Genomic DNA, 141,305 nt, shown 5'->3' on the forward strand with positions numbered 1-141,305 from the left:
TACGTTCCATAGGGTTTTCTTGGCGAGAATACTGGAGTGGGTTGCCATTTCCTTCTCCAGTGGACCACATTTTGTCAGAACTCTCTGCCATGACCTGTCCGTCTTGGGTGGCCCTGCACGGCATAGCTTATGGCTTCACTGAGTTATGCAAGCCCCTTCGCCACAACAAGGCAGTGATCCATGAGTAATCAGCCCATTACTCACCTTTTTTTCAAGCCAAAGAGCCCAAAGTGTTGTAACCTTCTTCATAGGAGAGTTGCTCCAGCCTCTTGATCATTTTGGTTGCCTTGTTCCAGCTCTACAATATCCTTTTTGAAGTGTGATGACCAGAACTGTACACAGTATTCCAAGTGTGATGATCACCATAGATTTGTATGAAGTCATTATGGTACTGACAGTTTTATTTTTGATTTGTTTTCTCTCCCCCTGAAGGGCCAGGTCTGCAATTTGAGGGCTCTCACTGCTCCATCCTAGTTGCTAGAGGCACGTGTGGCCTTTGTGGCTTGGAGTGCCTTCTACGCGTTTAGGCTGATCGTACAACAAGACAGGGATCGCCTTGTTTCAGTGACCTGTGGCCCCTGGCATCTCCCATTTGGATTACTGCAAGACATTGCATGTGGGGCTGCCTTTGAAAACAGTCTGAAAATTTCCATTAGTACAAAGTATGGCAGTCAGATTGTTAAATGGACCTGGGCGTTACAAACATTATCTCAGAACTCTGTCATCTTCGCAGGCTCCCAGTCTGTTTCCCAGCCCACTTCAAAGTGCTGGTTTGACCAGTAGGTCCTACACAGCTTGAGAGCTTGCTACTCGAAGGACTGCCTCTTCTCACACGTACTCACCCAAGCCCTGGGGTCATCATCTGAGGCCGTTCTCTGCCAAATGAGGTGAGGCATGTTGCTACTACCTTTCCACTGGTGGCAGCCTGGCAGTGGCATGCCTTCCCCAGAGAGGTCCACCAGGCACTTACTTTAATATCTTTTTGGTGCCAGCCAAATACCCTTTTTATTCTCACAAGCCTTTTAAATCTTGCTGTGGCTTTTAAAGTTATTTGAGCTCTGCTGGTTTTTATTTTTCTTTGATCTGTTTTTAACCTTATTTGCTGTTTTTGACGGCTGGGTTCTGTTTTATTGTATTTTTATTGAACGGTTGTATTTTTAATATGTTATTTTTATTCTGCCCAGAGAACATCTTGTTATAGGGCAGCCTATAAATAACGTAAATAAATAAACCAGTCCCTGTAGCTGTGAACTTTAAAAAGAGCAGCTTGATGCGCAGAAATTAGCAGGTGACAGTCTAGCTCCATGCCATGAAAAGCTGCTGCTAACAGCACACATGCAGAACGGGATCCTGTCAGCTGGCAACCCTATACAAAGCCAGTGTTGGAGCACTCATCCAACCCTCCTTTCTTTACCAAGGGGTGGGCATGGCCCTTGTGTGCCTGCACTGTGAGCCCTGAATTGGACTCTGTGCTGTAGATGAGCCTTGCTTTTAAGAATTAAAGGTGGGTCTGACCATTTTTTTAATCATGCAAAAAAGCCTGGAGCCTTTTCAGCTAAAATGGTTCTTATTGCTATGCAGATATATTCTGCATTCTTCTAATTACCATGCTAATTGGGGTTTCTGCCTGCCATGAAGCTTAGTGTGCAAAGGCAACTTTACTAGAGCAAATAGCCCAGTTGAGGAAGACAGAGGGGGAACAAAATAAGTATTACACACACAGTCCTCGAAAGAAGGAGCCTCAGCTGCAAGGAGCACCATTCCAGGGTGGGGTCCCATCCAGGTTCATCCAGGTATGTTTATTGTGGAGCCTCCAGCTGCAGAGGCAGTCTGCCTTTGAACTCTAGTTGCTGGGTATCAACCAGAAGGCTGAACCTGCCAAGGGTGACATTTTAGCTTTCCACAGAGTGGCTGGAATAGCAGATCCATTTAAGGCCATCCTTCCGGACAAGTTCCATCCTGCAGCCCCTTAGATATACAAAGCAGCCTGGCAAGAAAGAGATCAGCCCTTCCTTGCCCATTCTTGCCTCCCTCAGGTCAACTCCACAAAAAAAGCAAAGGTAACCATGTTGGACTTTAGAAAAAAAGCCAAAAGCCCAATTTGTGTAATGCTGTTACTAGGTCACAACCAAAACGACAACAAAAGGGTATGCAAGCTTTTGAGATCTCCAGGCAAGTTGTTTTTGTAACATCTTGTTCATAGCAAAGTTTTAGGGTTTGCATCTGGAATATATGAAAGATTAAAGCACAATCCTATGCATGTTTAGACAGAAAAAAGGCTTACAATTCCCAGCATGCCCCAGCCAGCATGGCTGGCTGGGGCATGCTGGGATTTGTAGGCCTTTTTTTCTGTCTAAACATGCATACTATTGAGCCCCAAGTTGCAAAGAAAGTGTTATATTCTGTGGTTTTAATGACTGTGAACAGCCCAGAGAGCTTCGGCTATTGGGCAGTATAGAAATGTAATACATTAATTAAATAAATAAGGGAGCAATCCTATGGCCGCTAATCAGCGGCTAGACGGTCATAGGATATCTAGTTTTCCAGGAACTGACCTTGGAGCCTGCACTCTGAGGTTGGTTCCCAGAGAACCGATCTTCCCCCGCTTCCGCGCTGCCTGACAGCCCCGCGCTCCGTGCTTGGAAGAAGAGTGCGGAGCGGCCAAAATGGGGCGTTTTGGGGGGCACTCTGGGGCGGGGAAGGCGGAAATGGTGGTATGACACATCCTGTGTGTCATCCAGCAGCCTCCTCCCCCGCTCCGCCTTCCCGTGGCTAGACAGCCGAAATCGGCTGTCTAGCCGCAAATGCAGGGCAGGAGAAGAGTGGAGGGAACGATAGCCTCCGTGTTTCTCCTGCCCTGCCTTGGACAGGTGTGAAGCAAAACCTTGCCTGAAAGGGACATTTGTATTATATCTTAGAGCCACCTTCCCCAACCTAATCCCCTCCAGATGTGTTGGACTGCAACTCCCAACATTCCCAGTCAGCACAGTCCTTCAGGGGGTGCCTGATGCATGAGCTGGAGATTGTGGGAGTTGCAGTCCAACACATCTGGAGGGCACCAGGTTGGGGAAGGCTGGTTTAGAGGGTGCATACGGTGCATCATTAACTGATGGAACTCATCCCCATAAGATGTGATGATGACCACTGATTTAGATGGCTCCAGAAAACGGTCTGGAGGAGTTTGTTTGTTTGTTTGCTTATTTATTACATTTATATCCCACCATTATTCCTTTTTAAGAAACCCAAGGCGGTGTACATAATCCTCCTCCTCTCCATTTTATCCTCACAACAACAACCCTGTGAGGTAGGTTGAGCTGAGAGTCTGTGACTGGCCCAAAGTCACCCAGTGAGCTTCCATGGCCGAGTGGGGACTAGAACCCGGATCTCCCGGCTCACAGTCCAGCACTCTCGCCACTACACCACACTGGAAATGTGCAGGAAATGCAGGAAAGGTCTAGCAGCAACGCCATGATAACTCAATGGAATCTCCATGTTCAGAGGCAATGGAACTTTGAACACCAGTTGCTGGGATGCACGCAGAGGGAGAGGTCAGATGCCTTCACATCCCGCTTGCAGGCTTTCCAAAAGCATCCAGTCAACTATGGTTGGAAGCAGGCTCCTGGACTAGATGAACCTTTGGTCTGATCTAGCTGGGCTCTTCCTGTGTCCTGAATGGGGGCAGGATGTGCAGGTACCCCAAGGAGCATTGTGAGTAAGGCGTAAAGTCTAACAAATTTAGGGCGTAATCCTATGCATGTTTAGGCAGAAAAACGTCCTGCAACTCCCAGCATGCCCCAGCCAGCTGGCTGGGGCATGCTGGGAGTTGCAGGACTTTTTTCTGTCTAAACATGCATAGGATTACGCCCTTATTCTGGCATAAGCTTTCGTGGACACTTATGCCAGAATAAATATGTCTGTCTCGAAGGTGCCATAACACACTTCGTTGTTTTTGCAACAACAGACTAACACTGCTACCCCTCTGGGAAAATATAAACTAGTTCCAGCAGCTCTCATCTCCACCAGGAGCAGGTCTTTTGTAAAGCGAGTGGGTCTGAACTGCCCACTCAAGAGGAAGCCCCCAGTGTGCATAGGACTGCAGTCATACCAGGAAGCCTCCTCTCATTCTGCGCCTTGCCCTCAGCCTGCTCAGGGTCAGAGCAGCCATCTATCTGCGGCTATGGCTGAGGAGGAGAGACAGGCCGTCATTCACATCGCTCAGAGTGGCAGCCGACGCCAGTGGTGAGGTGGTAAATTTGGACGTGCAGGCACCCATCGTGACAGTCCCCACAGCCATGCGACCCATATCAACAAGCCAGTTCCAGCAGATCTCATCTCCACCAGGAGCAGGTCTTTTGTAAAGCGAGTGGGTCTGAATTGCCCATTCAATGCCAAGCCACCTCAAAGGACTTTGCATTACAACAGGGATGGCTCTCAGCCATCTGATCTTGCTGGGAAAATCCATTCCCCGCCAGCTACTGTGAGAACTGCAGCTCAGCTCAGAAGGAACAGGGAATCAATGGCTGCTCGTCTTGATGGCTCTATGCTGCCTCCAGTATCAGAGGCAGTAAGCCTATGTACACCGGTTGCTGGGGAACATGGGCAGGAGGGTGCAGTTGCATTCATGTCCTGCTTGTGGGCTTCCCGTGGGCAGCTGGCTGGCCACTGTGTGCAGGAAACATCATAGCAGAAAATGCTAACCCTAACCCTGCCACCTCCTGGACCTGGCTCTGATTATTCTTGAACCCAGGACGACTCTGGCTATTCTTCAGCGCATCCCTCTATCTGGTTTTGTTTTCCTTGGCTTCGGACTGATCCTCTTGGCTTCTTGACCGTGGACTATTTAATGACTAACACTCACTGCTGCTTATCACTCAACCTGAGTAATTTACGACAGTGAGGCTGTCTGGTGCTGCACACCAATTGCTGGGGAACATGGGCAGGGGGGTGCTGTTGCACTCTTGTCCTGCTTGCGGGTTTCCCATCTACAGCTGATTGGCCATTGTGTGAACAGAATGCTGGACTAGATGGACCCTGGGTCTGATCCAGCAGGGCTCTTCTTATGTTCTCAATTCGGGGGGGGGGGGAGTTGACATTAAAAAGTCCCGCCACTTTGACCCAACGAGCCCTAGCTCCCCTGCACCATTGCTCTATCCCAAGCAGAACCTGCGTGCAGAGGTTCTCCACCCATCCTGATTTTGGCCTGGGGAGACAGATTGCTCTAGCTGGGAGTTTTGCTTGGCCCTGCAAGAAGGCCTTTTGAAGCTAGGGCTCTTGAGGTCGGTGAAGCTGTCAGGCCGTGCTCTCAGCAAGCGTGGACGCCGGCAGCCATCGGAGCTTAAATGGGGGCAGTGGGTATCCGTGCTCAGTTACATCCCTTTTGACATTCACACAGCCCATTGGAAGATTGGGAAGGAGCTGCTTCTTGCTATCGCAGCTCCTGCTGCACCTGTCACTTTAACTTAACTCCTTGGGAACTGAGGTTCACAGCAGAGCCAGTCTGCTTTTTCCTTGAAATTGAGTTTATGGGAAAGCGGAGTGGGGGGGGGGACTACGCCAGAGCAGAACCTAGGTAGCTCCTGGATGACATCACCCCCAGCCAATCACAGCCTTCCAGCTGGGCCCTGGGTCCTAATGCCATTTACCATTGGAGGGTTGGTACTGAGCAGAGTCTGGGATGGAGCCTGAGCTGCCCTCTGGGAGCAAATGGGCTCAGGTTCCCGGCAGTCCCGTGGGGCTGAGTGCAGGGCTGGAGGCAACAGCAAAGGAGAGTTGCATCCCTGTTTACATGATGGAGCTCCAAAGTGAAGCTCAAGGATTGAGGAAGCTGAACCACTCCCCAGCAAGAAGCAGGACACCTGGGCTGGCGTGGGGTGGGACTGAGGCATCTTCATCTCCTCATCTGAGTTGTTCTATGCATCAGGGTGTGTGAAATGGAGCATCCCCCAGCCTGGTACCCTCCAGATGTCTTGGACTGCAATTCCCATCATTTCCAGCCAGCTCCCATCATCCCCAGCCATCCAGGTTGGAGAAGGCTGCTCTGGAGTGTCTTCAGAGCATTTCAAAGATGGGTCCCAGGAGAGGGATTTGCTGTCTCCTTAATAAAGAGTATTTATATTTGCTGTCCCCAGTCTGGTGCCCTCCAAATGTGTTGGATTGCAGCTCCTATCATCCCGGACCATTGGTCATGCTGACTGGGAATGATGGGACTTGCAGTCCAACCCATCTGGAGGGTACCAGGCTGGGGGAGGCTGCAGGGTGGCTGCCTTGAAGTTGCTGAGTTAGACGCCGCTGCTCTTGAACCCAGCTGGGTTTTCTCTCAGCAAAAAGTCATGATCCTGTTCGAGATGTAAATTTCCATTCCTAGGTCTCCCTAAAAGTTACAACTCTCCTAGCCCTGTTTTCTATTGTAAAAACTAAAAGATAAAGAATTTCATTTGTATATATTTTTCCAAGACTCCAGACTCAGTCATTCCTATCCTGTCCCTCATTACTTTATCCTTGGAGTTGTGGTCCAACACCTCTGGGGACACCAGGCGAGGGAAGGCGGCAGTGTGTCCGTTCTTCCTTTCTTTAACGTATAGGACAGTTTGGGGCTCTGCTGCGGAATGACTGGCTCCTCGATTTCCTCTGGAGTGCCTCTGGGCCCATGTGGGGCCTAGAGATCCTCAGAAGAAATGGGGGCGGGGAGATGGGGCAACTGCATTTGGGGGCTGTCAAAGTTCCCTTGTGACCTGGACCCCCCGAGCAACTCCTTAAGGATCTCTTGCCTCCTTAAGAGTCCCACCTTCCTTCTTTTACCTTCCCCTCCCCAGTAACATGGGGTTTAGGCTGTAGGTGTGGGGTGAGTGACACTCTGGACATAGGGTTTAACCACAACAGTTTACTGGTACATTAAAGCAAGCAAATCACAACTAAAGGTATTTGCACAATAGAGCTGGGTGATACAGAAGGCCTTAAAAGAAAATAAAAGTTGCAAAAAGCAAGTTCCTTTACCCTAGCCATACTTAGCCTTCTCCAGGCTGCTTCTTCCTGCTCCTTCTTCAGGTTCTGGTCTCCTTGACTCTGCTCTTACTGGCAACCTCGCTCTTTTTTTATACCCCCCCCCTCAAAACCAAAAGTATTGCTTTAAACCTGAAGAAATTAAACATAAACAGGGAAATGAAGCTACTCTTCTCAGGGATGCCCTCTCCCAACAACAACAAAAACCAGACTGCTAAGCCCAACCTTTTTCCTTGCCTCTCTAGGCCTCAGATCTTCACAGGGGCCCTCCGGGCTGCAGGGCCCCAGAACTGTGCCCAGTGTTCTGGTCCTAATGGCACCACTGCTTCAGAGAGGGACAGTTCTGATCTGGGAGGACGTCACAGTCAGGTGTCTGTCCTGACGTCAGGGCAAAAGACCAATGTCATTTGGGGCATTAAGAGTTGCCTTATGCCACCCTCAGAGTTAACCCTCCTCTGCAGATGAAGGCTGCTTCCTGATCACCCTCACTCAGTCTTCCCTTGCTGGACCAAGGGATGCTCTAAAGAGGGCTCCTCACAAGTCAAAAGGGGGCCTTTAGGCTCCATGGCCTGTCCTGACTCCAGTCAGCTTTCAGAGGCGGAAGAGCCCCAGGGCCAGGTTTCTGTTTCTGTTGCTGGAAGAACCTGCAATGGGCGAGCTCACCACAATTCTCCAAAATTCTCTTTTGGCTCACTTGAACAGGAAAAGTGCACGATTTGAACAGGGAAAATGTGTGTTTCTGTGCGTATTTTTCAAAAGTGCACATTTTCCAAACGTGAGCACAATTTTCATGAATCTGTGAACAGCTCTTTAAAAAAAAAAAGAACAAGAATGAAATCTACTGCTCGCATTCAGGTTTGTGAACATGATATTTTTGGATGATTTGCGAACCTGAAGTTCTCAGCGGTCAGGTCCCTATTAAACCATCCTTGTTTCATGGCACCCTCTGCTGGCGCGCTGAGTAACTGCCAGTCTCAGGACATTGGAAATCGCTGGGGAGCAGGTACGCATGGCCAGCTTGCATATTGCAAAACTCCCAGTATGGAGTAGGAGTTAACGTGAAACCTTGGGTAGCTTCCAGGCAAGGCTTCGATGGTGCCACCTCCCTGCCTCATTCCTGCCATTTTACGACTTCTTCCACTTGTAGTCCTCCCGTCCTTTCCCACCGCTCCTCCTATCTTTCCCTGTAATGCAGAAAATCCATTAAGGAGGAAAAGGTGGATCAGCTGCACAATAGCTTCGCACTGGTGACACAGGAGCCCTCCGTCTAGAAGGATCCACTTTGTCACATCACTGCCTGTGTTTGGGTGTGTTTGGGGCCGAATTGGTGCCTCACCTGTGCTGCGAGGGTATGGCTCGTCCTTACCCGTTTGCAGCCCTCATGACTTCCACCATGCAAGTTTTATCAGAGGAGATGAGCATGTGCAGGGCCAGCAAAGCTGGGAGCTGTCCCACCAAAGGCACGGGCTTCTTTTTGAAGGTACCTGTCGGGTCCTCTTCCCTGTGCACTGCAGAAGTGCCAGATTGCAAGAGCGGAAAACTGCCCTCTTGACCTGGCTTCAGTATGGATACGCCACAGGCTTATGCAGTGGCAGCATGGGTGGCTTTCAGCATCTTCTAGGGGCACCTTCGTAGAGTGGTCTTAGATTCCTGACAGGTGAAAAGGAGACCTTCTTCACACCCAATGTGCAATGCGCTTCTGGAGTTTGCTGCCACATGACATGGTGATGGCCATTGGTGCTTTAAAGAGGGATTCAACCATGAATGGGGCGCAGGTCTATCCATGGCAAATGGTTGTGATACGCACAGGCTGTCGACCAGTGGGGGTATGGCCAGTTCTGAAGCACAGGGGCTCATCATGGCAGTCCCCATAGCCACGCCCCTGAGGAGAGTCAAAACACAGGCAGTTGTGTTGATCCATAGCAACAAACTAGTTCTAGACGGTCTCATCTCCAGCAGGAGCAGGTCTTTTGTAAAGCTAATGGATCTTAATTGCTCATTCAAGACCAAGACACTCCAAACTACTTTGCATTACAACAGGGATAGCTCTCAACAATATATTGTTGCTGGGAAAATCCATTCCCCGCTTACTGTGAGGATTGCAGCTAATATAGTTCAGAGGGAACAGAGGGAAGTCTGAAGTGCAACATATGAAGATGGCAGCACACCACACAGGAACATGGGAAGTTTGCCTTATATTGACTGGGTTCACACAGCATGTCGATAACCCACACTCAAGGGTTGAGTGTGGGTTGTTGTTGAACCATGGGTTATCGCATTGTCTGAGCACAGCTGCAATAACAAACTATGGTTTGTTGTTGGATTGTGAACTGTGGGTTGTTCGTGGTTAACAAACCATGGTTGCTACCACGACTGGGTTCAGTCAACACGATAATCCATGTTTCAACAACAATCCACAGTTCAACGATAACTCACACTCGACCCAAACTCAACCCTTGAGTGTGGGTTATCGTGTTGTCTGAATCCAGCCACTGAGTCAGATCCTTGGTCCATCTAGCCTAGTATTCTCAACACTGGCAGGCAGCAATGGCTCTCCAAGGTTCCAGGTAGGCATTTTTTCATCTCCTTCCTGGAGATGCTGGGATTTGAACCTGCAACCTTCTGCATGCTCTACCACTCAGCCATGGCCCCTCCCCTGGGGGGGGCAGATGACATCATTGTCCCTGCTAATCAAAAAGTCCCAGGGCATCAACCCTGCAACCTCTGGCTCCACTACACCACTTGTGTCTACCTCTGAAAGAACGCTGTCAGGGAAAGAAGCAGGGAAGGGATGTAGTCTTTAGGCCATGCTTGGGCTTCCTGCAAGACTCTGGCGGTCCACTGCTGGAAACAAGATGCTGGTGTCATACCTGCCTCTTAAGGGCTTGGGATGTGAGCCATGTACAGTGCGATGGGCACGGAGAGAGAAGAGTGCAATTCAAGTTTGAAAGGACTGTTTGGTGCTGGGCTGAAGAAGGAAAAGAGAGGGGAAAAACGGTTGGAGAGGAAGAAGAGGTGGCCACAGCAGGGTAAAGGAGTGCAGCTGAGAAGGAAGTTCGGGGAAGTCAAAAGTGTGGTGAAGAAGAAGAAGAGGCAGCCAGAGCAGCCCTCAGCCAGAGAGGAACAGCAAACCTCCAGAACTTCATGTCTACTGAAATTTTTTTAGCCACCCTTGCAAATAGGCACTCTCCTGGAGATGGTGATGAAATTTCCGGTTGAGAAACTGGGACATTTTCAGGCAAACCACAAAACATGGGTAAGAGACTCTTAGAGAAATGCCTCTCATCTTGTGAACTGTAGTTTGTTTAATTAATATTTGTATTTGAACTGTGGCTTAATTTAAAGATGGTTTGGCCAACCCAAGATGCGTCCATTCCTCGATTCAGAGTATACTGATCACTCAAGCATTTTTGCTAATCATTGCTGTCTGAGTTCCTGCGAACTCACATGTTTACTATTAACATGAAAGCTCACTGATCTGCTCCAAACCAGGATGTAAACTGCTGTCAGAATCAGGGGGAATGGGGCACTGTGTTCTTCTATGTCAGCTTCTACAACAGATGGGACTACAACTCCCATCAACACATCTGCAGGGCACCCAGTTGGGGCAGGCTGCTCTACAGCACGAGTCTTTGAGTGTCAAATTGTTGGTTATATGCTTCCTCCAAGAGCAGAGAGGCAACAGTGCCTCCGAATACCAGTCCCTGGGGAGCAACTGGGGGAGAGGGCTGTTTACCCTCACGTCCCTCTTGTGGGCTTCCCAGAGGCACCTGGCTGGCCACTGTAGGAAGCAGCAGGAGGCTGGATTAATGGATCTTTTGTCTGCTCCAGCAAGGCCCTTCCCTTATGTTCTTATTTATTGATTTATAGCATTTTTTAACCTGCCTTTTAGCCAAAAAGGCTCCCAAAGCAGTTTACAATATTCAGACATAAGACAGTCCCTGCCCACATGCTTATAATTTAAAAGACACAGCACAAAAGGAAAGGGGATTGGGAGGGAGGAGGAAAAAAGCAAATTCAGGCACTAGATTCTTCACTGTGAAGCTCAGCAAGCCACCGAGTTGGATCTGTTGTGCTGTTGTGCTCATGTCCTGCTTGTGGGATTCCCACAGGCAGGGGGGGTTGGCTGCTGCATGAACGGAATGCTGGACTAGATGGACCCTTGGTCTGATCCAGCAGGGCTCTTCTTAAGTGCTTATGTTCTTATCTAAAGACAGTGGATGGGTTGCTGCTTCCTCTGCCTCTGAGGTCCTCAGCAGAAGCAGGAGGGAGGAGCTGTGCCCAGGCATGATGGAGGGGGCCTGACTGTGGCTACTTCAATGCCATCATAAGGTGTGTGGTGGTGGGATGGAGTGGGAGGGTCCAACTTTGATCAGAGCAGCAGCTCTGGTGAAGGAAATGTTTAACTAAACTAACTGAAACAACCCCTCTTTGCCTGCACCATTTTTTATTATCTAAACTGCCTCCCTAAAACTACTCTTTGCCCTGGATGTGTGGGTGGGTGGAATTCAGGTTCTGGCCCTGAGTCTCCTACATTGTGTATAATTTGGCCCTGAAGGAAGACAGCCAAGTTCATCTGTAGCCTCTGCCTGCCTGTGCATTTGCACTCGTAAGGGGGAGACCAGGCAGCATCAAGGAGCAATGATAACATCCATCATTTCTAGCAACCATCTCTCAGTCCCAGGGAATGGGGGATGCTGGGAATTGTATTCCAACTTATCTGCAGGGAAATTGGTTGGGGGAAACTGCTTTGTAGGTTCCCTTCCTTGGGATATTATTTGGAAATCACAGCACAGAGGAGAGCTAAGTAAGAGCAGCCCCTCTAAAAGCACGTGGGGGTGGGGGAATTAAAGTGAAGGCAGATCGAAGAGTGTATTGCTCATGTTTCAGTGTGTGCATGTGTGCTGGGGGGAGTTCAGTGACAGAGTGCATATTTGCAGGTTCAATCCCTGGCACCCATACTTTTTAAAAATGGATTTTAAACTGAGCAAACTTAACAGTCATGGAATAAGAGGAGAGGTCCTCTTACATAAATGGTTAAAGAACAGAAAGCAGACAGTGGGAATAAGTAGTCAAATCTCCAGATGGAGGGCTGTAAACAGTGCAGTCCCACAGGGATCTGTATTGGGACCAGTGCTTTTCAACTTGTTCATAAATGATCTGGAATTAGGAGTGAGAAGTGAAGTGGCCAAATTTGCTGATGACACTAAATTATTTAGGGTAGTTAAAACAAAAAAGGATTGTGAAGAGCTCCAGAAGGATCTGTCCAAACTGGGGGAATGGGCATCCAAATGGCAAATGTGCTTCAATGTACGCAAGTGTAAAGTGGTGCATTAAAAAAGTGGGGCAAAAGTGGGGCAAGTGGTGCATTAAAAAAGTGGGGCAAAAAATCCCAACTTCAAGGTTAACCCGATGGGATCTGAGCTAGCGGTGACTGACCAAGAAAGAGATCTTGGGGTTGTGGTGGACAGCTCAATGACAATGTTGATCCAGTGTGTGGCCGCTGTGAAAAAGGCAAACTCCATGTTAGGTATAATTAGAAAAGGAATAAGGCAACTATGAGGAAAGGTTACCATGTCTGGGACTGTTTAGCTGAGAAAACAGGCGACTAAGGGGAGACATGATAGAGGTGTACAAGATTATGTATGGTGTGGAGGAAGTGGATAGGGAGATTCCCCCACCCACCCAGTGATCCCCCCCCCATTCCCCCCCCTCATTCCATGAAGCTGATTGATGGGAGATTCAGGACAGATAAAAGGAAGGACTTCTTTACACATCGCAGAGTCAAACTATGGAATTTGCTACCACGAGATGTCGTGATGGCCACCAGCTTGGATGGCTTTAAAGGGGGATTAGACAAATTCATGGAGGAGGGCAAGCCTGCTAGCCCTGATGGCTGTACACTACCCCCAGTATCAGAGACAGTATGCCTATGTGCACCAGGGAACATGGGCGGAGGGTGCTGTTGCGCTCATGTCCTGCTTGTGAGCTTCTCATGGGCATCGGGTTGGCCAGTGTGCAAACGGAATGCTGGACTAGACCAGCCTTCGCTCTGATCCAGCATGGCTCTTTTTCTGTCCCTATGACAAGAGAGAGAAGCAAGAGCATGTAATAAGGCAAGACAGAAACAAAATGCAGTCCTCCTGTAAAAAACTGTCAGATGCATGACATTTTGGAAGTGGGCCCACTGAGACTGTGGGCCCTGGGTTTCAGCCTTGTTAGGAAAGGTAGGAAAGGTTCCTCCTGTGCAAGCACTGGGTCATTACTGACTCCTAGAGGCACACCACTTTCACTGGCGTTTTCGTGGCAGACTGTAGCGGGATGGTTTGCCATTGCCTTCCCCAATCGTGACTACCTTTCCCCCAGCAAGCTGGGTACTCATTTTACCGACCACGGGAGGATGGAGGGCTGAGTCGACCTGAGCCGGCTACCTGGGACCCAGCTTCCGCTGGGATCGAACTCAGGTCGTGGGGAGAGTTTCAGTTGCAATACTGCCGCCTACCACTCTGCACCACACGGGGCTACTCAGCCTCGTTAGGCCATGACTTAATCCAGACTTGCATCCATAGTTGACAGGCTGAAGTTTCAGGAGCCGGTCTCCAATGCAGCCAAGGCCTACAGGTAGCCCCTCCCCCTTCTCTGACTCAGTTTCCCCTATCTGTCAGCTGTAGAAAAACCAAAAACCCTTACCCTGAAGGAAGGGGCCTCCCCTTTCTTCCTCCTCTCCAGCTGCAATCGGCACCGCGCCTCCCCTGCCCCCCCACAGCCGCCAGCAACGCTCCGCTTTCATTTCCTGCTTGGTACGGAGTGCTGGGAGCTTCCCTCCTGATGACCGTGGGTGGACGAGCGCTCCCGGAGCCTTAAAGTAAGGCCTGACCACGCTCTGGGGTTTGATAAACAGACAAAGGCAGACAGACGGAAGACGGTGAATATTCCTGTGGTCCAGGATGGCCAGAGCAGGTCTCTTGAGGGGAGCAAATTGCTAGAAGATGGTTTCTGTTGATACGGAGACCTCTCTGGAATGACTCCAGTGGTAAAACCATCCGAGCTTGGTGAGGGGGACACACCTGACAGCCCCTGGCTACCCGGATGGATGGGGGGCTGATGATGCAAGCTGTGTGTGTGTTTGTGTGTGTGTGAGAGAGAGGGGGGTGGGGAGAGATGAGGAGGAGAGTGGTTTGGAGCATGACAGAGGAGGGGGCGTTAATAAGCCACGGTGGCTTGTTAACCATCTCCATGTGTGTCAGTTACATGCTGCCCGATTAACAAACCACCAAGCAACCCATGAACAGGCCATGAGTTCTGGGGGGTTTGTTCACCACCCCAGCAAGCCACCCTCGCTGGGTTTTGATGACACAAGAAGCCATGACCAGTAAGGATAATTTGGTAAATCGGGCAACATGCAACTGGCATGCGCTGGAGTGGTTAACAAGCCACTGTGGCTTATCAGCCACCCTAGTGTTGTGAGAACCCAGCCACAGTAGCAGAGGGCAAGAGTGCTGTGAGCTCAAGGCTGGGGGCTTCGGGAAGTGCAGTATGCCTCAGTCTGGAAATCTGATGTGGCAAAGTGCAGGATCCCCCCCGGCAGGGGCTGTTATGCTGCGTGCCTCCAAATATTACTGAAATGCTGTCGCCTGAATAGCGCCACCACTGGAACTTTTCACCTCTCCAGGACGCGGGGAGCAACAGAAATATAAAACTGCCTGATTCTGAGTTCAGACCATGTGTCCATCTAATTTCGTACTGTCTACTCCAGCCTTCACCAACCTGTTGCCCTCCAGACTACCACTCTCAGCATTTCCCAGCCAGCAAAGCAGGGTGCAGGTGTGTGTGTGTGGAGGGGGTCTCCCCTGACTGGCAGCAATGCACCTGGGTCCCTGTTCCAGATCTGCAGTAGGGGATAATTTGAACCAGAGGTGCAAGGGATTGAATCCTGCGCTCTGCCACCAGCTTACAGCCCATCCCTTTAAGCTTACAAGCCCATGTGATATCCACCATCCCAACACAGGAAAATGGAATCACAAGAAGCTTCTTAGGGGGCACATGATTATCTTCTGATAGCTATTACTACCTTGGCTGAAGTGAGAGGCACAGTGTGGGGGGCAGGGAGGAAGGAGCTGGAACTTCTTTCTAAAATGAGAAGCACAGAAGTTCAAGTCAATTTGGGAAAAGTGCAGAAAAGGGCAACTAAAATGATCAAGGGGCTGCAGCATCTCCCCTATGAGGAAAGGTGACAAGAGCTGGGACTGTTTAGCTTAGAAAAAGGGTAAGGGGAGACATGATAGCAGTGTACAGAATTATGCGTGGTGTGGAGAATGGATAGGGAGACATTTTTCTCCCCCTTTCAGAGTCCTAGAACCCAGCGGGGTCATCCCATGAAGCTGATTGGTGGGAGAATCAGGACGGATAAAAGCAAGGACTCCTTCACACAGCGCAGAGTCAAACTATGGAATTCGCTACCACAGGATGTAGCGATGGCCACCAATCTGGATGGCTTTAAAAGGGGGTTGGACAAATTCCTGCAGGAGAAGGCTATCCATGGCTACTAGTCCTGATGGCTATGTGCTACCTCCAGTACCAGAGGCAGTGAGCCCATGTACACCAGTTGCTGGGGAACATGGGCGGGAGGGTGCTGTTGCACTCATGCCCTGCTTGTGGGTTTCCCGTGAGCATCTGGTTGGCCACTGTGTGAACAGAAAGCTGGACTAGATGGACCCTGGGTCTGATCCAGCATCAGGGCCCTTCTTATGTTCTAAGTCTGCCAAGAAACCAGCCCCGTTGACTGAGATGGCCCTATCCCTTCATTCCTGGCTGTGGTCACTTGTCCTTGAGTGCGAAGGCCCTCTGCTCATGCTCAGAGGCCATCCCTTCTTTACTGTTGTGCCAAGCTGGCTGGGAATGACAGGCGCTGTAATCCAGCACCGCTGGAGGTCAAAGGGGGGCTGCTTTATTTCTGCGTAAATGCATTTCACTTTTACACATGTCAGCGGTTCAATCCCATCAAGCAACACACCAGCAAATGGTGCCGAACCACCAAGGAGCCTAAAGGAGCCGGGCCTCCGTTGCAGCTCATGCTGGGCGCGCTCGTTGCCTGTGTGCCTCGGCACCTCCATGGCTGCCTCAGCAGGGGGAGCCCCTGCTAAAAAAAAGTTGCTGCTGTTCTTATCTCTGGTATGCAACGTTCACAGAGTGTTGCTGACAGCGTGCTGTAAAGCACACAGGAGCGACTTTGTCTCAGCCTGAAGGATGTGGAGTTTACATGAGATGGACATGTGTCCCGGCCTGCTTCCTGATGCAGCTTTTACCGCGCAATCGCCCTGCCCCATTCGCGGAGGTTTACAGGGATCAGGGACTAGATGAAGTCATCTTCCACTTCAGCCACCCCCACCCCCCACCCCATGACTGAAACTCTGTTAAGGAGGGAAAGCAGGAAGACTTGCAGAAAGCCTTTGGACTAGTAGCGCTAGGAGCCTTCCATCTGGAAGCCGCCTCCGTCTGTAACTGCGTGTAATGTACAGAAGCCCTTCCAGGAAAAAAAGAAGTAATTCTACACTAGATGAATTTGTGCAGAACAGAGGGAACGAGAAGGGGGATTAAGGAAGGTTAGGAAGGAGGGGGTATGCCTATGTACAGCAGGTGCTGGGAAACATGGGCGGGAGGATGCTTTGCACGCCTGCCCTGCTTGTGGGGTCCCAGTCGACAGCTGTTTGGCCACTGTATAAACAGAATGCCGGACGAGATGGAGCCTTGGTCTGATCCAGCAGGGCTCTTCTCACGTTCCTAGGAAAAAGTTAGGCAAGGCACACTTTGAAAAGGAGGAGCTGAAGCAGAGGGTGCTCCCAGACCGAGGGCTCCTAGCGCTTCCGGTCCAAAGGCACTGTGCACTTATTCCATCTTTTTCTCCTGAATGGATTTTCAATGGTAAGAGAAAAGATGGAAGAAGTGGTGGGAAAGCACAGGAGGTTTACAAGTGGAAGACGACATCTAGCCGCCACCAACCCCGTAAAAGTTTATGAATAAAGCTGGCCGATGGCACGATGAAAGCCTCATCTGGACGCACCCGACACAGACAGAGACTGAGAGCCAGTGCTGAGATGCCACTGCGAGCGTAGCAAGGGAGAGGAAGAAGAGCAACGCAAAGCTGTCTGACTGTGCTTCCCTCTACATGTTCCCTGTCCCACCAGTACCGTCTTGTCTTGGTACGGCTCTCCTCCAGGCTGTGCTGTGCAGGGTTTGTCTTCTGCACATTCTCCCCTTAACGGTAGCCCAGCTCCCTCGCCGGATAGCCTGGCTTTGCTTGTGTGCACGTTTGTGAGCCCAGCACAGCAGTGGCAGGAAGGGGTGCAATGTCATGAATCCCGTTGCTGCATGTGTGATACAAGCGAAGCCAGCTAATGCACCGCCATGGGTTTATCATGGGACCTCCGGCCCGCCGTGGGCCCATGGGATGTACTGGCTATGTCCCAAAGAGGAGAGCGGTGGGGCTGGCTGGGTGGGAGGGCCCAACCTTTGGCATGCCCTTCCCTCCAGCTATCACTCTCCAGCTCCCAAAGGCATCACCAGCTCAGCGGCCAATGGCTGGCCCTGGGGAAACAGAGCCCTCTCTGTGTATAAAAAAGGTGGCTTGCAGACGGTTCTGAGGCAGTGAAGGAAGGCTGCTGCATTTCTTGTGGAAAAGCTTTCAGATCCAGATTCCCTGCCTCTCTTTACAGCCTGCTCCCATCTGCATTCCAGGATGAAACCAACTGAAAACTTCAGGTAAGTGCAAATGGGGCAGTTCTCCCTCTCCTCTTTCCACACCACATGAGTGCGCGACATGCAAATAAAGACCCAGGGTGCATTGCTTGGCTTGGAATCAAAGTTCTGCTGAAGAGCATCAGAGCTGCCCTGCTGGATTAGATGGAGGTTCATCTCATGACGCTTCCTGCTTCAACCAGCAGGCCGGCGGCAACGCTTCCTGCAGCGATTGCTGCGGTTGTGTGGAATGCAGTTACAGAGGTGTCCTGGGCTCCTGTCAGATCAGCCTTCCCCAGCCTGGTGCACCAGGTTATGGTGCTTACGATGCACCAGTGGTGCGGTGGAGCCAGGGCTTGCAAGGATGCAGCTCCAGCACTTCTTTTTTTTAAATTAGTAGGGATGCTGACTTCACCTGCCACCCCCACCTCAGACTTCCCGGTTTCCTCTGAGCTTCTCTACAATCCTCACAATAGCTGGGGAAATGGATTTTCCCAGCAACAATACATTGTTCCCTGTTGCAATGCAACGTCTTTAGGTGTGGCTTGGTCTTGAAAGGGCAAGGAAGACCCATGCACTTTACAGAAGACCTGGTCCTGGAGGAGATGAGAGCTGCTGGAACTGGCCTGCTGAACACAGCTGCCTGCACGTCTGGACTTTCCTTAGGGGTGGGGATACTGGGCTGGCCATGATGAACGCCTGCACTTCAAAATTTATCGCTGGGTGTTATTAGCAATAAGCTACCCATGCCGCTGTACCTTAACGAAGCTTTGCTTTTTACATTATTTTAATTCTGGGGCAGGAGGGGCTCTGTGCATGAACAGAGCACAGAGTCTACTAGTCCACTGTCTAGTGCATGAACAAGGGTACTCGCAGCCCACTGTCTCTCTCCACAGCAATCTGCCCCCAAGCTGCAGGGTTTGAGGGCTGGGAGTCAAGGGAGGAAGTTCAGTTAAAGCAGGCTTCCCCAAGCTGGTGCCCTCCAGATGTTTTGGATGAACTCCTATCAGCCCCAGCTACCATGGCCAATAGTCAGGAATGCTAAAAGTTGTAGTCGAAAACATCTGGAGGGTATCAGCTTGGGGAAGGCCGGGTTAAAGCTTAGTCAATATCAATGTGCGCATTTTCTCTACTGCACATCAAAAATGACACTTCAAAAACACATTAAAGAAGCTGGGTATGATAGTCCCCTCTGTAGTCTAATAATAGCTTGGTATTCCCAATTTGTGATTGAATCTAAGTTGCACCTACTATGCATCATGCTACTTTATACTTTACCATCTTAGTAGTTAATGCTTAGTCCATTTCTCCATTGTGAAATAGTGAAATTGACAGAGCGTTAACCAAAGTTAAGCTACTTTTCCACTTTTTTTCTAAGCCCTACCCCCACCTTCAAAAGTTTAATCTTAAAAAACCCTTATTTGGTCGATGGGAGCTCTGCCTCTCCAGTACTGGAGGGCACCTTTCTGTCTCTGTTTAGGGTGCAATGAGCAATGCATTTGTCTCCCCACCCCTCATGACAAAGCACGGGATCATAGGAAGCAGCCTTACATAGCATCAGACCATTGGCCCATCTAGTCCTGTATTGCCAACGCTGGCTGGCAGCATCTCTCCCGGGTTTCAGGCAGGAGTTTTTCCAGCCCCATTTCAAGATGCCAGGGATCAAACCTGGAACCTTCTGCATGCAAAGCAGGGGCTTTGTTGCTGAGCTTCGGCCCCTCCCTCACACAAAGCACATGTGTGATGTCTAAGGATAGCCTTGTGGGATCAGACCAACTTTCCAACTAGTCCAGCATGCTCTTTCCCACAGTGGCCACCCAGATGCCACTGGGAAGCTCATGAGCAAGACATAATAGCTCTTTCTTGCTGCCCCCACCCCCTGGAACTGGCATTCAGACAAATCTAGCACTATACAAGTCTTGCAGGAGTATCACACAAAGGGTAAAATGTGCTTATCCTAAAACTGTATCTGCACAAGCTCTTCACCTAAGGGTATGTTCCAGGGATACGCCGTGCAGAACAATCAAAATATAAGCACACTGTTAGTCAGTGGTTCATATAGAAAAACAGCAGGTGGAAGAGACTCCTTCCCTGGGAGGTAGAAATTTTCCCCCAGTGCGCTTTCAGAAGGATGCAGACAAGCTGGAGAGGGTTCAGAGGAGGGCAACGAAGATGATCAGGGGACTGGAAACAAAGCCCTATGAGGAGAGACTGAAAGAGCTGGGCATGTTTAGCCTTGTGAAGAGAAGACGGAGGGGAGATATGAGAGCGCTCTTCAAGTACTTGAAAGTTTGTCACAGACAGGAAGGCCAGCATCTCTTCTTGATCATCCCAGAGTGCAGGACACGGAATAATGGGCTCAAGTTACAGGAAGACAGATTCCGGCTGAACATCAGGAAACACTTCCTGACTGTTAGAGCAATACGACAATGGAACCAATTACCCAGGGAGGTAGTGGGCTATCCCATACTGGAGGCATTTAAGATGAGGCTGGACAGCCATCTGTCGGGGATGCTCTGACTTGGATTCCAGCATTGAGCAGGGGGTTGGACTCAATGGTCTTGTAGGCCCCTTCCAACCTTACTATTCTATGATTCTATGATCTTGGGACAGGCTGTGGTTACTCTGCAGTGAAAGACTCTCTGTGCATGCTCAGAGGCATTCAGGATTTTGGTATTTTTAATAATGAGGAAGAAGAATGGGCCAGCATTCAAATGGCTGGTTCACACATGTGCATATATCACTTCATTTGTGATCGTTCTTTGATGACTTCCACTGAAGGCTTGAATGGCTTCCATTGAAAATGTGTTTGGGATTACAAAACAGTGTGGAAGTGTTTCAACTGGGGTGATCCAGAAGGCAGCATGGAAGCTGTGTGTCTGTGGTGTTTGGTTTGTGATCACCATTTGATGCTGCAGTTATGCATGTATAAATCCACCCAGAGAGATCACAGCATTCCACAACTGAATATGGATATTTATTGATTAGTAATATTTTATACCTCTTAATAAAATCTCTAAGCGGTTTGCATATAAAAACACTAAAAAAAACCTACTGTTAAAAGTACATGTATAATACAATATAGCAATAAGCAGTTACAACTTACAGAAAACAATAAAACGGAATGGCGTTATGATCAGTTACAAGCCAGGGAAAGCTTGCGTAAACAAGGAAGTTTTCCAAAGGTGTTTAAAACTCACCTCCCAAACTGCACAGGTGAGGGTGTTCTAGTGCAGCAGTCCCCAACCTTTTTGGCACCAGGGACCAGTCTCATGGAAGACAATTTTTCCACGGACCGGGGGGGGGGGGGATGGTTTCGCTGGCGGACGTCTGGCTGCTGGGGTGCAAATGGCGTCTGCGTCCCTGTTCTTTGCAGTGATAGGCTATGTAAAGATTTATGTAGCCTATTACTTGAAGAACAGGGACGCAAATGGCGGATGCCATTTGCATCCCAGTGGCCAGAAGTCCGCCAGCGGCCAGAGCCGGCTGGCAGCTCTGCGGACTCACCGCGGAGTGGAGCTGGCCGTGGCGAGCGAGGATTCGGGGGGGGGGAATGGATCGCCTCCTCCCCTGCCGTGGACCCAAGGTAAGGGGGTTTCGCACACCCCTACTGCGGCCCGGTTCCTAACAGGCCACGGACCAAGACTGGTCCGTGGCCCAAGGGTTGGGGATCCCTGTTCTAGCGGATGTATGTCACTACTGAGAAAACCCCCATCCGTGATGTTACATGGTGATGTTTTGTTGGCTGTGGAATGGCTGAACCCCTGAAGTATCGGAGAGTTCCCAACCTCAGAGGCTCTCTGTTACTCCGCGTGTTTTGTGGACTAAACTTTCATGTCCGAAAGAGATTCTGGGGCTGAGCCCTGATCTACCCTTACTCTGAGTGAACCTTGCTGCTGCTCTTGGATTCTCTCTCGACAGCTTTGAGCACTGCAGAGAGACAGCGGACTGGCTGCTAGCCCACACCAGGCAACGACCCAGAATCGCCATAATCTGTGGCAGTGGACTGGGCCCAGTGGCTGACAGCTTGAAGAACCAGGAGTCTTTCAAATACTCAGACATCCCCCACTTTCCACGCACCACAGGTACTGCTCGCCGCCCCTGCCCTTGCTGGGTGCTGTTGCACCACCGTTCCTTCCAGTGCCTCATCACGCTACCCTAAAAACCGTTCTTTATATGGCACCTTAGTGACTAACAACGTGCCGTGTCCCTTCATCTGTGCGGGCAACGATAACATCGAGCACAATAAAATCAACCAAACTGCACAGCCAATGTATTTCAAAGCTTGTCTCCCACTTAAAGGAAGTTGAGGCTGCAATCCTATATATACCTACCTGGGAGTAAGTCCCACTTCACTCCATAGGACTTACTTCTGAGTAGACATGCATAGGGTTGCACTTTTAGCAGATTTGTTGCACATGCTTCAGTCTGGTAGCCCAGTCTTCCCCAGTCCGGCACCCCCCAAATGTGTTGGACTACAATTCCCATAATCCCCCAGCCAGCATAGGGTTGGGGAAAGATGGCCTAGGCCTTCACTTTCCTTGCTCGGTTGCCAGCTGTAACTGATGGTGCGTGAAGCGGAAAAAAATGGGAGATCAGTTCCATGTCACAGGGCTGGGTTGGCTGTCAGCTTTGCTTAGGGCATTTTTCACACATGAAACTAAAATCGCCTTTTGCATTTCCCATACCTGTCATGCAAATGCAAAACCTTCACAGCAGCTAGAATCTACCTTCAATTTAAAAATAGCTCTTTGCCGCTAAATGAACACATGCACTTTTATGATGCGTGACAGAGCTCATGTGATAGAACCTGGTAGTGATATCCATGTAGGAAACTGGAGTGTGTGTGTGAAGCAACTCTGTTTATGGTTCTACACACACATATGCTGGAGAAGTAACCCCCTTAACAAGGTCAGCTAGACACAACAGGATTACAAACAAATCAAGAATACAATGCACAACCAAAGGCAGACATTTTTGTAGTGAGGGAGCCACCCAATGCCTTTGCCCATGGCTTGTGAACATGCACTCAGGTTTGTACATGAATTACAAAGACTGGGGGGCTGGGGAGGGATTTCCAGTAATTAAACTCCCATTTAGGGAATATCAGCCAATCATCCTGGACAAACAAACAATCTGTTCAACAAAGGATGATCAGCCAGCAAGATGTAAGAGTATGCTTTTTTTCTGGAGAAAGCTTTTTTTTAAATCATATTTATTGATTCAGAAGCATCGAATTTGTTAATTGGCTACTATTTATTTATTTACAATATTTATATACCGCTCCTAATCAGAAGATTTCGGAGCAGTGAACAACTTGATAAAAGAATAAAACAATGGTTAAAAGAGTTAAAACATTTTTTTTAAAAGACAAACCCCAACAAAGTGGAGTTTAATAAACCATGGCTGGTCATGCAAGGAAGGCCTCTTGAAAGAACGTCTTCAGGAGGCACCAGAAGGAACACATTACTAGATTGAAACACATGCAACAAATCCACTAAAAGTGCAGTCCTTGTCCTCCCTACTCATACAAAAGTTCTATGGAGTTCAATGGCACTTACTCCCAGGCAAGTGATTGCAGCCTCCACTTTCTTTAACGGGGAAACAGGCTTCAAAACCCACGGGGTGTGCAGGTCAGTGCAGTTTGATTGATTTTATCAGGTTCAATAATATTGTTGCCAGAGCAGATGAAGTGACGGAGCACCTTGACTCATCAGTAAGGTGCCATATAGAGAACTCTTTATTCTAAACCAGCCTTCCCCAATCTGGCTGGGGAATGCTGGGAGTTGTAGTCCAACACATCTGGAAGGCACGAGGTTGGGGAAGCTGCCCACAGGAAACCCACAAGCAGGACATGAGTGCAACAGCACCCTCCCGCCCATGTTCCCCTCTCCACCCCCTGAAGTATCTGCCAGGGAATGGGAAACTACACCCGGGGGAGGAACTGAACTCTTGTGTCCATGAATGGGCCATTTCTGATTTGGCTGCAATTGTTTATTACACAGCTTGAACTCAGGACTTAATTTGAGCAGCAGCCCGCTGGGGTGTAGCCCTGGATCCTGTTTTAATACCCTGGAACGCGTGAAGACATTAAAAAAGACCATGCCTCTGACTTATCCAGAGTGCTTTCTCCACCCCACTAGGAACATAGGAAGCTGCCTTATACTGAGTCAGACCATGTCTTGATTTAGCCCAGTATTGGACTGACGAGTAGCAGCTCTCCAGAGTTTCAGACAGGAATCTTTCCTAGCCCTATTGGGAGATGTCAGGATTGAAATTGGGATCTTCTGCAGGCAAAGCACGTGCTCTGCCACTGAGCAATCACCATGAACCCCGCACTTATCTGGGGTTAGGTGAGGAGCCTCGTTTGAAAAATTAAGCACTGGTGATGACTTTCCTGTGCTTGATCTCTCTTCCTCTTTGAGCCTAGCAGTTTTCAAGGAATGCCACTGATTTTTGTGTTGGCCAGCCCTAGGAAGGGCCACGAGCAAGGAGGCTCTCCGACTTTAGGCCACTCATGTTATACCTGCTCTCTCTTCAGTGACAGGCCATGACGGGCATCTCATTTTCGGGGAGCTGAGAGGCAAGCAGTGTGTTTCCATGAAGGAGCGCTTCCACTTGTATAAGGGATACCCTCTTTGGGAGGTAGGCAGGCCAGCTGATGTGGAATTCATTCATTTATGAAAAAGTCTTCCAGAGAGCTTCAGTAGCCATGTGGGAACTTGAACCGAGGTCTCCTCCGTCCCAGTCCAACAGCTACACCACACTGGTCCTCACTGGAATGACTTGGACTGGAGCAGTGGCCTCAGCAGTGGAAACCCATGTGCCAGACTTGATGGGAATGTTTTCACACCAGTTTCCAGGCTGATCTGAAAGGATGGAGCCACTTTCATTGCAAATGTTTTTCTGGTATTTGTAATTGGATAACCTAGCTGGCTTTTTATTTTTATAATTATGATGATTGTTTGTTCCATATCTGTAAGCTGCTTTGAGCTATGAAAACATGATATGCAAATATTTTAAATGAACAAATAGGAACTTAACTGGCAGACGAAAAGGTGAGGAAGTGCTTCTCCAGAGAAGTACCAAAGGCTTCAGCGTCCTCCTGTTACGCACCTGCCACTTCTCCAAGCAGCGAGCCGTTGCAGGAGCAGCACTGCAGGGTTTAGTATTCTGCAAATGAGAGAGCGCTGGAGATTTCGGGCATCTTCGCAATATTTGTTTATTTCGAATATACAATCAGAGCATAAGTTGTGTTCCTGCATTGGTAGCAGATATGTTACCTTACATCACATCCCCAGAGAAAGATCCTGCATGCCAATACACTCCATTTCCAGCCAATTCACAGCGCTTGCTCTCTCTCTGCCTCTCGTTTCCCATTCAAACTCCAAAGCTGCCTTTTTTGCTGTCTTTGCTCCTTTCCCCTCTGCTGGAGAGGGGTGATTTCCTCCATGCTCTGATGACCCTTCCAATGCACAGAGAGATTCCCAGTCATCCGAAGCATATATCCTAACCGTTGCCTCCCACTGATGAAACATTGACCAAGCATCCAGGATTATTAGCCAGTGATCTACCTAACGAAGGAATGGTTGGCCAGGAGCACTAATCATGCCTTTGGAATTTGTTGTTGTTGTTGTTCAGTCATTAAGTCATGTCCGACTCTTCATGACCCCATGGACCATAGCACACCAGGCCTTTCTGGTTATTTCTTACCCCGAATAAGCTAAAAATGCTATAAGGACAACATAAAAACTGATCAAAGAACTAGAATATAATCTGATTCATTTGTTGGACCTTTAAAGATGACTGGGTGTTAAAAAAAAGGGGGGGACGGGGAGAGGTTTAGGATACAATTCTATGCGAATTTAGACAGAAAAAGCCCTAAAACTCCCAGCATGCCTCAGCCATGCTGGCTGGAGGATGCTGGGAGTTGTAGGACTTTTTCTGTCAAAACATGCATGGATTGCACCCTTAGGATGCTCTCCAGATGTATTAGACTACAACCCTCATCATCCCCAGCCAGCATGGTCACTGCCATTGCCCGTGCTGGCTCAGGGTAATGGGAGTTATAGTCTCACATCATGAGGGCACCAGGTTGGGGGAGGTGCAACAGGACTTGTCTTGGAAACTGTTTTGTTCGAAGTGATTTCTGGTGGTAGCAGAACTCTGATTGCAGTGCATGATCTGCTCTGCCTGTATGAGACCCTCGTGGGTGACAGCTTGGAGATGTGAACACCCGCTTGTTAAAAATCTTAATAAAAATTGTTAATGTGTTTTTTTTTAAGAGATGAGAAAGAAAAAATCAAGAAAAAACAATTTCCCCTTCATCCAGCCTTCCCATCTCTGGGATATCTGCAACATGGAGTGATTATTTACACATGCGAAATTGCCCGTAACAAGACCTGATGGGGGGGGGGGGTGTCAGAGCTACACCCAGATGTTCCGCTTTTGAACAAACGAGGAGGAGCAGACATCTTGCTGCACTTGATGTAAATGTGTTTCATCCTGCCCTCTTTCCCAGGTCACTTTCCCGATCTGGGTGTTTAAACTCATGGGCATCGAGATGCTGGTGGTGACCAATGCTGCTGGCGCCTTGGCAGATTCGTACAGCCCCGGCAACCTCATGATAATCCGCGACCACATCAACTTGCTGGGCTTGGCCAGGCAAAACCCGTTGCTGGGGCCCAATGAGGAGTGGTAAGTGCCATGTGGCAGCAGCCTGGCCAGGGGTGCGCGCGTGCGTGTGTGTGTGTGTGTGTGTGTGTGTGAGAGAGAGAGAGAGAGCAAAGCCCCTGGTCATACGAAGAAGGTAGGAAGCTGCTGATACACTGAGCCAGGGCATTGGTGCCTCTAGCCTGCTATTGCTTACTCTGGCCAGCAATAGCTCTCCAGGGTCCCAGGCAGAGGGACAACTTGCCCAGCCCTGCTGTGCAATCCTTTTATGTGGAGATGCCAGGAATTAAACCTTCTGCATTTGAGGTGTGTGGTCTACCACTCAGCTCTGGTTCATGAACTGGAATCCAGATTTTCCCTCTTGTGTCCCATCTTTCTGAAAGCGCATTCTGGGCGGCCATCCCAAACCATGCTGGCTTTGACAGGCTCATTATTGCCCCCTTCCAACAAGCGAGCACCCTGCTGGCTCTAAACTTTCTTAATGCACATATATAAAGTGTATATGTTGTATACCATCACACTGGTTTTACTTAAGCTAAATATTGGCCTGTTTGGGGTGGGACAAGTGGATTGGGGGGCGGGGGAGGCCCACTAAAGGGACTTTTTCCTCACCCTGCCTTGAGGCTATTCAGTTTTAGGGCTCCATCACAGAGGTGGAGAATTCCACATCAATGCTGGTTCTTTCCCCACCTGGTATCACTGTAGGACTGGGTCATTCTCTTTAGATGGCTGTCCCCGTCGCGTTATTTTTCATTTCTTTCCTTCTCACGGGGGGGTGATGCCGCTCAGAGGCATCGCCACCTTTCCGTGAAGAAGCATTACACGTGCTCGGGGTGTAGCGATAATTCCTCCCTGGTTCCTGCCCCTTTCCCTCCCTTTGCACATCTTGGTGGATGAGGACTGACACGCAGACAGCCCTCCCCCATCTCCTCTGGCCCCCTGCCTCCCTGTTCAGTGTTTTTGACAATCTCTGCCATTTATTCAGCTGGTTACTCGCTGGGAATGCACAGCAGGAGCGGCGTCCCAGCAGGTTGGAAGGCAGCACGCTGCTCTGCCGACCTGCCGTTCTGCTGCCTTGTTCAGAATGCTGCAAGCCAAAACTGGCGAGGACCCAAAATGGTACAGGCGCTAGAAGGCAACATGTCCCACAGCCCGTCACCACTGCCTTCGCCATCATGACCACACCCCCAACCACTCAAAAGAACCGTGCAGAGCCTCCAACACACAGAGGTTCATTCGCACTAGGGGAGAAATACATGGGGAGGTCATGGCGCTCCATTTGCACATGTATTCTGAAAAGTACTACATTTTTTCCATTTAAGGAAAACACAGGATAGGTGGGTGGAAATGGTGGGATAATGACTGGACAATGACGACGTCATGTAATGGATCTACACAATTCAATGAGTGGCCAGTCATGAATGTGCAATAAACTGGAGGCGTAGAGACCCTTAGTTCTTTAGTACCTCCAAAGGCACCCACACAGCTGTCCACTCCCTGCCCCTTTCAAAAATTTATTTTCAATAAAAAGCTTAAAGAACATTAGGGTGCCAGGTTCTCCTTCCTGTTCCTGAACCTGTGACTGATCAGCTGTTCAGCAGGCAGGAAGAAAAAGAAGGATTTAATATCTTAATATCTAAAAGGGTCCCCAACCTTTTTAGACCAGTGGGCACATTTGGGAATTTGAGAATGTGGGCACCACCACAAAATGGCTCCCACGGAGGATGTGGCTAGCCATACAATGGCTGCTGTGAGACCTGGCTAGTCCAAGCTAAGCTAACAGGATGGCAAAGGAGTAGAGGGGAGAGAAAGAGCAAGGCTAGAGGCTGGGATGGGATGGGGGAGAAACAGTGAGGTAAAGGGTAGGAGAGAGAAATAGAGAAGCTAGAGGCTGACAGAGAGGGAGGGGGAAAGAGCCAGGCAAAGGAGTAGCAGGGAGAGAAATAGCAAGACTCGAGACTAGAAATGGAGAGAAAGAAGACTGTACTAACCTTTTCCAAGGTTTTTCTTCCAACAATTTTTTTGAAGGGGGCAGGGAGGCAAGAGCTCTGTGGGCACCATTGGGGGTCCCCGCCATTGTACCTGCGGACTCCACATTGGGCACCCCTGGGCTAGATGGCCTTCAAGGCCCCCTCCAACTCTGGATTTCTCAGGCCCTATCTAGCTCCAAGTCCGGACGCCAGTTTTCCTTGTGAATCACAACACCCTGTTCTTTCTTCAGGTTTGGCCCTCGCTTCCCCGCCCTCTCTGATGCTTACGACAGGAAGATCCGCACTTTGGCCAAGGAGACAGCCAGGCATCTGGGATACACCTCCTTTGTCAGAGACGGAGTGTATTGCATGGTTGGCGGCCCCAGCTTTGAATCTGATGCAGAAGCCCAGCTGCTGCACTTGCTGGGGGCAGATGCTGTCGTTAAGGAACGGCAGCACAGCTGGAAGCCAAGGCTCTGTATTGCCGCTAAACCTCAACACACACACCCTGATCACAGGAGCAGCAGCGAGGATGCCTTCTCCTCTGTTGTTGTTGTTCAGTCATGTCCGACTCTTCATGACCCCATGGACCAGAGCACGCCAGGCCTTCCTGTCCTGCGCTCTCTCCCGGAGCGTGCTCAAGTTCATATTCATTGCATCCGTGATGCTATCTAGCCATCTCATCCTCTGCCGTCCCCTTCTCCTTTTGCCTTCAGTCTTTCCCAGCATCAGGGTCTTTTCCAGAGAGTTTTCTCTTCGCATTAGGTGGCCAAAATATTTGAGCTTCAGTTTCAGTATCTGTCCTTCCAATGAGCACTCAGGGTTGATTTCCTTCCAATTAGTTGCTGGGAGAATTGCTGGGAGTATAATAGTTCTCCCAGCAATCTTAATTCCGACCTCTGATTCATCCAACCCGGCATTTCTCATGATGTACTCTGCATATAAGTTAAATAAGCAGGGTGACAATATGCAGCCTTGTCGTACTCCTTTCCCAATTTTGAACCAATCGGTTGTTCCATCTCTGGTTCTTACTGTTGCTTCTTGAACCTCGTACAGGTTTCTCAGGAGACAGATAAGGTGGTCTGGTACTCCCATCACTTTAAGAATTTGCCACAGTTTGTTGTGATCCACACAATCAAAGGCTTTAGCGTAGTCAATGAAGCAGAAATAGACGTTTTTCTGGAATTCTCTTGCTTTCTCCATGATGCAGCGAATGTTGGCGATTTGATCTCTAGTTCCTCTGCCTCTTCGAAACCCAGCTTGTACTTCTGGTAGTTCTCGGTTCGCATACTGCTGAAGCCTAGCTTGTAGGATTTTGAGCATCACCTTGCTGGCATGTGAAATGAGCACAATTCTGCGGTAGTTTGAACATTCTTTGGCATTGCCCTTCTTTGGAATTGGAATGTAAACTGACCTTTTCCAGTCTTGCGGCCATTGTTGAGTGTTCCAAATTTGTTGGCATATTGAATGCAGCACTTTAACAGCATCATTTTTTAGGATTGTAAATTGCTCAGCTGGAATACTGTCATCTCCACTAGCTTTGTTGTTAGTAATGCTTCCTAAGGCCCACTTGACTTCACTCTCGAGGATGTCCGGCTCAAGTTCAGTGACTGCACTATCATGGCTATCAGGGACATTCAGATCTTTCCTGTATAGTTCTTCTGTGTATTCTTGCCACCTCTTCTTAATCTCATCTGCTTCTGTTAGGTCCCTGCCTTCTTTGTCCTTTATCATGCCTGTCTTTGCACAAAATGTTCCCTTGAGATCTCCGATTTTCTTGAAGAGATCTCTAGTCTTTCCCATTCTGTTGTTTTCCTCGATTTCTTTGCATTGTTCATTTAAGAAGGCCTTCTTGTCTCTCCTTGCTATTCTCTGGAACTCTGCATTCAGTTGGGTATATCTTCTCCTTTCTCCCTTGCTTTTCGCTTCCCTTCTTTCCTCAGCTACTTGTAAAGCCTCATCAGACAGCCACTTGGCTTTCTTGCATTTCTTTTTCTTTGGGATGGATTTCGTTGCTGCCTCCTGAACAATGTTACGGACCTCTGTCCATAGTTCCTCAGGCACTCTGTCTATCAGGTCTAATCCCTCAAATCTATTCCTCACCTCCACTGTATATTCATAAGGGATATGATTTAGGTCATACCTGAATGGTTTAGTGGTTTTCCCTACGTTCTTCAATTTCAGCCGAAATTTTGCAAGAAGCAGCTCATGATCTGAGCCACAGTCAGCTCCAGGTCTTGTTTTGACTGACTGTATAGAGCTTCTCCATCTTTGGCTGCAAAGGACATAATCCATCTGATTTCGATATTGACCATCTGGTGATGTCCATGTGTAGAGTCGCCTCTTGTGCTGTTGGAAAAGAGTGTTTGCTATGATCAGCATGTTCTCCTGGCAAAACTCTATTAGCTTTTGTCCTGCTTCATTTTGTACACCAAGGCCATGCCTGCCTGTTATCCCAGTGATTTCTTGACTTCCTACTTTAGCATTCCAATCCCCTATGATGAAGAGGACATCTTTTTTTGGTGTTAGTTCTAGAAGGTGTTGTAGGTCTTCATAGAACCGATCAACCTCAGCTTCTTCGGCATCAGTGGTTGGGGCATAGACTTGAATTACTGTGATGTTGAATGGTTTGCCTTGGATTCGTACTGAGATCATTCTATCGTTTTTAAATTGTACCCCAGTACTGCTTTTCCCACCCTTTTGTTGACTATGAGTGCTACTCCATTTCTTCTAAGGGATTCTTGCCCACAATAGTAGATATGATGGTCACCTGAATTAAATTCGCCCATGCCTGTCCATTTTAGTTCACTGATTCCCAAGATGTCGATGTTCAATCTTGCCATCTCATGTTTGACCACCTCCAGCTTACCCTGATTCATTGATCTGACATTCCAGGTTCCTAAACAATATTGTTCTTTACAGCATCGGATTTTCTTTTCACCACCAGACACATCCACAGCTGAGTGTCCTTTCGGCTTTGGCCCAGCCGCTTCACTCTTTCTGGCGCTACTTGGAAACACCCTCTGCTCTTCCCCAGTAGTATATTGGACACCTTCCGACCTGAGGGGCTCATCTTCCGGCGTCATCTCTTTTAGCCTTGTAATACGTTCCATGAGGTTTTCTTGGCAAGAATACTGGAGTGGGTTGCCATTTCCTTCTCCAGTGACATTTTGTCAGAACTCTCTGCCATGACCTGTCCGTCTTGGGTGGCCCTGCACGGCATAGCTTATGGCTTCGCTGAGTTACGCAAGCCCCTTCGCCACAACAAGGCAATGATCCATGAAGGGGTCTTCTCCTCTGGGGCGTTATTTATTTCTTTTATCTGCAGAATTTATTGACCGCTCTCCAGACGAAACTCCTAGAGCGGCTTACAAAGCTAAAACAATAAAAACGCAATAAAACAATTGCACAAAAGCAGGCTAGAGAACCTGCACAAAATAACATTCATAAGCTCAGGCTGCAGTCTTGCATGCACTTACCTGGGAGTAAGTTCCATTGAACTTAATGGGACTTCCTTCAGAGCAGACCTGCATAAGATTGCACTGTAAAACATCGAAAAGCCTGGGCAAGTAAAAAGGCTGTTAAGGGCCCAGTCCTATGCATATTTAGACTGAAAAAAGTCCTACAACTTCCTGCATTCTCCAGCCACCATAGGAGTTGTAGGACCTTTTTCTAACACAAGTAAAGGCACAGACCTCAAGAAAAGATTTGGCTCATGACTGCAAATTGCTATGTGAAATTTAGCCCCACCCTTCCCATCTACTTCGCTTCAGCCCTGTCCTTTGATTCCCAGGCTCACATCCCCCAAACCGCTCCACTTACTTTTCAATATTCTTCCCCTTTTCTCACCAACAGTAGAAGGGCCAAAGATGGCAACTTGTGGCCCTCCAGATCGCCTCACCATTGGCCATGCTGACTAGGGCTGAGGGGAGTTTTAGCCAAAAATCTGGAGGGCCTCAAATTGCCCACCTTCTGCCTATGATAGGGGTTTTCCCCAAATAAACAGAACTTCTATTTACTCACAGTAGATCCACTCATTTTTAATATTCCATGACTAACCTTTACCCTTCCTGAATTATATTTTACGGAGGGGCTGTATTTCTGTGGTGGAGCACATACCTTGCATACAGAAGACTCCAAGCTCAATACCTCCAGCTAAAAGGGGCCAGGTAATAGGTGCTGGAGCAATTCTCACATCAGGAAAGGTTGCAAAAACGTTTGGGGCTTTTTAGCTTAGAAAAGAGCCAAGTCCCCTGACCCCCTATGGAAGAGGCGTATGAAATTATGTATGGTGTGGAAGAAGTGGATAAGGAGACTTTTTCTCCCTCTCCCATCATACTAGGACCCAGTTCATTTATTTATTAACATTTATATGCCACATTACTTGCTAAAAAATATTAAAAACTACACATTTTAAGAGGTTGAAGATGCATTTTATACCCTTTCTAAAGACCAAGAGAGTGGGGGTCATTGTAGTTCTTGAGGGAGCCAATTCCATAGTTTCGGGGCAACACAAGAGAAGCCCCTTTCATGGTGCCAGACAAATGGGCCTCTGTGGGTCATGGTGCCCTCAAAGGGACCTCTCCTACAGAACTTAATACTCTGGTAGGTCATATCCCACGAAGCGGAATGGTGGGGGATTCAGGACAGAAAAAAGGAAAGACTTCTTCACACAGCACTCAAACTATGGAATTTGCTACCATAAGATGTAGTGATGACAACCAACTTGGACTTTAAAGGGGATTAGCCAGATTTCTGGAGGATAAGGCTACCAGCAATGGCTATATATTACTTCCAGTATCAGAGGCAGTATGTCTCTGCATACCGGTTGCTGGGGAACACAAGTGGGTGGATGCAATTGCATTCATGTCCCTGTTGTAAGCTTCCCTTTGGGGAATCTGGTTGGCCACTGTGTGAACAGAATGCTGGACTAGGGAGGCCTCTGGTCTGATCCAGCAGAGCTCTTTCAAGGGAGCAATCCTACTGGGATAGGTGGCTGCCTCTGAACTCGGAGGCGACCGCCTATCCCATGCAGGGCAGGAGAAGCACGGAGGGGATTGTCCCCTCCACGCTTCAGCCACCCTGCATTTGCAGCTAGACAGCCGATTTTGGCTATCTAGCCATGGGAAGGCAGAGCGGGGGAAGCGGCTGCCGGATGACACATAGGATGTGTCGTACTGGCATTTCCGCCTTCTCTGCCCTGGAACGCCCCCAGGGATGCCCCATTTTTGCCGCTCTGCACTCCTCTTCTGAGTGTGGAGCACAGGGGAAAGGCAGGAAGGTCAGTTCCCGGAAACTGACGTATCCTATGGCCGTCTAGCCGCTGACTAGCGGCCATAGGATTGCACCCTTAAGTTCTTATAAAGTGAAAGACCTCTGCCTGAGACTGCTCATTGGCGCAGGCAATACTGGGAGAAATGAATAGCCTGACCTGATGTCAGGTGCCTTCCTGGAATGTTCATGAACATTCTATGACATCCCAATAACTTGTCCAACAACTGTTGTGGATGAGAAGACTGCCAAATTGCCATTTCCAACATTCTTTTGCTTCAGTTGATCCAGCTGTAGTTCATCTTGAAATAGCTCAACTATTTTGGCCACCTAATGCGAAGAGAAAACTCTCTGGAAAAGACCCTGATGCTGGGAAAGACTGAAGGCAAAAGGAGAAGGGGACAGCAGAGGATGAGATGGCTAGATAGCATCACCGATGCAATGAATATGAACTTGAGCACGCTCCGGGAGAGAGCGCAGGACAGGAAGGCCTGGCGTGCTCTGGTCCATGGGGTCACGAAGAGTCGGACACGACTGAACGACTGAACAACAACAACAAAGTGTGCAGAGGTAAGGGCTCATTGTAAAGTCCTGAGCCGGTAAGGTTTTATTTATTTTATTTTATGTATTCATTACATTTATATCCTGTCATTGTTCCTCTTGCAATGAACCCAAGGCAACTTACATGATCCTCCTCCTCCTCCTCTCTATTCTATCCTCACAACTCCGTGAGGTAGGTGAGGCTGAGAGTTGCTTCCCATTTCCTTTTAGGAATGAGCACTGCAGCGGAAGTTGTCATAGCCAGGCACTGTGGACTCCGGGTCTTTGGCCTCTCACTGATCACCAACAAGGTGACCAAGGGCTACAATGCTAAAGAAAGTGTTGACCATCACGGTGTGCTGGAAGTGTGCCAGGGGGAAGGGCCCACACTCCAGACATTCCTCATAGAACTGGTGGGCAGACTGGACTGTAGCAGCAACAGTGATGAGAAAGACGCCAAGACCTCTTATCAGGATGGAGCCTAAAAGCAGCTCTGGATGCCAGCGTTGGGGAGTTGGCGACTTGGGCAGCAAGGGGAGAGTCATCCACCAGAATCCAAACAGAACTGGGGCTGAGGGTCCAATATCTTCACCTCACCTGTTTTGACACCAGCTATTGGGCATGGAAAGATTTCCAATTTCTTCGTTTTGTTGTAAGTTGCCCTTTCCTTCCTTAGTCTTACAAGCCTACAGACGCTGGGGAACAGATGTAAGGTGCTGGCTGCTCCCTGGAGGAATAAATAAAAATTCACACTGCAGTGATTTTTTTTAAAAGATACATTTAAACTGGTTTAACTCTTGCTTTTTTCTGGGCTTCCTAGAGGAGAACCTGGAAACTCAGTGGTGGTGCTAGGGATCTCGAACAGAAAATTCTCAGTATCACACACAAACATACAGAGCCGCCTCGAGTGCCACGTTTTGGTAGGAAGGTGGGCTATAAATCAAATAAATACCCCAAGAGCTCCCTGTGGAAGGCGGGTGGAGGCAGGAGCCAAGCCGCTTTCAGTCGGGCTGAGCGTGTTCCAGCCTTTCCCGATGCAATGTGCGTCAGTTACGTTGGGAGGGCAAATCCCCTCATCCCCAGCTAGCATGGCCATGGGTGGCTGGGGGCGATGGGAGCTGTAGCTCAACATGTGGGGGGGTGCCGGGTCGGGGAGGCAGTAGCCTTAATGCAGCCTCCGCCAACCTAGTACTACAACCTCCACCAGCCTGAGGCAGCGTGCTTTGCTCCGTGCAGCCCCTAGCACTGCTTAACACTGCCGACAAAGGCCGCACAGGGCGCCCGAGCAACTTGGCTCGCGCGCGGGGGGGGCCACGCACGCACGCGCCCCCCCTTACGACGTCTGTTTCCCGCGCTACAGCATGGAGCGGGAGCGGGCGCGGCCAAGTTGAGGACGAGCCCGCCCCGCCCCTCCAGGGGCTGGTCGTAAAGTCAGTGATCGAGGGGAAGGAGGAGCGGGCTCAAGCCGGAGACGGCCCCAAGCAGGGAACGGGGGGATTTTATGGGCCGCCTCGGGCCCCGTACTTCCGGCCGTCGCCATGGGGACGGGAGGCCGCGCTCGGCAATCCCCGGTTGCTAGGAGACGGCAGGAGACTCGGGGAAGGGTGGCGGGGAGCGCCAGGTAAATAGGCGGGGGCGAGGGGGGCGCCGACACCCCGAGGCAGCCTTCGCCAGCCCGGCGGCCCTCCAGCGGGGTCGGACTACAACTCCCAGCATCCCCAGCCAGCAGCGTTGACTGGGAGATGCTGGGGATTGCAGTCTGGGAGGTGCTGGGGTTTATACTCCAACGCATCTGGAGGGTGCCGGGTTGGAGAAGGCTGCCGCAGAACGTCCTGGGTAGGCTCCCAGTCCCCCCGGACTCCATCAGCAGTAAAGGGATAGCAGTATTGGCTGACCTTCGGCGCCAGCCTTCCCTGGCCACTCCACTCTGGCTGGGGATGATGGGAGTTGTGGCCTAACTCATCTGCAGGACACCAGGCCGAGGAAGGCTGCTAGTCCTGGTCCATAAATTGGAGGGCGGGTGTCCCTTAAACTGGGAAGCTGGGGCATGGCTTGTGCTGATTGTCAGCTGCCAGGCACCCAGCTTTTGGAGTAAAACTAGTAAAAATATATTGAGGGTCATGCCAGAGAAAGCCTGGGGTGAGAGAGGATGTGGGAAATAACTGCGGGTACCTCTGTGCTAAGATGGCTACCTGCCGTCTACTTCATTCCATTCAAGGGATTTTTATTGGCGGTGGTGGTTTTGTAGGGGAAGAGAAGGCCTACGGAGGCGTTACGGGGTGTGGATCTCACACGAGTAAATGCATTCAGAGCTAATTCCCACAACCACTTGGTGTTGTGTAAGTTGCCTTGAGTCTTTTTCGAGAAAGGCGTTGAAGACATAAAGTAATAATAATGCCCCCACTTTCCAGATTGTGCCACCTGTTTGTCATGAACACAAACAACTGCATATGGCATGCCACCAGTTAACTACATTAGAAAAGTGTGCAGTGGTACATGCCTGTGCCGAGTCATAGCCATAAGCATGGTGTCATCCACACAGGAAAAGGGCTGCATAAGAAGTAAGCAGCAGCACCTGAGGCAGGGAGGGGAAGTTTGTTGCTTTAGTTAGGTCCCTTCTTGGCTGCTTTTTGTCTACCAACCTTCCTCACAACCTTCTACTTCAGAGAAGACAAAACATAGCAACTGGCTGTGGTATTTGTGTGCATATGTGAATGTGGAGGATTCCTGAAAGGAGGTGCAAGGAGTGTTACATTTTAAAAAGAAAAGAGTATGTTTTGAAGAAACCCAGCTATAGTGGATCTCCTTATCAGGCACTTGTGAACGTCAGTAGGCCTCCTTCACGAAGGGATTTGCCATTTCCCCAGGCACTGAATTTTTCTCTTTCTCTCTGTATATATGTGTTCCTTTTGCAGTGGCCCTCCCTGGATCTAAAGATGTCTTTCAGGAATCCGCATATCCTGCCCAAGAGCGTCATCAGCACGTTAAAACAAGTTGTGAGTCTCAGAAGGGGAAAGAGGATAGCTTCACCAAAGAGAACAATATGGCAGCTAGTTGCAGCTCACCCACATTTCTTTCTGCCTTGAGCATATGCAAATAAGTATATGTTGTACTTGTGCATGTACACCCATGTGCATGATAGGGATAAAGGAGATCTATAGATGGATTCACACATTCGTTTTACCATGTCAAAGTCCATGGTACTTCCATGTCTATTAATCGCCATATGTGTATACAGACATGTCTTTGTGTGCATTTGTAGCAAATTGCCACTGAAAAGCAGCTGCAGGCCGTTTTTCAGTGGTATATTATCAGTAGTCACGGTACGGGCACATACGAGTGTGCCTGTTTGAATTTACATACATAACAAAACCCACATTTCTTTGTGTGTGAGGAAATATCCACTCCTCTTATTGTGTGAATAATGATCTCATCTGTAGTGAATATGAGTGGGAATGCTCTGAGAGCACCTTGGCTGATGACTGGTGGATTGGGAGGGATGAGAGGTTGCTGTCACCTATGGCATGAGTTAGGGTGGGGAGACCAGTGAAGTGACTGGTTAAATATTATAATTGTCCTGGTACTTGAACACAGTCGAAAATTGCCAAACTTTCCATTTAGTCAAGAATGGCCTGGAATGAGTGCAATCTATCTATTCATTGCATCATGGATCCCTTGACTGAATGGCAGGAATGATGGCCCTTGGTCGCCAGCTTTGCAGGTTTCAGGGCCAACCCCCCCCCCCCATTATTTATGACCAGGCACCCCCTGCGCTACATTGCTCTTGAGAGAGCTTCTGCCTTCTGCATTAAAAAGCATGGCCTAGATTCTCTTACTGGCCATTGACTTAGCAGTTGTCATTTCTGAACAGAAACACATTAGTGTTTGGGTGGAAGAATGAGGCAAACCGAAGCAATCGGTATGGTAACCCAGGGCTAGGGCTATTGGCTTGCCAAAACCTTATGTGGTGGCAGTGGCGGCGGATGCACTTTTAGTGTAGCGCCTACGCATCTGCAGTAAATACAAACACAGGCACACATTTGTGGTCCACACAGTTCCACCCTTCTCATAAAAGAACCATGGAGCTGGCTGGCACTGTTTCATAGGGCACATTACATGAAAAGGAATGCATGGATTGGCTTCCAAAAGTAGAACTTGAGGTTCCACCCAGCTGAATGACTGCCTGGCTACTTCAGAGGCGGTGGGACCTCTGTGGTGCCCCTGCCACCCTAGGAAGTGCGGAAGACTAGATTCCACTGTCCCCAGGTAGGCCAGGTAGCATATCCTTCACAAAGGAAGGCACTCTACATGTCCTTGGGGAACTTTGTTCTTAGGTCCTTTTTGGTGGGGGCATGGGAAGCTATTGTTCTACTGATTGTTGTCTGCTTCCTACCTATAAACTTGCATCATTCTCGTGCTGTGTTTAGGATTATAGCCAATGGCAAAGAGAAAATGTGGCTCAGAAACAAACATTAAAATTATCCTTGCCACCTGTTGCGTTACTGGAGTTGAAGAAGGAAGAAAACAAGAGGTCCCCACAGAAGTCAAAAGACAGGAGATCAGGTTGGGAAAGGGACTTGTATGCCTTGCAAGATGCCGATGTGCCCCGGTGGCTGGGGAACACGAGCGAGAGGGCTAGCCACTGTGGGAAGAGAATGCTGGGGTAGGCAGGCTTTTGGCCTGATCCTGCATGGCTGTGCTTACATTCTTATGCCTTGACCTCTGGGAGGAGGAATTGGTAGCTACACCAAACATTTCTGGACTGGAGGATCTTTCAGCCTATCCAGTCCAGGAGACTTTCATGTCTTCCTGAAGTCTCCTTTTCTATAATTTGCAGTCATGGATTGTTTCCTCCCCTGCCATGTTTTGCACAGTAGCTGTAAACTGGGCAGTGCCACAAGGAAATAATGTCGTATTCTGTTTTAGTGGGGGGAAAGGGTTTCGGCTTCAGTTCGAAGGTGACAGCATCCATGAGACAGAAGCCCGTTTGGCAACAAACCACAACAAAGGAAATGAAGATGGCAAAGAGCTTGGAGAACATCAAAATTCTGCAGGTACATGAAGGAAAAGTCCTAAGTTGAAACTCTGGGATCTGGTGCTATTGATACAGACTTAGGGTGGTCTAGTACAGAGCCTGGTGTTTGGTGCTTGTGTGCATGTGCAGAATTCAAATGGTCCCTTGCAGAGTTGTAACCAGAAGCCCCACATTTGGTGACTGGAAACCACCTGTGCAATTTACATGGAACACAAAAGGGAACAGGAGGTGAAGGGGGCTGGAGCAGTCCAGGGCTTTCAGCATATTAGGGATGGGATTGGCACTGGAGCAGAGAAGAGGTGAGCCATTTGTAACCCCCTTCCTTCAAAAATGCTGCAGCGGCTTTCCAAGAGCAGGACAATCAGCCTGGAAGAATTAAAGCACCATTCTAACGTTCTCTTGGAGAAGAACAAGGGGCTTGTGGAGCAGATCAAGGACACAGATGCCGACACCGCCAAGCGTGCCCGGGACCTTCTCCAGCAGTATGATATGTTTGGGGTAAGGCTTGGTTTGGTTTGCAGATGGAAGTGCGGGCAGGATCCATGGGTGCAGAATGTCCAGACTCCATGTGTGTAGGTTCTAGCTTCTTCCAAGGCCAATCTCAGAGATGGAACTTTCAGGTCACGCCTGAAATTAATACGACAATAATTCCGATGGCCATTATTTCCATACTCCTGACTGGACACTTCAGTGCAAAGTCGGGAATGTGGGAAGTGTCTTGGGAAAAGGAGGTTCCCCCCCAGGATACCCTGCACTCATTGTAGGTGGCCACCCACGCAGACTGCACAACCCACCCACGTCCTGCACCGGCCCCTGTCAGTCTCACTGAGTGAGAGTTGCCAGTGATGGCCAAATAACTTTGGACTGATATCGGAGCCGTATGGCTATACACTGTGGGTAACTGGCATGAAAGGGGAGCTCCTGAAAACCAGCCCTTCCCTTGAGTGGCTGGCTTTCCTGTGCTTCTAAAATCATAGGAACTTGAAAAATGTTAAGAACATAGATGGTCCCATTGGTCCATCTAGCTCACTATTGCCTGGCTGGTTCCATGGTTCCAGGCAGGAGTCTTTCCCAGTCCTACCTGGAGATGCCAGGGATTAAATCTGGGATGCTTTGCATGCAAAGTATGTACTTTGCGTGCAATGTGTATTATTAGATTACAAGCTGCCCGCCTGCAATATCCTCCATCCCTTGTTCCCTGTCATTGGCTGGCCTGCTGTGATGTCATGGAACATTCACAAGCATTGTAAGCTAGTAAAAGATGTGCCTATAGAAAACATTCTTACGCTTGTTTATTCCAGAGTAACTCTCACTGTGTTCAATGAGGCTTACTCCCTAGTAAGTGTGTTTAGAATTGCAACCAAAATTGTTGTGAGGCAGAAATGGAGTGAACAAATAATAGAGAGGTGAGTGAACAGGTAGTCAGGAAGCTAATCAAGAAGGGGACCAATGTAGGAGTGCAGAGTAAACAGGAAGTAGGTACCTGGGAAGAGGGATTGAAGTGAAAAAGCCAGCCCAGTCTTTGGGGTGCAGGTCAATATTATCAAGATTTTGAGACCCATGAGATGCACAATCCCACCCCTCAGCAGCCTGTGTTCTGTTTTGCCACCCTCCAGCCTCTGCTCCATTCCCTCCTTTATCTCATGCAGGCCATAGAATCATATAATAGTAGGGTTGGAAGGGACTTTGTTGTTGTTCAGTCGTTCAGTCGTGTCCGACTCTTTGTGACCCCATGGACCATAGCACGCCAGGCCTTCCTGTCCTGCGCTCTCTCCCGGAGTGTGCTCAAGTTCATATTCATTGCATCGGTGATGCTATCTAGCCATCTCATCCTCTGCCGTCCCCTTCTCCTTTTGCCTTCAGTCTTTCCCAGCATCAGGGTCTTTTCCAGAGAGTTTTCTCTTCGCAATAGGTGGCCAAAATATTTGAGCTTCAGCTTCAGTATCTGTCCTTCCAATGAGCAGTCAGGGTTGATTTCCTTTAGTATGGACTGATTTGACCTCCTTGCAGTCCAGGGGACTCGTAAGAGTCTTCTCCAGCACCACAGTTCGAAAGCATCAATTCTTCGGCGCTCAGCCTTCCTTATAGTCCAGCTCTCACAGCCATACATTACTATTGGGAAAACCATAGCTTTGATTAGACGGACCTTTGTCGGCAAGGTGATGTCTCTGCTTCTTACTATGCTGTCTAGGTTTGCCATAGCTTTCCTCCCAAGGAGCAAGCGTCTTTTAATTTCATGGCTACAGTCACCGTCTGCGGTGATCTTGGAGCCCAAGAAAGTAAAATCTGTCACTGCTTCCATTTCTTCCCCTTCTATATGCCAGGAAGTGATGGGGCCAGATGCCATGATCTTCGTTTTTTTAATGTTGAGTTTCAAACCAGCTTTTGCACTCTCCTCTTTCACCCTCAACAAGAGGCTCTTTAGATCGTCTTCGCTTCCTGCCATTAGGGTGGTATCGTCTGCATATCGGAGGTTGTTGATAATTCTCCCGGCAATCTTAATTCCGACCTCTGATTCATCCAACCCGGCATTTCTCATGATGTACTCTGCATATAAGTTAAACAAGCAGGGTGACAATATGCAGCCTTGTCGTACTCCTTTCCCAAATTGGAACCACTCGGTTGTTCCATGTCTGGTTCTTACTGTTGCTTCTTGACCCTCGTACAGGTTTCTCAGGAGACAGGTAAGGTGGTCTGGTACTCCCATCACTTTCAGAATTTGCCACAGTTTGTTGTGATCCACACAATCAAAGGCTTTAGCGTAGTCAATGAAGCAGAAATAGACGTTTTTCTGGAATTCTCTTGCTTTCTCCATGATCCAGCGAACGTTGGCAATTTGATCTCTAGTTCCTCTGCCTCTTCGAAACCCAGCTTGTCCTTCCGGTAGTTCTCGGTTCGCATACTGCTGAAGCCTAGCTTGTAGGATTTTGAGCATCACCTTGCTGGCATGTGAAATGAGCGCAATTGTGCGGTAGTTTGAACACTCTTTGGTGTTGCCCTTCTTTGGAATTGGAATGTAAACTGACATTTTCCAATCTTGCGGCCATTGTTGAGTGTTCCAAATTTGTTGGCATATTGAATGCAGCACTTTAACAGCATCATCTTTTAGGATTTTAAATAGCTCAGCTGGAATACTGTCATCTCCGCTAGCTCTGTTGTTAGTAATGCTTCCTAAGGCCCACTTGACTTCACTCTCGAGGATGTCTGGCTCAAGTTCAGTGGCCGCGCTATCATGGCTATCAGGGACATTCAGATCTTTCCTGTATAGTTCTTCTGTGTATTCTTGCCACCTTCTTAATCTCATCTGCTTCTGTGAGGTCCCTGCCTTCTTTGTCCTTTATCATGCCCATCTTTGCACAAAACGTTCCCTTGAGATCTCCGATTTTCTTGAAGAGATCTCTAGTCTTTCCCATTCTGTTGTTTTCCTCGATTTCCTTGCATTGTTCATTTAAGAAGGCCTTCTTGTCTCTCCTTGCTATTCTCTGGAACTCTGCATTCAGTTGAATATATCTTCCCCTTTCTCCCTTGCTTTTTGCTTTCCTTCTTTCTTCAGCTATTTGTAAAGCCTCATCAGACAGCCACTTGGCTTTCTTGCATTTCTTTTTCTTTGGGATGGATTTCGTTGCTGCCTCCTGAACAATGTTACGGACCTCCATCCATAGTTCCTCAGGCACTCTGTCTATCAGGTCTAATCCCTGAAATCTATTCCTCACCTCCACTGTATATTCATAAGGGATATGATTTAGGTCATACCTGAATGGTTTAGTGGTTTTCCCTATGTTCTTCAATTTAAGCTGAAATTTTGCAAGAAGCAGCTCATGATCTGAGCCACAGTCAGCTCCAGGTCTTGTTTTGACTGACTGTATAGAGCTTCTCCATCTTTGCCTGCAAAGGACATAATCAATCTGATTTCGATATTGACCATCTGGTGACGTCCATGTGTAGAGTCGCCACTTGTGCTGTTGGAAAAGAGTGTTTGCTATGATCAGCGTGTTCTCCTGGCAAAACTCTATTAGCTTTTGTCCTGCTTCATTTTGTGCACCAAGGCCATGCCTGCCTGTTATCCCAGTGATTTCTTGACTTCCTACTTTAGCATTCCAATCCCCTATGATGAAGAGGACATCTTTTTTTGGTGTTAGTTCTAGAAGGTGTTGTAGGTCTTCATAGAACCGATCAACCTCAGCTTCTTCGGCATCAGTGGTTGGGGCATAGACTTGAATTACTGTGATGTTGAATGGTTTGCCTTGGATTCGTACTGAGATCATTCTATCGTTTTTAAGATTGTACCCCAGTACTGCTTTTCCCACCCTTTTGTTGACTATGAGTGCTACTCCATTTCTTCTAAGGGATTCTTGCCCACAATAGTAGATATCATGGTCACCTGAATTATTCGCCCATGCCTGTCCATTTTAGTTCGCTGATTCCCAAGATGTCGATGTTCAATCTTGCCATCTCATGTTTGACCACCTCTAGCTTACCTTGATTCATTGATCTGACATTCCAGGTTCCTAAACAATATTGTTCTTTACAGCATCGGATTTTCTTTTCACCACCAGACACATCCACAGCTGAGTGTCCTTTCGGCTTTGACCCAGCCGCTTCACTCTTTCTGGCGCTACTTGGAAATACCCTCTGCTCTTCCCCAGTAGTATATTGGACACCTTCCGACCTGAGGGGCTCATCTTCCGGCGTCATATCTTTTAGCCTTGTGATACGTTCCATGGGTTTTTCTTGGCAAGAATACTGGAGTGGGTTGCCATTTCCTTCTCCAGTGGACCACATTTTGTCAGAACTCTCTGCCATGACCTGTCCATCTTGGGTGGCCTTGCACGGCATAGCTTATGGCTTCACTGAGTTATGCAAGCCCCTTCGCCACAACAAGGCAATGATCCATGAAGGGGGGAAGGGGCTTACAAGACCACTGAGTCCAACCCCCTGCTTAATGGAGGAATCCAAGTCAGAGCATCCCTGACAGATGGCTGTCCAGCCTTGTCTTGAACGCCTCCAGTGTGGGAGAGCCCACTACCTCCCTAGGGAATTGGTTCCATTGTCGTATTGCTCTAACAGGACGTTTTTCCTGATGTTCAGCCGGAACCTGTCTTCCTGTAACTTGAGCCCATTATTCTGTGGCCTGCATTCTGGGATGATCGAGAAGAGATCCTGGCCTTCCTCTCTGTGACAACCTTTCAAGTACTTGAAGAACGCTCTCATATCTCCCCTCCGTCTTCTCTTCTCAAGGCTAAACATGCCCAGTTCTTTCAGTCTGTCCTCATAGGGCTTTGTTTCTAGTCCCCTGATCATCTTCATTGCCCTCCTCTGAACCCTCCAGCTTGTCTGCATCCTTCTTAAGGTGCGGTGCCCAGAACTGGACACAGTACTCCAGATGAGGCCTAACCAGTGCTGAGTAGAGGGGGATTTGTACTTCCCGGGATTTGGAAGCTATGCTTCTATTAATGCAGCCCAAAAGAGCATTTGCCTTTTTTGCAGCCTCATCACATTGTTGGCTCATATTCAGCTTGTGATCGACAACAATTCCAAGATCATTCTCGCATGTAGTGTTGTTGAGCCAAGTATCCCCCATCTTGTAACTGTGCCTTTGGTTTCTTTTTCCTAGGTGCAGAACTTGGCATTTATCCCTATTAAATGTCATTCTGTTGTTTTCTGCCCAGCACTCCAGTCTATCAAGATCACTTTGAATTTTGTTTCTGTCTTCCAGGGTATTAGCTGTCCCTCCCAATTTTGTGTCATCTTCAAATTTGATCAGCATTCCCTGTGCCTCGTCATCGAAGTCATTAATAAAAAATGTTGAAGAACACTGGGCCCAGGACTGAGCCCTGCCTTTGCCAGGGGGGTCATGGACCCTCTTTTGGGTGAAGACTGAGCCAAAGTAGGAACTGAGCACTTCTGCATTTTCTTTGTCATCTGTTATCATTTTGCCATCCTTATTTAATAGCTGAACCACCATTTCTTTCCTCTGTCTTTTACTATGCACGTAGCTGAAGAAAGCTTTTTTGTTGCTTTTAGCCTCCCTCGCTAACCTCAGCCCGTTCTCAGCTTTAGCCTTCCTGACGCCATCCCTGCAATTCTATGCTACCTGCCTGTATTCTTCCTTTGTTGCTTGGCCTTCCTTCCACTTCCTATATGTGTCCTTTTTTGTTTTCAGGTCATCTCTAAGCTTTTTGTGAAGCCACATTGGCTTCTTCTGTTGTCTTCCACCTTTTTTTCTTGTTGGAATTGTTTGCAATTGTGCCTTGAGAATTCCCTTTTTTTCTCACCCATCTTGGACTCCTTTTGTCGTTAGAGTCGCTTGCCATGGGACCTTACTGATCATTGTTCTGAGTTGATTAAAATCAGCTTTCCTAAAATCCAGGGTACGGGTTTGGCTACACTTGGCTTTTGCTTCCTTTGGAACCATGAACTCAAGTATAACATGGTCGCTTTCCCCCAAAGTTCCTGTAACTGCTACTTTACCCACTAAGTCATCTCTGTTGGTTAGGATCAAGTCAAGGATAGCCAATCCTCTAGTTCCTTCCTCTGCTTTCTGTAGGAGGAAATTATCCGCCACACAAGTCAGGAATTTCCTGGAGGGGCCGTGTTTTGCAGAATTTGTCTCCCAAGAAATATCAGGGTAATTGAAATCCCCCGTTACTACTACATCATGCTTCCTTGAAACATTGGCAATTTGCTTTTCAAAAGTTTCATCCTCGTCTTCTCCTTGATTGGGTGGCTGGTAGTAGACTCCGACCACCAGGTTCCTTTTATTCTTTGCTGCATTTATTTTAACCCAGATGGTCTCGATGGGGCTACCAAGCTCATCCTCTTGTATTTCTGTGCAAGAGATAGGTATTTTTCACATATAGTGCAACCCCACTTCCCTTTCTGTTCCTCCTGTTCTTTTTGAACAAGTTATATCCTTCAATTGCTGTATTCCAGTCATGAGAGTCATCCCACCAGGTCTCAGTTATACCTATCAAGTCATAATTTCCCTCCTGTATTAAGAGTTCAAGTTCGTTTTGTTTGTTTCCCATACTCTGGGCATTAGTGTATAGACATTGAATACTATGTACTTTGTAGTCTTGCTTTCTTCCTACATGTTTCTGAAGACTGTTATTGGGTGCTGTTTGAGCTGTTCTCTCCATTGCAGTGCATGAGTCTTCGCCCATTGTTACCCCCAACTTTACATCTCCCCTCCCCGTAGGATTCAGTTTAAAGCCCTCCTGATGAAGTTCTTCATGGTGTGGCCAAACACAGTCTTCCCAGCCTTTGTGAGGTGTAGCCTGTCCCTTGCCAACAATTCATTTTCCAGGAAGTATAGCCCGTGGTCCCAGAATCCAAATCTCTCTCGTCGGCACCACCTTCGTAGCCAGTCATTCAACTGGAGTATTTTTCGTTTTCTTTCTATCCCTCTTCTAACTACTGGAAGGATCCTGTAGTGTGTTTTCCCCTGGCTCCTCTTCAGCTTGTATTTCCTCTGCCCTAGCATGTGACTGGGAGAAGGGATGGGGAGTTAGAGGGGGCAAGTCTTCATTTCTCCCACTTGTAGCACACAGACTGCCTAAGGAGGTGGTTCTTGTAATGTAATTCCTGCTGACTTTCTTGAACTGGGAACTATATGTGGCTTGTGAGCCACAGTTTGGCCACTCCTCTCTGAGCCTCTTGGGCTATCCTGAGCGACCGGAGCCTGTTGCTTGTGTCTCCACAGACAATCATCACAACTCTTCGGGACTCAAGTCAGAACCAAGTTGGGGTAGCCAAAGCAGAACTCCAGGCAACAGAGAAAATGGTGGAGAAGAATATTGGAAGTAAGCAATACTCCCCCCCCCCCCGCTCCCAGCTGAGTGGGACAGAGAAGAAGCCCAGGCCAGTAGACCCAAGGTCACATGATTTGGCACAGTTTTTGAAGGCCTAACTGCAGTGGAGAGTGTTCCAAACAGCAGTATTACCTTGACTGGCACTTTCAGGTGGGTCTCACTTATCACATGTCTCTTGTTGTAAAAGGGACACAGAATATAGTTATGAGAACCCCAGGCGATATCCTGGCAATCCAAGCCTACCTCCATAAAGATGGAGAGACCAAGGAGAATCTTTCCTTTGGTGGGAGGGACCATAGCTCAAGAGAAGAGCACTTGTTTTGTATGCAGAGGGTCCTAGGATAAGTCCCTGGCATCTCCACTCAAAATGACCAGGTATCAGGTGACGAGAGTGACCCCACCTGGGACCTTGGAGAGCCTCTGTCAGAGTAGACAGCACTAGGCTGGATGGGCAGATACCTGCTGTAAGACCGTTCCTGGTGTACTCCTGTCTGTGGGAAAGATTGCTCTTCAGAAGTCATGCAGCAGCATTTTAAGGCAGCTGAGGGGTGGACGCCAGTGCTCCTATCTCACAGCTTTGTGACGTGCACATTGCCACCTTCATTGCATACGAGGCTCCTTGGCCTCCAGTTCCCAAGCCTTGGAACTATATGGCTTCTAAAGATGGGAGAAAATATCTTTGCACCCTGCAAGAAGAAGCAGCTCCTATCTAGAGGTGATACAAATGGGTTTCAAGGTGTCCAGCCATTAGGAAGGGATCTTAGGCAAAGAAATTACAAGAATTCTTTAAAAGCATCCTTTCCTAGGTCCAGTTGGCACTGGAGAGAGGGACTGTGGCTAGTGAACTGTTTCTCTTGTGGCTATGGTATTTTCTCTCCATGACCAGAGAATTTTGCCCTTGTAAAGGAGACCTTGCATGTCTTTAAGGGTTTTTTCCCCCCTGTGGCTTCTGCCTCTCTATTTTTATTGTATGTTTTACTGAATGTATGGTTTTATATTGTATTAGTGTGACTTTAAATTGTGAGCCCTTCTGAGTAGTACATGGGCAGCAGAAGGGCATGATATACATTTCTAATGAAATAAAATGTCACAGAATAGGCTCACGGTAGCCTCAATATGGCCCTGTGCCATCCCTTCGGGATTTGCCTCAGGCGTCTTCTCCTTGTTGTTGTATTTGCCCCCAAGAACTGGATCTGGAGATGAAGCGCCTGAATACCAAAGTGCATGCCCTCCAGGAGGAGCTCAATGTCCTCCGAACATACATGGACAAAGAGTACCCGGTGAAAGCCGTGCAGATTGCCTCCCTGATGCGCAGCATCCGGAACTTGAGTGAAGAGCAACAGGTGTGGGAAGGAGGCCTTTGCTGGCCTCCGTCTGTCTTGCTGGGGCAGGGCTGGCAGCACATAGCCCATCTAATCTGTTCTCTTGTACCACCATCTCCAGGATGAATTGGAGGATATCGAGGATCTGTCCAAACGGTTCTTGGAAACGTTAGCGGGGAAAGTGTGGGAGGAGCAGGAGCACATTTTACAGGACCTTGCAGAGGTGAGTGGGATAGGTCTGGATCTCTGCGCTGTGCCTGAAAGCTGGTGCGAATGGGGCTGGGAGGGGCTGCCTTGCGCTCTGTGCCACAAAGAGCCCAGATTCTGCACTCCTCTCCCCATACATTTCCATGCATGTTCTTCCTTTCATTGTAAAACAAAATCCTTTGAAAAATTCTCATAACCCCCTGAAAACAGCAGCAAGAGATAAAAACAGCCCCATGCCACCTTCTTTGGGCGCTAGACGTCTGGGGGAATAAAGAAGTTAAGAGAGATGTAGCAAGCAGCTCTCACTGGGGAAGGCATTCTACCTCATGTGGGCTGCATGTGTGTAATGTATCCAGACATCCTCACTTGGCAAGCTTTACCCAGGCCCACGCGTGGGGTGGAGGCGTGTGAGTGTGCATGTGGACACTTTGTATGGGCCCCGAGGCCTGGCGAGGACCTGTCCTGTCCTGAGCTGTAAGCTTGTTACCATGAGGGAAAAAATGAGGCTAACTTGTAGATCATGCCAGAGGATATGTATGCAAACTCATTTCCCTATATCTCAACGGGGGCATAGATTATGTAAGATCTGGTGAGATTTGCTGGAGCCAATCAAAAGCAGTGTTAGAATGGAACAATCAATGTTCTGGACAGGGAGCGGTTGCTGGCCCCTCCGCTCGAAGGGAGGGAGAGAGCTCAGAGCGCGCAGGGGCTTGTGCACAAAACTCTAGGACAGCCTTCCCCAGCCTGGTGTCGTCCCGATGTATCGGACTACAGCTCCTGGCATCCCAGAATTGTAGTCCAACAGGTCTGGAGGACACTGCGTTGGGGAAGGCTGCTCTAAGACTTTTATTTTGAGAGCGAGAGAGATGTGACACCATGACCTGGTTCAGGCTACAAGACAGCCCACCGTGGGTGAATTAATATTAGGAATATGCAAGCCCCGGCCAGGGGTTGCCATGGCTTGTCGTGTCATCCAAACCCAGCCATGGGGGTTGTTGAGGGTTAAACACCCCTTGCAGAACTCATGGTCTGTTTTAGGGTTATGTGAAGGTTGTTTGCCTGCAATGAAATTTTGAAGAGAGAGAAGGAAGGGAACAAAGAGCTCCTTGTGAAATACTGCTATTTCACACAGCATCTGATTTTACTGCCCCGAACTGGAACCTTTGGATTCTGCAGAAGTTTAGTAGCTTGAGTACAGCAAAGGAGCCAATCAGCCTCCACAAACTTCTTTCTCCCCCTCCACTTTAATTTCTCCTAAATAGCTGTGGGACTCAAATAATCCCAAAGGAAGGATTAGGACTATGTGGTGTCAAGATCGAGAAACTGCTGGGGCTTTTAAATAGGTTCTACAGTTTTAAAAAAGCTAGAAAAAGCCCTCAGCCACCTCACCTCATAAAGTTCATTTAAGTACATGCAATCCTTACAAACCCTCCACAGCCTCCTAAATTCCTCTGAAGTACTACCTCTCTGAAAGGAGCCACTTGGCTTAGGGAATTCTCTCTACCCCCCCACCCACGTGCACATTTCCAATCACCATTCTTCTTTCTTCTTCCCTCCCCTCCCCTATCCTGTCCTTTCTTTCATTCTCTCCTTTATTCCACCCAGAGCATATCTTGGGGAATTCCGAAAGAGAATTCTCTTCGGTGGGCAAGAAAGGTTCTGAACTGTATTTGACTTTATACAAACAGACAAGAGGGTTGCTTTTTCGCCTTCTCACTCAATCCTTTGAGAAAAGTGGGTTCACATGGTTGCAGAGAAACAAATCTGGGGCTGTTTTGTTTGTCAGTTGCCATTATCCAGCTATAGGGAGGGCTGTAGCTCAGTGGCAGAGCCCCTGCTTGGTATGCAGAAGGTCCCATCTTCAATCCCCAGCAGCATCTCCAGGTAGGGCTAGGAAAGAATTCTGCCTGAAGCCCTGGAAAGCCACTGCTGCCAGTCAGTGTCAACAATACTGCACTAGATGGACCCAGGGTCTGACTCAGTATAAGGCAGCTTCCTATGTTCCTGTGAACAGAAAGGTTTAATAAAAATAGGAGTTTGGGGTTTGTTTTTTAAGTGGAGGGGAGATAAATATTGCTAATTTATCCAATCCTATGTATGCCTATTGAGGAGCCCCATTATGTTTAATGAGGCTTGCCCTCAGGAAAGTGTGCATGGGATTCCAGCACAAGTTACTTTTGCAGGGAGGTTTGTACCTGGATGTTCTGCATGTTTACTCAGAAATAAGTCCTGAGCTGTGAGCATGGTACTGCAGCCTTAATACAGTGCCTACCCAATTCTGTCTAATGAATTAACTACCCTTTCAGCTCAGTCCCATGCATATTTTGTCATTTGTGGGTTTGGGGCTTTGTTTTGTTTTTGCATGAACTCTAGCTTCAGTGGTGAGGGAAAGACACTTAGTGTATGCTCAGAGTTTCTCCATAGCTTAGCCCTAGTTTTGAAAACAGACTCATTGGCTGAATCCTGGTGAAGTCTTGGCACAAATGAAGTTATGGGAGGAAGATACAATGAGAGTTTGTGCATAACAAGGAGGAGGTAGAGATTAGTTGCACAAAACAAGACATCTGTTTTGAAGAAGAGTTGCTGGAGGATGGAAGGATGAGGAGGGATGGTTGCATGGAGGGGAATAGAATTTGAAGGGGGAGAATGTAAGTGCTCAGTGGTGAAAGAAAAACATTCTGCACATGCTCAGAGGCACTCTCTATTTAAGAACATAAGAAGAGCCGTGCTGCATCAGACCAAGGTCTATCTAGTCCAGCATTCTGTTCACACAGTGGCCAACCAGATGCCCACAGGAAACCCACAAGCACGACATGAGTGCAATAACACCTTTCCACCCATGTTCCCCTGCTGCTAACATTGGTGAAATGTAAATCAATTCTAGTCATTCTAAATTAGAATGCATGTATATCCTTCAGAAACTTTGCAGATTTCTTGCCTGGGGGACACCTCTAATGACCTGTGCATTTTCTTACAAATTTACCCAAAAACTATTGGGGAAGGGGTGAATGGGAAAGCAAATCACTCCCTCCCCCAAACTGGAGACCCCCCCTTCCACATGTACTGCTGCACCTATCCTTCTGAAACTTTGCTGGTTTCTTACTTAGGGCAACTGTAGGCTGTCTGCAATTTTCAGAACAATGGTCCACAAGGTACATAGGGAGGTAAGTATGTCTTTTGGAGACCTCAAAATGTCAAGGCCACCCTTGCACAAAAAACCTTGTAGCTATCATTCTGAAATTTGGCAGACATGATCTCCTCTGATGGGGCAATGAATCCTGAAATTTTTATCCAATTCTTCCAAGGAATAAAAAACGTTATTGGCAGTTCCCTTTAAACGAAAATATAAACCCTGCACCTATTTTTCTGACATTGGGCAGGTGTAATCCCCTTCTAGGGGGCCACTATGCCTGAAATTATCCAGTTCTGACCAAGATAAAAAAGTTACAGGTCTTTTTTTCTAATTTCCCATGGTAGTCAACAGGAAGCATAAAGACTCATTTTTCCAAACCTTGATTTAGGTTTGGTGCTGAGCTGAAGTGGTCCAACTACAAATTGGCCAGAGCAGAAGTGGGATGTTTTCCAAAATGCTAAATCGGGGTCTGAGTTGAAGTGGGGTGGTGGGTCAGTGCACACTTATGTATGTATGTATGTAATCTATACACACACGCAAGCACACTGCATGCACGCACCACACACACACACACACACATACATACATATATATATTTGACGTGCGCTTAGACTCATATATGTGTGTGTGTGTGTGTGTATATATGTGTGTGTGTGTGTGTGTATATATATGAGCAAATTTGTGTTATGGTCCTGTGCCCCTGATCTTTTAAGACGGTAGCAACGCCCCTGGCTTGCATGATCATAATGGCAGCCGGCACGCAGTGCAGCTCCTTGTGGGTAAATGAACCCATAACAGGCTGTCGTGTTGTGTGAACCTGGCCCTGTAACATACTCTCAAGAAATACAAGTCCCAGAGTTTCTTAGTTGCTGCAGGAGCCAACAGGCTGCAGGAGGCAGGGACAAGCATCGGTGAGATCTGAGGGACAAGAGGGAAGGAGCCAGTGATAGGATGTACAGGCCCCAGAACATATTTGAGAAAATGCGTTCGGCCTCTTGTCTGCAGATTGCATAGAAGAACTGACATGAGACCCCAGGATCAGGAAACAGTGTCCAAAGGGTATCTGTCATGTTGGTATAATTAATACAGATGCAGTCTATACTTCCATATCTGGCTGCAACCAGAAACGTACAGGGGTTAAACAAAATAATAAATCCTCCAATTTTTCAGAACTGAGAAGGCCTTTCATCAGGGAAAGAGGGAAGGGGTCCCATGTGACAAGTTTGTACCGGACCCAGAGAATGTATGGTTGTGCACTGGCTTTTTAATATTGAGGTTTCGCGGGGCTGTAACGGCCTGAAGGAGACAAGCAAGGGGTAATACATGTCGCCGGGCTGAGCAGCCTGACCCACCCAGGCCCCCCACAGCAGCTGCTTGCTCCAGAGCTATTAACAATGCGTGTGAGGGGATTAACAATTCCCTCCCCCTTCATTGCTGTTCCAGTCAAATCCATGGACCACTGCAACTGTTTTCAAGTAAAAGCAAATCATAAGGAGATCCGATTACAGATCTCCCATGTATGTATGTATTTATTTATTTATTTATTTATTTATTTATTTCATTTCTATACCGCCCAATAGCCGAAGCTGTCTGGGCGGTTCACAAAAATTAAAACCAAACAACACACAATAAAACAATTTAAAATATATAGAACATTAAAACCACAATATAACAATACAACCACAATAAAACCTAGCAGCAGTGCAGGAGTTTAAAATACAGATTTAAAACAACAAAGATAAAAATTTAGAATGCTAAAATGCCTGGGAAAATAAAAAGGTCTTCACCTGGCGCCGAAAGGAATACAATGTAGGCGCCAGGCGAACCTCACTAGGGAGCTCATTCCAGAGCCGGGGTGCCACAGCAGAAAAAGCCCTCCTCCTAGTAGCCACCCGCCTCACTTCCTTTGGCAGGGGCTCACGGAGAAGGGCCGCTGATGATGATCTTAAGGTCCGGGCAGGCACATATGGGAGGAGGCGATCCTTCAGGTAACCTGGCCCCAAGCCGTTAAGGGCTTTGAATGTTAACACCAGCACTTTGAATTGGGCCCGGAAATGGACTGGCAGCCAGTGCAGCTGGAAAGTACTGGCGTAATATGAGCTCGCAGTCCAGTCCCTGTTAACAATCTTGCTGCCCTATTTTGGACCAGCTGAAGTTTCCGGACCGTTTTCAAAGGCAGCCCCACATATAACGCATTGCAGTAATCCAGACGAGAAGTTATCAGAGCATGGATAACTGTAGCTAGGCTATCTCTGTCCAGATAAGGGCGTAGTTGGTATACCAGCCTAAGCTGATAAAAAGTGCTCCGTGCCACTGAGTTCACCTGTGCCTCAAGTGACAGTTCTGGATCCAAGAGCACCCCCAAACTACGAACCTGATCCTTTAGGGGGAGTGCAACCCCCTCCAGAACAGGTTGAATATCACCTAGCCGGGCAGATGAACCACCCACTAACAGTACCTCCATCTTGTCTGGATTGAGTTTCAGTTTATTGGCCCTCATCCAGTCCATTACCGTGCCCAGGCACTGATTCAGAACAGCCACTGCCTCACCTGGTTTTGATGAGAAAGAGAGGTAGAGCTGGGTGTCATCTGCATATTGATGGCACCTCAGCCCACACCTCCGGATAACCTCCCCCAGCGGTTTCATGTAGATGTTAAACAGCATGGGGGATAAAATAGAGCCCTGTGGAACCCCATGGCACAATTGCCATGGCACAGAGCAATAATCCCCCAGCACCACCTTCTGGAATCGGCCATCCAAGTAGGAGCGGAACCACTGTAGTGCAGTGCCTCCAACTCCTAACCCAGACAACCTATCCAGAAGGATACCATGGTCGATGATATCGAAAGCCGCTGAGAGGTCCAGGAGAATCAACAGGGTCGCACTCCCCCTGTCCCTCTCCCGGCAGAGGTCATCCCACAGGGCGACCAAGGCAGTTTCTGTTCCAAAACCAGGCCTGAAGCCCGATTGAAATGGATCTAGATAATCCGTTTCATTCAGCAGTGCCTGGAGCTGTCCTACAACCGCCCGCTCAAGCACCTTGCCCAGGAAGGGGACGTTGGCCACTGGCCTATAATTGTTAACATCCTCTGGGTCCAGGTTAGGCTTTTTCAGGAGTGGTCTAATTACTGCCTCTTTAAAAGCGGCAGGCACCACTCCCTCTCTCAAGGAGGAATTTACAACCTCCTGGACCCAGCCAGACAACCCCTCCTTGTTTGATTTAATAAGCCATGAAGGGCAAGGGTCGAGCACACAAGTGGTCGATCGGACTTGGCCAAGCACCTTGTCCACATCCTCAAGCCTCAGTAACTGAAACTCATCCAATAAAACTGGACCAGACGGTGCTCTGAACGCCTCTACCAATGGAACTGCATTAATAGTGGTGTCCAATTCATGACGAATCTGAGCAACTTTATCCTCAAAGTGCTGTGCAAACTTGTCACAGCATGCTACCGAGGGTTCCACCGTCTCTCTCCCTGGCCCAGAATGTAACAGGCCGCGAACCATTCGGAAAAGCTCTGCCGGACGACACTGAGAAGATGCAATGCTGGTGGAAAAGAACTGTCTCTTTGCCACCCTCACCGCCACAGAGTAGGCTCGATAGTGGGCTCTTACCTGTGTTCGGTCAGACTCAGCACAAGTTTTCCTCCACCTGCGTTCTAGCCGTCTCCCCTCTTGCTTCATTGCCCTCAGCTCAGGTGTATACCAAGGAGCTGGCCGGGCTCTGCTCAGAGGGAGAGGGTGCTTGGGCGCGATCGTGTCAACCGCCCGAGTCATCTCTGCATTCCACAGAGCAACCTGGGCTTCGACAGGAGCACCAGCCATACCAGCAGGAAAATTCCCCAGAGCCCTCTGGAATCCATCGGAATCCATTAATCTCCGGGGGCGGACCATTTTAATAGGTCCCCCACCCTTGCAGAGGGGAAAGGTCGCCAGGAGTCTAAACCTCAGCAGGAGGTGATCTGACCATGACAAAGGGACAGATGTTAATTCCTCCACTTTCAGATCACCATCCTCCTGCCCAGTCGAGAAAACCAGATCAAGCGTGTGTCCTTTTATATGCGTTGGGCCGATGACATGTTGGGACAGCCCCATGGTTGTCATGGCGGCCATGAAGTCCTGAGCCGCCCCGGATACAGCGGCCTCGGCATGGAAGTTGAGATCCCCCAGGACCATCATCCTAGGGGTCCTCAACACCAAGTCCGAGACCACCTCTGTCAGCTCAGGCAGGGAGTCTGATGGGCAGCAGGGTGGGCGGTACACCAACAGAATCCCTAATCTGTCTCGGATACCCAACACAAGGTACAGACACTCAAGATCTGCACTCGAATGAGCAGGAAGCCTAGAGAGGGAGATTGAATTCCTATAGACCACGGCAGCCCCCCCTCCCCGGCCCTCGAGTCGGTCTTGGTGCTGCAATGAGTACCCAGGGGGGCACAGCTGGGAGAGAGTGACCCCTCCCAGTTCCCCCACCCAGGTTTCAGTAATACATACCAGGTCAGCCCCCTCATCCACAATCAAATCATGGATGAGGGAGATTTTATTTTGGACCGAACTGGCATTCAGCAGCAGCACCACCAGACCCGAGGGCAGACTGGTAAGGCTGCCAGGAACCATCAGGTTGTGGGAAGAACCAGAAGAGGGGATAGCCATAAAGTGTCTAGCCCCTCTTCTCCTCAGCTGGGCTGTTAATCCCCCAATGCCATACCTCCCCCTGCCCGTGACCACAGTTATGGTGGCACCTCCCCGACCCCCTGAGTTGCTCAATGGTCCTCCCAGGCACATATTAAAATGTTAAGATATAAAATATATAACAATATAAAAGGAGATAAAAGAGAGCAGCAGCTAAGAAGGAGCAAATAAAATCTACGTTTGCCCCTTTCTCCCTGGTCTTTACAGCTGCTGCCCTCTGCTGCTGCTATCTGCTGCTGGTATCTGTGGCTGCTGATGTCTCTGGATGAAAGCCCTGGCTCAGTATAAAGCCTCAGCCCGGTGCCCTCCAGATGTGTTAGGCTACAACTCCCAGCATCCCCTAGCCAGCATGGCCATTGGAGGGCACACATCTGGAGGGCACAGGGCTGAGGAAGGCTGGTATAAAACAACCGCATACATATATATGCATTCAAAAGTTTGAGAAACTGGAGCAGAAGTTGCAGTGGGAGTAGATTGGGATGCTGACAGCCAGCTTGGGAGGGCAGATGGCTGAACTTCAGCTTTGCTTGCTCTACTGTAAGGCTGCATCCCACATAATAGCTGCTTTTTTCTTTCCCCTGACATGGAGATCGATAGCCTTGGAAAAATAAATTTATTTATAATGTATGGGTGGAAGTGGCGAAGTATCTTTTGGATCCCAGGTGTTTGGATTGGCAGTCTGATATACTTGATCTCCCCTATGTAGAACACACTTGATAAGGCCTTGGTTTCCACCCAAAAATCCCTCTGGGGTTTGGGGTGCCCTCCACTCGCCTGGCATTGCCTTCCGAGATCCCTTGAATCCTGAATGGCATCTTTCCCTTTTCTGTACAGAAGAAGTTGATGCAGTACCAGGATGGCCTTGAACAGATGAATAGGAACAACATGGAACTGAGAAGACAAATAGAAACGCAGAAGGAGGCAAGAGGTTTGGGGCCTGCAGCAAATGGCTTGGCAGGGGATTGTACGATGTCAGGGCTACCTGGGTGTTACACCCTTTGCTCACTGGGCCTCCACTTAACTGCCAACTTCCCTGGGAATAATCTCACAGCTGGAGCCTGGAATGAGTTCAGCAAATGCCTCATACAGGGCATAAGGGCAGATGGGTCCTTGGTGTGGAGGCACGTGCAGCTACCGTTTGGGAGAAGATGTTCCCTTTGAGCTGACTGTGAAGTGTGGATTATAGCTGGAAAGTATGAAATATTTGGGGATGGCATATATCCTGCATCTTTGTCTTGGCTGGACAGTAGTAGCTAAGCTTAGACTGGGGATGTGCCGCAAGCTGAAAGGAAGAGAAGCGCTTTCTCAGTGGGTTCAGCTTCTACCTGCAGGAGCTCAGGAGGGGGCAGTAAGGCATCTTAACACACCCGAGTCACCTGCAAAGCTCTGATCTGGAGGCCCAGTTCATAGGGAATTGGAGCTGCAGGGGGGTGGGGGTGGGGGTGAACTAGAGCATGGAAAGGGAAGGTGCTTAGGGCCTGACCAGGGGGATTGGAATGCATCCTGGCTTGCTCATTTCTCCTTTAACTCTTTCAGATAATTGATGAATTGGTGAAAGAAATCAAGGAGTTGCACAGGAGCATCATAAAGCTTCACCACTCCATGGGGGACCCGCGGGATGTGATATTTGCAGATGTCCTTCTCCGCAGACCCAAGTAGGTCCTTTAGCCTATGTCCCAAGCAGTTGGACTGGCCGAGTGTGCCTTGGGTCACGCCTTCATGCTGTAAGCTAGGGGTGGGCAACTTGTAGGCCAAAACATCTGGAGGGACACAACTCCCATCAGCCTTAGCCAGCATAGCCAATGGTGAGGGATTATGGGAGTTGTAGGCCAAAATATTTGGAGGGCCACAAGTTGTTCACCCCTGCCCTAAGCACTGAGTGTTCCTTTCCCCCCTGCAACATGCTTTGCATTGTATTAACAAAGGGGTCCTTCTCAGCCCCACTTTGGTTACTGATCCTTCTGCAGCTAATGCATCTCCACCAGGAAAATAAATTGATTCCCCCTACCAACCCCATGTCATTTTGAAAATCTTGGCTTTCAGATAATGGATTGTGTCTCCTATTCTGAGTTTGCATGTCCATTTAGTCAGTGGGAGGCAATTGTGCCACTTTGGTTCAAGTCATACATGCCATCAGCTTCCTGTTGGCAATCCAGGATCACCCATTCCGTATCGGACAAGGGACACCGTGCCTTTGTTATTCCTCTGCTGCTTGCAGCAAGTTCTCATTGCTTCCCAAGGCTTTTGTGCTTTTGAGGGGCAACAGAGTTCCTCTGTCCCAATGTGGGCCTCATTTCTTCCTTACTCTTTCCCTCCAGATGCACCCCAGATATGGAGATTGTCCTCAACATCCCAACAGATGAGGATTTCCCCCTGTAGTTGCCGGAAATGTGATTGGAATGGCACACCTTGAGCATGCAAGTGCATCCTTGTAGACCGCAGCTGACCAGTTTCCTTCCTGCTTTGCTGAGCCATATTAGAAATCAGCACCATGGAGGGTGCTGATTTCCAGCCTCCAGGCTGGAGTTTTGAATCCTTCTGGCTAAGACCTATTGGAGTGGCGTCTCTCTGACCTCCCCCTCCCCCCAATATCTCAGAATTCCGTTCCATTAAAGATAGCCCTACCTGATCTAAGCGAGTCAGTGCTTCAGATAATCACAATGACACCATGAGTAGCTGTACCTTTGCCGGTGCTGTATCTCCTTCATTGTGCCCTTGTTGCATAACTCAGAGGACTCAAGGGCCCTCTCAGAGGCGTACTGGACGTTATGTCCTTCTCCATAAAACTTGTGGGTGTGAGGACAACCAGGGGGCACTTCCAGATCTCCCTTCCCTGCGTTCTTTGGTCACTACAAGCAGGAAGTATTTTGGGGAGCCACAGTCACCGCCACCTTTTATAGGGGATGCCTGGAGTGAGCACAGCGAGCTAGACCTGTGACTGCCTACGGGCCTACACTGGTCCTTGTCAACTGGAGCAACTGGGATGGAGTCCAGGTACTCCTCACACTGGAGCACGTGAAGCTGCCTTTTACTGCAGGCCAAATGAGACGTGCTGCTAACTTGTATTACTGCATTTAACATGCACTGTTCTTGTAATGGAAACAGCTGCGGGGGAGGGGGCGCTGGCTGAGCAGGATAGAGAGCGCCGTGGGCAGCGAGGGCAAGTCTGTCTCTTCCTTCCCCCATCCCCAAGACCAATGGGAGCTTTCCTCCTAATGCAAGTAGCATGTTGGAAGGAGGGCAGTTTTCAGTGGGTTTGCAGCAGGGAAGACAGGGTTAAAACTTCCCTGCGCGCTGTAGTCCCAGTCCCACTTCTTCCCCACCCCTGTAGTGGCTGTTTCTTTTTTTATGTGCACATTAAATGCAATAATGCATTTAAAGTCACGGGTAGTTTGGCACTGACTCAGACCCACCGATAATATTTTGCCCAATATTGTATGCTCTAACTGGGTGAGGCACACGTTTCTCCCAGGCTACCTGAGATCCTTTTTAACTGGAGATGCTGGGAATCGAACCTGGGACCTTCCTCCTGCATGTGTTTCCCACCACAGAGCTATAGCCCCGTCCTCTGCATCTCACTGTTTCTGCACTGAAGGGAGGGGAAGTGCTGAAGCATCGCATTCGCAGCCCATCCCTAAAAATAAGAGACTTTGGGATGATTCTCCACTTTGCCGTGTTCAGCGGGCAACTGCACAAGCAAGCCGGGCAGTTGCTTGGGATGACTTCATTTTTAGAAGGGCAAGCAAAGCGAGGGGTGCTCCGAGGGGAGGTCCTGGCATCCTCTGTGGCGCTGCAGGGGATCTGGGATCCTGTGGCGCTGATGCTTTGGGCGCCAAATTGCCATGGCCCAGGGAGTAGTTCTAGGAGAAGCCCATGAGCGGCGGTAGGGGCTGGTGTGTCTGGGTCTGTGGGAACATTCATTTATTTATTTGCTGTACTTTTAAGCCACCTGATAATCGAAGTTCTCTGGGCGGTGTACAATACATTAGAAACACAGTACAAACATTAAAACAAAAAATAAAAACCGCAGAAGAAAACCAACAGTGAAGAATAAAACCTTTACAAAGTCATAAAACCAAATTAAATCCACTGGAAAAATAGAGTACTAAAAGCATGGAAAACAGTTCTTAAAGTGCTAGGAGAATAAAAAGTTTTTACCTGGCACCAGAAAGACATAGGTGGCAGGTGATCCTCTCTGGGCAGAGCATCCCACAAAGGGGGCGCCACCACTGAAAAAGCCCTCTCTTGTCGCCTTGCCGCATTTGGTGGGGGCACCTGGAGGAGGGCCTCAGATGATCTTCCTGTCTGGATATGTAAATATTGGGGGGGGAGATATTCCTTCAAGTAACCTGCCCCCAAGCAGTTTAGGGCTTTAAAGGTTAAAACCAGCACTTTGAATTGGGCTTGGAAATGGATTGGGACCACATCGGACAGGGACTCTGCAATGTGCAGAAGCTATATGTCCCTTCCCACAGCTCGGGCACACAGTGTGCACATTCAAAATGTGCTTTTACAGCCATGGAAACCCCAAAACATATTTTTATTATACCCAAGCTTCCATCGGATGGAAACATCTTCCAGTGTATTCCAACATCTGACTGCAGCCTCTTCATCTGCCGCTGGGTGGAGACTGTTGGCGTTCTCGCTGGCTAAAGAGATGAGGGGGTTCTCCCTGGCCTTTAAAAAGATGTGCATGTGCTCACTGCTATCGCACTAACCCTATTGTAAGTTCAATACATATACGAGGAACACGTTCTTTACAGTGAGAACAATCCATAATTCTTGTTAAGCCCTTAAGAGCCATGCTTGTTACCTAATTGTCATCTGAGCAGCCTCCTGTTCCAATTTATTATTTAAATGCCATAATTGTACATGGTGTCTTACAGAGAGGGGGCAGGGAGAGACAAGAATAGCAAGGGAAGGATCTGGGGAAATCCCATTGTCCATGTTTAAGCTCAGTCACTGTTGGGAATGAGGATGACGGTGCTGTACCCAAGGTCTTGCGGAAAAGGTGAGTTTTCAGAGAGGGCTTTAAGGGATGAAGTTCATAAAGACATCAAAAGAGAGCCAGTGGTGTAGTGGTGAGAGTGCTGGACTGGGAGCTGGGAGATCTGTGTTCTAGGCCCCACTCAGCCATGGAAGCTCACTGGGTGGCTTTGGGCCAGTCACAGACTCTCAGCTCAACCTACCTCACAGGGTTGTTGTGAGGATAAAATGGAAAAAAAGGAGGATAAGGTAAGCCGCCTTGGGTTCCTTGCAAGAGGAAAAAAAGGCAGGATATAAATGCAATCAATCAAAAGAGCCCTGCTGGATCAGACCAAAGGCTCATCCTGTTTCCCACAGCAGCCAACCAGATGCCTCTGGGAAATCCTCAGGTGTTCTGGCTCCCCAACAGCTGGGATTAGAGGTAGACTGTTTCTGTATTTGGAGGTTCCATTTATCTGACATGATGAAGACCCCCTGGGTAGATCTATTTCTCTCCATGAATCCATCTAATCCCCTTTAAAGCCATCTACGGTAGTGACCATAGCACACCTTGTGGGAGGGAGTTCCATAAGTTAATTATGAATTACTTTCTTGAGTCTCTCCTGAACCTACAGCCAATCAGTTTTATTGGAGAATGATAATATTTATGAGAGAGGGAGAAAAGCCTGTCTACTTCCTTCAAACCACACCTAATTTTATGAATCTCTCATGTCCACCCTAATCACCTTTTTCTAAACTAAAAAGCCCCCAAAGTTGTAGCCTTTTCTCATAGGGTTGTAGCCTTTTCTCATACTTCAGCCCTCTGATCATTCTGGTTGCTCTTTTCTGCTCTTTTCCCAGCTCTACAATATCCTACTTGAGATGTGGCAACCAGAGCTGTATTCCAAGTATGGCCACACCATTTGCACACCATAAGGACATGATGATGCTGGCAACTTCATGCATATAGAGACATTTCTAGAGAGATTCATCTATTGGGTGGTATAGAAATATAACAAATAAAGAAATTTCAGGCAGAGATGGAAGAAACTTGAACCAGTTTCTGTAGGGTTTTACTTCTGCATTGATTTGTCTCACTGTTCAAGGTAAAGATATATATTCCATAATATAATTTGAGGTATAACATATTATTTGACCCATGTGAGAGCAGCCAAGGGCAGGTGAAGAGGCCTATTTAATGCTGAATTTATTGTTTTTGTACCATTCTTTTAAAGCGCAAAGTGCTGTGTAATCTTTATCTGCCTTTACAACACCCCTGTGAGGTATGTCAATATTGTTCCCATTTTACAGCTGAGAGAATGTGTCTTGCTCAATATGTGAATTTATTATATCGCACTACTAATGAACTTGATAGACTAAGAGCCAAAACAGGAAAAGGGCAGAAATGAAGACAAAAATGGAGAGAGGCAAACCTCATGCTGGTACCTAATAAGATTTATTCTGGAATATAAAATTCTCAAGTGTGTGTTGATTTGGGAGGGGGGAATCTTCCTGGGGGCAACATGCTTGTGTTGTTTTCTCAAAAGAGAGCACTGAAGATCCTTTCTCCAGGGACTATAAGAGGTCACCTGACAAAAGCGAGTTTATTTATTTCATTTCATTTCAGTATTGCCCAATAGCTGAAGCCCTCCGGGCGGTTCACAAAAATTAAAACCACAAAGCACAGTGTAAAACAATATAAAATATGAAAACTTAAAACCACAATGAAACAGTACAACCAGAATAAAACCTAGTGGCAATGCAGAGATTTAAAATAAAGATTTAACGCACCGAAGCTAAAAGACTAGAACGCGAAAATGCTAAAATACTGGGAGAATAAAAAGGTGTTGAGAAGGTTTCTCCTTTTAGAAAAGAATATAAGAGCTCAATGACCCCAGTTTTTAAAAACTGAAAGGTACTAGACATTTTATTTTCAAGAATAAATCTTATTGCGGTCCACTTTATAGCATAATAAAGAGACAGGTCCTTGTCCCATTGAGCATACAGTCTAAATTTTAACAGACGGACAGACAACAGAAGAAGGAAAGGGAGGGAGAGCCATGCATGACTTCTTTACAAAGAAATAACGAGGACACAAGCCCTTGGCAGGGCCAGTTATACTGTTAATCAGACAATTGTCAATGGTGTTTCACTATAAAAATGCAGAATTCAAACTTATCAGGATGTTTGTATCGTTTTGGGGCTGAATGACTAGGGATTTCTATCCCACTACAGTTGTTAATTTACTCAGCAATGCTAAGGCAACTGTTATCACCGAATTCTGCACTTGTGAATGATCATTGTGCTTCTTTTGCATACATTTAACCTTCAGTTGAATTGTCACAGACTGTAGTTTTTACATTACATGACTTCTCACACAGTTTTCCTCTGCACTCATGTGTGTGTGTGTGTGTATACACACACCTGCCACCTGAGAACAATGCTTCATGCAACTAATGAATGAACTCAAGTCCACAAAGGACTTGATTCGCCCTAAGTGAAAATAATTGGTATATAGTGGAGTACACCTGCCACAAGCTGGTACCTTCCAGATGTTTTGAACTACACCACGAGTTGAAGGCAAAAGGAGAAGGGGACGGCAGAGGATGAGACAGCTAGATAGCATCACCGCTGAAATGAATATGAACTTGAGCACGCTCCGGGAGAGAGCGCAGGACAGGAAGGCCTGGCGTGCTGAACAACCACCACCCAGCATTTCTGACCATTTTCCATGCTGCTGGGAGTTGTGACCCAAAACATCTGGATGGCATGAGGTTGGGGGAGGCCTCCCCACCTCCTCCTCTGGCAAACGAGTGGATTTTGAAGGTGATGAGTTGGGTAAGAGTTTGGATGTCTGAGTAAGGGAGGCAGCTGGAAAGAACTGAAACGGTAGATCGCGGGGGCCAGATGTGTTGGTCTACAACTCCCACAATCCCCAACCAGCATATTATGGGAGTTGCAGTCCAACATATCTGGAGGACAGGTTGTGGGAGGGTATGCCAGTTCCCCCATAACACGCAGCCAACGGATTTCCAACGAACAACGTCGGGGCGGCGTGGGCCTTGGCCCGACCCCGCGGGGCCCCTCGCGGGTTCCCCGGGGCAGACCCCCGGCGAGGCAGGCGCTGGCGAGCCGCAGAGGGGCGCGGGCCGCCCGTGCACGCTCAGAGGCGCTCCCGCGGCGCCGAGAGCGGGCCGGGAGCCGGCGGGGGCGGCCCTCGCAGGGGGTGTGTCCCGCCCGGAGCGGCGCGCGGGGCGGGGCGCCCTCGCCGGCTTAAGCGGCCGCCCGGGTCCCGCCGCAGCCGCGGGCAGCGCTGCGCGATGAGGCCGAGCCGGGCCGGCGGGCCGAGCAGCGGGGGGCGCCCGGGGGCCCCCCGGCCACGCCCCGCGCGGGCGCAGCAGTGAGGGGCGCGGTAAGGCGCGCGGCGGGAGGCGCGGGCCCCTCGACGCGCCCCGCCAGCTGCGGCGGGTCCCAGCCCGCCAAGCGCGGGCCGCGGCGGGCTGGCGGGGGTGGGCGAGCCCTTCGGGCGGGCGGAACAAGAATGCGGGCGAGAGGACCCCTGAGCGCGCGCAAAGCGCCCTCGGCGCAGCTGCGCTCCTCCCTCGGCCGCGGACGGGGCTCCCGGGCCGCCCAGATCAGCGCGGGCTCCGGAGGGCGGGCCTCTCCCCGGAGGAGCCTCGGGCCGCCGCGGGGCTCTCCGGCGCGGGGCCGAAGGGCCGCCGGTGCAGCAGGGCCCTCGTGGGGTGAGGGTCCCGAGCTCCGCCCGCGAAGCCTGGAACTGTGGCTCCGTCCCAGCTTTGGAGCGCTGCTTCGGTCCGCTTGCTCCAGCTGGCGGGTAGGGCGCGGCAGCCGCGGCAGCGTCCGGGAAGTGCTCTTTGCACATGCTCGGGCACATCCTCGTCTTTATTCGTTCATGGTGGCAAGGGCTGGTGCTGAGCGTTGCAAACCGGGCACAGGGCCGGCTCTGGGCGCAGGGGGTTCCGCGCGTGTGCCATTCAACGCCACTCCAGCGGTGACAATGGCGTGCTTCGTTGCAAACAACTTTCCTTCTGAATTTTTAACCATGTTTTGGAAGCTGGCAAAACCATGCCGTGGCGTTGGGTTACTGGTACCGCGATGAAACCGGACCCTGGCTTGGAAAAAAAACGCACGCGCACGCGCGATATGCCGTTCCAGAGTAGGGAAATTTTGAGCGGGGAGAGGGGCTCCGTTATTTTATTTTAACTTTATTTGTAAGCTGATTTATAGCCCTGAACTTCGGCCCTGAAGCGGGCCCCGAGAAGCGGCTAACAAAACACACACAAAAGCAGCAATCCATATTAAAATAATAAAACAAAGTGTGCACCAGCAACTCTGAAATCTGGAAGCAGGAAAGCCATCGAGAGCAAAGACAGTCGAGGGGCAGGAACGATATGCGCTGAAGCCAGCCTGAAGAATGCCCTTTTAACTTCCTGCCTCAGCATGCAAAGTGAGGGGAGGGGGGTTGCCGGACATCCCTGGGGACCCCTAATTTCAGCCCATCTCCTTCCAGCGGAGCTCTGGCGGTCTGGAGATGTTTTCCATCCATTCTTACTGTTTGGTTTAACATCCCTTACCCTTTGCTTTCTTTCCAACTTTTAAGTAAAGCTCCGCAACCCTGAGACACAGGAATGGGTGGTCTTCCGCCTGGTAGCTGCAAAGCAAGCTTTTTTCTTTCTTTCCCCCTTTCTTTAAAGTAGTAGAAAGGAGCTTCTGCATTGTTCCCTCTCCTCCCTAGCCCTTGCAGAAAAACTAGTCTGATGCGGTGGAAGAACTAACACTGACAGGCAGGACAATTTGGACACCTCCCCCCCCCCCTTTCTGTTTCTGGCACCCATTTATGACATGCATCAAGATAAGTATCCCTCCCTGGTATGCTTTGCTCCCTGGATATCCTTTAAGACAGGGTGGTTTTTGCTCTGTTCTATCCAGATTCTATAGCCAAAACAGTTGGGTTCTGCAGCTTACATGTCTTCTGATTCATGTATTCTCCAGCAAGCCATAGGGAAAGGACCGAGCAAGGAATTTCCCCCCTTCCACAATAACCTGACTGTTGTGCCAAATATATGCCCCCTCTCAAGTTTGGCACAATATGACCTGGTAGCTTATGGCTGTTGCACCTTAAACACTACTACGGTTCAATTTTCATTCCTCCCCAATGCGTTTTCATTCCTCTCACCTCATCTCTGGTTTTTAATACTTCACCCAAGGTGTGATTTCAGGCTTGTTTGCAGCCATGAGGACTATAAGCTTGACTTTAAAAGAAATAATGCTGGGCCAAATGGGGAGGCAAAATTTTGTGCTGGGCACCAAATTGCTTGCTGGGGATTGATTACAGATGTGCGGAACAAACCACAGTCAAGCCATTCTCTTTTGAGTCGCAGAGACTTGTCCTGTCAACTATAATTTATGTAGCACTTTGAAAGTGCTTTTATGCTCTTTAATATGTCACAACAACCCTGCGTGGTAGATCTGTCAACAGTTTACATCCAAAGGTCTGAGAGCCAATTCAAATTTAACTTTCCTTTTTTTTTTTTTTTAAAGTTCTGGCAAAATACACATGTAGCACCCTTTAATTTGAATGGCTGGGTCTCCATGCAAGAATCATACAGAAGTTGGGGCAGGGCGATGGGATGGGGGAAGATTGGTGTGTTCCATTCCTGATAGGCTTGTATTTTATTTTATTTTATTATTGATACAATTCTACTGAGATTGACCTTCATTGTCAGTTACAGAGATTCATAAACAAAAAAAAACTGCAAGGAACTGATCATCTACAACATCAGTTGTGGGGGTGTCAGCAGGGGGGGGGAGAGAGACAGTTACGCTTACGCACGTGTTGCATTGATATAGGGTGAGACTGGGAGGTTAAGCAAAAGGGTTCATGGGCAGAGATGGGTTTCGCGGAACAGTTGGAAAGAGCAGGCAGAAATGGCTCTGTGTTTAGATGTTCCGGGAGGAAGTTGCAGACCGGGGGGGGGGGGGGGCACAAGAGGCACTGTTGTGTACGTTGCAGGGAAACCCTGTGATTGGAAGGCACATGTGTCGTTCAGAACAACAGTAGTGTGTGTATGTGTGTATTTTGGCATTTAAACTGAAATATTTTATACCCAAGTATGGAAAGTAGGAACACAGGAAACTTCCCTACACTGAGTCAGAACTTTGGTCCATCTGGGCCAGTATTGCCAGCACTGACAGGCAGCAGCTCTCCAGGGCTTAGGGCAGGAGTTGTTCCTGCCCTACCTGGAGATGCCGGGGATCGAACCTGGGACCGTCTGCATGCAAAGCAGGGGTCTGCCACTGAGCTACAGTTCCTCCCTACAAAGCCCCCTGCCCTTTACAAATTTTGTAACCAAAGCCACAAAATGAGTTCAGGAGAGCCAGGGTGGGCAGACTTAAGCTTTATATGGTTTTTTTTCCCTAGAACCTCAAGTTCCGCTAAGTGCAAAAGACACACACCTAGAATGAAAGAACTCTGAATGTACTCTGCGCGTGCTCTGAGCCTGGGAATTTGGTTTGGAATGAACTGAGCTCACAGTCCTTTCCCGCCAAAGTCTGCTCCTTGCTACTCTGAGCTTCCTTCATTTTAGCAGTCTAATTTTGGTGGGGAAAGTCAGATGGTTGTTGCTACTGTTTGACAAGGGTTTCTGACTCCCAATTGTTAATCTACTACAGAACACCCAGAGATCTACCAGAAGATCCCACTATACCTTTTGTCCATCTATGCAATACACAAGTGGGACTTAACCCCAAGTCTCATCCTTGATCTGCTAATTTGGAATTCTGTATACTGTTTGTAGCTCCTGAGATCATCTTTGGGGGCCTCCTCTGCATCCCAAGTGAGCCACAAAATGCTTCTTGGGACGCTGCCCAATTGACACAAACTCTCTCTCTCTCTGTCCTGCTCTTCAGTTCTACAGTCAACATATCCAAAGGGTTGCAAACTGATGTTTGGAATCTTTATCTTCCCCCCACCCCACCCCCACCCCTATCCCTAGTTTAAAAGTTGTTTAGATGTAATGGGTTCAGGGAGGATCCCCAAGATAGAATGATTTATGCTTGTTTGCTTTGGGCTTGTGTCCAACACAGGCAAACAGAAGCAGAGCTTCGAAGAACGGTTGCTCCTTCACCGCAAATGAGCCAGGCACTCCACGCCTGGCCGGCCGACTTGCTCTGGAGCAGAAAGCCGCCTTGGCAAAGAGCAAACCTGGGACTGATTGTCTCTGCTGTTTCTTTGGCAGAAGATGACGCTGAACACCCAGCGAGGAGGCAGCACAAGTCCTTCCCGGAGACGGGCCAGCACCCCGCTTCCCGCCTCCTATGGGCCTCGCCCTGGGATGCTGAGCGTTCGCCCCAAGCCGGCCACACCCCGCCACCTGCAGCTGGGGCACTCCTCATCCTGTGAGCCCCAAGGGCGCCTGCCTGAGCCACGAGGCAGCTGGTCACCGGAATCCTCTGACTCGGACGAGTCGTGGGAATCGCTGTACCGAGTGGTGCTTCTGGGCGACCCTGGCGTGGGCAAGACCAGCCTGGTCAACCTTTTTGCTGGGGTTCAAGAGAAGGATTTGCCAGAGCAACAGAGAGGTGGGGCTGTCTTGTGATCTGGGGGAGCAGGAGCGGGGTGGGGATGGTTCCAGGGAGTGGGAACCCTGTGGAGCGTGTATGCCGTGAAGGAGTACACGTCTCCTAGGGCTGTGCTAATGCCGCTGGTCTGACAGACTGTAAAATTAAGGTCATCTTTGGCTAGTGACCTTGGCGTGGGGATTCCTCATGAATTGTTTTTTCCCTTCTGCAGGTCGTTTGTGAAGTGGCTTATTTGCTCGAGCCATCTTGAGCACGCTGCTATGCTCCTGTTTTATGCTCCTGTTTATCATGAGAGCTAAAATAGAGCCCCTATGTTCAGAAGCAGTATACCTTTGAGTGGAAGAGGCGAGTCTTTGGTACAGGCTTAGGCTGGTTTACTCCCAAGAAACCCTGGGAGCTGCAGTTCAGGAGGGGTGGAGGAGTAGAACTAGGATCTCTGTTGGAGTACAGAGAACTCTCTGTGGAATCGAATTCCCAAGACAGCTTGATTGGCAGTTCCGGAGTCCCACGCCTCAGAGCGGTGGGCGTGGGGTGACTGCCCGTCCGTGTCACGGTCCTCTCTGGTTCCAGATAGTGGCTTCCCTCGTTGGCATTTGGATTTTTGAGGTCACGCTGGGAGGGACTGTTGTGCAAATGGCCCTGCTCACAGTCGGGTCAGGGCTTCCCAACAATCCCTCCCGCGGTGGCTCCCAGTTTTGCTGGGGAGAATCGGAGCATTGCCTGAGGCCATTGTGGTAAAACCACAAAACCAAGCTGGAATTTATAGCCTTGCTCCCCGTTTGGGTCCGGTGCTTTGCCTCAGTCCACACATTCAGTCAGGGCTGGTGCTGAAATGGGGGGGGGAGTGGCACAAATCCCCCCTCCTCCATCTTGACTGTGCCTGCCTACTATGCTGATGGACTGTTGCCCACATGGGGTCTACAAGTGAAGGTTTCCTCCTGCCAGGAGTCCATCAGTGTTTTCTGGAGACTGGAATAGCTTCTGTTCTCCACAGTGGCCCTCTGGACCAGCGTCAAGAGTCAGCATGGGTGGGTGTCTGCTGAGGGCCCATGCGCCAGCTGGCAGGGCCGGCCCAGGACATTTTGCTGCCTGAGGCGAAGGACAAGATGGGGCCCCCATTCCAGCTACGGAAGCTAACTGGACTGGCAGCTGAATCTTACTTCAACACTGAATCTTACTTTAACAACTCTGTGTCACCTAAGGGCACCCAGCTAGCTTAGGGGTGCAGGGCAGGACCCCTGAAACCCACCCCTCTCTCCTCCCACAGAGGGGAACAGCCACTGCTGTCCCCTCCACACCACCCAGCATTTGCCACCTGAGGCAACTGCCTCACTCTGCCCAATGGTAGGGCCGGCTCTGCCAGCAGGGGCCCGCTGGCAAGATGCCCTGGAGCTGCTGTTCCTCTTCACCATTGCAGCCACCTTACTCACCTGCCTCTCGCTCTGACCCAGACGGTGGTGGTGGCGAGACAGAGGAGGGGGAGACGCCATGGCCTGCTTGCTCACCGGCTGTCTGCCTGTTGAGCAAATGCATGGGAGCCGTGATGAGAGGGTGAGGAGCAGCAGCAGCTGTGGTGAGAAGGGAGGCCCACTGAGGGAGGGGGCGCATGGGGGGCCTTCCCCACAGGCCCTCCAAAACCTGGAGCCACTCTCTTCATTACACTGTCTAAAGCAACCTTATCCCATCATGCTCATGCTGGCAGGAGGTGATGGGACTTGTAGCTGCCGTTTTAAATGTGTATTTTAAATTTCTGCATTGCTGCTAGGTTTTATTCTGCTTTTATTCTGGTTGTAATATTGTGGTTTTAATGCTTTTATATTTTATACTGTTTTACTGTATGCTTTTTGGTTTTAATTTTTGTGAACTGCCCAGAGAGCTTTGGGTATTCGGTGGTATAGAAATAAAATAAGTAAAATAGTCCAACAAATCTGGAGGGAACCAGATTGGGGAAGGCTGGTGTAACACTCAGTTGATCCTAATCCCGCCGTCTGGCTCTTTTCAGAGGACACCTATGAGCGCACCTTGTCTGTGGATGGAGAGGAGACCACGCTGGTGGTGATTGACACCTGGGAGGCTGAGAAGCGGGTAGGTGGCGGATCGCGGGGTGGGTGGCTGTCCCGTTGAGACCAGCACTGGTGTGTGGCCAGCAAGGAGGTTTCTTGGGATTGGGGAGAGGAGATGCTAAAGAGGGCAGGATCCTATACCTTTCCTAGCTGCAGAGAAGAGGGAATTTTGACAAGCGTGGAGGAGAAAAGCTTCAGCGGCTCAAATTCCCCCTTCATAGAAGCTGTGAAAGCTCCATTTGCCTTTGCACTTATCCCCCTAGAGTGTTTTTTTTTAAACTCTTCCTACGTAACTCACTGCCTGTTTGTGTCCTGGGGTTCATGGGCCACACTGACACTGGTCATGACGGCCATTGGGATGAACAGCCTATAAAAAGTATAAGTGAAATCCCTGGAGGAAAGGGCCATTGTGGCTTTGGGCCGCAATAAGCCCAACGAGGGCAGCCGCCATGTTCGGAAAAGGTCTCTGGCGCACGCGTGCGCGCTGGGGCTCTTGCGCCAGGGGATGGGCGTCTGCAGCGCCTGCTCCTCTCCAGGGCATCCCGCTTGCCGCCAGCAGCAGGCACCACACTGACCGACTGTTGGCCCTGATCCGGCATGACAGTCCTGACGTTCTTACGAGCCAGTGCCCTCGCTCTGCGGTCCCGCTCGCATTTGGCCAGAGAGCATTCGTTGATCGGTTTAAACTTGTCGTGCCCTTCATCAAAATATTGCTTGGGTGGCGATGAATTAAAAACAAGTGCACATCATTCCAGTCAATTGAGGGCCGGCGTGGCAGAGCTGCTATTCAGATCTCTCACCTCAGTCGCACGCTTGCTGGGCGGCCTGAGGCTTCTGTTCCCTCGGCCTCTGCCCCACCCTCTTCTGCATTGTGGAGATAATACTAGCCTACCTTACAAGGTTGTTGTAAGAGATAATGTAGCTGAAGGGCTTCACATGCTCTCAAGCCCTGCATAAATGCTGCTGCGATGACGACGATGAATTCAGCAGAGAGAGGCCAGAACACCTGCTTTGTGTACAGAAGGCGCCAGGCTTGTTCCCTGGCCTCCCTGGCTAAAAGGAACAGGTCGGAGGCAAGGGGGAAAGGCCTCCGGCTGAGACCAGGGCTGGACCCAAAGGCTGGCATTGTTGACCATCTGCCAAGAGCTGCGCTTTAGCAGGAGGCCTGAGGCCAACCCTCCGAGCCCCCTCATCCTGCAGCTGTTCTGCATCATTGCTGGTGCTGCCGGTTTATCGGCCCTCTCCCAGGGAGTGAGCAGTGGCAGAAGCGGCAGCAGCCGCCCACCTTGTTCTCTGCCTCTGAGCCATGGTGCAAGTTGGGCCCAGAAGAGGGATGGTTCAAATGAATGGGCAACAAGGAGCAGGTGGGGCTGCTTGTGGGACAGGGCCCCTCTGAGAGCATCTTGCCCAAGAGCCCCCCTAACCTAACCAGTGCTGAGTAGAGGGGAACTGGTACTTCCCGGGATCTGGAAGCTATGCTTCTATTAATGCAGCCCAAAGGAGCATTTGCCTTTTTTGCAGCCACATCACATTGTTGCCTCATATTCAGCTTGTGATCGACAACAATTCCAGGATCTGGGAGAGGAGGAGAGGGCATCTCCAAGATTTGTCTGGCTGGCCCAAGCCCCTTAGGACATCATAGACTAAACCTAGGACCCCTCCCACTTATGCATGAGCTAGTCCTGGTGGGAGTGTGGAGCAGGGCCTTCTCTGTGGTGGCCAACCATTTCAGACCACCAGAGTCCAACTATACAAATATTCAGAATGGGTGTCTGCCTGCTTGCCTGCCTTTCTGTCTGTCTATCTGCAGTTATAAACACATTTAGGGTGCAATCTGTATGTTTAGACAGAAAAAATCCTACAACTCCCAGCATTCCCCAGCCAGCAGGGCTGGCTGGGAGTTGTCGAACATTTTTCTCTCTAAACATGCATAGGAGTGTACCCTTAGGGCGTAATCCTGTGAATGTTTAGACAAAAAATAGTCTTGCTGAGGAATGCTGGGAGTTGTAGGACTTTTTTCTCCTTAAACATGCCTTGAGTTCTGCCTTTACTAGGGAGTAAGCAGGGCGTACTTCTGAGTAAATATGCACAGGACTGTGCTGCACATTTTAAGAGGTGTGTTTTGAGTTTTGTACTCTTTTGGTGATTTATGATTGCTTCAATTTTAGCTTTTGTAGCCGTTGAGAGTTGAAAATAAAGCAGGGGATGCAATTTAGAAACAGTTGGCCTTTCAAATTTATATTTGCTTGAAAGGATGGGAGTCTGCCTTGCATGATATCAGTATGTGGTCCACATTCCTTGATAACTGAGGTGAAAGGGGTTGATTTCCTAAGGGAGGGTTCGGGGGGCAGGGTCCAATTTTATGGAAGCCCTTTCTGCTAATAGCAAACGTGTGATACCCCTATCTGTAGCAATTGTGTGGGACCTCATAGGTGTGTTTGTAGTTCTCCAGTGATAAGGGTAAGTGTGTTCTGGACATGCTTAGGGGTACACTTGAATATGCTTTTTACTTTCACATTTCCGGAACTGGCCCCCTGGAATTCCAAATAGATTCAGCCCTGGCTCAAACGAAACCGGCTGAATAAAACTCCTCTTGCTGACATGTGAGCTGAGTTAGGGCTTCTAGGTGACATCTGTTAGCTCTTTTCTCTCTCCCCGCTTTCTCCCAGGCGGTTCTCTAGATCTCCCCAGTGTGGGCTAGCCTCTTTGCTTTAGCGGCTTCCACATTAGCCCAGTTGCATTGAGCAGGCAGCCTGTCCTTTTTGGAGGGGAGCTTCCCCCGGCAACAATTTGCCAATGACGGATTGACGCAGAGTCGGTGTCAAACGCAGCCCCAAAGCAAAAGCTCTTAATGTGCAGATGGTCAATTCAGCCATGTGTAAAGCAGCGCTTTTCAGCTCGAGGTCAGTTGGATGAAGCAGATCAGAGCCTATCCTGTCACCCAAAAAACCGTGATGGGTGTCTTTCCCACCCATCCCCTATACCTGTGGCCACAGCCCTATTTTTAAGTTTGGTTTCAGGTTTCTAGCCAGGGCATAAATTAAATTAAATCCAGTTTTTGTTTGTCTGTCTTGCTATTAAGAAAATTAAGAAAATATATAAAAGGGGCAGGGGAACATTGAGGTGTATGCATAAAGGTTCTGTAGAACAAAAATCGCAATTAAAAATGCAGCAAGAGCAGCTCTGCCCCCCACGCTGGGCCAGTGCCCTGGCTCAGCCTTCCCCAACCTGGTGCCTTCCAGATGTGTTGGACTACAACTCCCAGCATCCCCATGGGTGGAATCCATAGGCTGTTTGGAGGGGGTTTTTAATGGTTCGTATTAAAAACAAATTATGCCCAGTGGAGGTTTTCAGTTTTTGTGGGAAGTTCATGCTGCGTGTTACTCTAGTCCTTTTCTGTGTCTGTGAGTAAAGCTGGGTGTACTTGTAGATATGGGACTCTGCTCTTTCTAGACAGGGGGAGGCAACCTTTGTGGGCCCATAGGCACATTTGGAAATTCGAATAACTATCCTGGGTGCTACCCAAAATGGCTGCCATCATGTAGCCCAAAGGTATTCACAGGAAATGAAGATGGCAGTGGCTGCAGGTCTGTCCTTTGCTTTGATGTGAACTCAGCTGCTGGTATGAAAACATGTTAAAATTTCGTTTAGAGCAGGAGGGCACCTTGGTGGGCACCACGGAAGGTGTCTGGCGGGGGGCTGCAGGTGCTGTGTTGCCTACCCCTGCTCTAGATGGTGGGGTCATACCAGTCTGTACTTTTTGCCCTCGTCCCGTTTTGCTGAGTGTGAGTTCCCAGGGCCACCACTCCTGCTTTCGGGTGCCTTGGTAAGTTGCGTTTCCCACTTTCCCGCAGCCGCCAGAGGAAGACAACTGGTTCCACAATTACTGCATGCAGGTGGGCAACGCCTACGTCATCGTCTACTCCATCACTGACCGCGGGAGCTTCGAGAGCGCGTCGGAGCTGCGGATCCAGCTGCGCCGCACCCGCCAGGCGGAAAACATCCCCATCATCTTGGTGGGGAACAAGACAGACCTGGTGCGCTGCCGGGAGGTTTCTGTGGAAGGTAGGTGGAACGAGGCCTGGGCACATGGGAAGGCATTTTTCCAAGTGGGTTGGCCATGAGGGATGGCCATGGGAGGTAAGGTTGCAATTCAGCAATGGCTGTTACCATTTTTAGAAGCCAAGTATTTATATTGTGGGTGGGGAACCTCTTTTGGCCCGAGGGCCGAATTCCATTTCGAAGATGCTCTCACGGGCCACGTTCCAGTGGTGGGCTGGACAGACAAAGGGGGCGGTGCTGAAGGCAAAAGGGATGGGGCTTGAACAGACCAGAAATACTAGCACACTGTAGCGTAATGGTGAAATCCCCATGCATGGTTAGACAGAAAAAAATCCTACAGCTCCCAGCATCCCCCAGCCAGCCCTGCTAGCTGGGGGATGCTGGGAGTTGTAGGACTTTTTTCTGTCTAAACATGCATAGGGATTGCGCCTTGATTCCTGGAGGGCAGGATTTGGCCTTCAGGCCTGAGGTTTCCCACCCTTGGTACTCCCACGCTTTCTCAGTATTATCTCTCTACCACAGATGAGGGACAGATGCAGAGAGAGAGAGAGAGAGAGAGAGAGACCTGCTTAAAGCTACTGAGTTTGCTCATGGCCAAAGTGAGATTTCAGTGGAGACATCCCTGGTTCCCAGCTTGGGCTCCCGGCCACTAGGTAGATCTTAAGGGAACCAGCTCTGTTTACCAGAAAAAGGGATTCCTGGGGACTCCAGCCGTACAGCCTCACTGCACATCTTGGGTCACTTCACAGCCGCCCATGGGTTCACTGTAAAATGGTGAATGACACCCACCAGAGACAGCAAGGTGACCGCCCTGCTGTTGCCTACGTTCTAGGTTCTCAGATTGGGGGTTGGGGCCCCAGAGTGATCTGCTGGGAGATGAGCCAGGGGCCCACTTCGCTCTCCAGGTCCAAAGGTTTCAGAGACGTTGGTGTCCACAGTCCTATGCCCAGCTGTTATGAATCCCTGATCTTGCCAGGGCAGCCCCACACTTGCAACTTGCTTCAGCACCCAGAGGCAGCCCTAGATTTGCCACTGTGTAAAGCAGAGTGCCGCAGTCAGTCCTGGCTCCTACCTGAGCGTATGTGTGTGATACACCTGTTTGCAAACACACATTTGTAGCATCTTCTTGTTCACAGTACATTTTAAATAGCCAAAGTGAAATGTGTGGGTGGCCTTTTTGTTCACCTCCTTCAGCGTGTAAATGCACGGTCAGGCTCTTCATCTTCTATGACTGTTTCACTTGAATGGCGCCATTAGCCAAAAGCACCAGCCTCTTCCCAAGTGCTACGCAATCCGTTCCTAATCTAACTCTTGGATTCCAGCTCCTCGATTTCTTCTCGTTTGAAGATCCCATTTCTAACCCTTAGATTAAGGATTGTGGACCCTGAGCCCTTATCACCATGAACATTCCATTGTCACCTTCCAAAGACTTCCTTTTTTTCTAGTAAGTTCCTAGTCCTTATTGTGTGCCTGGAGATCATCTCTGAAGCCAAAGAAACGCTTTCAATTTGGAGCTTAATCTGCAGCAGAGCTTGCTGGGACTCCGCCTCGGAACCTGTTTTAGGTGCTTGAGCTCTGCCCTAGAAGAACACATGAAGTAAGAATAGAGTGTGCCTCTGAGCACACACAGAGTGCCTTTCCCCTCAATAGAAGGGAGCATCTCCCATATATCTAGGCTTTGGAGGAAGAATTTCCAGGCAGTCTTGCACATCTGCACCTCTTACTTAGGAATGCAGCATTGCTTCAGGTATTGGGGTTTGGGGCTCCAGTTCTCTGCTGCTCCTTGCCTCTTTTTTGTGGCGGACAGGAGTTGTATAATAACTAGGCCTGTAACTTTTAATCCATCAATTGATTTAAGCTGTGGTCCTATACTCACTTACCTGGGAGTAGGCCCCACTAATTCAGTGGGACTTACTTCTGAGTAGACATGTACAGGTTTGCACTGTTGATTGATTAAAAACCTTTTAAATCAACTAATAAAAAGGCATCCTCAATGAATCTGGCAACAAATCCCTTTTTAAAAAAAGTTTCAGTTATTTTTAATATAAATACTTATAAAAATGGCTGATGGCTGGCAGGCAACATCTCGGAAGAGATATTCCTCCCACACCCTATTAGAAAGCAGGGAAGGCCTCTTCTAAGATGGCTGGCTACAGAATAGGTGTGAAAACAAAAGAAAGTCTGCTTTCCCCCCTTTCAATACTATTCTTTTAGCCAGATGGAAGTGTATGCCGATGGACTCGATTAAAATGGATTTAATTAATCAACATAAGGTTTCTTTAACTGGGTGATGGCCCCAGAAATAATCGCTTTTGCATAACCAGCGTAGATTTTGCCATTTGGTTTTCTCGGGGTGGGATGTGGTCTGGCGATGGGGAGGCCTGCTGCCCCTCTAACGGGCTGGCCTCTTTCTCTCGACAGAAGGCCGGGCCTGCGCCGTGGTCTTCGACTGCAAGTTCATCGAGACGTCGGCCGCCCTCCAGCACAATGTCGCCGAGCTCTTTGAGGGGGTGGTGCGGCAGATCCGATTGCGGCGGGACAGTAAGGAGGCCAACGAGAGGCGCATGTCGCTCTACAAGCGCAAGGAGAGCCTCACCAAGAAAGTGCGCCGTTTCCTTGACCGGCTGGTGGCCCGCAACAACAAGAGGGTGGCCCTGAAGGTCCGCTCAAAGTCTTGCCATGACCTCTCCGTGCTCTGAGCGGATCTGCCGCCGCTGCCTGTTCCCTCTTGCGCTTCCAAGGGGCCTCGGGCTTCCTTCCCACGTGTACACAGGGGTTTGCAAACTCTCTTCTTTGCTAGGGTCTCTTAGGAGGGGAGGACCTTCTGGTCGGAAAAGCAAAGAACGGCAGCCAGCCAGCAGGAGTGATGCAGCAGGGGTGGCTCTGGAGCCAAAGCAGGGCCTGGAGCCCTCCTGGGGAGGCACTTCTTGCATCAACTGATGGGCCTGCCTGCACCTGCTGGGGGAGGCCGTGCAGGAAACCACGGCCTTTGTGCGACTCTCTGGGGTGATGGTGGGCTCTTCTCCACTGTCCTGGTCTTGGGGTAAGAGAAGTGGCACAGAATGGGACATAATCCTGCTCAATTGTCTTGGCCTCAAAGGCTTTTGATGTTGCCTTTTGGCTTTACAGGATCTTCGGGGTGTCCACTGTACCTCCTGTTTTGGCCTATGGCTGATGCCAGGATAGGCTTTCCTCTTGTACAGAAACCCTGCGTTGGCTGCTGGGAGTATGTCTTCCACTTCACATCATCTTGCACTGGTTCCAACAGGTCCGGATTAAGCACTATGCAAAGAGCTCTGTGGAGCAGAGGCTCCTCCTGCAATGGGGCTGCCTGTTGTATTATAATTATCTCAGTGTTCCCCGGTGGGAATTGTATTTCCAGCTCGCTCCTACCAGATACCTAAATTCTGTAGCTTAGAAGATGGAGGCTGTTCTCTTCTCAGGACAGGTGGAGGCAGTGGTCATTTCTTCGCTCTTTTTTTTCCTTCAGAGGGAACACAACTTTAAATATGGATGCTTTGGCCAAGTGAGGAATGGAATACCATCTGTACTGCAGAAGATCCTAAGGAGTGGACAGAAATGAGAGCAACTGGGGGCGCTTGTGAGCACAGTTGTATGTGTTCACCTTCATGTGTCAATGCTAGTCGATGATGGGAGGAGAGAGAAAGTGTGAATTCAGGGGAAGGTTGTAGGTCCTGGAATATGGTCCCGCTTTAGGGTTTCCTAGTGCTTTGCTCTGACCTCTTGAGTGCTCAGAGGAAAAACATCGACATTGGAGAACCATCAGCAGAGGTGAGGAGGCTTTTGATTCTTCTAGCAGGGTCCTGTGCCTTTCTCAGTTGCAGGACAGGTTGAAGTTCAACAGGCAAAGTTCTTCCTCTGTGCTAAAGATGGGAGGGAATCTACCTCTGTTGAATTTCATCCTGCTGTGCAGCAGTTAAAGGCAGAGAAGCCCTGCCAGGAAAAAAAAGTATGAATGGGGGGCAGGAGAGCAGTATTGCTGTACATGTACCTACTGTCAGGTTTTGGCTGTATCTCTGTCGGGTCTGTTGACAGGCCCAGCTCAAGGACTGCTAATGTGGGTGTTTGTTCATAAATCTCTGCTTCTGTACAGAAGTGGGCAGACTTTGAGTTTCTTGGGATCTGCCTTGTTTTCTACTAGAACCCCAAATTCCACTATTTAGGAGCAAATGAGTGGGGTTGTGATGGTGGCAGCGGAGCCATACAAACCTACATCTAAGTTTCTTACAGATCAGGGATTCGAACACAAAACTCTCAAAGCAGCCAGTAGAGCTGCACAAAGCCCTGGCTTAATGGGTTGCTTTCAGTCCTCCTCACCCGTAAAACAGGAGTAAGAGAGAAATGATCAGCCTCAGGTCACCCATGGTATTTTTTTTTTAAAAAAACAACTTACAGGGTGTTTTTTTTTTTTGCTATTGTTAAACTACTGGGGGTCAGGAACTCTTGCCAATCTTCTACAAATCACCCAGAGATCTATCAGTAGATCTCAAGCTACTTTCTGCCCACTCTTGGTGTAAGATATTTTGCTGCCTGAAGTTTCACTGTTGGTGTCTTTGCATAAGAGCCTCCCTACTCAAGAAAGAATAAGCCCCCAGCCAGGAACCCCCCGCCCCCATTTGTGAGGACTGAATGGGATTTGCTGTCCACCTTTTCGCACAGGAGGGAGAGGAGGGGCTCATGGCCGTTTGCTTTGCTAAGTCCTTGAAGGTGGGCATGCCTGTGAATGAGGAGCAAGGATACTTCCCTGTTGATCATCTTGGTCTCTGCCTGCTAGTTAATTTTCTGAAACGGTGCTGGGGCTCAGGCACAGCTGGATAGAGGCCATTTCTTTTAACCTAGACGCCCCTGCCCCAGATCCCAAAAGTAGTAGTGGCAAAGGGGCTGCACGCACACACTCTGAATCAGTTCCAGCAATCACTGTCACAAATAACTGTTCATCTGAGCGGTGTAATGTGGAAGCAGTCAACTCGCACAAGATCATTCCCCCCCCCCCCCCGAGATACTGGTAGACCTCTGGTGTGGCACAAAATGTCTCTGGCCAGCCTGGTAGCAGCTTTATACAAAACAGATGTGAGCCTTGCTAGAGGTCTTAGGGTCAAACTACATCAGATGGCAGAAATCCCATGATCACAACTCCCATCTTCTAAAACAAGCCGTGGGCTTTCTCCACCCCTGAACTGGATCTAGAAGGAGTTTAAAAAAAAAAACTCCAACCCCAGCCCAAGTTGCTATGTGCCCTGTTAGAGAAGACATACGACAATTGCTGGTTAACTATTTCCATCTTTCCATCAGCCAGTGTGGTGGGTTGATGCTTCATCCCTGGGAACTAATGACCAGAGAGACCTCCTGATAACTGAGCTCCTTTCTTGAGTATTTAGAAAGAGATCTGCCTGATCTTGGAGAAGGTGACAACCTTGAAGCTGAGGAGGCAGAGACCGAGAGAGAGCTGGCAGTTTAGGAGAGAGACAGATGCAGCAAGTGGAGAGTTTCTAGCAGAAACTGGGGGGATGTGACCTGGGTGGAGGCCCTGCCCAAGTCGTTCTCTGGGGACGTGCTGCCTTTTTTATTTTTAAGAGCCTACTTGTTTCTGACAGGCACTGCTTGTACATTTGTAAATAAAGCAAATTATGACAATGGACACCTTAGGTCTCCAGTGCTCTTTCTTCCTCCAAAGAAAAGCGACCTTGGTAGTGCCATCCTGGATCTCCTCGCTCTTCGGGAAGCAGAGAACAAGGAAGACCAACGTGTGCCTTTGCGGTGAGAGGAACCAGTGCCTTAATCGGAAAGCGAGGGCCTAGCGCCAGGGCTGCTTTCGGCTTGGGGAACGGCTCCTTCCCAGGGTCAGGTCAGAAGTTTCCATTGCTGGTGGGAGCAGTGAGGCTTGTTTAAGGAGGCAAGCTGAGGAGGAGAGGCGAAGATCAGGCGCTTTGCAGGCATTAATCTTGTCAGGAGGAGGAAAGCAACCATCCCAGCTGCACCCCCCCCCCTTCTCTCTATGTGTCATGAAAACAAGCAGTTGGCTGGGCTGGCCATGTCTACACCCAGTTTACAAGAGTTTCTGATGTTCCGATCTGGCTGGGAACCCTTTCCCCTAATCCCTGGTGCTGAGAAATGGGCTGTGATGATGCAGTGGTAAGAGAAGTGCACTCTGCACATGTTTCTTATTGCTTCACAGGTCCCAGGGCACAATCCTGGCTCTTCAGAGCTTCTGGACCTGTCTATCCTGTTGGCTCGCTGCCAGGGTTTCTTGCGATGTGCAGCACTCAACCTATTTGAATCTACCGTGGCTTTGTTTAAGCCAGGGACCACCTCGGGACCCGCCACCAGGGCTCACAACACATAAGCACGATTCAATGGAACTTCAGCTTTAGGAATCTGCCTTTTGCTTTTCTGGCAAGGCTCTTTGTGCCTTTAGCAGTTGCTAAACAACCAGATACTCAGCTGGTGAAGTCCCCCCGCCCCGCCCTCCATGGAGTGTGCGGGGGGGCATGGGGACCCTTCTTGGATTTGGTTTCATAACGCTTCCTACCTGCCCTATATCAAAAGGCACAATACAACCAATAAAAACCATTTAACAAAATCATAAAACCCACAGCAAACTCACAACCTAGTATAAAGTCAGCAGTGATGACCCCCAAAGACCCCCAAGCTGTAGGCCGGGGTGGGGGACCTCTTTCAGTCGGAGGGCCGCATTCCATTTCAGAGAAATGCCCAGGGGCTGCGTTCCAGGGGTGGGCGGGGCCAAAAGCAAAAATAGGTGGGAAAGGCAACATGGGCAGGGCCAAAACGCCAGCCTATTTGAGCTTCAAGCCCTTCCTGCCAGTCACTACCCCTTCGGGAAGGCATCTCAACCTTTTGGAATGGGGGAAAAACTTCACAGAGGCAGGATCCCAACAATAGATCGGGGAGGGGTGGGGCCGGGGGAGTGCCCATCTGGGAACCTTGGCCAGAGGTTATGCATCCCTGCTGTTGGTGCAGCTGCCCAAGTCTGGCCCTGACTTCCCCCTGATTTGGCGCTGTGGCCCAGACCCACACAGTCCATTTCTTCACTTCCCTCTCCCTGTTGCTGGCCTAGAGGTAGCCCAAATGGAGTCCGAGTGCCTGGCCTTTCTGGGACAACCTCAGCTGAGCTCTTGTCACCCACTGGAAACTTGATTTCTGTAAACTGTCAGGCTCTAAAGTTCTTGTTATTGTTGGAGTGGAACTGAAGCCTCACTGCTCCCACCCCCAATCCTAGCCCCACTGCCTTCGCTCCCTCCAGCCATGGATAGAAGAACATCCAGCTGGCCTGATGCATTCAAGACACCGATGGTCCCTCCCATCCCAGGGACTGTTGGGCTGCCTTCTTCTCTCCCCGCCACCGCTGCAAAAAAAGAGTAAAAATCCATGTTCTCATCCGGCAGTGGGAGGTGGAAAGGAAAGGGGGGGGAGGAGAAAGGAGCACGGCTGTCCTGATGGAAAGTTGGCAAGAGGCGGCAGGCAGAGTGGAAAGAGTGAGATCCAGCCCAGAAAAATGCAGGGCCCAAAGGGAGGAAGTCGGGGGTGGGGTGGGGGTGATAACGGCAAGCTCTTCGGGTAAAGCAGGAAGAAGAGAAGGGCTGTAGCTCGGTGGTAAAACAGATGTGTTCTTGCATGGAGAAAGTCCCAGGTTTGAGTCCCACCATCTCCAGGTCAAAGAGTCTTCAGGGGGTGGGGCTGAAAAAGACTTCTCTGCCAGAGTCCATAGAGAATGGCTGCCGGTCAAAGGAGACAATAGTGGGCTAGATGGACCAATGGTATACTTAGTATAATTGTATTTATTATGTTTCTATACCACCCATTCTTCGAAGCCCTCTACAAACCAGCCTTGCCAAACCTAGTGCCCTGCAGCTGTATTGGACTACAGTTCCCATCATCCCCAACCAGCATGTCCATGGGCACGTTGGCTAGAGTTAATGGGAGTTGTCGTCAAAACATTGGGGCAAAAAATCCCACCTTCAAGTATAAGCTTGAGGGGGTCTAAGCTAGCGGTGACCGACCAAGAAAGAGATCTTGGGGCTGTGGTGGACAGCTCGATGAAGATGTCAACTCTGTGTGCGGCTGCTGTAAAAAAGGCAAACTCCGTGTTAGGCATAATTAAGAAAGGAATTGAGAATAAAGCTGCTGATATCATACTGCCCCTATACAAATCTGTGGCATGACCATACTTGGAATACTGTGTCCAGTTCTGGTCACCACACCTAAAAAAGGACATTGTAGAGCTGGAAAAAGGGCAGAAAAGGGCAACTAAGGTGATCAAGGGGCTGGAACAGCTCTCCTATGAGGAAAGGTTACAACACCTTGGACTGTTTGGCTTAGAGAAAAGGCGAGTAAGGCAAGACGTGATAGAGGTGTACAAAACGATGCATGGTGTGAATAATGTGGATAGGGAGGCATTTTTTCCCTCTCTCATAACACTAGGACCCAATGGGTCATCCCATGAAGCTGATTGGTGGGAGATTCAGGGCAGATAAAAGGAAGTCCTTCACACAGCGCAGAGTCAAACTGTGGAATTCGCTACCACAGGACGTAGTGATGGCCACCGATTTGGATGGCTTTAAAAGGGGGTTGGACAAATTCCTGCAGGAGAAGGCTATCCATGGCTACTAGTCCTGATGGCTATGTGCTACCTCCAGTACCAGAGGCAGTGAGCCTATGTACACCAGTTGCTGGGGAACATGGGTGGGAGGGTGCTGATGCACTCCTGTCTTGCTTGTGGGTTCCCGGTCGACAGCTGGTTGGCCACTGTGTGAACAGAATGCTGGGCTAGAGAGGCCCTTGGTCTGCTCCAGAAGGGCTCTTATGTTCTTATCTGCAGGGCACCAGATTGGGGAAAGGCTGGTATAAATTGGCTGTATATTTCCCTATGTAAAAGGCGCCTTGTGCAAGCTTCTCCCTTGCAATGACCTGCCAAAGAGACTTGGCACCTGCAACAGGCAGAGCTCATTTTCAACCCCGGAACCTGCTTTAGCCAGAGTCCTACTCCGGAATATGATGAGAGCATATCTGAACATGTGCAGAGTGCCTCTTGCTCCTAGGCCTGCCAGGTCCTCTAAGCCATGGGCAGAGCCTGGCAGTTAAAGGACCGCTGACTTTGTAAGTCAGTGGATGAACCCTAGTTGTGCTCCCACCTGGTGCGGTGGGCAAAGCCAGACTGTGCGTGTGCGTGGGGGGGGGGTAGGGGAACACACTCAGGATGTGAGCCTGGTGGCCCCATACGCAGAGCAAAGAGCAAAAGCTCTGGACGGAATATCCCCTTAGCAAGAATGTCTACTCCTTCCCTTGGAGCCTCTAAGCAGGAGGCTAACACCCTGAAACTTGAGGTTGAACCCTGAGACCTGGCAAATCTATTTACTCCTAACGAGATCTGCTACAGTCCCGCCCACCCCGGTCCCAGTTCCTGTGCCTTTAAATAGGAATCTCAGAGTCAGTGACTTCAAAGGGCCCACAGATGGAGGGGGACGGTCCATGTGTCTGTTCTCCTGTGCAAATTGCAGTTAAACAACCAAAGGATCTGGGCAAGGATTTCAGCTCCACTTGGTTTCAGCAGAGCTTGCCCAAGAGATCTTTCTGGCAGATTGTAACCAACACTATTTTGCTTTTATAGAACCTGTTTCGTAAGCATGCAATTAAATAAAGCCCCCCCCCAAGAAAAGGCATCTAACAATCGTTGGCACGTGGCCAAAGACACCATTCTATTGGGGTTGCCCCCCCTCCTTTAGCCACAGCACCCTGCCTGCTGCGAGATCGATTCCCATCTTGCATGGCTAATGAGGGGAGGATGAAAGGGCAACAGACACAACCATGTGGACAGAAGCCCAATTGGGGGCCTGGGCAGGCCAGCTGAAGCAAAGCAAAGTAGGTTAGTGCTAAGTGCCGGGGGGCTGCCAGCTTGGTGCTCCCACAGGGCTCTGCTTCTCCTCTGCAAGGTTGTGTATCCACACCAGCACTTCTGTCACAGTTCACTCCTTTTCACCTTTTCCGTATGTATGTATGTATGTATGTATGTATGACATTTATATCCTGCTTGATGGCTCTAAAAAGCTCACAAAAGATTCTCACGGTAGAATCCTATGCAAGTGTAATACCAGGAATAGAAATATAATATGCTGCCTATATGGTGTCGGTATTATTCAGACAGCATTCCTTTATTTCCCCGATATTTGTTGGGAGACAAATATTTCCCCGATATTTGTTGGGAGACAAATTCTGCAAAACATGGCCCCTCCAGGAAATTTCTGATTTGTGTGGTGGATAACTTCCTCCTACAGAAAGTAGAGGGGGGAACTAGAGGATCGGCTATCCTTGACTTGATCCTAACCAACAGAGATGACTTAGTGGACAGAGTAGCAGTTACAGGAACTCTGGGGGAAAGCGACCATGTTGTACTTCAGTTCTTGGTTCTAAGGGAAGCAAAAACCGAGTGTAATCAAACGTGTAACCTGGATTTTAGGAAAGCTGATTTTAATCAACTCAGAACAATGATCAGTAAGGTCCCATGGCAAGCAACGCTAATGAGAAAAGGAGTCCAAGATGGGTGGGAGCTTTTAAAAAAGGAAATTCTCAAGGCATAATTACAAACCATTCCAACAAGAAAAGGTGAAAGACAACAGAAGAAGCCAATGTGGCTTCACAAAAAGCTTAAGGATGACCTGAAAACAAAAAAGGACACATATAGGAAGTGGAAAGAGGGCCAAGTAACAAAGGAAGAGTACAGGCAGGTAGCACGAAATTGCAGGGATAGCATCAGGATGGCTAAAACTGAGAACAAGCTGAGGTTAGCAAGGGATGCTAAAAACAACAAAAAGACTTTCTTCAGCTACGTGCATAGTAAAAGGCAGAGGAAAGAAATGGTGGTTCAGCTATTAAATAAGGATGGCAAAATGATAACAGATGACAAAGAAAAGGCAGAGGTGCTCACTTCCTACTTTGGCTCAGTCTTCTCCCAAAAGAGGGTCTATGACCCCCCTGGCAAAGGCGAAGTACAGGCTGAAAGGGCAGGATTGCAGCTTGAGATCGACAGGCATATGGTCAAGGAACACCTAATGACTTTGAATGAGTTCAAATCTCCAGGGCCAGATGAACTGCAGCCTAGAGTCATAAAGGAACTGGCAGAAGAACTCTCAGAATTGCTGTCTATTCTCTTTGAGAAATCATGGAGGACGGGGGAAGTGCCGGATGACTGGAGGAGGGCTAATGTTGTCCCTATCTTCAAAAAGGGTAAAAAGGAGGAACCTGGGAACTACAGACCACTCAGTCTGACATCAATCCCTGGGAAAATTCTGGAGCAGATGATAAAGCAATACATCTGGAAGCACCTTGAAAACAATACAGTGATTACTCAAAGCCAACATGGATTTGTCAAGAACGAATCCTACCAGACGAATCTTATCTCATTTTTTGATCAAGTAACCTCCCTTGTGGACCGTGGGAATGCTGTAGACATCATACACCTCGACTTCAGCAAAGCTTTCGACAAAGTGCCCTATGATATCCTGATGAGTAAACTAGCTCAAAGTGGGCAAGATGAAACAATGATCCGGTGGATCCACAGTTGGCTACAGAATCAGACTCAAAGAGTGCTTATCAAGGACCTTCTCAAACTGGAGAGAGGTAACAAGTGGGGTACCACAGGGTTCAGTCCTGGGCCCAGTACTCTTCAACGTTTTTATTAATGACTTGGAGGAGGAGGTGCAGGGAATGCTGATCAAATTTGCAGATGACACAAAATTGGGAGGGATAGCTAATACCCTGGAAGGCAGAAACAAAATTCAAAGTGATCTTGATAGACTGGAGTGCTGGGCAGAAAACAACAGAATGACATTTAATAGGGATAAATGCCAAGTTCTGCACCTAGGAAAAAGAAACCAAATGCACAGTTACAAGATCAGCGATATGTGGCTCAACAACACTACAAGCGAGAATTATCTTGGAATTGTTGTCGATCATAAGCTGAATATGAGCCAACAATGTGATGTGGCTGCAAAAAAGGCCAATGCTACTCTGGGCCACATTAGTAGAAGCATAGCTTCCAAATCCCGGGAAGTACTAGTTCCCCTCTACTCAGCACTAGTTAGGCCTCATCTGGAGTACTGTGTCCAGTTCTGGGCACCACACTTTAAGAAGGATGCAGACAAGCTGGACAGGGTTCAGAGGAGGGTAACGAAGATGATCAGGGGACTGGAAACAAAGCCCTATGAGGACAGATCGGCATGTTTAGCCTTGAGAAGAGAAGACTGAGGGGAGATATGAGAGCACTCTTCAAGGACTTGAAAGGCTGTCACAGAGAGGAAGGCCAGGATCTCTTCTCAATCATCCCAGAGTGCAGGACACGGAATCATGGGCTCAAGTTACAGGAAGCCAGATTCTGGCTAAACATCAGGAAAAACCTCCTGACTGTCAGAACAATACAACAATGGAACCAATGACGTGGGGAGTTAGTGGGCTCTCCCACACTGCAGGCGTTCAAGATGAGGCTGGACAGCCAACTGTCAGGGATGCTCCGACTTGGATTCCTGCATTGAACAGGGGGTTGGACTCGATGGCCTTGTCGGCCCCTTACAACCCTGCTGTTCTGTGATTGTGATTCTATTCCCGCTCCCTTTGCTGTTCCGTGTTTCTGTTTGAGGTTTCCCATTGATATATGCTTCCTCCTCCTGGAACTGCTGCACATGCACATCCCACCTATAAAGTAAAGTTGGATTGGTTCATCCCCCCCCCCCCCAGGAGTGGATATGTGGAATTTTAAGACGGAACCAAGACGTGACAAACTTGGGCAATGTCAGCTCTAAAAAGAATACAGCAACAGAAATGAACATGCTTTCTCCCCATCCCCCACCCCTTCAACAAAATCTGAGAGATTCTCACACTGCTAAAATATGCATCTCTGTGGCACACGCCTGGGATCATGGAACACGCCACCATGTCCAATGGATTACAATCATCGAGTTTATTGAGTCTGCACAGCCGGAATGCAGCCCATCGCCCATGTGTTTTGGCACATCTCCTGCTCTAGCTGCCTCCCTGGCTTTGCAAAAGTAGAAGTCTGTGCAGGAGGGGGGAGGTGTTGTCAACTACCTGGCAGGTCCCAAGACCTGGCTGATGGGCTGTGGTTGTCTTGCTGGATCACAATTTCGTGCTTGCAATGATGTGGCCAGGGAGATTTGCCCAAAGCCATTCAACGAGGAGAACAAAAACTTTGGCTGAACTCTCTACATCCAAATCTAACACTTGATCGGCAGCATCACTGCCAACTCTTCCACATCTAATGTTATGACGATTTCCCCTGCCCCAAGCTGTTGAGCTTTTGTTCTTGGGAGCTTCATCTTCACTGCAGTTTCCAAAAGTACATTATTAGGAGGCCTCTCCAAAAACTGAGCTTGTTAGATGGAAGCAAAGCCCTTAACAAGACGGCATCTCAGCAAGCTAATTAAAATAAGTCTACCAAAACCTGAGCTGGTGCATCAGCCTTCCCCAACCTGGCACCCTACAGATTTTTCAACTACAACTTCCATTATCCCCAGCCAGCTATGCATCACATCTAATCTAACATATCCGGAAAGCAGCAGGTTAGGGAAGGCTGCGCTGCATCAAGACTTCTGCGCCTTTTCATGTTAAAACCTGTTTTGCTAAACCTGAGAACAACAACATTTTGTGGCACCTTCCGGATGTGGAGATTTATTGTAGCATAAGCATTTGTAGACTGAGGTCTATTTGCATCTGATAAAGTGGACTTTAGTCCACAAAAATTCACTCTATAATTAATCTCGTCTTGCAGGTGTCAATAGACTCTGTTGTTTTTGGTACAACAGACTTTTTTGGTACAACAGACTAACAGGGCAATCCGACTGAGACTTTTTTGCTAAGGCTCAGCTCTCAGATGTGTACAGATGCAAGATGTTCTTGAACATATCCCTTGCAAGTCAGTAGCTCCTTTGCCAGCAAACTAAGCTGCACATGCCCTACATTAGAATTTACAGAGGATTTAAAATCTTATTGCTCACTCTTCAACCATTTCAAAGAGATGCCTCACTGTTTTTGCTTTAAGTATACCATCAGGAGAATGATCTGAATGGATTTGCATATTAGCATTTTTACTTTGGGATTTTTGGCTTCCGTTAGGTTCATCCTCCAAGAGTAAAGGAGAACAGCCCAGACCTCCTCCTTTTTGCCTCACAGAAAATATTACCAGTGTGTTGCAAAATGTGGAGCCCTGTTCCCTACAAAATCTTGTGTCCTATTGCACAGACTTTTCTTTCCACATCACGCACGTGTTGCCAATGCCACACCTCTTCTGTGATCAAGTTAATGACAATGGGCACAATCCCCTGGCATGTTTTCCTGAGCAAGCCCCTTTGCAAACACAGAGTCGCCAACAGCTTCCCTTGCACAGTGGGGTCCACATGCCACGGGCTGAACCTGGGATCTTCTGCAGGCCAAACATAACCTCTTCCAATTGGCCCCATTGAAAATGAAAGGGTTCTTGTGCAGCCCCCATTCACTTCAGTGGGACCAATGTAGCGGGGATTTCCAGTGGTGGATTTTGTCCAGTGGAAAGAGCGTGTCATAGGCAAAAGGCCAGTTCTGAATAAACTAGAAGCAATGTTCCCTTGAGCCTCTTATCTCTGCTCTTAGCTTGAAATGTGAAATGATGGATCACCCCTTCTTGGTCCTTAAAATAGGTTGTCAGACTATTTTTTAAGCGTACTCCCCCCTTCTCTCTCCTGGGCTCTGTCTCCATTCAGAATTTTGATGGGGTCACAAGGTCAGAAGGCAAAGAGCTGAATGCATCACCGAGAATATGCCAAAAACATAAGACATGGCCATTCCATTTTGGCAACGGGAATGGAGAAGATGTGGGAAAGGTTTATCTTGCTACAGTCTATGTTCAGACATTCAGTAGTTACAAACAATGTAAACTGGGAGGGTTCCACCCTGAAAGGTGGCCTAAAAATAGTTTGAATTTTAAAAAAGTTAAAATTAACATTTGACATTGCACCCAGTGACAAGTACTATATGCAGTAGAGGTACAATAGAGAAATAATACTGTGAACACAAATGACTACATAAGAATGTAAAGGAAACCCCCCTCAAAGCCATAGAATGCACTGCTAACATTAATACAGCAAATAAGTATATGAAGAACAGAAATCAAACAATTACAGGCAAGCCCTATTTCATATTATGTGCCATCATGCTAAACTTTCTCCAGCCCAGTTACCCTGAGTTTCATAGCATTCTATCATTCTAAGCTGACCGTAGCTACCAGAAAAGAGGGGAAGGAAGGAAGGAAGGAAGGAAGGAAGGAAGGAAGGAAGGAAGGAATAGCAGTGTGTGTGTGTGTGTGTGTGTGTGTGAGTGTGAGAGAGAGAGAGAGAGAGAGAGAGAGAGAGAGAAGGAGAAGAAATCTGTACCCTGCTCACCTCATCCTGCCATGGTTCCACCTTCTGCTGTGCATCTGATGATGACCATCTCAGTCTTTTATGAAATAAGATTTTTCATCCCTGATACCAACTAATGAGGCCTTCCACATCCTCATATCTGTCCAGGTGCCAGGGGCTCATACATAAGTGTCTTCTTTGTATGTCAGAGGTTTCATCAGCCAAGGTCTCCTCCACAGTTTCTCCAAAAGTCACTCTGATCCATAAGCAGCATCTCTGTTTCCTAGGAGGTTGCACAGAGTTGGACTTTTTTGCTGCTGTCATCTATTTTGGTCTATCATGGCTGCTCTGGGACCTGCAGCATCCAAGGGTTCTTTGGGTCTGGCAGGGCTGGATTAACAAGCAACCTCAGACTGCTCTCTCATCTACCTATAACCTTCTGTTAAACAGCAGTCTGGGGACAACAGCAGTCAGCTAGATGCTTTGGGGCATTCACAAGGAGTGCATAAAGGTGCCAGCTATCCCATTTGTCCTTGGCAGAGGTATACTGTCCTTAAATCTGGAGGCGCCATTTAGAAGTCATGCCTAATGGCCATTGCCCTATTCTTTATGAATTTATCTTATCCTTTTAAAAAATCGACATCAAAGCCTAACCCTAGGCTTGACACTGAAGCCTAACCCTAAAGCCATCACCACATCTTGTTAAAGGGAATTCCACAAGATAGCTGGCTGTTATACTAACCTGCATACATGAGCAAACTATCCTACATCAGTCACCACAGACAGAACTTTCATAACACCAGAAGACAAAAATAAAATAAAATAAATTTTAAAAACACAATACGTTTTCATGGAGACGGTTCACGTTCAACTGAGATGAAAAACATCAGACGAGAAGTGAAATCGTGTACAGGAATGTGTGAACAAGCCCCATCTCATGACTATCATGGCTTGATGAAACAAATCACCTAGCATCTACACCACAAGCCTTTAAGAGCACACCTGCAGTGGCCCGTTGGAAATTTGGCAACCTTTGCTGGATATTAAACATGATGGGTTTCATGATGCCTTCGAGCCTTGCTTGTCTGTACCCCAGAGAAATCATGTAGTCGACAGCTTCGGCTATTGAGCAGTATAGAAATGTAATTAATTAATTAAATGTCAGTCACAGTGGGAAACAAGGATTCTGGACATTTTGTTTGATCCAGGAGGGCTCCTCTTATGTTTTTATGATGATGGGGACCAGGAAGAAATCTGGCAGTCCAAGATGCCCTGCAGTGGTGCAGCTAGATAATTTTAGACCCTGGACCGAATGGTCTTATGAGGTCCCCCTTTTAGACAGCCATGTTGTCTTACTTCAGTTGTGAAGCACAGAATTAACATTCCTCTCCCCGCCTTCCACTGTCATTCCATCCCTTACAACTGCTTCTACATTCCCAATATGTTAGAGCAAAAGGAAGCAAAAACAAAAAAAACTGTTTGCCAACCATGATCAAAGAAGAAATACTCTGAGCATGTTCACTGTTGCATTCTAAACTCACTCACATCCTAGCACCATCATAGCTACAGGAATAAAAAGGAGTTTGCTTCTGCTGTCCTGATGCTAAACACATTTACATGGGAATAAGCACCATTGTGTTGTAGAAAAGGAAACTATATTTTTAAAGTAAAAATAATAAAATGAGCATCTGCTACTACAAATTAAAAGCCAAGTCTGTGAAGAGTTGAACAACAGGAGTCAATCCACAAGTAGATGAAGCCCCAATCCACCAATGACCACAGCACAGGCTGCTGGGTAACAGGGTGGCCAGATTACACAACACTGAGAAACAGGGAGAGATGCTGAGGCAGAAACGATAACACACATAACCAGCCTGCCAGCAATCCAGACAGGGAGGAAGTATTCCAAAGGAAAACACACATTCCAGCCAATTTTCCAGAGGTTCTTGGCTTCCTTCCAGCTATATGGAACATTTGATTTCATTTACAAGGCAGTCTCACTGGGGACTTGTTCCCTCCATCCCATTGCAGATGGCACCCAGGTGGTTCGGGAACGTCCCAGAGAGAGGCAAACTGGAAGAGAAAGCTTGAATTCGCATATTTGGAAACAACCGCTTGGAAATGGAGGGCATAGCTTTTTGTGGGAATCTGTTAGGGAGAAGTGGCTTTCTACATGGTCTGGCCAATTTCAGCCACACCACCACAACCCCTGATTTTGGGGGGCAGGGTGGGGGGAGACTTGCAATGGTGTGTTTGAAATCGGTCAGACTATGGGAAGCTTCACATAAACAGCTTCCCATGAGGTACGACACCCATGGGGTTTCATTTTCCAGTAGCAATGAACCACTCCATTTGTGTATGATTCCAGCCAAAGGAAGAACACATGAGATGGGTTATTGGCTGTGGTGGTGATTGTTCCTGAGGTCATTTTCTCCAGTGAACCCAACTATGTGATATCCTCACAGCTGCCATTGAAACAGCTTGCTTGCTTGCTTCCCTCTTAAGCATCTGTCTGCCATGAAGCTATCAAAACCTATGTCACAAAAAGGTGGAAATCTGAAGTTTTGGCAGGTGGAGATTATTCCTCTTGTTGAACAAGGGGAGTGGAAGCAAATGTGACTGATAATGGTTGGGAATTGGTTTTAAACCGTCTATCTATCTATCTATCTATCTATCTATCTATCTATCTATCATAACAGACTTTGACCTCAAAAGATTTAAACTGTTTTATAGACTCACGTTCTTGTATTCCTTTTCGTTTTACAAATGAATCTTTGTAAACTGCCCAGAGAGCTCTGGCTATTGGGTAGTATAGAAACGTAATAAACAAATAAATATCCCCCTTTTTTTTGCTGTTACACTGTAATCCATCCTGAATCTTCAGGACAGAATGAAATAAAGTTATAAATAGTAGTAATAAGTCACTATACAAACTCACTCGGTTACATTAGCAGTAGCTGATCTTTTGAACCTGCCAGTCATTACATAAGAACGTAAGAGCCCTGCTGGATCAGACTAAGGGTCCATCTAGTCCAGCATTCTGTTCACCAGCTGCTTGCAGGAAGCCTAGAAGCAGGACGTGAGTGTAACAGCACCCTCCTACCCATATTCCCCAGCAACTCCCATCTTATCTTATTTTTTTTTATCTCAGCTCATTGTGAGAGGCTGAAAAAGCAGTGACCTGCCCTAAAATTAAAATGCCACGAAAGAGAAAAGCAGAGTGTGCTTCCAGATGAGGCTTTTATTCTGCAATTGCCCTGCCTCAAATAGGAAGTGGGTGTGTGGGTGTGTTTCCAGACATACTTGTCTCCTACTTGTAACCCCCCCCCCCGCGTTTTCCCACCGCTTCCATCTTTTTTTGTACTGCATAAAGCCTGCTAAGAAGGAAAAGATGGACTAGAAGCATAGCGCCTTTTGATTTGTAGCACTAGGAGCCCTTCATCTGGAAGCATCTGAAGTCACCCTAACTGCACAGCACCAAACACAGGCACGCATACACACCCTGGCAGAGAACAGGGGGTTGGTAGTTTGGGAAGGGCTCTGGGCCAGTCCATGCAATGGGTTTGTGCTGCCCTCTAGAGGCCGTGATGCTTAAAGGATAAAGAGATCTGCCCCTCGCCCCTCATAAGAACATACGAAGAGCCCTGCTGGATCCGACCAAGCCTCCATCTAGTCCAGCAATCTGTTCACACAGTGGCCAACCAGCTGTCGACCAGGAACCCATAAGCAGGGCATGATGAAAGAGCACCCTTCCACCCATGTTACCCAGCAACGGGTGTATACAAGCTCACTGCCTCTGGTCCTGGAGAGAGCACATAGCCATCAAGACTAGTTGCCATTGATAGCCTTTTCCTCCAGGAATTTGTACAATCCCCTTTTAAAGCCATCCAAATTGGTGGCCATCACTACATCTTGTGGTAGTGAATTCCACAGTTTAGCTATGCGCTGTGTGAAGAAGGACTTCCTTTTATCTGTCCTGAATCTCCCACCAATCAGCTTCATAGGATGACCCTGGGTTCTAGTATTTTGAGGGAGAAAAATGTCTCCCTATCCACATTCTCCACACCATGCATAATTTTGTAGACCTCTATCATGTCTCCCCTGACCCTCCTTTTTCCCAAGCTAAACAATCCCAGCTGTTGTAACTTTCTCTCATAGGGGAGATGCTCCAGCCCCTTGATCATTTTAGTTGCCCTTTTCTGCACTTTTTTCAGCTCTACAGTATCTTTTTTTTAGGTGTGGTGACCAGAACTGTACACAGGATTCCAAGTGTGGTCGCACCATAGATTTGTATAGGGGCAGTATGATATTGGCAGTTTTATTCTCAATTCTCACGGCATGTTGTCTAGAGACTCCCCAATTATGAAACCCCATCCTTATAGAGATTAAACTGGCCACCTCACTGATTGCATTTAGACATCAGTTAAAAACATATTTGTTTCTGCAGGCTTTTGGAACACAGGGAAAGTTGATGGTAGTCATCTAATTCAGCTGCTGGTTGATGTTATTGTATTTGCTATTTATTCATGATTTTATTTGTGTTTTCAGGATTGGTTTCAATGCTATATTTTTACTGAGATTGTTAGCCACTCAGTTGTTACCCTCTATTGAGAGGAAGGCTGGGGTAATAATAACAACAAAACAGGGTCAGGAGTCCTAAGGTTGGTTGCCACCTTTTAAAAACAACAACAAATACAAAAAACAAAGGCAACTGTGTTGGCCATAAGAAAAATTCCAAAATCCACAGAGTGTAATACCTTTATTAGGCCAACTCAAAGATCACAAAAATGTGCAAGCTTTCCAGAGCCCCAGATATTGTCATCAGGCAAGATGTTACAAAGAGCAGGTCAGTGGGGGGAAAGTGCTGCATTTTTATATTTTCTAAAATGGAGGATCAACAATTGTCTGCTACTCTCTTGTTCCCCATAACCTTAGGGGCACTGAAACCTGAAACAATCACATCACCTGGCAGCGCCCAATTTGAATGGCCTGATTCACATGATCACTGGGGCTTTGTTTAAGCAGGTGGTGACTGTGGGAACCAGGTCGATGTCTGCAAACCCTCCTCTTCCACATCATCTTAAGACTCTGACTATGCAGACATCCTGAATATAACATTCAGTCAACCTCCCACCCCCCACCCCACCACTATTGCCCAACCACCAACAACCTGCCTTTTGTAACATCCTGCCTGATGATGAGATCTGGAGAGGAGCAATAGGAGGAACAACTGGGAGTTATAACAACAAAGATACTTGTGCTGTCTCAAAAGTCTAACTGTTATAAGCATTAATGGACTATAAGCCACTTTGTTCTATGCATTCAGTGGCATCCTCTGTTGCTGAATCAGACCAAAGGTCCATCCAGTCCAGAGTCCCACTTTCAACAGTGGCCAGCCAGATCCTTTTGCCCAAAGGTAGGGCATGAAGGCAACAGTCCCCACAGTTGTCCCCCAGGAACAGTAATATTCAGTGATCTCTGAATACAGAGGTTCCATATAGCCACCATGACTAATAGCCATTCATAGAATTATTGAAGTTTAGAGTTGGAAGGTACCTTGGAGGTCATCAAGTCCAATCCCTTGCTCAGTGCAGGATATACAATGCAGGAAGCAACTTCAGCAACCTTCCCCAACCTGATATCATCCAGACGTGTTGGCCTGCAACTCCCAATGGCTATGCTGGCTGGGAATGATGGGAGTTGCAGTCCAACACATCTGGAGGGCACCTGGTTGGGGAAGATTGCTAACTACAGCATCCTTGACAGACGACTGTCCAGCTTCTGCTTAAATACCACTGGTGAAGGGATTGGAGAAGGAGAACCCACCACCTCTTGAGTCTGCAGTCTATTCCACTGATTAATGGCTCTTACCATTAGAATAACCCCTGCTCCTCAATAGATTTGTCTTGTCCTCCTTTAAAGCTCCTGGTCACCATCACCTCCTGCAAGAGCATATTCCATATTCATTGTGTAAGGAAAGACTTCCTCTTCATCTGTCCTGCATCTGCTGCCCTATCCATTTCATTCGGTGACTTTAAGTATGATGGGAGAAGAACAAAATGTTATCTCTATCCACTTTATCCCTGGCATGCATAATTCTGTACACCTCTGTCCACTGTCTTTTTCCTTCCTGAAGTAAGAAACAAACAAATGCTTGGGCCTTTCTTCAGAGGGAAGTGTGCCAACCCCCAGATCCTTTTAGTTTCCCTTTTCCAAATGTCTTGTAGCTGTACAATATCCTTTTTGAGACCGAGTGACTAAGGATTCTGCATAGTATCGTTAATGCAACACAGCCTTCCAAATGCATATAAAGGTACAGAGGTGTGGGGGTTTTTTTAATTACACAATGGGGCAAAACACTGTAGAATACAAGAGGTCTGCTGTGACTACCTCTCTGCTGTAACTGGAAGCTAGGCAACCATACTTGAGGAGAAGGTCCTAAAGTCCCCGAATAAGAACAGAGGCCTGTTGAGTCCACTATTCTGTCCCCACAGAGGGCAACTAGATGCCTCAGTGGGAAGCCCATAAGCAGGGCACCAGCGCAATAGTGAACTGCTGCTCTTATTCCCTGCGACTGGTATTCAGTGGCACACTGCCCTTGATCCTGGAGGTAATGAGTTGTATTCAACGTTAGTCCTGCTTAGAATAAACCCATTGGAATGGGTCTATTCTAACTGCACAGTTACAATATGGGGGATACTTGGCTCAACAACACTACATGTAGGAAGGATCTTGGAATTGTGGTAGATCACAAGCTGAATATGAGCCAACCATGTGATGTGGCTGCAAAAAAGGCAAATGCTATTCTGGGTCACATTAATAGAAGCATAGCTTCCAAATCCCGGGAAGTACTAGGTCTCCTCCACCCAGCACTGGTTAGGCCTCATCTGGAGTCCTGTGTCCAGTTCTGGGCACCACACTTTAAGAAGGATGTAGACAAACTGGAGAGGGTTCAGAGGAGGGCAACAAAGATGATCAGGGGACTGGAAACAAAGCCCTATGAGGAGAGACTGAAAGAACTGGGCATGTTTAGCCTTGAGAAGAGAAGACTGAGGGGAGATATGATAGCGCTCTTCAAGTACTTGAAAGGTTGTCCCAGAGAGGAAGGCCAGGATCTCTTCTCGATCATCCCAGAGTGCAGGACACGGAATCATGGGCTCAAGTGACAGGAAGCCAGATTCCGGCTGAACATCAGGAAAAACGTCCTGACCGTTAAGAGCAGTACGACAGTGGAACCATTCCCCAGGGAGGCGGTGGGCTCTCCCACCCTGGAGGCCTTCAAGACGAGGCTGGACAGCCACCTGCCAGGGATGCTCTGGCCTGGATTCCTGCATTGAGCAGGGGGTTGGACTCGATGGCCTTGCAGGCCCTTCCAGCCCTGCTATTCTATGGATGAACGGGACTTTGGCCTAACATTGGATGCCAGCGAATATTTAGCCATCCTGACCGATAGCCTTATCGTCCTCCTCCACGAACTTGCTTAACCCCCTTTTACATTTGGCGGCCATCGTGGCATTTGGCGGTAGGGACGGGGGCTCCACGGGACGGGGGCGCACAGCGGGGCGGCGGGAGGCCCCCCGCCCGGCTGCGCCCCCCCTTCAGCGCCCCTCCGCCGGGACGAGGCCCAAAGCCGCAGGCGCCCTAGCAACGGAGGCCGGGCGCTGTATCCAAGGGGCGGGCGGGCGCCTGCGCCGCGACGCACTTCCGGCCCTTAAGGGAACGTGTCCCTGAGTGCTGCCGCGGCTGCTCCTGCCGGGCCGGAAGCGCGGACTGCGTTGGGGACTGGAGGCGATGGAGCAGGCCGAGGCGCACAACGGCAGCGGGGCCGGGGAGGCTCCTTCGGCCGGGTCGCGGCCCCCCGCCACTCCTGAGGGCATGGCGCTGGCCTACGGCAGCCTGGTGCTGATGGCGCTCCTGCCCATCTTCTTCGGGGCGCTGCGCTCCGTCACCTGCGCCAAAGGGAAGGTGGGTGAGGGGGCGCCGGGGCTGGGCGGGGGGGCAGCTGGCAGGCAGGTAGGCCCCTGCACGGGCGTGGGGCGAAGGACCCCGGCCCGCTCGCGCCGCGGCGCCCCCCCTCCCGCGCCTCCGAGCGAGTTAGCCGGTGGAACTCCCCGCCACATGATGCGCCGATGGCTGCTAGCCCAAAAAGAATAGGCAAGGGCCGGCCAGACCCATGGAAGAGGAAGGAGGCTCTACGAGCAGCTCTTGCCCCTGACAGCTAGGTAAAGCCTCCGTGTGGGGGCAGCCTACCTGAAGAGCACACCTGGGGGCTTAAGCGCAGCAGAAGAGCTCTGCTAGATCAGACCAAGAGTCCATCTAGCCCAATATTCTGTTCACACAGTGGCCAACCAGCTGTCGACTGGGAACCTACAAGCAGGAGGACATGAGTGCAATAGCACTCTCCTGCCCATGTTCCCCAGCAGCTGGTGTACATAAGCATACTGCCTCTGGTACTGGGGGTAGCCTGTAGCCTAGGAGTCATTGATAGTCATCTTCTCTAGGAATTTATCCAATCCCCATTTAAAGCTATCCGAATTGGTGGCCGTCACTGTATGTTTTGGTATGCTAGTCTAGAACATAAGAAGAGCTCTGCTGGATCAAACCCAGGGTCCATCTAGTTCAGCATTCTGTTCACACAGTGGCCAACCAGCTGTTGACCGGGAACCCACAAGCATCACTTTCATGGAGTTCTTCTGTTCTTTGGCTCCCCTGTGGCCTCCCCTCCCCTCCAGAGCTTCGCACCTGCAGCCATTGCCTTTCTCTCCCCTGCTTCCTCCTGGTGCCCCTTTATAGTTGTGCATGTGTTAAAGGGCCAGGTCATCTTCTCCTCCCTGTTCCATATATGTGGCATGATGATGGTGTGTTCTCCACACATGCAGCGCTCAAGGATCCCCCCTCATGTGTCCTTTCATTCACGGGCATGACTGTTGCAACCTGTCCATGTAACTCACACGTTCTGCTTCCCCCAGGTACATAGAGTGCAGCTTTCCCCAGCCTGGTTTGGCTGCAACTCCTGGTGCCCTGTAAATGTGTTGGACTACAACTCTCAGCTTCGTGAATGAGCAATGCTGGCTGAGGGATGCTAAGAGTTGTAGTCCAGTGCGTTTGGAAGGCACCAGGCTGGGGAAGACTGGTATAGTGAGTTAACAGTATGCCTCCTGTGCATTCTCCTGGCATCTTGTGCCTGAAATGCCAGAGTCTTTCCTCTCTGTCCACCCCCAGAAGCTATTCTGTCTCCTCTCCTTGGCCTCAGCCCCTCATCAGGAGCTGAAACATGTGCCTTCTTGCAAATGCTCCTCCTTTTCTTCCTCCCCTCCAAGTTGAAGGAACAGACACTGTTGTCAGTGCAGTGGGTTTTTTACAAGGCTTCCTCCTCCCCCCCTTTTTTTTTTTTTGCTTTTTGCCTTGAATGCACCTTGGGGGAGCTTTGCAGGGTGTGAGCTTGAGCAGGAGGAAGTTGACTGATGTGTTAACAGCTAAGAGGGCCAAGCTGGAGAACAAGCTCCTCCTTTAGACATTTGAATGCTGCCTTGGGCTGGAGGTTTTGTCCAGCCATGAGCTGAGGAAGATCTTTTGCTACTTTCATAGAGATCATGTTTTGCATAAGTGATGCTAGTGACTCTCTGGAGGTTTCTGTGCTTTATGAAATAGTGAGTGTAGGGTGTCAATAGGGGTGCGGGTGGGGAAATGTTTCCTGTTTGCAGTGGATGCGCATGGATTCATGCATTGAAATTGGCAGGCTTTTTTTTTTAAGGCAAAAGTGGTGCTGCATAATTAACCTGTGGTATGAGCGTGCTACAAATATATACATGGGTTCAGTTAGTGGCTCCAGTCCAAGACAGTTAGAAATGTAATTGATTCAGAGGTGGTATAACTCCCCCTCCCCCCTGCAAATAAGTCCATGAAAGCTACTAGCCAGGCTGCACACTTCTTTGTTTGTGACACATTGGTGGTCTTCTAACCAATTGTCCTCCAACCTACAGGTTTTCACTCTCTCTGGGCAACTTTCAAGCCTGGTATATAAGCAGGTGCTGGGGATTAAAATGGGGGGGGGGGAATTTGGCATTACGTCTAATGAAAAAAGCACCAAAATGATTCCAGGCTTTTCCCCCAACCAGCAAGGCATTCCAACCACAAAAAAGGATTTGTAGCAAGAATATCCTTGAAATGAGAAAACAGTAATCAAAAAGCATGTTGATTCACAGAGTGAAACTCCGTATGGCACATTCCAGTGGGGGAGCTAATTTGCCTCTGGTGATGAGTATTAAGTATCTGATTAGGCAGCATTTCTGGGGCTTATAGAATCTGATGTGTGTAGGTAGGTGAAATATTTGTCATGCATCACAAGTATTTTGCTTCCAGTGGAGAAGAGAACTTCAATCACTGTGCAGGTGAAGGGCTATCTCTGCAGCTCTGCTTCTACAGTTCTGAATTCTTCTTCTCACCCTAAGGTGCTGGGGTAACATCTGGCCAATTTCTCCTCTAGAATGCTTCAGATATGCCAGAGACCATTACCAGTCGAGATGCTGCCCGCTTTCCTATCGTCGCTAGCTGCACCCTCCTAGGCCTTTATCTCTTCTTCAAAGTAAGTAAAACCACTGGGGATCTTGTTCTAACCTTCTGCTGGCTTGCAGCTGGTCCAGTAATGTTACATTGTGGGTGGTGAGGGAGAGTGGCAGAAACTTTCCTGACAGTCTGTAAGTAATAGTTGACTGACTTGCGGCTGCCAGACTTGAGTGCGGTGTTGTGAGCTGACCTCTAAGAATATGGATCCCAGAGTATTGGGGCTGTAGCGTAATGGGAGTGGGGTTTATGTGTGCTGGGTTCAGTCTGATGTTGGCAACAACTCTTTCCTGACGTTCAGCAAGTAGCTACAGATCGGAGGTCTCTAGCTTTCAACAAGAGCGTGCAATGCTTTCACATAAGGGATCTACTCACACAAGTAGTGCAACGTTTGGGGGTGATTTTTAGTATAGTTTATTACTTTTAGCCTACTTCTCTGTTCATAAACAATAAAGTGACTTACATAATAAAATAAACCAAATACAACATTAAAAACAATATAATAATGAAACAATGGAACAGCAGACATCAAATAAAACAGTAGGATATCTTTTTTTCAAAAACGAATTGAAATATTTAAGAGTAATAGATCAGATAAGAACATAAGAAGAGCCATGCTGGATCAAACCAGCATTCTGTTCACACAGTAGCCAACCAGCTGCCCACAGCAATCTCACAAGCATTATACAAGCGCAACAGTACCCTCCTGCCCATGTTCCCCAGCAACTGGTGTACATAGGCTCACTGCCTCTGGTACTGGAGGTAGCACATAGCCATCAGGACTAGTAGCCATTGATAAAATTCATAAAAGCACCATTGTTGTTTATTCGTTCAGTCGCTTCCGACTGTTCGTGACTTCATGGACCAGCCCACGCCAGAGCTTCCTGTCGGCTGTCGCCACCCCCAGTTCCCCCAAGGTCGAGTCTGTCACTTCCAGAATATCATCCATCCATCTTGCCCTTGGTCGGCCCCCCTTCCTTTTGCCTTCCACTTTCCCTAGCATCAGCATCTTCTCCAGGGTATCCTGTCTTCTCATTATGTGGCCAAAGGACTTCAGTTTTGCCTTTAATATCCTTCCCTCAAGTGAGCAGTCTGGCTTTATTTCCTGGAGTATGGACTGGTTTGATCTTCTTGCAGTCCAAGGCACTCTCAGAATTTTCCTCCAGCACCACAGTTCAAAAGCATCTATCTTCCTTCGCTCAGCCTTCCTTATGGTCCAGCTCTCGCAGCCATAGGTTATTACGGGGAATACCATTGCTTGAACAATGCGGACCTTTGTTGTCAGTGTGATGTCTCTGCTCTTCACTATTTTATCAAGATTTGTCATTGCTCTCCTCCCAAGAAGTAAACGTCTTCTCATTTCCTGGCTGCAGTCAGCGTCTGCAGTAATCTTTGCGCCTAGAAAGACAAAGTCTGTCACTGCCTCCACGTTTTCTCCCTCTATTTGCCAGTTATCAATCAAGCTGGTTGCCATAATCTTGGTTTTTTTGAGGTTTAACTGCAACCCAGCTTTTGCACTTTCTTCTTTCACCTTCGTCATGAGGTTCCTCAGCTCCTCCTCGCTTTCAGCCATCAAAGTGGTATCATCTGCATATCGGAGACTGTTAATGTTTCTTCCAGTGATTTTAACTCCAGCCTTGGCTTCATCAAGACCAGCACGTCGCATGATGTGTTCTGCATACAGATCGAGTAGGTAGGGTGAGAGTATACAACCCTGCCGTACTCCTTTCCCAATCTTAAACCAATCTGTTGATCCGTGGTCTGTTCTTACCGTTGCTACTTGGTCGTTATACAGATTCCTCAGGAGGCAGACAAGATGACTTGGTATCCCCATCCCACCAAGAACTTGCCACAATTTGTGATGATCCACACAGTCAAAGGCTTTAGAATAGTCAATAAAACAGAAATAGATGTTTTTTGAAACTCCCTGGCTTTCTCCATTATCCAGCGGATATTGGCAATTTGGTCTCAAGTTCCTCTGCCTTTTCTAAACCCAGCTTGTACATCTGGCAATTCTCGTTCCATGAATTGCTGGAGTCTACCTTGCAAGATCTTGAGCATTCCCTTACTGGCATGTGAAAGAAGTGCCACTGTTCAATAGTTTGAACATTCTTTGGTGCTTCCCTTTTTTGGTATGGGGATATAAGTGGATTTTTTCCAATCTGTAGGCCATTCTTGTGTTTTCCAAATTTGCTGGCATATGGCATGCATCACCTTGACAGCATCGTCCTGCAAGATTTTAAACAGTTCAGCTGGGATACTGTCATCTCCTGCTGCCTTGTTATTAGCAATGCTTCTTAAGGCCCATTCAAACTCACTCTTCAGGATGTCTGGCTCTAGCTCACTGACCACACCGTCAAATCTATCCCCGATATTATTATCCTTCCTATACAGATCTTCCATATATTCTTGCCACCTTTTCTTGATCTCTTCTGCTTCTGTTAGGCCCTTGCCATCTTTGTTTTTGATCATACCCATTTTTGCCTGGAATTTACCTCCACTGTTTCTAATTTTCTGGAAGAGGTCTCTTGTCCTTCCTATTCTATTATCTTCTTCCACTTCTGCGCATTGCTTGTTTAAGAATAATTCCTTATCTCTTCTGGCTAACCTCTGGAATTTTGCATTTAATTGGGCATATCAGAGGACAGGAAGGCCTGGTGTGCTATGGTCAATGGGGTCACGAAGAGTCGGACACGACTTAACGACTGAACAACAACAACCCCCTATCACTGTTGCCTTTTGCTTTCCTTCTTTCTTGGGCTGCTTCCAGTGTCTCAGCAGACAGCCATCTTGCCTTCTTGGTTTTCTTTTTCTTTGGGACGTTTTTTGTTGCCGCTTCCTGAACAATGTCGCGAACTTCTGTCCATAGTTCTTCTGGGATCCTATCTACTAAATCTAGTCCCTTAAAGCTATTCTTCACCACCACTGCATATTCATGAGGAATATTAGTGAGCTCATATCTAACTGATCTGTGGGTCTTCCCTATTCTATTTAGTCTGATTCTAAATTGTGCAACAAGAAGTTCATGACCTGAACTACAGTCAGCTCCAGGTCTTGTTTTTACCGACTGCATAGATGTCCGCCACCTTTGGCGTCAAAGGATGTAGTCAATCTGATTTTGGTGTCGACCATCTGGTGAAGTCCATGTATAAAGTCATCTTTTAGGTTGTTGGAAGAGAGTGTTTGTTATGCACAGTGAGTTGTCTTGGCAAAATTCTATCAGCCTATGTCCCACTTCATTTTGTTCTCCCAGACCATGCTTGCCTGTAATTCCAGGTGTCGTTTGACTACCCACCTTAGCATTCCAGTCTCCTATAATGAAGATAACATCTCTTTTTGGCGTATTATCCAGTAGGTGCTGCAGACCTTCATAGAACTGATCTACTTCTGCTTCTTCAGCTTCTGTGGTTGGGGCGTTATTTGGATCACTGTGATGTTAAATGGCTTACCCTGAATTCGAATTGAGATCATTCTATCATTTTTTGGATTGTATCCAAGCACTGCTTTATCCACTTTATTTTTAGTTATGAAGGCTACTCCATTTCTTCTGTGGTCCTCTTGTCCACAGTAGTAGATCTGGTGGTCATCTGATGTGAAGTGGCCCATTCCAGTCCATTTCAGTTCACTGACACCCAAGATGTATATATTTAATCTTGTCATCTCCCCAATAACCACATCCAATTTGCCCTGGCTCATAGATCTTACAGTCCAGGTTCCTATGGTGTGTTGATCTTTAGAACATCGGATTTGTCGTTCACCTCCAGCACCGTCGGTAGCTAGCCGTCCTTTCAGCTTTGAGCTAGCTGCGTCATCACATCTGGGGCTAGTTGAACTTATCCTCTGTTCCTCCCCAGTAGCATTTTGACCATCTTCCGACCTGGGAGTCCCATCTTCTGATGGTATACCGACATATCTCAGGTTGTACTGATCCATTTAGTTTTCATGGCAAGAATACTGGGGTGGGTTGCCGTTCCCTTCCCCATGGATCGTATTTAGTCTGACCTCTCTGCCATGACCTTCCCGTCTTGGGTGTCCCTTCACGGTTTAGCTCATGACGTCATTGAGGTGCTCAAGCTCCAGCACCACGACAAGGTAACGATCTCCTTTGCTGAAGAATCAAATAAAAGCACCATATCAAATATTAAAAGCTAGCTGAAATAAGAACCATATCCACCAATTGTCCAAATGAATGTGTACTGGGGAAACACTGTTCCTTGTGCCCACTGACAATACAGAGAGATGGAATCCCCGCCTGAGACCCTGGAGATGATGGGGGTGATCCAAGATGTTGAACTTCCTGGATTTTGCCAGTTAAAGCCAGCCTTGGGCAACTAGCAATTACAGCCTGTACTGGCTGGCAAGGAAATGGTTCTAACTGGCAAATGTTTCCTGGGTGATGTTTGTTCATCTTGCAGGGTTTGTATCTTAGATATTTAGGTAAGCTGCACCTAAAGTCAGGAGATATCATTGTTTCTGCAATGAAAAACTGCAGAAATGATCAGGGGTATATCAAAGTACCCAGGAGCAGTTGGTTACGGTTGTAATATTAGAAGACATTCATTGTAATTACAATGTGTATTTTTCAGTCAAAAGTTCCTCTTTGGCTCTCCCTTAACAGCACAGAATTAACCTTTAGAGCCTTTGCTGCTAGAGGATGCAATAGATGGGGCTGTTTGAAAATTCCAGGTAAAAAAAGGCTACACAGATTTTTTTGGCAAAGTCACCTGATAAGTGGCTATGATACTCCTTAGAGATGAGGCATCCTAATGTTGTTGAAGCAACTGGGAGACTGTTGGTCTGACATAGTATAGTTATTGCCCAAGAACTGCACTGCCCTTTGCCAGAGTAAGTTTGTTCTTTGGTGATCTCAGTTAGCAGTCTTAAATGTGTTTGAAGCCTTATGTGCTGCTATGTAGGACTCCGTGGGTTTGAAGCTGGGGAGCAGAATGTGATGCAACAGTTGGGGTTGCAACAATTAGTTCTGCAAAGGATTCCTGCTAATTTCCTCAACATCCTGTTGAACTACCTGCAGTCTCTTATGTTACCAGACAGGATTTCCAAGAACCATTGGCATGGACATATTAAGGCCACTTTCCCCAACCTGATGCCCTCCAGATGTGTTGGACTATAACTCCCAGCATCCCCAAGCCAGCTGTGTTAAGGTCTGCCTAGTAAAAGAGGAAATATATCCATATAGGAAGTCTGTGAAGCTCACCTGTGATGAAAGCACCCCCTACTGCACTTGGTGTGGGTGTGTTTGTCATCTGGGACAGACGGCACAATGATTTCGTGCAATTTTCAGCATAGATATGTTGCTTGTGGAGACACAAGGCCCACTGAACTTGCTGGAGGAGTTCTGAGTATATCTCATAAGATCTGATTGTTGGTCATGAACGTCCAGTATACATCATGCGGCATTATCACAAAAAGGATTTGGAGCTCAATCATTGGCATCTTTATTTGGAAGCAGGTTCCATTGATTTCAGTGGATGGTTCTCCCAAGCAAGCGTGCGGGTGTTGGTGTCGTGCCTAAGCCTTTGAGGCTCATACTTCCCCCACCATTTTAGATGGAGGCCAAATGCTTGACGTCTTTCAGTGCTTCATCAATCATTCACAGGTGCCTTTCAGTGTGCGCGCGCGTGTGTCTGTGAGAGAGAGTGTGAGGGTGTGTGCACGTGCACCTGCGCGAGTAATACAAATATGCAAGTGAAGGGCGAGTCTGTGATCTAACTCGGTGCTGTAGTGTTAAGTGACATGACAACCCTGGTCCCAAGTGGTGAGAGGGATGTCTGTCTGTTTGAGGCAGCTGTCATCTGCATAGGACATCCCTATATATGCAGGAGTTGCCTGAAGGTTTCAACAATCCCCTTTGCAATTGACCCACATGCCACACTTTCTCTTCCTCCTAAGATCGTTAATTGAAGAAGGATGGAGAAGATGGTCCCAGGCCTGAAACCAGGGTAGGCATTGCGGGGAGTGTGGGTGTTGGTGCCGTTGTGCACCTGCCGAGGCTCCCCCCAACCCCTGGGGCCCACTGCTAACTGCTGGAGCTTGCTGGCCCTGCTGTTCCTCCAAGCTGTTGCTGCTACCTGTTGACCTGACCCCTCTTAAGCAAGTGAGCAGTGATGAGAGCAAGGAGAAGGAGCAGCAGTCTTGCCTCACCTTGTTTGCTCGCTGTCTCTGGAAAGTTTTTGTGGATCAGGGCTGGCATCAGCATCTGACATCCTTGGGCAGCTGCCAGGGCCCACTGCTGATGCCTACCCCCCTGGGCCCCACTCATTCATTCATTTATAATCTAGCTACCCTTTTCATTTCCCATAATTCCCTTGACCAAGTGTTGCTCTGGGGCATTGTGGAAAATTAAAAGGGTAGCTAGACCCAGCTGTGCAGTGCTGCTACTGCAGGTAGGGAAGTCCACTGACAGATTTTTGCTTATTTAAAATATTTCTTGGTTGCCTTTCAGGGCAGAAGCTCTCCCAAGGCGGCATACAACAACAAAAGACTTAACCATTAAGATATTAAAAGGGATAAAAACATGAATACAATAAAAACCAGCAATAAAAAGAGCAATAAAAACCAATGCTAAAACAAGCAACAACAATAGCAACAGCAGCAATTGTATCAGGAGAAGGCCATGGTAAAATAATGTTTTCAAGGCGTTCTTAAAAGCCAGCAATGATGGACCATGGCAGACCACCATTGGTAACTTATTCCAAAGGTGTGGGGCCACTGCAGAGAAGGCCCTCTCACATGTGGTCACCCACCTAAATGTTCTCACAGGTGGGCAAATGAGAACTTGCTGATCTTAAATTATGGGCAGGCTGACATGGATGAAGTAATTTGATCCCAAACTGTTTAAAGTTTTGAAGGTCAAAACCAGCAGTTTCAATTGGGCTTGGAGACATACTGGTAACTGGTGCAGCTGGCGCAGTATAGGTGTTATATGATCAGATAGCCTCTCCCCTACCAACACTCAGGTGGTTGCATTCTGCACGAGCTGAAGTCTCTGGATCATCTTCAAGGGCAGCCCCGCATACAGCACATTACAGTAGTCCAGCCTGGACGTTACTAGTGCATGGACAACTGAGGCAAAGTCCATCCGCTCCAGATAGGGCCACAGCTGGCATACCAGCCTAAGGTGGTAAAAGGCACTCTTGGACACTGCAACCATCTGGACTTCCCCAGTTAGCGCAGAGTCCAGGAGGACTCCCAGACTGCGCACTTGGTCTTTTAGGGGGAGTGCAACCCCATCTAAGACCAGTTATAAACCTCCATCCGGAGTAGTTGGTTTCCTAACCCACAATGCCTCTGTCTTGTCTGGATTAAGTTTACCTTCGTCCGTTCCAAAACAGCCTCCAGACACTGTTCAAGAGTTCCACAGACTCCCTGGGATGTGCAGATGGAAATGAGAAGTAGAGCTGAGTATCACCTGCGTACTCATGACACTTCAGCCCAAACCTCCTGATGAATTCCCCCAGCAGTTTCATGTAGATGTTAAAAAGTGTGGGGCACAAGATAGAACCTTGCGGCACCCTACAGGCTAAGTGGAACAAAAGTCCCCCAGCACCACCTTCTGAGACCACTCTTCCAGAAAGGACTGGAACCACTTTAAAACCATGTCTCCCAAGCCCAGTCCAGACAACCTAATCAAAAGGATGCCATGGTCGATGGTATTGAAAGCCACTGAGAGGTCCAGTGGAAGCAGTAGGGCTGTACTCCCCCCATCCATTCTCCAGCATAAGTCATCAACCAGGGCGAGTAAGGCTGTTTCTGACCCATAACCACACCTGAAACTTGATTGGAATGGGTCTAAATCAGTATAATCCAACATCGCTTGGAGTTGTGAGGCCACCACATCCTCCAGCAAGAAGCTAAGAATGGCACATTTGATGTGCCGGGTGGTAGTTATCTGAAACCACAGGATCTAGATTTGTTGTATTCAGCAAGGGCCTCACCACTGCTTCTTTCAAAGCATCAGGGACCTCACCATCCCTCGGAGGCATTTACCACCTCAGAGGTTGAGGTAACCAGAAGAGGGGGTCCAACAGAGGACGCTGTGCTCACGACACCCCAAATGTGGAGCTGGACCTGGTGTGGGTTGTGTCCGAAGGGCTGGGGGAGGGCAAGGACATGAACAGAGGGAACAGCAGTGAGGATGAGACGGGTCCACTCCAAGTGTCTTGCCCAAGAGCCTCCCAAAACCTGTAGCTGGCAATGGATGAAACATTATGATTTTATTATTTGTACCCTCATGTTAAACGCTCAAAGTGGCTTACAGAAAAATACAAGCTAAAAATACAAGCTAAAACTGTGAAACAGAACTAAAAATAATCACAGCACTAAAATGGCATATTGACTAAAGGAAGCAATGCATCTCACCAATAAGTCTTCAGCAAGGGCCTGAAAGCACACAGTTGGGGTGGGGTGGGGTGGGGGGGACCATTTGGCCCTTCAGATGCTGTTGGACTGCATCTCCGATCAGCCCTAGCAGAATAGCCAGTGGCAAGGTATGATGGGAGTTGAACTGCAATAGCGTCTGGAGAGCCACACATTCCCCATCCCTGGCATATAAGGAAGGAGCCTGGCAGAGCTCCACAGGGAGAAGATTCCAAAGTTTTTGTGCCACCACTGAAAAGGCCTGTCACTTGTACCCCAGTACAAGTAGGGCCTCTGTAGGCCTCTGTAGACCCCAAGTAGGGCCTCTGAAGCTGACCTTGAACCTCAAGCAGGATTGTATAAGAGAAGGGCCAGTGTAGTGTAGTGGTGAGGGTGATGGGCTGGGAGATCCGGGTTCTAGTTCCCACTTGGCCATGGAAGCTCACTGGGTGACTTTGGGCCAGTCACAGACTCTCAGCCCAACCTACCTCACAGGGTTGTTGTTGTGAGGATACAATGGAGAGAAGGAAGACAATGTAAGCCGCCTTGGGTTCCTTGCAAGAGGAAAAAAGGCGGGATAGAAATGCAATAATAAATAAATAATAATAAATAAAATAAGGTGGTTGTGGAGCTACCCTAGTCCTAGGCCCTAGAGCAAATGCTGACACTGTTCATTAGTAAATTTGCTTCTCAACTTGAAATACTCAAAGTAAACAGTTCAAGACAAACATGATTTTAACCTAATCGTAAGCATATTTACTTTGGAATGCTTGGGATCATGCCTGCTGTGCTAAGCCTCTTGCATGGAAGATCCATTGAAATGTAACTTCCTAAATTTCCTTCCTATCCCTTCTGACAGGAGCTTCAAACTCACTATAGCACCACATGGCCCCTGCTTGAAATCCCAAACTTATGCTCCAAAGCATTTGATACGTACTCCCCACTCTCAGCTGCCACAAGGCCCTTCCTTCCTTCATTTAAGAAGCTGCTATTATCCTTTCATAGGGAAGTTAACTATTATTTAATTTGCAGCCCTCATTTTAGGGTAAAGTGGATTACAAAATGCATTACAATCCCACAGAGTGGATTACAGGTAAGGCAAAACATACTCTGGCTTGTAATTGAGCTGGGATTTGAACCCAGACTTCGTTGGTCCTTCCTGTCTTCCCCTTCCTGGTTTTGGTGTTCAGTACAAAACCAGCAGCCAGAAGAATCCTTCTAGCTGGGAGGTAAAGGAGCTGAGACCTTCCATTGCTCTTATGTCATGTCTTGCTCAATTGGAGCTCTGATTACTTCAGTACTCTAATCTGTTCATCAGACAGAAAAGGAAAGGAGCTTTCTAAAATGTGCAACCTCACTGATGAGTCATGAAAGATGAGGTGCTAATGACACTTCCAGAATTGCTCTAGGTCTGTTGGACACATTGCACAGTAAGAGAGCAGGATGTTTATAACTCAGCTGGTTTGTCTTGTCTTCTAGATCTTCTCTCAAGAATACATCAACCTGCTGCTTTCCATGTATTTCTTTGTCCTTGGGATCCTTGCCCTTTCCCACACCATCAGGTAAAAGGCTGAGAACAACAGATGACTTAAATACTGCCTGTTGTGATTCCCAATTTTTAAAAAGCAAGTTCCTAACCCTTAGAATTGTAGCAAAGCCACCCCAGACTTAGCTGCATTTTTGCTTAAAAGCTTACAACACAGAGGATCTGAGTGGAGATGCCAGTAGCTGATATGGCCTCATCTAGCACAGCTTCTCCACCCTTCCTCTCTGCTCATTCCTGGGGGCAATTTTTTTTTTTAAGCCATGGATTGAGGCCACGTCTGTCCATCCCACTCACCTTGGGACTCATTTCTCAAATAAAAGATGCACAGTGCAGCTGATAAATGGGCTATTGCACATCAGAGTCAAGATGAACACACACAAGTTGTAAATTTAGTATTCAACTTAATTGTATCTGATTTTTGGTGCAAAGCTGATGGGGGTGATGTTGGGAACTGCACGTACTGTAAGCAGCTGCTCAGTCTTCTCTCATATTTCATTGCCATGAATAAGGACATTTCTGTGGGATGAACAACGCCTAAATTTGCCCTTAGACTCCTGGCTCTCCTTCCTCTGAAACCTGGCAAAAAGATGGACCTGGACTTCATTTGACCTATCCTTAAAGCAGGGGTGGGCAGCATGTGGTCTTCCTGGCCTTAAGTGCCGCCCCCACCAAATTTAGCTTGGAAGTCTGGTTTTAAAGGTGAATCTGGCCCGTTTAGGCTGCTGTTGTGGTTTACTGCTTAAATTTGGCAGCAGCCCACTGATAGTTTTGTTGCCGCTGCTACAATTCTGCAGCATGTGGCAGAGATAGTGCACCCCCTCCCAGGAGGTTCCGGGGGCCTCCAGAAATTGAAATTGGCCTCCAGAGCCCCAGAGGTTCCCCACCTTTAAGTCTTAAAGGCTGCCACAGTTTGCCTAGCCCAGTCTTGCAAATATGCCCATACACTTTCATTTGTTTTCATTGCTTTCATTTCTATACTGCCCAATAGCCAAAGCTCTCTGGGCAGTTCACAAAAATTACAACCCCCAAAATACAAGGTAATAAAAACAATATAAAATCTTTAACCTACAACACTTCATAACAACTTAAAGCAGGTAAAAACAGTTACAATAAAATACTGGGACCTGATAAAAAGAATGTGTTCACCCTTACCCATGTTAGTAATTTTGTGTCCCAAAAGGGAGAAACGAACCAAGAATCTGAAGCCAGTTCTTACTTGCCTGTGCTGAGTGACTGTTTCCAAGCCTGGCTTAGCCAGTCACACTTCCTACTGGAGGTGTGTGTGTAAGTCACACGACTGGGGCAAACATTGGTTGGCAGTCCTTGAGCTAAACTTGGGGCAAGCAGCGGAGCTTAGTGGACGACACGCCATGTTCCCATCCAGTCCGTTTCTGTTGTTGCCGTCAGGTGTGCTTCTTAAGGAGTGAGCTTGTTCCCTTCTCTCTCTCCTCTTCCCCCCGCCCCCCACTTCTCCACTCTTACTGCAGCCCCATGATGAACAAATTTTTCCCAGCCAATTTCCCTAACAAGCAGTACCAGCTCCTCTTCACTCAGGGCTCTGGGGAAAGTAAGGAAGGTAAGTCTGCCTGCCAGCCAGCTTGGTGTTTTCTGACTTCTCCCAAACTGGAGGCTCTTGGTAGCCTTTGCGTGCTGCTGCTTGCTTTGGGCCAGTAGGGCCTGCCCATAGTTTGCCACTTCTCTTAATGGGGTCAGAATACTGGCAGGCACCTTTGGGTCTTTGGCTCACTTGCCTTCCAACCGCCGCTGCCTGCTGCTGCTATTTTCATATGTCGGTGCCATGGATGGCTGCAGGACTGTGCCACACACGGGAATGATTTGGGTATTTTCCCCAAAGGACAGACAGACAACGATTTTTGACACACACCCCCAACCCAAATGCAACCCACAAGAATGCCATTTTTGGGGGGTAGAAAGACAGGGTACAAATACAATAAATACAAGAGGCCTAATTATCTGCAAAAATGGGGACCGGGGCTGGGGGCTGGTGGGTATCCGGCAGGCCGCAGGCTGGGTCTGGAGAGTTGGCTTCGGCCTGGTAGCTCACACGGTCTTCCAACGGGTTGCTGCCTGCAGTTCATGGGCAGGATGGGGATGGTGAAAGGTCTGGGGTTTGGGCTGGGTCAGGGAGTAGAGAGGATAGCCAGGCTGGTTCAGAAAAGAAGTTTCTCATGGTGGGGGCGGGGGTGGCTGTAGCGTCTGCCAAATAGAGATGTGGAGGCTATCCCAAGGTGTGGCGGGAGATGCAGGTGGAGCATGGGACGGAGGAGGGCGACGGGGCATGAGGAGTCTTCACCATCACAATAGCTTTAAATGTCTGATTGAAGCCTTGGCTTGGAAGGGGCCACAAGTGAGTATCGGCCGTGGCCTTATGCTGAGTCAGACCCTTGGTCCATCCCGGCTGGTGTCGTCTGTGCCGATTGGTAGGGGCTCAGAGGTCTCTCCCATCACCTCTTGCCCGATTCTTTAAGTGGAGCAGCCAGGGATCAAACTGGGACCTTCTGCATGCGAAACATGGGCCATACCACCGAGCCACAGCGCCTCCCGTTAACTCAGTGGCAGTGTGCGTGCTTTGAATGCAGAAGGTCCCGGACGTGGTCTCCACCGTTTCCAGTTCAGTGGATCTTCGGCATTTGGGGTGTGAAAGAGCTCTCTCTTCCCAGGAAGATGAGAGTGACCTCCGGTCAGAATAGACAGTACTAGGCTCGGTGGACCGGTGGCCTGACTTTCCACAAGACAGCTGTCTCTGTATATAATGTTGGTGTCAAATGGGCCACTTGTCGGCTCTCTTGGCTCCTTGGCAAACCAACCAGGCTGACTCTGTGTTGCCCATCCTCACTCTCGCTTTGTATTAAAGAAGCTGACAAAGGTGACAACGACGTGGTGGCTTTTGTTGCAGAGATTGTGAACTACGAATTTGACACAAAGGACCTCGTGTGCCTGGCCCTGAGCAGTGTTGTTGGAGTCTGGTACCTGCTGAGGAAGGTATGCAGAGCTGCTGGCATTGCCTGGGGACCCCCGACCAGGCGGAACACAGGGAGCCTGTTTGCGGTTTCCCTGCAGGGCTTGAGGAGGGGCAGGACAGTGGGGAGAGAGACATGGCACAGCTGTGCTGGGTGCTGATCTGCACCATCCTCCCTTTCCCCAGCACTGGATTGCCAACAACCTCTTTGGACTGGCCTTCTCGCTCAATGGGGTGGAGCTGCTGCACTTGAACAACGTTAGCACCGGCTGCATCCTGCTCGGGGGCCTCTTCATCTATGACGTCTTTTGGGTGAGTACATGACTGAACAAGCCATAGCTCGTTCCCTCAATCCCTGGGATGCTTGCTTCCCTCCTGCTTTGCCCACTTCCTCCCTGAATCACAAATGCCTTAGTGGTGCTGTAGTACTGGCACGTAGAACAGCTGGTTTTTTGGGCCGCTCTTGACTGCCGCTTCTGTAGCCTGGTGAAATAATCCATGGATTGGGTTCGCACGTAACGTCAACCCATGGTTTAAAAGCAGGGGTGGGCAGAAGGTAGACCTCCAGACTTCACCTCTCAGAAGCCCCTCCCTGCACGGCCTATGGTCAGGAATGCTGATAGTTGAAATCCCAAACCTCTGGAGACTGACGTTCCACTCACCCCTGATTTAAACATCCCGGACTTCACAACCCAATGACAAACCATGTGTTTTCTTTCTGGGTGGTTCATGGTTAACACAACATGGTGTGTTAGCACAGCCGCATTCACACAACAAGCATGGCCGTATTCACACATCACAACAACCCAGAATTCAGCAACCCAAACCATGGGTTAACATTATGTGTGAATTAGGGGCTGCCCTAGGGCTTTCTGTTGGGCTCAGCAGACAGCATAGAGCTTTTGTGCAAGTCTGGTCTGCAATAACTTCCCTTGAAACCCAAATCCATGGCCTTCATTCTTGCAGACTCCCCGCTCTGTCCTGCAACCAGGGTTGGACAAATCTGTCCCATTTTGGTTTCACTCAGTTTCACATTTTTCCAGTCCTAAATTCATTTCTTCCCATTTCCATCTCAGTTAGAGATGTCATTTTTTAAAATGTGCATGAAAATTTGTAGCCATTTTCCATGCATATTTCTCTTATTATATGCCATTTTGTATGCAATATTGGTGAGTACTTGTTTTTTAAATATATTTTTTTATTTGGGAAGTGCTTTTTTGGAAAGTATTTGGAAATATATTTTTTTATTTTGGAAAAGTTTTTTAATGGCTTTTTTTAGAAAAAGTGGATTTGTTATGTTGAGTCTTGTGATGTTATATTAGACCACTGATGAATACCTTTGTGTCGAATTGCATTCAGCTTAGATGGTTACATATTTCACAATAATAGGCCTGCTAGGAGAAACAACTAAGAGTTTTGGGGCACCTTAGGCTAACAGATATATCGTGACCAAAATTTCCGTGGACGCTGTGCCCTTCATCGGATGTGTCATCACACATGACATCAGACTGTGTCCACGAAAGCTTATGCCATAATAAATTTGCCAGCCTAAGATACCCCCAAACTCTTGGGTTTTGCTGCAACAAGCTGACCCAGCTACCCAGCTGAACCCTCTAAGGGTTTTTCTGATTTGTATGGTATTATATGTAATCATATAATACTATACAAATCAAATATAATACAAATATAAGGGGCTGCAGTGGCTTAGTGGTTAAGACGCTGAACTGCAGACCGGAAGGTCGGCAGGACAGCAGTTTGAGACCCGAGTGCTGCGTGACGGAGTGAGCTCCCGTCTTCAGTCCCAGCTCCTGCCAACCCAGCAGTTCAAAAGCAAGAAATTGCAAGTAGATAAATAGGTACCGCCTCGGCGGGAAAGGTAACAGCGTTCTGTGCACCTCGGTGTTCAGTCATGCCGGCCACATGACCACAGAAGCGTCTTCGGACAGCGCTGGCTCTTCGGCTTAGAAATGGAGATGAGCACCACACCCTAGAGTCGGACACGACTGGTTGGGGACACCTTTTATATGTAATCATTAACTTATCTAATGAAGGATCCTGTCCAGTATTAATTTATTTCTCCTTAACTCTGTTTCTGGTTTAATATGCTTTTGTTAAGGAATATTTTGTGCCTTTTCTTCTTTGTACAACTAAGGGATTATGCCAAAGGCTTTGTGGAGCAGCTTGATTTTTGGGAGGGGTTTGGGGGGGGGATATTAGTGTAATAAAACTTTCTGCCCCCACTCTGAGAAAAGCAGAAGATTGGCGACTTGGGGGCAGGGTGAGGGACCTGCAGAAGGCCAAGGGAAAGGAGGATGGTTGAGAACCAGGGAATGGCGGATGCAGGAGGGCAGCCTTTTGCAGTGCCTGAGGACAAGGACCGGGAGCTTTTGGCAGGAGGTGTGAAGGGCTGAATTCCACATTGTTGGGCTGGTTAAGATCGATTTATGGTGCATCCATAATCTCGTTTTGTTCTTTTAACCACTTCTCATCTACTCTTGCCCATCCCGAGGCCGCACAGTAGGTCAGGCTAGGCATTTTAAAAGCAGAGCTAAGGAAGGCGTGAAATTGGAGGGAGCAGGGAATTGCAGCCTGCCCTTCTCTTTCAGAAGGCCTGTTCTCCACAGGCTGGCTGCAGTGGTGGCGTGCGTGCCTGTCCAGCAGCCGCGGTCCTTCACGCTGCTCTCCTCTTCCCTAGGTCTTTGGCACCAACGTGATGGTGACTGTTGCAAAGTCATTTGAGGCGCCCATCAAACGTGAGTAGCTGGCTTTGGCCCTCTGGCAGCAGCACTGTGCACATGAGCAAATGCTAACCAAGCCTGTTTGCAGCAGTGTGAGCCACCGAGACCCCTTTCCCGCAAGCCAGCCTGCCCCAACCTGCTGCCCTCCAGATGTGTTGGACTACATCTCCCAGCATGCCCTGGCCAGCCATGCTGACTGGGGCATGCTGGGAGTTGCAGTGCAACACTCTGGAGGGCCCTAGATTGCCCTACGGCAGCCTTCCCTCAATCTCATCCCCTGAACTGCTGCTTGCTTTATTGCTTTATTCATTTATTACGTTTCTATACCGCCCAATAGCCAAAGCTCTCTGGGCAGTTCACAACAATTAAAGCCATAAAATACAACACAATAAAATACAATATAAAAGTCTAAAATGAAAATATAAAATAAAAATAATAACCAAACAGAACCTAGCAGCAGTGCAAACGTTTAAAATACAGTAACAGATTTAAAACAGAAAGTGAAAAACTAAAACGCTTGGAAAAATTAAAAGGTCTTCACCCGGCACCAAAAAGAGCACAACATAGGTTCCAGGCAAGCCTCTCTGGGAAGCGCATTTCGTAAGTGGGGTGCCACAGCAGAAAAGGCTTAGTAGCCACCCACCTCACTTCCTTTGGCCGCTGAAGGCTATCTTAGGGTCCAGGCAGGTGTATCTGGGAGGAGACGATCCTTCAGGTAGCCTGGCCCCAAGCTATTTAGATCTTTGAATGTTAATACTAGCACTTTGAATTGGGCCCAGAAATGGACTGGCATAATATGATCACGCTGGCCAGTCCCTGTTAACAATCTTGCTGCCCTATTTTGGACTAGCTGAGGTTTCTGGACTATTTTCAAAGGCAGCCCTACATATAATGCCTTGCAGGAATCCAGATGAGAGGTTATCAGAGCATGGATGACTGTAGGTAGGCGATCTATGTCCAGACAAGGGCATAGTTAGTGTATCAGCCTAACTTGATAAAAGGTGCTCCATGCCACCCGGTCCACCTGTGTCTCTAGTGACAGTGCTGGAGGTTCAAACTAAACCTGATCCCTTAGGGGTGAGTGCAACCCCCACCCAAACAGGTTGAACGTCACTTAGCTGGGCAGACGAACCACCCACTAACAGTACCTCTGTCTTGTCTGGGTTGAGTCTCAGTTGATTGGCCTTCATCCAGCCTGTTACCGCATCCAGGCACTGGTTCAGAGCACCCACTACTGTACCTAGATTTTATGAAAAGGGGAGAGCTGGGTGTCATTCACATGTTGGTGACACCTCAGTCCAACTCTCCAGATGACCTCCCCCAGCAGTTTCATGGAGATGTTGAACAGCATGGGGGATAAAATAGAGCCTTGTGGCACCCCATTGCAGAACTGCCAAGGGGCAGAGTAATAGTCCCCCAGCGCCACCTTCTGGAACCACTGCCATCCAGTACCTCCAACTATCCAGAAGCCTATCCAGAAGGATACTATGGTTGATGGTATCAAAACCTGCTGAGAGGTCCAAGAGAATCAGCAGGGTTGCACTCCCCCTGTTCCTTGCCTGGCAAAGGTCATCCCACAGGACAACCAAGGCAGTTTCCTTTCCAAAACCAGGCCTGAAGCCTGATTGAAATGGTTCTAGATGATCAGTGTCATTCAAGAGTGCCTGCCTGGATTTGGCCAGCAACCACCTGCTCAAGCACCTTGCCCAGGAAGGGGATATTAGCCACCGGCCTATAGTTGTTAACATCTTCTGGGTCCCTGTTAGGCTTCTTCAGGAGTGGCCTCATACCTGTCTCTGTTAAAGTGGCCAGCACCACTCCATCTCTCAAAGAGGAATTGATAACCTCCTGGACGCAGCTGCACATCCCCTCCCTATTAGATGTCATAAGCAATGACGGGTAAGGGTCAAGCACGCAGATGGTCAACTGGGCTTGGCCAAGCACCTTGCCTGCATCCTCAGGCCTCAACAGCTGAAACTCAACCAATAAAAGTGAACCAGACAGTGCTCTGGACACCTCTACTAATGGAATTGCAGGAACTGTGGTGTCCAAGCCATGACGAATGCGAGCGACTTCATCTTCTAAGTGTGGTGCAAACTCATCACAGCAGCTTCTGCAGTTTCCACTATCTCTCTCCCTGGCCCAGACAGCAAAATGCCACGGACTGCTTGGAAAAGCGCCACTGGACAACAGTGAAGATGCACTGCTGGTAGAAAATAACTCTCCTTGCCACTCACTGCCACAGAGTAGGCTCGATAATGACCTCTAACCTGTGTTCGGTTGGACTCGGCATGAGTCTTCCTCCACCTGCATTCTAGCCATCTTCCCTCTTGCTTCCCTGCCCTCAGCTCAGATGCATACCAAGGACTTGCTGGGCTCTGCTCAGAGGGAGAGGGTGCTTGGGAGCAATCCTGTCAACTGCCCAAGTCATCTCTGCATTCCACAGAGCAACCTGGGTTTCAACAGGAGCACCAGCCATACCAGCAGGAAAACCTTCCAGGGCCTGGTGGAATCCATTGGAACCCATTAGCCTTTGTGGGTGGACCATTTTAATGGGCCCTCCACCCTTGCAGAGCAGAAAGGCTGCCAAGAGTCTAAATCTCAATAGGAAGTTATCCAACCATCACAATGGGATAGATGTTAATTCCCCCACCATCCTCCTGTCCAGCTGAGAAAACGAAATCAAGGGTGTCTTCTCCTACATGTGTTGGGCCAACCACATGTTGGGACAACCTCATGGTTGTCATGGCCACCGTGAAGTCCTGAGCTGCCCTGGATCCGATGGCCTCAGTGTGGAAGTGAGATCCCCAGAACTGTCAACCTAGGGGTCTTCAACACCTAGTCAGAGACCACCTCCGTCAGCTCAGGCAGGCGGACTGATGGGTAGCGGGGTGGGTGGTACACCAGTAGAATCCCTAATCTGTCCCGGTACCCAGCGTAACATACGAACACTCAAGATCATCTCTTGAATGGACAGGCAGCCTAGACAGGGAGGGAGGATTTTTGGGACCACTGCCCTGTTTTGGGTGTTCATGATATTCAGCCCTAGATATCTCATTCTTTTATGATGCTGTGCACGGATGATGGCAAAGGTTAGGAGGGCCTGTTGGAGAAATGCAGACTTGATGCAGTCAGTGGCCCACCCACTGAATATCAGGATCCCCAAGTGATACCTGGAGCAGGATGCTGGAGACCATCCAATACACAGAGCCCAGACCCTCAATAGGTGTGTTGGCAAGAGAGGCTTCATAGCACCCTGCAGTGCACATTAAAGGGTTCTGCTGCCCCTGAAGAAGGTCTTGGGGCTCTAGCTGGCACAGAGTGCTGCAGTCTGCCTCCTGCTCAGGGCGGGGAGGCAGGAGCATTTTCAGCCTTGTTCTTCAGCAACTGAATTAGTTTCTAGTATGTTCCTGGGCTCATTTCAAGATGCTGCTTTTAACCTTCACAGGCTGGGTTCAGCCTTGAGCGCCTCTCCCTGTGTGAACTTCCCCACCGCCAAACAGCCTTAGCTGGCAGAACCCTACCCGGTGTTCCTTCATTATACAGTAGGCTAGAGCAGGGCCTTTGCAGCGGGTTATGGGGCCTGTCTTCGAGAGGCCAGAGGATTTCTCTTTGATCCTCTGTTCTAGCCTCGAGGAGCAGCACGAGATTCATCTGAGGCTTGACTGAGCAAGGATGTGCAGACAGGGGCTCTGTTTGATCTGCTGTCCATGCTGATCATTAAATGCTGCTGCCTCATTTTCTGAGCGTGACATTGTTGTAATAATAATTTGGTGCATTCTTGTTAAAAGCTGCCTCCTGCACTGTGAGAGGCAGGATATAAATGTGTGTTAAAGCAGTTTGATGTAGTTTTCAGATGGCAAAATCGCTCCTCTCAAATAGTGTCAGCCGCACTTTAATCCTTCTGCTTTCCCCCCCCCCCAGTGGTTTTCCCTCAAGATCTGCTAGAGAAAGGCTTAGAGGCTGACAACTTTGCCATGCTGGGCCTGGGGGACATTGTCATCCCAGGTAAGGCAGATGAAGTGTGTGCATGCTCCCATTCAGTGGGATGGAATGGTGCTTCCGGGGGCAGCTGGCTCCTCTGGGCTAGAGGCAGGAGAGAGATGGCTTCCACACACACCCTGATGTGGAGGAAGCTTTCTCCTTCACGCAGAGCTGACGGACCAGTGGCCAAAGATTCCATTGAGTGGCCCGAATATTGCTTTTAGCCACAAGAGGGTGCTGTGACTTTATGGATACCTTGGAGCAGGGAAACCCAGACCTGCTGTTGAGAAAAGTGGGGCGGTGGGGGGGCATGTTCCTCCTCTTGTCCTAATAGTGGCTTTCTTCTCCCCCCAGGAATCTTCATTGCTCTGCTTTTACGCTTTGACATCAGGTAAGGCAATGGATATGGGGGGCTGCATTTGCAATCCCATGGTACCGAGTGACTTTTCTGGCAAAAATACAGGGCTTTCTGGCCTTTGAAAATATCATTTGGGGTGTTGGTGGGGAACAGGAGGGAAACAAAGGCCCTGTGGCTTTTCTCTGGTTGTAGGGACCTAATGGCGCCTCTGAGTGCCCGCCCATGTGTTATATTACCACACGGATGTGCACGTGCATGCACACACACCGTGGTTGCGGGCTGGTGCTGGCGTCTGGGGTGCGGTAACACCTACTTTTTTTCATCCCTGATGCAGCCTCAAGAAGAACACGCATACGTACTTCTACACCAGTTTTGTGGCTTACATTTTCGGCCTGGGCCTCACCATCTTCATCATGCACATCTTCAAACACGCCCAGGTGAGCTGCCTTCACTTATGCCACCTGTGCCTGATGGGCCGCCACCGCTGCATGGTTGTTGCCTCTTCTGGGAAACAGGAAGCTTTGGGTGCTGGAGAGGGAAGCAGGGAGGAAAGACAAGGAGCCGGACCCAGTGCTGCAATCTCCGCCAGCTGCCTCGTTACACCAGAAGCCCTGCTCAGCCACCTGGCTTCTCTCTTGCACACTCCTGTCAGATGCCAGCTTTGCAAAATGTGCTGACTTGCCCGTTGTTGAGCACGAGGCCTCCGGGATTTAGGACCGCTGAACAACGCAACACAGCAGCTTGCCTCTTGGCATTATGCTGGTGACCCACTTGGCCTGGGACCCTCTAGGACTCTGGCGAACTGGCTGGAATGGAGCGTGTTTATTCTCAGGCTGGCTAAATGTGCATAGAAGGGACCCATTTTTGGCTTTCAGCGATGGAGGGAAAGCAACTAGGCAACCACGAACCCTCCAATCCCACCCAGTATTTGTGCAGACATATGCAAATCTTGGATCCCTAACTGAAAGTCACATTTGAGATGGGCTGCTTGCAGTTCTCCGGTGTTACTGTGCTCTGGCCTGCCAGAAGCCTCCTCCTGATTTGGTTTCATCCAGGTTCTCTTTACAAATAAAGTGTTTTTTATCTAGCCCAAAGGTGGCAGCTGGGGAGAACCACAGCCTGCTATAGCACACTGTTCCGGGAGTGTCGGCAGGTACCAAATGCAGGAGCCTCCCTCCTAATGGAGGTGGGAAACGGATGCCCATACCAATGGTTCTGGCTTTCCAACACTCTTTAGGCACAGCTCAGGTTTCAGTTTTGATATTCAAAGAGCAGAGGAGCTGTGCTGGACCAGACCAGGGGGCCATCTTGCCTAGCATTCTGTTCATACAGTGGCTAACCAGCTGCCCACTCATGTTCCCCAGCAAGTGGTATACTGAGGCATTCTGCCCAGGAGGTAATATATCGCCATCGTGACTAAGAGCTGTTGAATTTGTCTTATTCTCCTGTTAAAGCCACCCAAACTGATGGCCCATGTTACACCTCATGGCAGCGAACTATGCACTGTATGAAGAATTAAGCTCTAGTGGCTTAGGCCTAACATCCAAGTCTCCCACATTCCAGTGTAATCCCTCTGGTCAGCCAGCGGCTTGATCTAGTCTTTAAACATTGGCTGATTTAAACACTTTCAAAGGCTTGCAAGTGTGAGATGGTGGGTTGAGTGTCAGTGTAGCAGACTTGGTCCTTTACTCCAGGCACGGGAAGCCTGCAGCCCTCCAGGTGATGGACTGCGACCCCCATGTCCCCCAACCTCAATACCCAGTGGTCAAAGGTGATGAGAGTTGTCATCCCAGCAGCATCTGGGGGCTGCAGGTTCCCCGCTCCTGTACGTGCTAATGGCGTTCTTCAGCAGTTCTTCTCTGTGCCCTAATTTGGCCTGTTCTGTATCTGTCTGCACCCGCACAGTGCCTCCTCCCCCTAATGCTTCCCCTTGATCTCCTTCTCACAGCCAGCCCTGCTTTATCTGGTTCCGGCCTGCATCGGCTTCCCTCTCCTGGTGGCTCTGGTAAAGGGGGAAGTGGCAGAGATGTTCAGGTGAGAGTTCGCCGCCCGCAAAACTGCTCGGTTGCTTTGTGGTCGCCCAGCCAGCAAATTTGGCCAGCGGGGTGCCTCTGCCTGGACAGAAACAGGAAAGAGGAGGGGCTCTGTGGGGAAACTGGAGGGGCCTTCCCGTCTTGGTGAGGTAGCCTGAGGTAGGCCTCCTGAAGGCCGTAAGGACGGTTGCCAAGCGGGTAGGTGGGATGGCCGGCATTCTCCCTGACTTCATCATAGTCTCTTTGGGCCAGAAAACTGAATGCCATCAAGGCAATGTTAGAGACTCTCTAGAGCAGTCTCCCCCAACCTAGTGTTCTCCAGGTGTGTTGGACTACGACTCCCAATATCCCCCGGCCAGCATGGCTGCAGGTCACCGGGTGGGGGAAGGCTGCCCCAGCCCCATCCTGTATGCTGACTGTCAACACTGCGGTGATGTGAGCAAATAACATAATCATGAATTTGGGGGGGCTTCCCACTGCCCTTCCTACCAGGGGCTTGCCTCTCTACAGCCCCCTCCCATTTCCTTTTTCTCTGCTTCCACTCGATCTGCTAGGCAACTGTGTCTTGATTTTTGCCTTGGTTGCCTTCAGCCATGCTGGAACTGTGGTGGCGTTTGGGAAGCCTTGCTCTCTGGAGCCTTCCACCCCTCTGCCCCAGGGAGTAGCTCAAAACCTGCTGTCCTCCGCCAGCCTGAAGAGGCCTGTGATGACCACCTCTGGCTGGCTGACAGCCTTCTCCGCTTGGGGCCTTTCCACGCCGCTTCAGTCAGGCACCTGGTAAAGCACTTTGTGGCATGGCTGCTACAAGCACCAAAGGTTTGTGGTTCTTGGAGACAGGAGCAGAGCGAGCCGGTGGGCCTGGCTGCAGGAGTTAGGGCTGCGCTGCTCTCTGCCCCTCCTGAATTGCACTGCCACGTGCGTGATGTCAAGGCCTGCACTGCTGACAGCCTCTGATACACTGACCAAGAAATGGCAGTCTTGCTGGAAAGGTGAGCCACTGCTGGTCTGGAGAAAACGTAGAACTATCAGCCAGGAGAAGACCTCTGGGCAGATGGATGGGGAGGCTTTTCAAAGGGCCGGCTTATTCCAGTACCGTAGCTCTGCAGTGCTGGGTAGGGAGCGGGGGCCGTATCGACGGCAAAGCAGTTGTCCCAACACGCCTCACGGGGCAACCAGAACCTGCCACTAAGAGAGGAAGTTGTGGAGAGACTGCTGCAGCTTGGGCTCCTGCTGACGCGGACTTCGTCAGATCCAGCACTCAGTCCAAGCACACATTTTCATGGGTTATGTCGAGTAATAGAGGAGCGCCTTTGAACAGCTGCAGAAAGCCTTTCCTTCACCCCAACCCGCAGCTAGGTTCCGCATGGGATGGTTAAGGAGTATGATTGCAAGCTGAAGGCCTGACTCTGGGCGGGTTTTTACGCTGAAGTGCCTCGCGTTTTAGAAATTAGACCCTGGGCAAGGATGTGTTGCGTGCATGGTGCATGCTGCTTCCTGCAACCCATGCTTGTGAGTACACGAGCTGCCGCGGGAATCTGTGCCAGGAGGGTGAATGTTCCTGGTTCTGCCAGGCTGTTCTCAGCACTCCTGTTTGGGTCCTGCAGGAGCCACCTAGGAGCGTGGTCCCTGTGCCGGCGAGCTGCCCTCCTTTCCTACGTACGTGTGTGTGTGTGTTCTCCTGTTTGTGCTGCTATTATCATCCCTCTGGGTGGATCAGGACTCAAGATCCCCTCTGGCAACAGCCACCAGAGAGTAAATGCTGGCGCTGGCTGTATTGGTGAAGCACCCCGTCTGCTCAGCACATCAGCACGGGGCCCCATTGGGATCGAGGGCCTCTGCAGATGCCCTGCGTGGCCGGCAGTGAAAGCGGCCTTGCAGCTCCCTGCGGTTTTGTGCCTGTAACTGCAGGCTCGAGTGCTCCGGGAGTGGCAGGAGTGCAGCGTGTGTGTCTCTCCCTTGCGAGCACCTTGAAAGTACTGCCATGCTTGGAGGGGGCAGGCAGGAAGTTTGAGCTGATAGAAGTGCCTCTCCGAGCGGAAGGCTCCCCACCCCAGGAATCCGGGCAGGTGTCGTGTGGCGTCCCTCGGCTCCCAGCCAGGTTGCTTTGATGTGCAGCCAGTTCCTGGGGGTGCTGACAGCCTGATGTGAGATGACAACCGGTTTCGCACCTCTCGGGCACCCTGACCTTCACCCGGGCAAATGTTTCCAGGGGGGCGGGATGTGCCCCTCCTTCGATCCCAAAGGGGCTGTTCTTCTTCTGGTCCTTCTGTCTATGCTGCATACACTTCAGGCCCTTCCTGAAGGCTCCCCAGCGTCCCAGGGTCAAGGTGAGAGTTGGAACCGGCAGGGGAGCCTGGCTGAATCACAGCAAGGCAGCAAGGTGGCGAGGGCATGGCGGGGCTCTTGGTCACTGGAGCTGGGGAGTGTTCTGGGGGCTTGGAGGGCAGGGGGCGGCTGTGCCGGTGCGCCCCCTCCGGAGATGCAGGCTGCTGCTTGGGCTGCGAAAACATTCAGTCCTGGCGGGGGGTCCTGGCGGTTGAGGACAATCGGTCAGGAGTATTGAGCCTCTTTCAGCCAAGGGCCCAAATCTGTTTCCAAGAAGCTCTTGGGGGCCTCATTCCAGTACTGGGCGGGGCCAGATTCCCCCAAATGCCCAGATGTTTTAGCCTGAAGCTCTTGCTGCTTGCAACCGAGCCTTTGGAGAGGGCTCCTTTCAGCCTTTTAGGATGGGGGGGGGGGCTTCCCAAAAGCCAGGAAGCCACCAGAGGGGAACAGGGGCAGAGCCGCACCGAGACCCTGCTCTAAGTACAGTCAGAGTGCGGAGATGGAAGTCCGCCGAGGCTGGCGTTAGTCTTCCTGCGCCTGGCCCCGAGATCGGCCTGCCTCCGCTTGCTCATGCGGTCCTGCCCCGGGGCGCCTGCGGAGCAGCATTTCCCAGGGTTCTGGCTGCAGGCGGCTGTCGCAGTGTTTTCCAGGGAACTCTGAGCTTCTGCAGAGGGCTCGGTACCTCAGCAAGAGGGTTTGGAATGGCAGGCAGGCAGACCCCCATGGGGGCCTCCCACGCAACGTGCAGACCCAGGGGAGCGTTTGCTACAATACAGGGGGTCTACGCTCTTCCTGTGGGGTGAAGGTTCCATCCCTGAGGCCTTGCCAGCATCCCAGGTGAACTTGCCGGGGGGGGGGGGGATGGGAGAGAGCATCTCCGCCCCGCCCTCTGTACGTTGCAGGGTTCCCTCAGCTGATGTGTTGATGCGGAAAGGGCTCCCTGGTGGGGGAGAGTTAGAACCCCTCTACCGTGGCACTGGCGCAGTAGAAGTCGCTCCCCTCCTCTCCATCTGTAGGGGTGGGGTGAAGGATGCTTCTGGTTTCTGGGGATCGACTGAGTTGTGCCTTTCTGTTGAGCTGCTAGCAGCTTTTCTTGACTTTATTGTTTGTCCATGTGAAATCCCCCCCTGCCCTGCCCTGCCCTGCCCTGCCCTGCCCTGCCCTGCCCTGCCCTGCCCATCTGCTCTGTGGACTTGTATCGGGGAGGAGCGGGATAGAAATACCTTTTAAGAATAGTCACGCCCAGCACAAGGAACAGGGCGTTACCTGGGCATAGGAACCTGTCCCCAAATGTCCTGCCTCTGCACTGTACCTCCAAGTCCTCCGCCCTCGTTCGGCCAGCCCTGGCCTCTGCTCTGCCCGGCCCTCTGCCCAGCCTACCCCACAGACATGGGATGGGGGAAGGTTCAATGGGAATGGATATCTGCAGGCAGTCCTCTTCCCCCATCTGAATTCGCAGAAAGAATCTCCTTTGCTCTGTAGCCCTCTCCATCTTGTTCAGGGTTTGTTAGTCTGTTGCTCTCAAAACCTCTATTTGTATTTTATGCAACTCCAGGAGAAAGGCTTTTGGGGACGTTCGGGCCCGAAAGGAAGCGTCGCTTGGAAATAGGGCCATGTCTGCAGTGTGCTCATGAAGAGCTGGGCAGCGTCTAGTTTAGGGTGCATAAGGCTTTTACTTCACAGCTCTGCTACTCTCAAGCTAGAACTGCCCTGTTCACCCCCACACACACACACACCAGCACCACTTTGGCAAGTCCAGGCCCCACCTTTGGTCCTGGACTCAGGACTCACGTCTTCAGCGCTTCAACATCTCCTCATCTGCATAGTGATGGGAGCAGGTGAAGAGGGGAAGCTGAGTAAGCTATGCAAGCACTATGGCTGCAGCTTTCACGCCACCACTCCTAAGCCTTTCTCTCTCTCTCTTGTGTCCCTTTCCTGTCTCTCTGCCCTCTCTGTGTGTGTCTCTCTCTCCTGCAGCTATGAATCTTCTGCCGAAATCTTGCCCCATACCCCAAGACTCACCCATTTCCCTAGTGTCTCCGGGTCTCCATCCAGCCTCGCTGATTCCATGCAGCAGACACTGTCCTGTTCCCACAGACGCCGGCAGCAAAACCCCAACGCCATGTAGCTCTCTTGGGCAAGGCCCCTGTCTGCCTGTGTGACTCTGGCCAGGTAGGGGGAGATCTAAGCATTAGACCCCTCAGGGTGGGGAGGGTCTCAGTCCATTGAGCTGGCAACTTGCAGAAACGAAGTGCTGAAAGGGGCCCAAAGACCTTTGAAAACATACATCTAGACCCATGCTCCACAGTGATAAATGCATCAATAATGCATGTCAACCTCCATACTGTGCTGGAAATCTGTCTGATCATGGAATAGGGCACATACATTGCATGGAGTGGGTCCCAGCTGGTCTGCTAGCACAGCTGGGTAAGACCTGCTGGAAGCTTTGGAGAGCTGATGCCAGTCGAGGTATTTCATTTTTTAAACATGTGCCCCATTTTTTGGACCCAAATGGGTCTATAAAGCAGTTTGCAAGTTCATATCAACAAAATAGCACAAAGCAAAACAGGAAAAGCCAGCAAACTCTAGCAATAAAACTTAAAATTGGTGAGACACAAGCACCTTCTAAAATAGAACTCTTTTTACCAGTCAGTGGGTGAAACCTGTCTGGTTGTTGTGAACTGCCCTGATAGCTTCAGCTATTGGGCTGTATAGAAACATAATAAATACATGAAATAGTACAGGGCTAGCTAGCCCATTGGACTGGCTAGGTGTAAGGCAGTGGCAAAGAATGAGGTGGCCCAGGTCAGACAAGCCTGCTGAATAGTTTCAGAAAAACAATGGGTCCAGGTAGATCAAGGAACTGAACCAATAAATGCACTGCAAGGAGATGGTTGCTGGATATGGAATCACAGCTGAGCAGGGCAAAAAACCTCCATTGGCTGTCTTCTGGATCCGGTCCCACCTAAAGAGAGGGGGCAGTAACTCCCTCAGTGAGTTTGGGAGGGCATGTGTTTAGGCTGCAAGGCTTGAGATGAAAAAAGTAATCAGCTTCCATCCACTCGGTTCTGTCTTGGGCCCTCTTTTAGCTCTCTTTGCTCCCACTACTCTTCCAGAGGCTGTTGCCAAATCATAAAAACTGTAAGAGGTGCCCTGCTGGATGCAGGCAACGGCCTCTCGCCCAGTGCTCTGTTTTCGCAGTGGCCGACCCGCTACCCGTGGGAAGTCTGCAAGCAGGAGGTGAGCTCATTAGCACCCTCCTGCTCGCGCCCCCCCAGCAACAGGCATTGAGAGGTATTGTGCAGCCATCGAGACCAGGAGCCATTGACAGCCTTATCCTCCAGGACAGGCCTTCGATGGTGAGCTGCCGCTGGGCACAGTCCAGTGAGAGGCTCCCTTCTGCAAGAACGCTGGTGCATTCTTGCACAGCATCGTTCCCTTCAGCAGGTCTAGTGCAGGAGAATTGTGCCCTGAGCTGTCCGCAGTGCCTTTCTTGAGCTGGCACATTTATGTCCACTGGTGTGCGCAGTAATCGGTGACGTGCCAGTACAGGCTTGACAGGGTTGCCTGTGTGGCTACTGATCACTTGGTACAGCAGAAGGAGCTCCTGGCGTGTGCTGGAGGTGACTTGGTTTTGCTCTTCTTGAGCGTTTCGAGAGACCCCCCTGTCCTCCACTTCTGCTTTCCGTTTCCTGTCCCCTTTCCAAAGGGACGGGGCCTGAGGGCTGTGTTCTCCGCTTATGCGGCACCATCCATAATCCACCACTCTGGTTCGGGAATCTGCTTGGCTTGGTTCGTGGGCTCAGTTGCCATGGAAGTGTCCTGGCTCGGAAGTTAACGGCTTAAAGCAAGGTCCTGCCCTGACTGCCTGCACAGGGTTGATGGGGAACGTGGCAGGCCGGAGGGCCAGCTGGAAGCCACCACAAGGAGCAGTGGCTGCAGGGAAGGTGACTGGCTCAGGGCTGTTGGTGGAGGCTGAGTGGAGAGCTGTGAGAGGGCTGGAGGGCAAAAGGTGTCCCAGCAGGGTGGTTTCTTCTCTACTAGAAGAATCAGAGGACGTGCCAGGGAGTGCAAACCGTTTGCCAGGAAAGCTGAATTCTGAAATGTTAATGTATGTTAGCTGCTTGATCTGTCTGCTACTGCTGGGTATGTGGAGGAGCAGAAGCCAGGCCTGCCCTTCCCCAGGGCAGCTCCTCTCCAGGCTGCCAATCGCACTCCTGCCCACCCACTTCCCTGCCTGTCTTGGCAGTCTGAAGGGCTAGAGATGTAGAATTATTTTGGCTTGGGGGGGGGGGGGCTGCCCAATAAAACCTTCAGGATGCTAAATCCTGCATCCAGCACCAACCTTATTGCTTGTGCAGCCTCGTTGTGGAAGGCCCCCCACAGTGCCTTCATGGGCCGTCCCAAGCTCTCTGTGTGGTTTTTGGGTCGTAGGGCAGAGCTGAGCTCCTAACCTGCCCTGGCTCCTGCTGGGGTGGGGCTGGAGAACCAAACTGGACCTGTCATGAGGCAAACTGGCGTAACCCTCAGTCTCCTTTTCTCATCCCCAGCTACGAGGAGAACGCCAGCCCCAAGGAGATGCCAGGGGATGCCAAAGAAGGGAAGACAGAGCTGGAGCTGGAGAAGAAGGAAAAGTGACTGTGGGCTGCTCAGCCGGGCTGGGCTTTGTCTGCTACCCCCATCGCAAGTGATTTTCATTTTTTAAAAGGCAACTGGATCGTGTAACGGCCATGTGTGTTTGTACGTACGCGTCTGTCTGAAGAGCTGGTGGGGTGCGGGGGGGAGGCAGGGCGCCTTTTGACCTTGTATCTGCCGGCGTGATGCACCTCTTGCTCCCCTTGGGAGGGAGTGGACAGGGGCAAGGTGGCTCCCCCCTCCCCAAATGCCTTTGACACCCACTCCCCCTTATTTTATTCATTGTCTTGGTGGGATGAAGAAAATGGGGGAGGGGGGCGCTGGGGGCTGATTTTTAAATTTTGTACTGTGGATTTGCTTCTTCTCATATTAAAAGGATTATTGAAGGACCAAGGTGGGACTGAAGACTGTTTTGTTCGGATTTCGTCAGGTTCTCAAGCTGGGTGGGGTCTACAGGTGGTGGGGTGGGATGCTGGCTGGCGTATGCTCTGGGAGTGATCCGCCGCTGCTGGCAGCCACGCAGATCGGTGACGGGGCTCTCCTTTCGGAGGCGCCAGTCGTGTAGGGGGAGGGGGTGCTTCTGCAGCCAGGCAGTGGCTGAAGGAACTGCTTCGTTATTACGTAGCAATTAAAGGCTACTGGGACTGGAGGGGAGAGATTTCAAAAGCAGATTTTGGAAGGGCGGGCGAAGGAAGCATGCCCAGTGGGGGTCTCCTCCTTCTGCCCTTCCAGAACTACTGTCCCAGAAAGAGCCTTTCCGGTGACAATGAAGCTCCCTTCTGTATTCAGTTGGACCATAGATCCATTCAGCCAGTGTCGTCTACTCTGTCTGGCCAAGATGGCAGTGGCTGTCCTTGGAAAGGGCCCTGTGCCCGGCATCCCTGGCGCCTCTCATTAAGAAGGACTAGACCTGGGCTTCTGGCATGGGATCCACCACTGAGCCGTGTCCCGTTGCCTAACATGGAGCGAAACCAGTCCAGAGCACATTGGCCAGGATGTCCCGCAGCTGTGCTTTTGCCGGTCTTGTGGCACAAAGCCCAGAAGCATGCATTTGGATGGAGCGTCTGGGGCACAAGTCCAGCGTGACACTGGCATGACCCGCTCTCTGCCCAATGAAATCTGTGGACGCGTGGAAAGTGGCTTTTGAATGTTGCAGCGGTTGCGTGAGGGGCTGCGCTTCTGCCGGTTTGAGGAATCTTTCAGGAGGCACGCCAGCCCTTCCTCCGCATTCCTCCCCTCTCGATCTCCTCGTATCAGCCGACTGCAAGTGCTCCATGTGTAAAAACCCCCTCCCAGCATATGAATGCCAGGTCCCTTAGACAGCAGGGGTGGGGAGCCTGTAGCCTTCTAAATCAGGTTGGATCATAACTGACCATGGTTTGGGTTGATGGGAGTTGGAGTTGCCTGTTTCTCTCCCCTGTGGTTGGGCCTGATCAGCTGCGAGAAGCTTGTGGTCTTGTGCCTCCCAGACTCCTCTGCATGGACCTATGGCACGGCTGGAGCCCACCAGGAAAAGAGCCTTCAGTGTGGTGGCCCCCTTCCTGTGGAATTCCCTGCCTTTGGAGTTCAGGCAGGTGCCAACATTGTGTTCCTTCCGGCGCCTCCTGAAGACGTTATTTCAAGAGGCCTTCCTTACATGACCAGCCGTGGTTTGTTAAATTCCACTTTATTGGGGTTTGTCTTTTTAAAAAATGTTTTAACTCTTTTAACCTGCTGTTTTATTCTTTTACCATGTTGTTCACCACTCTGAAATTGTCTGATGTGGAGCGGTATAAATATTGGGGGGGGGGGGGGAGAGAGAGAGAGTTTGGCTCCTAAGGGACTGGTAACCTGGGGAACTGCAAGCCTTCCTGCAGGGCTGGGCAACTTGTGGCCATCCAGATGTTGCTGGACTGCACCTTCCCACTCCATTGGCTATGCTGGCTTGGGCTGATGGGAATTGCAGTCCAGCATCTGGAGGGCCCCAAGTTGCCCAGCCCTGTGCTTCAGCCAGTAGGTCAGACATTGTCCCTCGTGTTTAGTAGAGTCTTGGGTTTTAGGGCATATTCACTGCAGAGAGGACAGTCTGCAAAAAAGCATCTTGGCCTTCATTAACCAAAAGAAGAAAAGTGGGTGGTGAGGGAAGCCACCAATCAAATGTTCCATTATAAATTGGTCTAATCCTCACCCTTTTAACCCATCACACTGCTTTGAGTGTGACTCTCTTGACATAGCAGTCAGTAAGTATATAAGTCTTGGGAATAAATTAAACACAGCCTTCTTCCAGGCCATGCTGGCTGGGGGATGATGGGAGTTCAATGCATCTGGAGGGCACCAAGTTGGGGAAGGCTGAATTAAGATCTTACCTAGTGGCCATCACCATGCCTTGTGTTGAGTGGAGATGTGCTTTCTCTTGTCTGCTCTGAATCTACTGCTCATCAGTTCTGCCCAATGGAAACTTCTCCAAACTAAGCATCATTTTACATACCATGATCATGGCATCCTCATTACTATCATTTTTAACTAACCACACACACACACACACACACACTTCAGCTTTTCCTCCATCAGGTTGTGAGGTCCAAGATTGTGACTGCATGGATTACTGTTGCAGGGGTTGGGGGTAGACTAGATGGCCTTTGGGTCTGTGATTTTCAGTGGGTAAAACCTGTACCCTCCTTTTTGCACACAGCTGCTGTTCCTCATCTTACCGGTAGAGGGGAGTCACTGAACCTTGTCTTCAGTGCAGCCTGCTCCTGCATTGATGAATTTAATTTGAAGGAACTTTGCTGCAACATTTTATTTTTTTTTAACATACAGCTGGAGCCAGGTGCTGCTTACACTTTTGGTGTGTATTAGCAGGGCAGGTTGCCTAGGTGGTATCCCGATTCCAAGACTGGGGCTTGAATCCCTAATATCTGTGTGGTATTATTCATGTGAGCTAAGTGTCTTACAAAGTCTTCCTTCCCAATTGCAAAAGCATCTTGTGGGGCAGGGTCCCTATTCCAAAATTGGCTGTAGAGAGACTGAGTGACTTCTCTAAGGCCACAGAAGATGTCCAGGGGCGAGGTGGTCCAGATTGAAAACACCTAAGTCGACCTCACAAGTCCTCCTCAATTGGAAAGCTAGGATTGTGCCCTTGCAGAATCCTATGCTGCATGCTTGGGAACTCTCCACGCTGCATCCATTTTGCCTTCTTGCCTCTCTTGCAACAGAGCAGCACGGAAGAAGTGCAACTGATTTGCAGTTAGGCTTACTCTGATTCTGGTGTAACATACAAAAATGAACTTGCCAGTTTCACCTGTCAGTTAAATTGGAAGTGTCAAACAATTTCAGCCTCCAGGGGCGGAGGGGCGGGATTGTTGTGTGAAAGCAGCAGCCTGAACTCATCACCTCTATGTTCTCCCTGCTGCTAGGGGCTGCATGCTGAATTCCCTGAAGGAAGGGGGATTAAGGCACCCCAGCTTGGGAAAGTCTGCACTAAAGTTGCCATCACAAATATAGTAATACCAATTCTCTCCATTGACGTGGCCGCTGACATCTGCTAGGGTAGCGGCGAGCAACCTTTTTTCTTTCAAGGGCTTCATTTCCTCTTGGTAATCTACTGGGACTGCATGTCCATGGGGTGGGGTAGCCCTTCTCTCTCCCTGCCCTTTCCTCCTTCCCCAGCAAGGTGCCAGGGAACAGACAGACTGCTCTTGCCAGAGATTGAACCGATGGTATGTTGGGTACTGTTGGAACGAGGCTGAGGGCTGCTGGTTGCCGACCCCTGTGCTACGAGCTCATGGTGTGTGCGTTCCGTGTTCTTTGAACAAGGTTACATATTAATTATAGCCCTGGTGGGAAACCTCCTCCCCATGAGCCTAACTTGGCCTGCCGAGGTTTCCTATCCAGGCTGGGGAGGCTGGTGCTCCCTCCATAGGCCTCAACCCCACCCCCCCACCCCCGGCATGGACACTGCCAGGGACTTGGGGAGGAGGTAGGGAGAGGAATCCCTTTGTTATCTTTGATCCATGGAGATGGGAGGGTGAGTGGTGCCAAGTGGAATCCCCTTGCAAGTCAAATGCATGAGGCCTAGAAACATGCGCTCAAGAAAATAAAAAATTAAATTGTGGACCCTGTATTTTCCTAAAACTCAAAGAAGCACACCTCTGCATGGACAATGGCATAAATGCGTATACCTCTCCTCTCTATATTTCTTGTGTGTGTATCTGCTGACTTAGGATGACATTTCACGCTTCTGATGAAGTGAACTCCAGTCCATGAAAGCTTCCGCCGTAATAGAGTTGTTCGCCTTTAATACGCCACTAGACCAGAGTTAGGCAGAAGGTACCTCAAGATCTCCTGGTAGGCCTCTGGATGATTTGCAGTAGATTAGCAAGTGTTTTTGGCTTCTAGCAGTTTAGCAGCAATAAAATTACACTTTTCCCAACTAAACCAGGCTGCTGAAATGGAGGGCACATGGCATAGCCAAGAATAGACTTGGGGTGAAAGGACTATGAGCTCAGTTGAGTTCTGGTACAGAAAACGGATCCCTAGGCTCAGTGCTCAGGGGTATCTACCTGTCGTTTGATTCTAAGGGTGGAATCCTATGCATGGCTGGCTGGGGCATGCTGGGAGTTGTAGGACTTTTTTCTGTCCATACATAGGATTACACCCTGTGTCTTTTACACCTGGCTCTGGTTGGTGGATCTTAGGGGTTTTAAGTTAAAAATCCAAAGATCTGACATGCCTGGCGTCTGCCTGCCCCTCCCCTAGCCTTGACTCTTCGTTGTTTTTGCTCTGACAGACTAACAAGGCTGAAAACATTCATGTCAAAAGTGTTAGCTAAAATGGGAGAACCAGTTCCCAAGGAAGACAGGACAGGATCGTACCTGCTAGTCTGTTCTGCTGCCAGGTGAGCTCTAGTGTTCAGTAGTCATTGAATGGATGCCAGCCACCCATTCACGTACTTGTAGGAAAGGGTACAGGTTGTGCCCTTCACACCCTGGGGTCTCTTCTGCCCTTTATCTTCAAGCGGGGATGCTTACACTGTGGCATGCAGTGTGCTTTCTGCCTTGGGACATTGACGAAACTGGGAAATGCAGTAGGCTCTTTCTAGAGCAAACAGTGGCAATGGCCAAACGAAAACACCAATCTCTGCCTGTGCTCCGGAACAGCTGCCCTGAAGATGCATTCAGTATGTTCATCATTGGAGGGGTCAGGTTTGAATGGATTTTTCCAGAACGTCTCTTGCTGGAGCAGTCAAGGTAAGGGTAGGTGGTGGCCTCTACAATCCCAAGCCAAGGAAAATTGTGGCCCACCTCCCGACAAAGCCTACAAACTGCTGTCCCACAAGTTGCCTAAGAAAGAGCCCTCCTAACAGAGCTTCCTGGGCAATGTGTAGATATAGGAAAGTCTGCGGAGAAACAATTCATAATGAATACTTAGCCTTTGTACTGTGCTTTTGCATGTTCAGATAACTTCATGAAGATTATTTTCCTACAATCCTAAAAAAGAACCCTGCGAGGTAGGTTGGTAGTACAGAGGCTGAGGGAGGATGGGTTGCTTAAGACCACCTGGTGAATTCACCACAGACCTGAGATTTAAACTAGGGACTTCCTGCTTTGTAGCTCAGTCTCCTAGCTCAGGGGTGGGAAACATGTTGCCCCCGCCCCCACGTTGTTGGACTGCATTTATTTATGAGATCTATACAGTGCTCTATATATCTCATAGAATTCATGAGCAGTGAACAATAGAAAGGAAGAAAAAAGAATCATGATACAGAATTTAAAAAATCTCTCCCCATCTGATGGCAGTCGCGACCCAATAACATCTGGAGGACCACAGGCTCTCAAGCTGCTGATCCTGATGCCTCTATGCCAGCGTACACCAGTTGCTGGGGAACATGACCAGGAGGGTGCTGTTGTGTGCTGTCCTACATGGGGCAACTGGTTGGCCACTGCGTGAAGTGGCAGCTGCTCCAGGGAACTGCCACCACCATGGAACTCTCTGAATCCCACACTTGAGCATCACTTGAATTCAGTGATTGGGCACCGCATTTGCATGCGAGATGTCCCAGGTTCGATCCCCAGCATTTCCAGGCAGGGCTGAGAAAAGACCCCACCTGAAACCCTGGCGAGCCACTGCCAGCCAGTGCAGACAGTACAGAGCTCAACCAGGGGTGGCCCTCCAGATGTGTTGGCCTACAACTCCCATGATCCCTCACCATTGGCTATGCTGCCTAGGGTTGATGGGAGCTGTAGGCCAAAACATTTGGATGGCCACAAGTTGCCCTCACGCCTGAACTAGATGCACCAATGGTCTGACTCAGTCTAAGGCCGCTGCCTAGGAGGACACCTTCAAGGCTGGTTTTTTTTAATCGTCTAGAGCTGAGCTCTTTTGCACTAGATAAAAACCGAACCATTGTAGTCTGAAGGGAGCTCCCGTTACAAATTAAGGCAATCCCCACCTTGAGCCCAGGACTGTACCCTACCGCAGAAACATGGTTGTTTCCCCCCTGCCTTTTGTGCTTCTTTTTAAATTGAACAACTAACCTACTGAAGAGTTCTGTATGACTCAAAAGCTTGCATGTCACTGATGTTGTACGTTGCTTAGATTGAGTCTCATGGCGGCATTTTTTGCTGTCCCTGTCTGAATTCAGTTTACTGGGGATTTGATCTTACTTTTTAATCGGATGGTGGCAAGAAGCCTTTGCAATGGAGCAAGTGATCATTTTGAGCAAATAAGAGAGACTGCATAGCCAGCGAACGGGCCCAGTTGAAGGGTGTGCTTCAAAGCGGAGGCCAGGGAGAGGAGAGGGGAAGCAGTCCCCTTCAGCACAGGCTGGTCAAAACAAGACTAGAAGACGGCTTCAGATCTGCAGCTGGGGAGGGGAGGGGCGCCACTGTCCAAAGCCCAAACATCTGCAGACCCCCTCCCACTGCGACCCAGCAGGATTCCTGCAGCTCCTTCCCCCTCCCCACTTTCCGCCATTCTTTTCACACTGTCCCTTCTGTTCATCCCTGTGCAGGTGGGTCGCTTCTGGCCTTCTATGGAACTGCTTTGCCCTCTGGACAAGACGGCGGCCTGTTCAGATCAATGCTACCTTCTGTTGCTGGGCTGTTTCCAAGTGACCAGCCCCTGCCGTTCCGGGGCGGGGGGGGCTGTCCTATGAGCCCGGTGATCTTTGCGAGGCTCAGCTGTGCCGTGGCCGAGATTGCCCTCCTGACCCCAGCTGTGCCTTGTGACCAGGGAAGGATGCCTCCCTCCGTACCAGTCCAGCCATCGGCCTGCGAAAACACTGTGTCAAAAAGGAAGCTGTTTTGTCAACAAGGGACTGAGTGGGACCCCTTTGGAGCTGGCGCCTATGCTAGGGTGCTTCGTGCCCCCCTCCCCCTCCAAGAGATCCACTGGATTCCTGTTTCTGGCTGTCTCTTGAGAGGGTCAGATGTTGCACCTCCAGTCAGCGAGTGGAAGAGGGCAAGCTGGTCACTTTTGTGGCAGAGTCTGTGCCTAGTTTGGCCAGGCTGGGTCAGGCGAACAGTAGCCGACACAGTTCCTGGAGTTCTGCAGCATATCCCAGGCTAGGTAAACCTGCCGACATTTGGTGTGTAAATGGGGGGGCAGCCCAAGGGCACAGCCACCTGAGCAGGTACACAAGCCACAGGTCCCCACCCTTGGCGTCAGCTGAGCCACTCACTCTCCCCCAGTTCTGCTCTGCAAGCCGTTTGTGTCATCATGCCAAACAGGGCTGAGCCCAGCTTTCTGCCTCCAACCGCAGCCCCTCCCCAATGCCTCTTGACCAGCCTTCCCCAACCTGGCGCCCTCCAGATGTGTCGGGACTGCAACAGCCAGCATGGGGAGGGTGGGAGTTGCAGTCCAACATGTCTGGAGGGCTGTAAGGTGGGGAAGGCTGCTCTGGAGTTCATCTGTTACACAAGAGCTGCATTGCCTCTGGGCATGGAGCTTCCATTGGACGGTCCTGTTGAACAGCTATTGATGGACCTGATCTCCATCTGCAGATCATCTGGATCCCTTCCCAAGGAGAGAGAATCCATGGCTCCCCTAAGAGGCAGATTTTTCAGGGAATTGGATGAGCATCTCCTGGATCAGGATCTGCAAGTGCGCTGGGAGAAATGCAGCACAGCTGAGGCACGCATGTCCCCTAACTGCTAGGTCGGGGGGGGCGGCGGTTGAACCTCAGGCCTGTGGGGCAAATCCCGCATACCTGGGGTTCCATTCTGGCCCTCAGCGATTCCCCAGCTGGGAGGTTGGGGAGATTTCCTGGCCTTTGGAAATGTCATCCCCCATTCTAAAAGGTTGAAATGCCTCTCCTAAGGTTGAGTGACTGGCAGGAAGAGCTGAAACTACAATAGGCTGGCATGTTGGCCCCTCCCCCTTTGCCCCACCCTCTTTTGCATTCAGCCCCGCCCACCTCTGGAATGTGGCCCCCGAGAACTTCTCTCTGGCCCTTGGGCTGAAAGAGCTTCACCACCCCTGTGCTAGATGATGACCTCTGCTCTGGAGAGCAAGGAAATGGGGGTGGGGGTTCAGGATGTGACCGGAGTCCACACAGGAATGGTAACTACCTTTGTGTGGGAGCTGAGGGGCTATTTACAGTTACTACACTTCTTGTCGGTGTTACTGCTACTTGTGCCAACTCCTGGAATCTAGGGTCCAGGGGATGGAGTGAAGGGTGGAGGCCCCGTGGTCTGGGATATGACTGGAGAAAGCGGAGCCCAGTGCAAGAGAAATCTATTCCCCTAAGGTTAAGAAGGCAGGAAACGGGAATATGGCTTTACGCTTTGCTTTTCTAGGAACTGGGTCCACAGCAAGGCAGGGGGGGGATAAACACCCCCCGCCCCAATGGACAGGCTGGTTTTTCCTGGATCGTTTGCAAGTCTAGCTAAAGCGGAGGTGCACAGGTCCTGTAGTTTGGGTCAGGGGGGAGATCACGCAGTACTCCAGTGCAGGGCCCCAGGGCCCGGAAGTGTATTCCACGGTGCAAAGAAACCGAACCCTCTCCCAAGAGGTCAAGCTCCGTAATGCAGTTGATGGGCCCCCCACATGCACAGCGAGGGCTTCCCAGTCCGTTCTTGCATGTACTCAGGCCTAGCACAACCTGCAAATTGACGTCTCTTCATGATACATTAAAACCCTGAAAAAGACAGAAAACACAAAAGCAGGGGACTCTCCCACTTCCCTACAGCTCCAAAGCGCTGTTTTGTACAATTAAATGGGTTGGCAAATGTCTAACCAAACTGTGATCAGAATTTGATGAGGCCCCCAGTGGCTGCACGAAATGGCTTTTGGGGATTCATCTTGCAGCCTGCCAGGTGAGGGGCCAGGCCTTACGCCAGGCATACAGAACTCCCAGCCTGCATGCTGAACCCGGCCCAAAGAGTCTGGGTTCCTCCAGGGGGTGTGGCTTAGCTTCCAAGCCCCACCCACTGGAGGAATAACTCCCCCCCCCTAGGAATCCCTGCTATTATCTCTGATCTGATATTGGAGAAAACACGGGGCGGGGGGGCTGGTGCTGGGAGGAGAGGTCACTCTTCCCTTTGCTGGCCAGGATCCTGTGCACGGTGCCCATGACTCGGCCGGCATTACAGGGCTTGCTTTGCAGGATTGCTGGAGCAGGCCTGTGCTCCTTGTCAAGATGACGCTCTTCGCTGCTGGTTTTAGGAGGCTCAGGCATGGGGCAGGGAAGATTTACTACAGTTACGGGGGGGAGATGTAGGGGAGCCTTAACGACACCTACCTTCCCCCATAATTCAAGTACTGTCAGGGTACGTTGCCCCCCTTCAAGTCAATGAGCCTCGTGGGGTGGGGCGGGGCGGGGTGGGGAGACAAGACCGGGGCTGTCTCTCCCTCCGTGCCCCGGCGAGCGCGCTGCCTCTCCTGCTGGCAGGGCGGTGCTGGGCGCTCACCCGGGAGTGCCGCGGTAGCGGTGCCCGGCGCCAGAATCAACAGCCCGCGCTTGCTGGCTCGGCTGCCCGTCCACAAAAGCCGCATTGAGCCGTCCTTCCCCACGTCGGCTGCAAGCACTAAAACTGGCGCCTCGCGCTCTGCCATCTAATGACCCTTTGCTGTCTCCTGCAGATGTTTTCGATGGACTTGCAGCTACTTTTTCCAGCGGCCTGCTCCGCAAAAACAAGAGAGGCCACTTTAATTCCAATTAAATGCCTCCAGCTAAGCAAACAGAGTGCAGCAGGGAACGGGCAGTGCCGAGCCAGCAAGCCCAGCCCACCGAGCCACCAAGTCTAGACTCCAGATGTGATTTCGCCAGCTTCCAGTGTCCTCTGCAGAAATGACACTCGCCTTGCAATGGGCCGGAGAAGATGGAGGGATCAGAAAGAAAGGGTCCCCTGTGCCGTGGGGGCCCATGGATCTTGGGGGCAGCCTGGCACTGGCTGGGCCTGGGCCTCCAAAACACTCCTAGAAAAGATATGGGGGTGCCCCTGGGAAGACTCGAAAGCACTCTCTGCATGCAACATTTTATACCACTCCCTCAGCAAACTTGGGTGGTAAGTGCCAACAGAAATGGTACCAAAACGTGACCACTGAGAAACAAGAGGTAGGTATCAACACACTGGGGGGCCTGCAAGGTTTGCAGAAGTACAGGGGCAATATACCCCTCTCCCCAAGCTGCCCAATGACGACTGGGCATGGTGAATGGCAGAGGGAGGTCCACCGATGGACTACTGGCCGTTTTCTGATGGTGGGCCTTCTGGTTGCTGGGATTCTTACACGATGGACTACACGGTGGGTCTTGGCCTTATCCAGCAGTGAGGCTGTTCATCCGTCATCAAGCAGTTGTGCAAAGCCAGGATCGTGTAACAGAGATTAGCTGTACTTTAGTTGTTAAGAGAACCTGAGGATGCAATCTTGCTATGTAAAGTTTCAGCATATTGGCAGATCGGGCAGATTCTAGTTTGTTTTTTTAAGTGAGCCATGCAAGATTGAAGCTGGTCCACCCCTGCAGCAGCAGCGCTTGGCAGGGCTGCTGCTCTTCTCAATGAGCGAATTGCCCAGAACAATGGAGGAGGCGATGTGACGTGGAGAGCCTGTCTGCTGTGGGGATCCCCTGGGAAGACCCCTGTGTCAGGATGTGAGGGCGAGTTTCGCATTCACTACAACAGTGTCCCCAGAGTGCATCTCCATTGGAGGGAGCGGTTACTGTATCAGAGAGGAAGCAGAAATGGCCACCCCTGGGCAATGCTGAGATGGGAGGGGAAAAGATAAGCCCGTTTGCTGATCCTGGGGGCCGTGCCTGTCAAGCTCCAAAAGTGTCCCTATTGGCACAGT

General features: G+C 49.4%; 4 protein-coding genes across 10 annotated transcripts; all 4 read left to right on the plus strand.

Annotated features, from left to right (window-relative positions):
- The first annotated feature begins 17,734 nt into the window (after window positions 1-17,734).
- On the plus strand, window positions 17,735-34,672 carry LOC146349037 (purine nucleoside phosphorylase-like). Its single transcript, XM_084854524.1, has 7 exons — window positions 17,735-17,757; window positions 21,655-21,818; window positions 24,275-24,378; window positions 26,255-26,430; window positions 28,628-28,817; window position 29,109; window positions 34,419-34,672. The coding sequence occupies exons 1-7, from the start codon at window positions 17,735-17,737 to the stop codon at window positions 34,670-34,672; spliced, it is 912 nt and encodes a 303-aa protein (XP_084710650.1).
- A 948-nt stretch (window positions 34,673-35,620) lies between these two features.
- Window positions 35,621-60,395, plus strand: C4H20orf96 (chromosome 4 C20orf96 homolog). Of its 2 annotated transcripts, none has more exons than XR_014790788.1 (11): window positions 35,621-35,808; window positions 37,103-37,183; window positions 38,615-38,750; window positions 39,114-39,241; window positions 39,562-39,720; window positions 46,925-47,024; window positions 48,219-48,376; window positions 48,477-48,578; window positions 57,223-57,316; window positions 57,925-58,043; window positions 58,707-59,019. XR_014790788.1 is itself a non-coding variant. In XM_084854523.1 (11 exons), the coding sequence occupies exons 2-11, from the start codon at window positions 37,124-37,126 to the stop codon at window positions 58,765-58,767; spliced, it is 1,110 nt and encodes a 369-aa protein (XP_084710649.1). In that variant the 5' UTR covers window positions 35,621-35,808; window positions 37,103-37,123; the 3' UTR covers window positions 58,768-60,395. The 2 variants fall into 2 exon arrangements, 1 of the variants encoding a protein (XP_084710649.1); XM_084854523.1 differs by having other exon boundaries at window positions 57,223-57,309; window positions 58,707-60,395.
- An 8,220-nt stretch (window positions 60,396-68,615) lies between these two features.
- Window positions 68,616-80,740, plus strand: REM1 (RRAD and GEM like GTPase 1). Its single transcript, XM_084848440.1, has 4 exons — window positions 68,616-68,955; window positions 70,958-71,040; window positions 74,873-75,083; window positions 77,502-80,740. The coding sequence occupies exons 1-4, from the start codon at window positions 68,616-68,618 to the stop codon at window positions 77,777-77,779; spliced, it is 912 nt and encodes a 303-aa protein (XP_084704566.1). The 3' UTR covers window positions 77,780-80,740.
- A 17,536-nt stretch (window positions 80,741-98,276) lies between these two features.
- On the plus strand, window positions 98,277-130,434 carry HM13 (histocompatibility minor 13). 6 transcript variants are annotated; one of them, XM_084854531.1, is made up of 13 exons: window positions 98,277-98,464; window positions 100,951-101,084; window positions 110,918-111,000; window positions 112,472-112,560; window positions 113,902-113,987; window positions 114,151-114,276; window positions 116,660-116,717; window positions 120,627-120,710; window positions 121,041-121,077; window positions 121,379-121,481; window positions 122,993-123,078; window positions 127,380-127,574; window positions 129,953-130,428. In XM_084854531.1, the coding sequence occupies exons 2-12, from the start codon at window positions 100,998-101,000 to the stop codon at window positions 127,528-127,530; spliced, it is 990 nt and encodes a 329-aa protein (XP_084710657.1). In that variant the 5' UTR covers window positions 98,277-98,464; window positions 100,951-100,997; the 3' UTR covers window positions 127,531-127,574; window positions 129,953-130,428. The 6 variants fall into 6 exon arrangements, with proteins under 6 accessions (XP_084710657.1, XP_084710651.1, XP_084710652.1 ...); XM_084854525.1 differs by having other exon boundaries at window positions 100,986-101,084; window positions 113,860-113,987; XM_084854526.1 differs by having other exon boundaries at window positions 100,986-101,084.
- Window positions 130,435-141,305: the final 10,871 nt, after the last annotated feature.

Source organism: Heloderma suspectum, chromosome 4 (genome assembly GCF_057233095.1).
Source record: "Heloderma suspectum isolate Gila_16-S chromosome 4, 16-S_ref, whole genome shotgun sequence".
Lineage (NCBI taxonomy): Eukaryota > Metazoa > Chordata > Lepidosauria > Squamata > Helodermatidae > Heloderma > Heloderma suspectum.

Bases quoted from the DNA above. Each gene is read 5' to 3' on its own strand.
- LOC146349037 (XM_084854524.1), top strand. From the start codon at position 17,735: ATGAAACCAACTGAAAACTTCAG. The intron at 17,758-21,654 runs GTAAGTGCAAAT...CTCTCTCGACAG, and splicing joins AAACCAACTGAAAACTTCAG to CTTTGAGCACTGCAGAGAGA. The intron at 26,431-28,627 runs GTAAGTGCCATG...TTCTTTCTTCAG, and splicing joins CTGGGGCCCAATGAGGAGTG to GTTTGGCCCTCGCTTCCCCG.
- C4H20orf96 (XM_084854523.1), top strand. From the start codon at position 37,124: ATGTCTTTCAGGAATCCGCATATCCTGCCCAAGAGCGTCATCAGCACG. The intron at 47,025-48,218 runs GTAAGCAATACT...TTTGCCCCCAAG, and splicing joins GGTGGAGAAGAATATTGGAA to AACTGGATCTGGAGATGAAG. The intron at 57,310-57,924 runs GCAAGAGGTTTG...TAACTCTTTCAG, and splicing joins AAATAGAAACGCAGAAGGAG to ATAATTGATGAATTGGTGAA.
- REM1 (XM_084848440.1), top strand. From the start codon at position 68,616: ATGACGCTGAACACCCAGCGAGGAGGCAGCACAAGTCCTTCCCGGAGA. The intron at 68,956-70,957 runs GTGGGGCTGTCT...GGCTCTTTTCAG, and splicing joins TTTGCCAGAGCAACAGAGAG to AGGACACCTATGAGCGCACC. The intron at 75,084-77,501 runs GTAGGTGGAACG...TTCTCTCGACAG, and splicing joins CCGGGAGGTTTCTGTGGAAG to AAGGCCGGGCCTGCGCCGTG.
- HM13 (XM_084854525.1), top strand. From the start codon at position 98,291: ATGGAGCAGGCCGAGGCGCACAACGGCAGCGGGGCCGGGGAGGCTCCT. The intron at 121,078-121,378 runs GTAAGGCAATGG...TCCCTGATGCAG, and splicing joins CTTTTACGCTTTGACATCAG to CCTCAAGAAGAACACGCATA. The intron at 121,482-122,992 runs GTGAGCTGCCTT...TCCTTCTCACAG, and splicing joins ACATCTTCAAACACGCCCAG to CCAGCCCTGCTTTATCTGGT.